The sequence below is a fragment of the Trachurus japonicus genome, chromosome 9 (assembly GCF_045865225.1).
Source record: "Trachurus japonicus isolate A0001 chromosome 9, Traja_1.0".
In the NCBI taxonomy this organism is placed as follows: Eukaryota; Metazoa; Chordata; class Actinopteri; order Carangiformes; family Carangidae; genus Trachurus; species Trachurus japonicus.
Window position 1 is genome coordinate 17,379,180 of NC_140915.1, and position 144,179 is coordinate 17,523,358.

Consider the following 144,179-nt stretch of genomic DNA (forward strand, 5'->3'; position numbering starts at 1 on the left):
CCAGGGAGAATTCCTGTTTTAATATTTATTGCATAGAAAACCAAAAATCCTGTCTTCAAACAGAGCAGCAGTTTTAACATACTCTGTGTATCTGGCACTATTCTAACTCAGCCTCTCTACCCGTCCCAACACTTCCATCCCTCTGTTTTATCTCCTCTTCCTTCTAAATCTCTCTCTCCTGGCTTATTTCTCTCTTTCATCTCTTCCTTTCCTCTGCCTGTCTCTCTTTCTTCCCTTATCTTCTTCTGTGTCTTCCCCCCTTTTTTCCTTTACCTCTGTCTCTCCGGTTTGTCTCTCCCTCGATCCCTCCCTCTTTTTAGTCTTAAGCAAAAATCCTTGCTCCCATCTTATCTCCAGCCTCCATGTAGCGACGCCAACCATGACCAAAAAACAGTAAGGACTTACATGTCCTTGGCTGGTTGCCATCTTCTCTGCCTCTCTCCTTCCCCATGGCTCCCGACAGGGTCATGTATCTGCCTGCCAGCGAGCAGAGAGGGAGGGAAGAAAACAGGCAAAGGGTCTGCTTTACTTTGCCTTGAGTTGGCAGATTAGCACCTTCAGCACCTTATCTCACCAGGACTAGACTCAGCTATCACTATGCATGTGTCTGTATACAGCATGTGAAGATTGGTATTAAAAAAAAGAAAGGAAAAAAAAGACAAGTCACATTTCTAAGTGACCCGGGGACACGATCCTTAAAAACTATTTTAAGTGAAGAACTCTTTAAAATGACATTAAAACTTTATAGGAAAGACGGTGAGAGCAACTTTACCTCAGAAAAGGTTTAAATCCAAAGCCGAGAGAATAGGAAGGGCTTTGCGGCGCTTTGAGATAAATAAGGCCTACTAATGGGAGCTTATTTTGGGGCTGCCGCTCACTCTTTCATCCCCATGTTGCAGTGTGGCTGCGGTGTTTCTGGTTTAACAGCAGCGAGGTGAGCAGGTTACAGATCTGTTTGTCTCTGCTGTTAGCGACATCACTGTGTGGAAAAGGGTGAAAAATACCTGCACCTACTCTCTACCACCAACGAAATTGGTCAACCACTGGAAAACTAATTAGCTAATTATAGCTGAGGCTGAAGGGAATGTCAAGTGTTGGTTATAAACTAAAATTTTCTAGGAAAAGTTTTGATCTAATGATGGCATTAGATACAGAGTCAATTGAAATCCAACCACAAATTTCATGACAGCCCAAGATATATTTCTCTCAAACATGAATTTTAATCTCACAAAAGAAAAAGGTCAGCTTTCGCCCGGCGACTAACACATCAACCAATTATATAGCATGTAAAGGAGGTATGTCACAACCCTACATATTACTATGACAACAATGCCAACAACCTGTGTCTCCCACCTCCCTATCTTGTTTGTCAAGGGGCACAAACATTACCAAGACAACAAAATAAACCACCGGTACGAATGGTTTTGAAGCGCAATATTCGCCGGTGAATTTTTTTTTGACATTTTTGGTGTCTTTTATTCGTCACCTCCCTGGTGTGTAAGGACCTTACGTAATTAGTTGGAGAAGCTACACTTCGAGAAGTTTGCTTTGGTAATTCAAAAATGCCAGGTTTTACAACTTTGCTTACATAGGTTTATAGTTTTAAGCACCATCTCAATATGTTCTCTCTTGTGTCACTGTGGAGCTTTATTAAGGACAGGGTGTATTATTTTAGTCTCTGAGCCTTGTTTCTGATTGGCTGACTGCTTTCTGACACACGGCCAGCCCCACCACAGGTAACAGATTGCTGTAGCTTACCAGTAAATCCAATAAGTGGGTCAGCGCTGAAATTATCTAAACCACGTAATCAAATCTGAACTAAAATTATCTGGTGTTTATGAATTCAACTTAAGGACACTGGAGGGGTCACACTGAGCTCATGACTGAGGGTGGATAGTTGCATATTTATGACATCACAAAATGTCCTTATAGCTAAGGCATGGTTTCTGTATATGGGTTGTTAGCTGGAGTTTTCCCCTCATTCTTTCTTTGATTTATATAATGCCCTGAATTCTGTAACACTTAGACCTATAGTAAATCTCAGTTTCTATAATATGGGACCTTTAAAAGTCTATTAAACTACTTTAACTTTCCACAGATTATTAAGCAACTAAGGAATTATAGTGTGTGCACTTGAATAAGCCTCAGACCAAAAACCTGCTTCTCATTAGTATTGACATATTTCTTATTTTAGGGGGGGGTTTTTTCTTCTTTTTTTTTGGTTAAACCAGACGGTTAGCAGTTACAATAAATTTTTCACAATTTCACCTTAAAAAAATAAGATCAAATCCAAACAGGACTAAAGGCTAACACAAAGCCTCTTAGCTCAGACAATGTTCTCCTAAGGTAGAAAACTTGTTAATAGAGGGGAGGAGGATTCATACAGAGCTTTAGAGTTTTTTAAGCAAATGCCTTCGGGAAAGAAGAGACAGCAGAACGTGCTCCCAACTCTTAACAACAGGGAGTTAGAAATGTCATTTGAGATGTGTTGGGGGTGACTTATTCACTGTACTATTCCTGTCTTGTCATGAATGTTATTTCAGCCTCAGTATCACCTGATGTGTGCAAATTGCAAGCGAACAAATCCGTATTAATGGATACATGAAGCAGCCCAGCTGTTGTGTGGTGCAGGTCACCGGTGGGACACATTTGCATCATCGCTGGTCTGTTTTTTATTTTTTTCCCCCCAACCACACTGTCTGTGCATGTGTCTTTTCTCTATGCATGTGAGCCGTGTTCACTACTTTCTATACATATTTAATCACCTTAAATATTTGATAAAGAAGGGTTTTCATTCTTGAGAGAGTAACAAAACCAAAATTCAATATAGGCTAAATTGTGTTATAATGGATTCCTGTGAGCATGTGTGAATGACTGAAGGAGGCATGCTGGGATTTCTTGATCAGCCAACAACAGAGACTGAAAAAGAACAAAATACCTCCTCACTTAGATAAAGGTTTTGTTTCTGCCTCGCTCCACGAGTCTCTCTTAGATCTGAGACACCTTGCTAAGCAATGTTTCAAGCCTGCTGCAGGTATTCTCAAAGTGTTTATGGAAATCACCCCAAAAAATCCTAAACATATTCATAATAGTGAGAAACATTCCTCATGGTGTGTGTGCACGGCGTCATAAATCACTGTGTGTGCCCTGAAGATCCATGGCGAGCCATGATGATCGATAAATGTATTTACCATGGATGCTGAGTGACTCATGAATATAACATAGATATAAAGTCTCTTTCCAAAGTCAATATGTCATCATGAATAATTCTTTGCATGTGAAATCTCTCTCATGGAAAAAAAAAGAAATGAGTGAATGGAGAGAGAAAACTGAATCATTATCACGTAGGACTCTGGGAACATACTGGATTATGTATTGACAGATATCCATTCCCGTCCAGAGACAGATATAGTGTTAGAAAATCATGTCTGTCGGTTATTGGTGGTATAATGCAGTCTGCAGACGCTGCCTATCAGTGCTGAGACGTAAAGCAAACAAATGTGTCTGACTCGGCAGCACTGGGTACTGCAACACACGGCCAATACCTTTTTTCCTGTGTGTTTGTATCAGAACATAATTATGACACCCACGCAGTGACATTATTGCAACCCGCCTTTCTATTCTACCCAAACATCGTGCGCCTCAGCATAATAAATAATAAACAAAACTGAGGGGGGGGGGGGGGAGAGAGACGTAGAAAAGCCAAACCATATTTGCACTGGAAATGATGAATAATTGAATCTGGGAGGCATACACACAGATGCAGACACAGACGTGCTTGCATGCGCACACATTCACATGCACACATGCTCCACAGACACACACAGAAGAAGAGGGGGCGTGTGGTGGGGGGGCGGTGGAGGGGTAGTCCACTGGGTCTCCAGTGCCATCTAGAGTTGCTTTGCAGAAACGTCCATAAAAAATGCTAATCAGGATTGTGATGTTGGTGGTTCACAGCTACAGAAATGGAGCTTGGGAGTTGGCATGGTTTTTTTTTTTCTTATTCTATGCTGCTGCTATAAATCAACAAGCACTCACATGATGATGACTGTGAGGTATTGTCAGTCGTCTCGGTGTCTTCCACTCAGTGACGCTGCAGCTATTCATGACCCTGAAAGGAACGAGGCAGGTGCAGAAAAGTAAACAGCTGAATATCTTTTCCTTTTTTTCTGTTTTTTTTTCTTTTTCTTTTTTTACGTTGAATGAAAATGGAGTGCTGAAGCTTTTCTGCTCACCCTCAGCTGTGGCCCCTACGAGCAGCACAGGGTGAGCTCAGGGCCACCGTGTTCCCGGCCCCTGTGTCTGGCAGCTGTGTGGGCTCCCATATGTTCTCTGTAATAATGAGTAGATGTGTCATTCTTCCGGCTGGCTGCTCCTCACAAAGAAAGAAGAAGCCATGCATAAAGTTTTATCAGCTTGTCAACACCAGCAGTGTGATTATCCCTCAGTGCATTGGTGTTGTTACATGGATTGGCTTTTTCTGCATTTTGAGGATTTTAACAGCTTCCACTATAGCAGTTGACACTGACTGCTCTGGGGTTTTCTGCACTGTCTTTCTCACACTGCTTGTCAGCACAGTAACATTTCTCTCTCCCCTGAATCTGTTTAGTCCAGGGCTCTGTCTGGCAGTGTCATGCTCGCTGCTCTGTACAAACGTTATTTTCCTATGTAGTTTTATATAGGTATAATTTCCGTATTCTTTGGAAAATATTAAAGTGTTTTGAGTGTTAAGTGACTACATCAAAAATATATACTGACTGAACTAATTAAGTTGAGGTAGTCCAATATATTTCAAAGAAAAATGTTGCAGACATATTGTAAGTGTTGCCAATATTGTAGGCTACTTTTAACTTCTTTTCAATCGATTTTAAATACAAAACATATGATCAGCCGGTAGTGTTTGGAAGAATAATCTACCCAACAATATAGAAACTAGTGTAGCCGAGCATCCTATATGAATGAATGAATGAATGAATGAATGAATGAATGAATGAATGAATGAATGAATGAATGAATGAATGAATGTTTTATTTCCGTGTCATGCCACCACTGTGGCCCATCCCATATGAGATTACAAGACACAATAACAAAAACAAAGACTAGACAGTCCTTCCTGTTGGTGTTACCTGCCACACAGGTGTGACATAAATAAACAACTTAAGATCACTTTCAGTACTCAACTATACATCGCTCTTCGTCTCATTGCCCAAGCCTTTTCAAGAAATAAAGAAAATGCAAAAATATTCAAATGAAAAAGAAGTTTTAGCTTCGCAGCATCGTCTAACCACACAAATTCGTTATTTGGATCTACTTTACTAAACAATTTTTGTCTTATAGAATCATAGAAAGGACAGTAGAACACAAAATTAATTTAATTCTCCACCTCTTGGATGTAAAAAATACATAATTCAAATAAATTACAAGTTCTATGGTCTTCTGCTGTGCCGACATATCTGCCTGTCTCGATATAGAGACCAAGAACACCAGCTCTCAATTGAGCACACAGGGATCTTTTCTTTTTTTATTTCACAGTAAGTATGCAGTTTTGGTTTACCCCAAGTATCTAATGCCCATCTATCTTTACTTTGTTGAAAAAGAATTTATTTTAATACATTAATCTCAACTTTTTCTTTGTTATAATAATGACTATAGCCTACTAATAAAACAATGAACGGGACATGAGATGGGATGACATGTCCAGCAGCTACTCTGCTTCCACTTTATTTTCTAACCTGAGTGAGACACACCCAACAAACCCTCAGCAGAAAAAAAACCTGCCAACCTCATATCAGCCCGTACGGCAACTCAGAGGGACACAGCTCCTCGTAATAGCCTACATAAACACAAGACAGTGTTTCACTTGCAAACTTTGGCTCTACTTCAAACAGCTCATACATTTGAAATTCTTTTGTTGTGCCAAGAATTTGTAACATGTAATTAAATGCAATATTTGAGAGCTTTTAAAGGAAAAATGTCATGAATTTACAACTTTACAACACTGGCTGTAAATTTGTTGTAAATTTATAAGTAGCCAGTGTTAGCATAAGCAAATATTTAGGCCTACTTACAGTCTGTCTCACAAGAGACATTCAATAGTTTCCTTTACTTACCAACAGCTATCTCCAGTGGTGGACAGCAACTCTAATGTTTTCCTTTACTGAACTTAGCACGCTAACAAGCTAGCTCTGACCCGTCTAGTCACTTTATGTTAGCGACTCGACTCGCTGCAGCCTCCATTCTGCCCTGAAGACGTAGTAGTACTGCTCAGTGGGCGTAAAATAACCTCTTGCATTGGAAGTGCTTGTCAAGCATCAATCACCACCACCCACTGCAGGCAAGAAACCACGTTCAGCCGTAGGAAGAATTTACAAATTTCCCCTTTAAAAGTACAATTCTACATAATGAGCACTTGACTATGAAATTATAGTTTTGAAAACATTTATTTTACATGCAGTGAGGTCCTCCACATTGTGGTGTCTACGGGATTCACTACCGATACGGCGGCTGTTTGAATTGTTTTAGTCTGCCAGCAGCAGTCAATAGGTGCATGTAGAGAGCACACACACAAACACACACACACACACACACACACACAAACACACACTAGCATATAAATTCCAGCAACTTTCAAAAGCACACATCATATCTGACAACCTTTTTCCCCTATGGGCACTGGCACAGGAACACACAACATAAGCAGCTGTTGTTCTTTCCACCGCTATAGACGTTAATGTCGTGTTTCCCATTGGCAGCACTTCAGATGCCACTGGCGCAACCTGTGCTCTCTAACATGGCACCAATCCAGAAGCTTTCCATCCCATTGCTATATAGTGTCTCTGCCTGCACTCACAGGTCGGGGTCATTTTCCCCCCCTCATGGGAGATCGACTACACTACAATAGAAAAACGGTACAGCCAGGTAATTTAAGTTAGTTAAAAAAAAATAAAAAATCACTGATGCTGTGTTTTGGACGTCCTCCTTTATCTTTTGATGCTTTTTCTTGCACAGTAGAGTTGAAACTGAAAAGGAACAGCCAATACTGAGAGGCAAAGAGGTGGAAGGGAAACTTTTAATTGGTTGCACAGAGCACAGTTGTGTTTTGTTGTGTCCCCCCCATCCCCTCCCAGCCCCAAATTCCATTTGTCAGGAAGTGCAGTGCACTGTAATAGGGAGGCAGCACCTGAAACTAATACTTACAGTAAATACTGGTGGCAGGATTTGCAGAAGAGCGGTCACCTTCCAGAGTCGTCCATCCGATTTCCTGTGTCAGCGACTAACTAACAGAATACTAGAGCAGTTATTCAAATTGTATGGCTATCATGTTTGTGAAAATGACAGCAACTGTACTGGATGTTTTGAAAGGGGGCGGGGGCGGGCGGCTGCATCTGACCCAAAATATCTGCACAGGCAGCGATCCAGTGTAACACTTACTTTTTATATGTTTTATTCATTCTCCTTGACTCCAGAGAGGGGAGGAGGGGAGGCAGTGTTGGGAACCAGACCGTGTTTCCAATCAGCATCAGCGTTCACTCATTTCACTAATCATTATTCAAATGAGATTGATTTGCTTCCCCACCCCTGTGCCTAGTTTGAGTGTAAACCGGTTGACGACGGAGCTGACAGTCTCCAAAGAAGGATTTGTATCATACCCCCACCCTCCGCACCCCCTTCCCCTGCTGAATTGCAGCTGACTGGTCCCCAAGTTTCTAACAATAAGCTCATGAATACTGAAGTAGTATTTTATTTTTTCTCTGCCTGGCTTGATTCTATTCACTGTCATAAAAGAAATGAAATCCACTTGAAAAGGAGGCCTTTTAGATCATTTGCATGCAAGCACGGCCCAGTAATGGAATGAAATATGACACACCAATTTAATTACTGCTTCAGAATTGTCTCGCCTCACAGTATAAATATTGATTCAGGCTTTTCTCTCCTCAGATTCCCTGCCACTCTCCTCTTTCACTTCTTCCTCTGCTGCTTCCACGCGTCTTGCGTCTTTCTCCCATCTCTTCTCTTTCCAAAGCGCTCCTTCTCTTTCTCTGTGCAGTGCTGCTGCCTCCTCTTCAATTTTTTTCCCCTCTCTCACTCCATCCACCTCTCATCTCCCTTCACCAGTTGCCCGGCCTGTCCATTCCTTATTCTGCGAGCATCAGGTGATGCATGTCGTGTTGTAGGGGCAAAGACTGGCAAAGGAGCGACGAATATGAGATTCTGCCCCGGGTGCTCCTCTGCTCCACTGTGATGATAGCAGTGCTCTATATGCATGCCTGCACTCTCACCGTTAACAGCCCCTGAAATTACACACAATTTCCATAGCAATAGGCTTTATAGAAGGCAAATGGGTCCCTGAGGGGACACCAGCCACGCCTTTACAGTGCTGGACAGCGCAGGGAGAGGGAAGATAGGCAGCGGGTACAAAAGCACAGAGGAGGAGCAGGAGGGGTAATTTCCCCGCAGGCGTCTCCCATGTGGACTTCTATAAACTCTTTGGCCCCGCCACTTCTCGAGTGTGCGAGGGGTCAGCCTCATGGTAAACCTCAGCTCTCAGTGGGAGGGAGACCAGCTCAGAGACAGACGTGGTCCTGACTGCGAATTTGTTGACTGAGCTGTGACTGTGGCTGTGTCTGCCCGGCCGACGCAGCCACTGCCACGAGGAGGAGCGGGAGAAAGAAATAGAAATAACTGGTAAAGTGAAACATAAAAGGGGGTGGGTCAGGGTGAGGTGATAATGAATAAAACACATTGAGCTATAGATGCCCTTTTAAGCATTTAAATGGAGCAGATCAGAGAGCGGTGCTCTTAGCTCTATGGACCTTTTTTTTCTTTCCCCAAAGCTTTTTCTGAGTCAAAGGGAAAAAAACATGAGCATCCTTAAAAGCCCAGGCGTTTTGTAAACAACAGATCCTTCCTCACAAGGACTAAGTGTTTCTCATGTTTTCACAGAGCTCTTAACAGGCTGAATGCCTAACAGGGGTGTCTAAACAAGACATAGAGAATTGAATCCTTGTCGGAGGGTTCATCCATGAAAAGTGAAGCATCAACCCCGAACAGCTCTCGTCCTCTCATTCATGCTGAATAGATTCCATTTTTCACAAGTCACACGAAAGACCTGAACTTTTTTAATGAGTCAGGCTCAAATAAAAGCCAAAAGACAATTAGGAGGATGGATCAGTCATAGTGTTAGTGCCATATCTGTCTCACACACACATAAAGAGGGTATATGGGCCATTAGGGCGCCTGCCTTTTAGAAAGCCTGCACTTTCAACCCACTCGCTCAGCTCCTCGCAGGGTCAGGAAAACATCCATTTCCTAATGGCTCACTCATGTGAATCATCGCAATATAGCCTAAAGAAATAGTGACAAAGCTTCCCGGGCTGACGCATCGTTAACACTGTGTAGCAGGAGCAAAAGGGAAAGGCAGAGGCTTGACCTGCCGGCAGATTAATCCACCGAACAATGAAGTTAAGGTCAGCGCCGCAGCCACGGACACCAGCAGAGATACAGCTGTAATCACCGACGCTGAGAGGCAGGCGCACTAATATGACCGAAAACCTTGTGGGTATGTGAAAAGTGTTGGAAAACAAGAGGCAGAAATGTGGAGGGAAAGCAGATGTTTCGCCGCCGTGATTAATCGTCTCAATCTGCAGAGCTCTACGATGATTATGCGGCAACTGCTGTCTCTGGTTTTTGTCTTCATGACAGCTCAGGATGTCTCACGCTGAAATCCTGCAGCTGATCTGTGAATTAGCTTTTTGCAGATCTGTTTGTGTCATTCACAGAACAGGAGCAGAGGACCAGAGTTTTAGCTGGTGAAGCCGATCAATCACACATTTGCAATAATAAGGAAGTAGCAGCATTTACAACTCACTGCGGCCTATTCTTTCCCAAATAGCCCCCTCACAAACTTCACTCATCTTGGCAGTGAGACGCTGAGATTCTTTTTTTTTGGACGGACAGAAAAGATTTCTGGCTCACAACAAAGAAAGCCCGACTCATTAGAGACCCCAACTATCCCTTTAAGGGGGCAATAAGTATGGTTTTTACTGCCCCATAGCACAAAACGACTATAATATATCTACAGAGGGCTGATAGGGTTATGCTTTAAAAACTCATTTTCTACCTCATACTCTGTTTTAGAGCAAAAACTTTCAACTCCCAAATGTCTACTAGCATTTTAAGGCACAAAAATCCCAAGGTTTAATCTTCTCAAGGCAAACCTGTCAATGACAGAGCACTGTTTATATTAGTCATTGATGCTGTCTTTATTGAGGTGTATATATCAATTCTCCATGAGTTGTTTCTGAGGGATTTCAGCTTTAACTACCCGTTGCTCGCGTATCTCTAATGGGAAAATGTGACTTAATTGTTTCTGTCTATTCCAGGCGACTGTCCCTGGGGGCAGATATTTGTCAGTCATGTTGCTGCCCGCTCGTCTCCAGAGGTGGATTTACATACGTCATCGAGCACTCGACACAGCTTTAGGTCGGTTAAGGAGCTTTTGGGATCTGATGAAATTCATGTTCAGAACATAAGAGGGAGGCAATAAAAGCCCTGTCAACGTGAAGCTGTGTTAGTGACACTATTTGTGCATGTGCAAGCACAAATGGTTGTTGATGCTGCCCCCTACCAGTCAATCTCTGGGTGTAAGATGTAGTCAAGTATTTTGTGACTCCATTTACAACCACATTGATATTGGATATTGAAAAAATCTGCAGGCCAGTCATTAGTCAGGCTGTTAGATAACATTTAGGTCTGCCATACAATATAAAACCTGTAATTTGATTTAAACGAATGTGTGTTATACGGCAAAATTGAGGGTTTCCTTCCCATCTTTGAAAGAACATTTTCCGTGCTTTCCATACAATCCAGAGGGATGAAATTAACGAGATAAAATTAATAAGGATGTATTTGATAGTGTACGTTTCAATCGAGCGTAGGTGGGAGTTTGGCTCGCGGCTCCCACAAGAACTGAAAGAGCAGAGTGCAAACATTTGGAGTCCACAAACCGCAACAAATTTAATTCTCTTGCATTCTCACATTGAGACATCGGGGCCCCCTTAACCTTGATGAATATTTTATTTTTCTATTCTGATATACTGTTGAACTTGTTGCACTACAACTTAACACAGAAAATAAGCAGATCTCTTATGGGTATAGGGATTTTTTTTTCATCAGCATTTCAACATGCATACTGATTGTTATGCTGTGAAACTGGACAAGTTGCAGGAGGAATGAATGAGCAGCTTTGGCATTTATTGTAGAGTTCACACACGTTGGAGATACAACTATACCAGCATGTGGAATATCAGGTCATTTTATTGCTTATTATACGAGCTGCTCATGCTGTTGTACAGAGCTCGATCTCCTGCTGCTGGAATAAATAAAGACAGAACGGCCACTTGGACAGCTCCTCCTCATCCTGATAGACAGTATATGTCAGTCATACCCTCTACATAAAGTCTAGCCCTGAGACCTGCCAGCTAGTATTAAATAGTTGATGAAATGTCACCGAGTTGACTTTGTGGCTTATTTCTCAGTCGGGTAACATATTGCGTGTATCATTCATCCTCAAATTTTGACAAGCATCTCGACATCCTTTGTTTGACATTTGAGGAAAAGTTTTCTTCACAGTCCAAGTTACCAAAGCTTCAGTTTATTTGCATCCCTGTTTGGATGCCACTAAGTTGACAGCTGGTTTTCCTAAGGTCAAACCCAGGTTGTTACATTTTGCAGGTCTAGTAGGTTTTCACACCTGGTCAAACCAGCTCTCTATCTCCAGCCCTTAAAAATACACGTGGGCAGTAGGCAGAAAATATACTTTGGCTAGCAAGTCAGAAAGCTTGTCTGCGACATAATGAAGCAGGCAACATCCTTAAGCCTCCAAGTTACCAGTGCAGAGCATTTCTCTCTATCTGAGCAGCATGTTGTCCCACGCAGGCTAATGTCAACTCAGCTGTTACATCTGCCCAGGCTCTCCAAATCTCCTCCTTAATTCCTCCAGCAGGCAGCTGGAATCAGCTGAGGGGACATGCCAAAGATGGAGAAGCAGGTGGCAGCCTTGCAGCCATTCACAACCCTTTTTATATTTTCCACAGTCACCAGAGTGAAAGTAAAAGCCTCTTTTTTTTAACTCCATTTTTCCAAAGTTACTCTCTGCCCAGAGCAGTGATGTATCACAGGTCCTTATCAGTGATTTTAATGTTTATTGCATATTTATGCAAAAAATATGTGAAGGATATGCTTGCATTGGCCCTGTCAGGGGACTGGCCAGTGTTAGAAAGCACATCAGTGAGTGGAGCATTTAAGAGATTTCAGAGAGAGCTGTGAAGATAGAGCAATGGCTGTAATAGTAGGATAATCCAATTACAGCTACTCCATTACATTAAATTACAAAATTTCATTTTAATATGCTATTACCATGGGAGGGGTAACGGTGTGGCAGGGTTTCCATGGCTACAGTCAGCAACTTGATGTTATATGAAATATAGAGTGGAACCCAACGCCCACGCGCAACACTACACAGCATCAAGACAAAATACCCCCCACCCACCCCCACTCCCCATCAACTAGGAATGTATTTGTCAGACAGATAAAAACAGATGGAGTCTCACTAGTGGAAGCCACAGTTTGAGTTCGTACCGTTGATGGATAGGTTGAAGATGGTATTTGTCCAAACAGGCGGACAGTAAATGAACAAGTAAGATAAAAGAAATGAGCACGCATTGTATTGAGATGTTCTGAAGGGAGTGAGGAGGAGAGAAAGAGAGAGAGACGTGGGGAATGATGATGGAGAGCGACAGAGAGAAAGAGAGATGAGAGGGAGGGGGTCTTTCTGATAAGCCAGATGAGACCATCTGCTGAGAAAATTTATATTTCCCATGACCTACGCTGTCAAAAATGCTGCTAAGATCTCACTTAGGACCCGGTGGAAAAACACTGGAGAAAAGAAAAAAAAAAAAGATATAACTGGCTTCATTATTTGTTAACCCAAGTCCAGTTTTATTTTTCTCATTCTGTGCAACAGGAACAACTTGCAGTCAACAGCAAGTGTGTGTCCAGTACCCAAAACAACCCCACCACATTGCTCTTTGAGACCAATTAAATTAGACGGTTTGCAAACATTGAGCTTAATACATTATTAATTTTGACAAGTGGTCAAAAGAGGAGGGTTTTTTTTCCCTTCTTCTCATTTATATGTATCTTAACGTTTATTTTGGGGGAGAGAACCATGAACAAGGTAGTTGTGACCGTTCGTTCAGAATACCAATTAAATATAGTAATGATGGCAATTTTTCATTTTGACATATGGCAGAATTAAAATAATAACACCAGTGATTCCTAAATTAAGATTCCATTGTTTCTCAGTAATAGATTCAATTGTGTGGAAGATAACAGCCATTAATTTCCATTTAGCCTCTAGAAAAGGTGTTCTGAGAAAATCTGTGCCAAAGACGGCATCCAAGGAAAAAGCGGTTACAATTCTGAGCTGTCAAATGAAAAAGAATAAGATATCCTAAGAGTGTTGTTTACCTCTCAGGCGGGCCCCTCGAGAGGCCTTGAAGTGAACATCAAGTTTGTCCAAAAAAAACAAAAAACAAACCAAGGCGAAGGCGGGGGGTGGTGGCTCGGCTGAATGCGGAGTGGCACCTGCTGAATGAGCTTTTTCTGCTGCAGCTTTGACAAACTATTATGATGTTTCTCTCTTCCTCCTGGCTCAACTTTTTTTGAATGAACTTTGTTAGCTTGAGATGTGTCAACAGTTTTGCTTAAGCAGCATGACTGAAGCTGATCTGAGGACACGGTGAGCCAGCCAGCCAGCCAGCCAGCCAGCCAGCCAGCGAGTGGCAAACAATCCTCAGAGCTGCTCCGTAACTAGTCTGAAAATCAAGCTGAAACTTCCCGACAACACAGCGAGCGGCTGCAACAAACATCCGCGGCCACGCTGATAACACGCCTGAGAGGAGACCGGGTCCGCACTCAAACAATGATTCATATATATCATCAAATTTCAGAGTGCGCCATTTATCTGTATTGTCTTGTTTTTACACAAGCATAATCACTGTAAAGTTTGAGGGCCACGGAATTACAGGATACAAGCATCATCAATCTGTCACTGTCTCTGAACTCCTGCTCTCCTGGCAGAGATTCAGGCAGTGAATTAATCAAAGCAACCGTTATTGCCAAATTACTGACATGGGTTCAAAGATAAATGTCTCCTGGCTGACGCCAACTGACAGACCCGAGAGTGATTAATTTCACTCCACTCTGGTGATTGGCAAGAGACTCAAAGTGAGGATGGAGCATCACCATCATCATCGCCGTTGTGCCACGCATCATCACATGTTGCTTTTTTTTATAAATATATATCAGAATCTGGATTAAAAGCACCAATCCTCATAACTCTGCAACCCATGACAGTGGTGAGGTATTCCTGTATGTTTTTAGCTGAGGAGGCGCTGAGCAAAGCCCGACATTCAGCGGCACTGCACTTTCTCAAAGGCCTCAATTTGAGCTGCTGACAGGATTGAGTTATGTGGTCACTGTCCTGTCAGATGCAATAAGGAAAGCAAGGCAGAGAAAAGCCCAGGTTTTCTTCTTTGGCGACCAGAGCTTCAATAACACACAGATCCAATAGCTGCTGCAGGCAATAACGCAGCTGTTTTCATAACATGAAAAGACAGGTCTGCATCTTTTCCCCAGAAATGGATTCACCTGGATATTAGTATGTGGTCGACTCCGTGCACGGTCTAACCCCTGCAAAAAGCCCATGTAGTAAAGCATGTCCAATACAATATGACACCTAGAAATCCTGTCATAATCCTAACACACTGATCAGAAACCTTGAACTGCAAAAAAAAAAAAAAAGTGTAAGTGGAGCAAAAAAACAAACATGATCACCTTTTGATCTTTGCCTGTTAGCCTAAACACCCCTATCAATCTTGATATCAGTCCCGTGGAGAGAAGCAAGATCAATCAAATCCATTATCTGGCTTTTGTGTTTATCACACTTTAAAGTTGCAGCAGGAGCTTGTGTTGTCATAGAAACAGCTGCAGTAGAAAAAGGTTAGCTTGTTGTTGAACTTGGTAGGATGCATGGAGTAACGAGAGTCATCATTATGTGAGATATCGGCAGCACAAACAGAGCAGGGGGACTGTTGCTTCTTTTGTTTGCTTGGAAAGCAAGACCTTACAAATTAATGTGCACGGTTGACTGCAAACCCCCCCACCGCCGCCACCGCCACCGCCACTACCTGAATGGAAATACAGGAGAATGTGGTGAGACTCACAGACAATATCAAGTCAAGGTAATATACTGCCACAGGTGCAGGGATTTTGGCTGAATTCCTGCATATTAATCAAGCTCAATGATAGAATTTTGTTTTCAGAAGTTCAGAATTGGTCTGTACCTGCACCACAATGCAATCGTCTTGTCTCGCTCCTTCCTTCTCCTTCAAGAAATGAATCTTGTCCCTGCATGGCCCAGCTGCAGTGAAGCTGAAGCCTGGTGTGACGTCTCTTTACTTGGAGGATTGAACATTAGCATTCACACCGACCGCCGGGCTGCTTACAATCTCTAAGACGTTAGGCTGCTTGTTACAAGTGTTTGCGCCTCAATTCAATTTTGCAAAGATGTGACAGGGAGAGATCTGTGATGTGCCGAGCTGTTTTCACTCATGGAAACCACCAGATTGCCTGGTGTGTTTATCCAGGTACCAGAGCACTTTTTTTTTCATAGCTTATTTGATGCAAAACAACCTTAAAACAGGTTTTCGTTTGAGCTCCACAATGGGAAAAAAGCTGTCTTGCTCTGTGGTTCCCTTTTTAGTGTCTTTTAGCTCATTGTTTCTGTTTGACAAAGAGTGGCAGGTAGGTACCACATGTAAAATGATAAAAAAAAAAAAACACTAGCACTGATAATGGAATTAGGCTATATAATAAACTCAGTAAAGTGATTTAAAGGGACTAGTTTTCACACTACATTTCCCATTAGCCTCCACACGCCACACACAGTGAAATTCTTGGACCGGTGCAAGACGGACGAAAGCGAAAACATTTGCCAATAATTTTTTAATTTATCAAGAACGAAAGTCGGTAATTCGAAGACGACCAGATACCGTCATAGTTCCGACCATAAACGATACCAACTATAGCGATCTGGATGCGTTATTCCCATGACCCGCCGGGCAGCGTCCGGGAAACCAACACGATATATTTATAGAAAATGGACCCATTAACAAGTCTGGGTAATGTAGATTCATCCACGTTAATATGAGACTCTTTTATAACCAAAAGCAAACTCCTCGGGGTCTCTTTAACTAAATATTAAAACAAGAAAAAAAATGTTAACTTAAAATTAAAATGATCCAAATGTGCACAATGAATAAGGTTACACTGATGTTGCTAGATGGAGGAACATTTCACTGCTAACCCATATGGAAATATAATATACAGTAGCAAGAATTTGGTGTATGTCTTACATGTCACAAGGGACATGTTAAGGAAGTATTTATTTATGTATTATACATTGTACATATATGTTAAGCATACATATGGTCGAGACATACGTGTAACCAACATTGTTCTATTTTCTAATAGGTTTCAGAAATTATTATACAGCATATATACGTTTTTTACTTTGTATGTACATATATTTCATAAATGGAAATTAAATGTACATATTTTACATTTGCATGGGAAAGAACCAGATATTGCTCTTGGGGGAACTCAAGGACTACAGCAAGGCTATAAAGTACTAGCCTCACATGTATAGATGCTAATATTTCTCAGTATCTGCAGGGATGTGTTAAAACTGTATGCTAACGTGTTGTCAGCTTTATTAGCTGACAATATGTCATTTATGTGTGTACAGATTTTTTTCTCTGTGCCCACAGGGTCAGAAAAATAATTGAAATCTGGTTAGACACAAGTGAGTCAGTTTGCAAACAAGAAAGGTAACTTTTACACGGGTCACTGCGGGTCAATGTGCCTTTCACATTCTAAATTAAAAGATGAAAGATATTAACAACAGTGAAAACATTTGAACTTTACAGTGACATTACATCTATGTAAGCATAAAACATTTTTTAAAAATGACACGCTGTAGGCAGCATGATGAAAACGTCCTCTCTCTTTCTTCTGTCACAATCACAGTTTGAGCTCGGCGTCGATGGCTCTATCACGACTCTTACTAAGACAAGGAGACGCACTATGAAGAGCAGGAGGGGTTCGCGAAAGTTTTCGCCCTGAGCCATCTGACAGCCACAGTGTCAGAGTGGAACCCAGAGCTCGATTAGGCGCTGAAACACAATGCTGTGTGCAAGGTATTCAGATGAGACGAGACACAAACGAGGCCAGATCTGAACCGTGGACAATGTGATTGCTGCGAGATAGGCGGCGGGGAGGATCTGCAGCATAGCAGAGTAGATAAGGTGAAGAGAGCGATCTCACCAGAGGCGAGTGGTTTGCATTCAACTCAGCTGAAAGTGAATGGCTGATCTGTGTTTCCATGCGCGTACACCTTGTTTAAAGCCCCTGGTTCTTCGTCTTCAAAGGCTTTCCAAACTCAAGAACCACAAAGGAGCCTTTTGAGGCAATATCTCCTGGTGTTTCAACGGGACAGCCAAGCACAAAAAAAATCCCTCTTAATGTTCAGATTCACCCGTAGCCTGCTGCTTTACAGATGTTTAATTAAGACTGTACCCCGCTCTCTCCTTTGGGATTATCCTCGTCAGAACTGAGGAAACTGTTTTTAAACATTTCAGATATTTGATATCTGTTTTATGGGATTACACCTCTTTGTACTGTTGATGCAACAACAACATCAGTTTGCTTTTCCTCGCTTTCCTACTTTTGCATATCCGCACCTCTAGCTGCAAGTAATTGGGGAAAACAATCATGTAAGACCTAAACAGTTTGAAATATGTTTCCTTTACAAGCTCTGAAATAAAACATTTGACCTGTTTGAACCACCTTTTCTTTATCAAAGGGAAAATTCAACATTTTGGCAAAATGGCCCATTGCCATTATCCCTATAGTCAAAGCAGTAGGTTTGTTACCTTTAACTGTTGGTGCAAGCTATTTTCAGAACGGCGGAGCAGAGCTGTGAGCTGCTCAGAGCTAGGCTACGGAGGCATATGAAATTTCTTGGTTTTACTGATCAAACTCATCAAATACACAATCCAACAACTCCAAAACGCTCTGGTGGACAAGTTGTGACCTGCACATTCACCACGCTATGAGATAATAATGGAATGTTACAAGACAGAGTTGTTTTTGAGGTAAATGCAGAGACTGCTTGCTGAAAAACTGCCCCCGATGGCAACACGCATCAGCGGTTTTGCATGAATTTACCGACAATCAATGGTTGATTGCTATGACTATCGGGATTACGGCAATGGGCCAATTTGCCAAAATGTTGAACTATGCCCTTAACTTCATGGAGCTTCAGTGGAGAAAGTTTGACTTGAGTTGGAGCAGTGAGTGACCCGATTATTAGGGAAGTGTGTCAGCATACGTTCACATCTATAAGCGAGTTTAGATCAGATGGGAGTTACCAGTGGCTACATCATAACTTTGTCTTACGTGCACCAGTGGCGCACTAGACACATCTGACTGGGCTGCATCAAGAAGACAGCCAATTACCTCATAAAAATACTGCAGTAAAACAGTAATATTCTGATGTAGGCTGCAACACACAACAGCAAAAGTATTTGATTGGAGCAGTGTACCAGATCAAATCCAATATCATTTGGAGGAATGCATGCGACAAGAGGTTCTAGGGAAGGCATTCGATAAGGGGATTACTTGACAACTGCTTTTTGGCGGGCCCAACGAAGTCAGAGGGATTTGAAAATACGACATGGCTCTTGATTCCGGTCTCTCCGCAAACACATACAGCCGCGTGTGCGCAAACACACAAACATGCCACGTCTAAATGCACAGGCCTTCGCCTCATATTGCTGGGGAGAGCAGAGATTCCCCGAGAAATCTCTCTCTGCAGGTCCTATATCAAAAGCTTAGAGGAGCGGCTCATCTGTCACAACGAGGCTCACACCTCTGGGAATTCTCCTCCACAAACGGGCGCGTCGGAGAAGAGAGAGGCGGTTTTATTGTCACAATGTGTTTCGATTAGACCTATAATTACATTCATGGTGGGAAAAGAAAAGCAAGTCTGGAGTGCTTGAGATATCACATCCATAGTTTTAATAAACTGATTCCCCATTAAAGTTGAACATGAGATGTAGATGATGATGAACAGGAAACGGAGAGACAGAGGATGAGTGTTTAGAAGGCAAAGAGAGTAGCAGTGCCTGTTTCTATTCATTGTTCATTGTATCACATCACATTAGTATTCATAATGGACATGGCCAGGTGTTGTGTTGAAGTCACCACAAGTGAATAATAGTAAATAGTGCTGCTGTGTTGTTCAGTTTATATTCAGATTGTAGCTCTGGTGTGTAGAAGATTGCCTGCAGGGAATACACTGTGTAACCATGTTGTTTAAAACTCATAATCTGACACAGTGTGAGTGAGTGAGTGGAGTCAGGCAGAACAACCATACAGGAAATATATGGAGCAGGAGTCAAAAATTGTAGCCTACTCATTTATAGGGTAACAGGTTTCAGAGAAGGCTATAGTTCGGGAAGCTTTATGGAGAGGCAAAGACACGGCTTGGTAAAGAGATGAGGCAAACAACATAAAAACACGGATTAAGGGCGGGAAGAAAGCCTAATAGTGGTAGATTATAATGGCATTACTACCTGGTGAGACACGAGCACACACAGCGGGCTCGAGGTGTCTGTGGGATGATGGGACTGACACTCAACAGCTGAGTCACACAGAGGCTGAGCAGAAGGGCGAGGATCATAACGACTGCTGCTCGGCTGTGAGCAGAGAAGAGCTCGGCTCCTAGTGAGTCATCTTCAGGTTTTAACCTCTGTCAATCAAGACCTTTCACCGGCTACTGACTGACTATAGCCGACCGACCGTCGTCTCTAAGGGATTCTCAGGTTGTTTGCACTTTCTCATTATAAGCCTTCATTCTGTAATGAGACATGTTTTTCTATCAGGTTTCTGTCAAGATTGTGTTCCAGTGGCCCACCAACATTTCAGTCTTAATGTGATTAGGAGAACATTATGATTAAGACGTAGGTCATAAGAACACGTTAATCTTATTATGATATTTATTTTTAAGGCCTTATGGAGGTGATTAATACCAAAATTACGACATGCTTTATTAGTCACGTTGATAGAGGTTTATTTAGACACCTTAATCCAGGTAAAATTGTTCTCCTGCGATTTTTTTTCCAAGTAACAAAACACTGGTGCTCAATGCGCTTATAGAATGATTTCATTTTTCACGGCTGCTGCACATGGAGATCTTTAACCCAATAACGTGAGTCATTCAGGTTGCAAGTAAACAACATCTATAACACACAGGGAGGATCTGTCTTCCTCCACAGAGATTGATACCGCTCTCACGTGTGTCCTCTAAACGTGGAGCTACAGCCAGCAGCTGCTTTTCAGTTGCTTTATAGTCTTCATGTAAGACTAAGCTAAGCCGTAGCTTCATATTTAGTGGACAGATATGAGAGTGGTTATCGATCTCCTTATCTAACTCTCAATAAGAAATTGAATGAGCTTTTTTTCCCCCTCCTCATAATACCAAACCAGAAACCACTTTAGTTACTAAGATAACCAAGAGGGATTCTGTTTACTGGGTCATGCAGACCTGTGCAGGATGTCTGAATTAACCCAGGGCACCATGGGCAGTGAGTAAACACGCCAACAGCAGCAGTAAATTGTGTAGTGTGTCTGATGCTGACCTAACTCATTCCAGAGGCTCCATGGTGGTCGCATGTACCTAGTTCATTTTGCCAAGCTTTCCCATCCAAGTCAATTTCACAGCCCGGCTGTGGAGAGTTTTTTTTTCCCCTCTTTTTTTTGTCTTTCAAACTCAATTTCAAAGAGTTCTGGGAGACAGCAGCGGCTTCAGTGTTGGTCGATCACATTTTCTCATTAATTTAAAGGCGCTGTAGATGCCTTTCGATTACAACATGAATAATAAATAGGCCTGTTAGTCTCCTTGGTGGTGGGAGTGGTCCTGTTTAATTCAATGTCCATCTATGTGTATTAAGGAAGCTGCTTCTCCACGGTGAGAAAAAAAACAAAAAAGCAGAAACAACCTTAGACACATGACATGGTTGTTCCAGACTTAATAAACAACCCGTCAGGATGTGTTATACAGAGGGATGTGCCGGTGGACTGAGCTGCACAGAGCAAAACAGTGCCGGTGTAAAACCACTATTACACGCAGAGCAGTTTAAGGTTGTGGTGCTGGAGTGTCTCAAATAACATTTTTCATATGCTGCGAGACGGGATGGTTCACTTTCTGCAGCGAGATTAAGTGACAGCCCTCCATATTTCAGTGTGATTACAACTGTATCACTTTCCCGGATCAAAAGCTTTGATGCGACTTGAGCTCCAATTTGCAAAGTAATTACAGTTTTTCTCTGTGGTGTTGGGGGGGAGTAAAAAAAAAGAAAAGAAGATCCCTTCCCAAATTAAATGAGGGAGAAGGTGGATGAATTGACATTCTGATGCAGAGTCAGTGCGCTGCAGGCGTAGGTGCACAGGGTCAATGTGCATCAATTTGTGAGCAAGACGTTAAACAGATCACAGATCTTTGGCTCATCAAGTCATCGTCATTCACCGGGGTCTTCCTCATTATCATAGCATTAATCCGATGTATGAAACCACCATTAACAACGCAATAGGTCGTCTACCTTAATAAAGCACTTCCTCCTGGTCTCACATCCAGTTTGTACAGCCTGTACTTTTCCTGTGCGTGACGACTGCCGAGGTGTTGTGTCTCCACCTAAAGGTAACCCGGGGAACTGACGGAGAGTCCCTCTGTGTTTGTCTCTAGTGTGTGTGTCTGTGTGTGTGTGTGTGTGCCCCACATGACAAAATGCTGAACTGATAGGCAGGATAATCACATAAACACTCTGAGCAGCATTTTAATCACAACCAATTATAGATCTCTGTCATCTTTAATGATACATTAGGTACAAGCAGATATGATTAGGCTTGTGAAATGAGTTAAATTCAAGGGAGATACTGTATGTATCCAATTACAGCCTCACATCTGTATAGGTTTCCATCAAAAATATCAGATTAAGTAAAAGATCGGCTGTGTACTGTGCGTTACATATGCTTTATTATTCAGCTTGAACAATAATTTTAACATTATTCTAGACAAATGTATCATCATTCCTGTGCGTCTGTACAAAAGTGGCTAAAAAATATTAAATATGAAAGGAGAAATTACATGAATTGAGAAAGTTTTTCCCTCACTTTCTCTTCGATGTTTGCATGGTATTTCATTTGGGCGAGCAGCGCTTTGGCAGTTTGAAGCTCCCCTGATAATAAAAGAAAAAAGAAAAAGAGAGAGTGCAAAAGGAAGTTGAATCAATGACTCACTCAGCAACTTAAAGGTAAGCCTCAGCATAGATTAGAAAACAAACAGAGGGGACGAGTGGGAGGAACAGAGAATATTTCAGTGCAACATCTGAATATAATACCTTTACGGAGGGCAGCGTCTGTTTGCTCCGTCAATTCTGCCAGTTTCCCTGCAAATGAAGGAGGAGACGAGTTCCAGCTCTGCACATGTTAACAAGACTTAGCACATATGGTGCTTCTCATTCTTAGAGATGCAAAGAAACAAAAAAAGCCCACACACTCGCCTCTGAAGAGTTACTGCTCGATTTGAAGTGAAAATAACATTAGGGAAAATCAAAGGGAAATACTGTGTCAACACAGTTCTGGCGTGTGCATCAGTCCAACATACCGCACAGACAAATATAGACCAGATCTGTCATGAATGCCTCATTGATTACTGTTAGATTTTGTACCTTCCTTTTTATGCATTGTCAATCAAAGGAAGGCAATTATTCCTATTCTGTCATTAGTTATGCCTTGAATAATGTATGTAATTACCACTCTCTACAGTAGTTTTTAATTGTTAGTGCTGGTCTCGTCTGCGTATGCATGCACACCCACGAGGTGGGTTTGTTTGGTTGCACTGTAAACAGATCCGCCGCTAGCTCCTCTGTTGAATTTCTGACAAAGTAGCTGCACAAGGGGGGGAATTGTTTGTAGTGTTAAACGCCACTTGCTGTTACCATGGAAACCACAGGTATCACCAAATCAACCAGAACTCAAATCTTTACCCTGGAAAGTAAAGCATGTCTCCACCTGCTCAGGCTTATAACCATGCTTCTGCTGCCAATATTGTATACATACAATATAAAACTACTCTTATTTTGAAATAGCTGATGCGTAAGGACCAATTAACCGGGCACTTGCCAAATTCCCCTCATTTAATTAGCTCAAGTCACTTACCCACACTCTGACTGAATAAACTGATGAGACATATTCGTTTACCTTTGGTGTCTTGGGCGATCTTATTGGCTTCTTCTGGGGTCTGGGCTTCATCAAGAGCTTCATTGATCTCCATCAGCTCCATTAGAAACTCGGCATCGGCCCCGGAGTCGGTGCCCTCCTCTATTCGCATCCCCTCCAGCTCCAGCTGAAACACAGGACGGCAGTTCATCAAGCTGCACGGCGCCTTTAAAAGCATGTCACTACTCCTGAGTGTCAGATGGTAAAGATGTCTGTCTCTTGAAGGGGAGATCAGACAGACAGGGATTGAAGTTATGAAAATAAACTGTTCATTAGAGGCAGAGACTTCCCACTCACCATGTAAAGACCGCGACTCAAAGGCTTTTGCAGAGTCTTGTATGCTTTGTTCACGAGAGCCGACTGGTTTTCCGAATACTCCTGTTCTTTCTGCAAGAGAAGGCTCTGTTGAGTTTTGCTTCTAATTATGACGAGTTCATTCTGTATTCATTCCTCCGAGAAGGAAAACCTGTTCCATTGTGATTTCTGACTAACATGCTTTGCATTTTGAACAAATAATCCAGATTATCTAGAATTAAATATCAAAAGAGAACACAATGTGAGATATTTTTACACTTGGCCATCCGCACCTATACCACTGTCAACTTTCTAAACGCTGAGTCCTTGCCGTTATAGTGTCAATTAGATGTATGACGTACAACTTCCCTTTTGTAGTCGAGCAGCAGAGGGACCCTTCAAGCCATGCAGGTGCAAGTTTGACACGACAGATGTGCGGAAACAAGACGGGAAGGAAAATATCTTGGAAATGGTTGGCAGATCTGAGTACATTTTGCAGCTATCAGGTCTGTCAGCTCTCGAGAAAATCAATAGTCTCGAGCTCCGGCCCATGGGCCCATCGTGTGGAGCTGTTTCTGTAATAACAACCAGTGCAGTAGGTGGCTGCCTTGTAGCCTTGTATAAGTAATGAGTTTTCTATATATGATGAAGACCCCCGAGGCTAGAGGATGTCTAATTAAGAAAAAATGGCCAGAGGTGCTGATAAATAAAACAGAGTCAGTACAATATTGGACAGGTTGTGTGTGAGGAAACCATTTAGGCGAGCTCTTCTCTCCCTCACACTCTGCTGAATATGAGTTTAGCTTTCATATCATATCTTGACAACATTCTGCATTGTGCTTTTCCACCCGAGTGTACAGAATAAATTACATGTGAAGCAACAGACCTCTGCTCCTCCTAGTCTCCATAATGTTTATTCTTTCTAAACTGCCGTGCACTTTTCATTTTTGAAATGATTCATGCGAGGGGGAGAAACCGGATGGTGTGAAACTTTTTGTCCACTATTTGCTACTTTGTGAAATAACCCTTAAACGTATTTGACTTTAAGCTGCTCACAACCATCGGTCTTATTTTTCAAAGTCGCACTTCCTTCTGTGACACTTTTTTAAAGCTGATTTAGTCGAGACTTTTATGTAAAATATACTCCTACTTTTCTCATCAGCCCAACGGTGCTTTGGGCAGAATGCAATTTAGCAAGCACCTCAAATCTATTTTCTATTTTTCCCCACAAAATTCCAGCTTCAGAGAGGTTCACTTGTCTCCTTATGTAAACAGACAAACCAAAAGTGAAGAGGAAGATAGAGGCTAATTTATTTCCTCGGTCCCTCTGAGTTTGCTGCGTGCATTTTAAGAATCATTTCTTAAAGCGACAGGGGCGGAAATATCCCAACTTTTAGGGTTTAATATGGGTCAAGCTTTGAAAAATTTCCCATAATGCAACTTGATAGCACATATTACTAAGCCTTAAAGCTGCCATTCTTCATAACCTGAAATTGTATGCATTAAGTTAGTGGAATACCCATTAAAAATGACTGTTCACATGATTTGCTTTAAGATACTTAATTTTTTACATTTATATAAAGGGATGAGGTAAGAGCAGTTCACATATATCCATCTAATCTTTTTTTCTATTTGTCATTTAATTTATTTGTTGTTCAATCAAGAAGATTGATTTTGATGGCTATTTCAGGTGAAACAGCCGAACATTCATGATTTCAGCCTCTAGACTGTGATTGGAATTTACAATTTTTCTTTGTTGTGGTCATGAATGAACTATCTTTGTATCTGGGGGTGTTGGCCTTATAAAACAAGCAATTTTTTAACAATTTTAATCAGGCATTTTCCCATTTTATGAAATTTCATAAACAACATAATGAACTGATTAATTAAGGACGTAATTGGTATATGAATAAATAATGAAGGTAGCCCTTAGTTGTCGCCAATAATTAACTTCTCTGGATGGTTTGAGGTAGAATTTCCACTGACTTCTTTTCCTCCTCTGACCAAACATGTTTTTAAGTCAAAAAATTGGATTTTTAGTTTTAACGGCACAGTTTCTTTGGGACATATGACTCATAATTTCTCCCTTCACCAGATATCGATTGTAGCAAAAGTTATGAAATATATGGACAGATGGAGGAGGAAAAGGTCTCCATATGTCAAACTTCAATCTTCTCTTACTTAACCTTTATTTTTAAGATTGTTTTAAGTTACGAGTTATAGTATTTTGTCATCGACCTTTTCACGGAAGACATGTCAAGTTGTCAGGTGTAATTAAAAGGATATTAATAAGGGCTTAGGGGAACCATGTCCATACTCGTGGTATGGGTGCACTGCAACTGCTTTACAAGGGCCACTGCTGTTGTATCAATCTCCACCTTTATTAATATTATGTGTTTTATTGTACTGTGTGCATTGTTGGACATGTGTTATGTCTTATCAGTTTTTATCAGACAACAATTCAAGGTTCCCATGCCGCCTGCTGGATCACTTAACAGAAATGAGCCATCATTTTCCCCTGTGTCCCCTATTCGCAATCATACAATAAAAAAATATGAACAATTGAACTGTTTGTTTTCACTCTATTTTCATTTTTGCTCATCTATGTGATGGCTTTTCACTTCTCTGTTGTTTAGCTCTTGACTCCTTGGCCTTGTTTGCATGGTTGCATAATGTAGGAAAGTTGCTTTGTGGAGGCAACATTCGAGACAATGTACTTTCACAAAGCCAACTTTCAATTCTGCACAATATCATTTCCTTGACCGAGTCGCAATGTATTATACTAACAAAACAAAAATGCACAGTCAAGTGGCCTAATAGGGACAAAGGGTCAGACCCACTTTCCTGTGTCCACTGCTGCTAATAGATAGGAAAGCTTCCACTGACTCACAGACCATCTCTCACAGCTGACCTCTGCTCAGACCCCCACCCCTCCCCTAACCCCCACTGCCTACCACAGACTTCTGGCTGAAGTTGTCAGGATGTAGAGACCTCTGGAGCAGCAAGTATCTTTTCTGTAGCTTTTGTGTGTCCAGTGTGAATGTGTAGTCACTGCAAAGAGGCAACACATGGCGTCAAAAAAACAAAAAAAAACATAAATATATAAAATAATAATAAAAACCAGAGGGGGAAAGATACTTACCAATCCATGATCTTGAAGTAAGACGCCCCTTCCTCTGGGGGTTGCACCACATTGCATGACACGCAGAAGAAAACAGGCGTTTTATCAATAGGCTTTTTGCAGTTCCAGCAGTTCTGTCTGACTTGGCCTGTGCAGTAACTCCTCGGTGAGTTGGCTTGTGTAGTGGAGGAGGTTAACCCTCTTCTCCCCTGCGCTGAGGCTCTGACGTTCACGTTGCGGTGCCATGCGTCCTTGGTAGGGAGGCTGCTGCTGGTGGACATCCAGTGTGCGGCTGGACATGTAACAGCTTTATTATTAACAGACAGGCGGTTCGTCATCAGCCAGCTCGGGTGCAGAGCGGCGGCCCTGGACGAGCACACAGCTCGCAATGAGTTCAAAGACAGCATTTCTATTCTAATGTTAAAATATACTATAAAGTGCTCAGTCAAAACATAGGATCCTCCTGTCAAAACATCAACATCTTCCTCTGTGTGAGAGATACAGAGGAAGCAGAGATCTTCCTCTACCTTTTCCTAACCGCGCCCACAGCGCCACCGCTCGGCCGGAGACCCGGGACCAGAGATACACGGTAGCTACATAAAAAGGACTAGACGACTCACCCAACTCTGCTGTCCACTGACACGGCGTCGCCACCACACGGCCGCCATCTTGCGTCGGTCTAGCGCTCACTCCCTCAGAGCATTATGCCTTCTTCATGTGCATGTTTTACTGAAATAACCAAGAATTTGGCCGGTTTGGTTCGTTATGGACATCAGAAATGCAGTTACGATGCTGCATACTTAGCAGTAATAGCTATACACGGTCAAAATTTCACCGAGTTATGAGTTGTTTTTTAGTGCAGTTGACTGGATCATCCACCTTACTGCAGCCAGAATCAGAGCGAGTTGACAGATGCAAGATTTTTTATTTTATTGTTTTATAGAGCAATTGAAAAATACATATTCTCTATGAGGATGGGGAATACAGGTGGGGAAATTAAATGCAGTGTAAGTGTAAAAACATTTATATATGTTATGTTATTAAGCCTTTATTTCGAACATGTGGTAGTATAAAAAAGATACTAACACAAGACAAAAGCAAACAACAACAACGAAACACAAAAAAGCAAATAGCAATAGATTCATAGATTTATGAAGGGAAATAAAACAAAACCAGACGGTGCGAAGGAAACTGGCCGACCCAAGATGGCCGCCTGTGAGTTACGTCTGTGTTGTCCGATCCGATCCTCCCTCTTTGGTCTGGGACCGTCACGGAGCTGCTGCTGCTGCTGCTGCTGCTGCTGGAAAGAAAAACAACAGCTAGCATCATGCTGAGCTGCTAGCATCAGCAAAACACAGTTTGTTAGCAACTACTGATGTTATAAAAGTAGCGTTGGATTTGATCGCAGCCCACTAAAACGTTGTAAGTCCAACACCTCAGCAGTTTTTTCTTTCCTTTAAGCGTCTTAAGCCGTTTACCACCGCCACATAAAACGTCATGGTCTCAGCAGGATGTAAACTTTGGAGCCGGTGTGTGTAGCTAGGCTAGGCTAGCTCACTAGCTAATAGCAGCCTAGCTGAGTTTGCTAACGCGTTTTAACAGCAAAATGTGTTGTTATTGTCACCATTGCTGGTACACAGCTCGCTAGCAGATATTAGTTCGCTTCCATAAATCCAATTTGTCATATGATTTAGTGTATACAGAGGGAAAACACCCAGTTTTAACTTTCACGAGAAGCTCACCGAGCTAACTAGCATCACGACAAAGGCACTCCATGCTAGGGTGACGAGCGCTGACTGATGGATAAAAGGGGTTTATCTATTTATACTAAAACAAAAGTATCTGACAGCATAATGTATCTAATAACGATAAACCACCTACTCTTTTATAACAGACATAATGTTTATCATATGATACTGTTTAGACATGACTTGTTTCAGATTATATGCACACAGGTGATTTAAAACTTATGAACAGCATGATCCATATTCATGTCTATCTCCTAATATGTGTATATCATTTCCAGATCTAATAATCAAACTTCATGGCGATGAGTCGGGGAAAGGTCCATGAGGAGTTTTGGACACACAAAGAGTGGCTGGTCCACCAGGGACATCATCAAGCACTGGAGCACAGATAACACCTCCAAACTTGTGAGTATTTCAGGTGTTGAGTGTGCTCCATCATCTAGTACCCCATCCAGTCATATGCAAAGGAATATGTACACAGTATGAGATTGGAATAGCTGTTATGTGTACAGCATTTTCTTTGAACCGGGGCCAGTCTAAAGTATGCTTATTTGGCCAAGGATCAGACTAGGCGTCTTGACTCCTCTCCGATTTTTTACAGTTTCCTAACAAAGAACACCGCTGTGTTGAATGCCAGCTCTTGATTCTTGTTGTGCATGTGTAGGTGTGTGTTTAGTGGGGGGCGGTGGCTGGGGTGCAAAAGGTGACGGCAGATTATTCCAGAGAGACACTGGTTGGAGACAGCAGCTCCTATAAGATAAACAGGATCTCCTCCTGAAGGTCGAGGGAGGTGCTTCTCAAGGCCCCCACAGACAATACTCTGGGTATTATTAACGGAAATGGCTAAGAATAGAGAGCAGGGGAGCAAGGTGGCTCCTCTGGCGTTCGTGTTGTTTGGGTTAAACGAGCCAAAACGGAACATCATCTGTAGACGAGTGACTTTCTTAAGCTTACATGCAGGGTGTGTCGCGCTCACACAAGGCTAGAGGTTGATTTGGAGGGCTTATCTGGCTCTGATGTACAGCAACAGCAGCGGGGTGGTTGTGGATTACTCTTGACCGGTTATGTATGGAGTCATTTCATTATCTTACATTTTGGATTTGTAAGTAGAACAACTTTTTCAAGTGAATTAAGAGCCTTTTTATATTTCATGCACATAAAAGATGTTGTTCAATTGTACTTTTTCTATTTCGGTTTGGTGTATTTTTCACCAGTAGTGGAGTAATAACCTCCTCTTGCTGCCCGTGTCTCGACTCCCGGGTGTAGATTTGAGGTACAACACAGCTACATATCATTTACTACTAAATAAGGTTGGATGATGTGGATAAAATCCTCTATCACAGTAAATATGATTGTATTTCTCAGTGCTGAACAGTATTGGTCAGTTTGGGTTAATTCAATAAATACTTGTCAATTCAAGGCACTTTATTGCATTGATACAGAAATTATATAAAATCCAGTTCAGCCCAGCTGTACTGGTCATTGATGGGGGTTTTTACCGTTGATTTTTGCATTAAAGAAAAAATAAAGTCTGTGACAGACACAAGTTCATGATATTTGCACGTTTTCTTCAGCAGGATAGTCTTCACAACTGATCATCACATTTATGGTTCTGAAACATAAATACAACCACCAGAGTTAAATGCTGCAAGGCTCAATGAGTTACATCACAGTTGCATGAGTTACACCATAGTTGCAAGACTTCAGCATTACCACCTCTAAACTTCAAACTTTTTTGACATGCTTACTCCCTCTGTAAAGTCTTTCATCCTAGAAAGTTAGTGATAGTTTACAGTGAAGAGTGCAAGCATAAACACAAGGAGAATGTAAAAGTGGACTTCCCTTGAACAACATACCTTATTCCAGACATCATTTTTGGGACGAGAGAACCAGCATTAGCAAGAATGCTAATTTATGCCCCACTTTTGGGACTTGTTCTTGCAGCACTCATTATAAAATGTCCCAAGTTGGTAGTAATACAAAGAACCATTACCCTGGAGTCAGTATAAACACTATTACAAAGGCATTGGCAATTGTAGGACTGATTTATGGCACTGTGGTCTTATTGCTGTTTGTTAAACTATTAGATTTTTCTACCAAATTTTGTGAATACTTAAGAATCAGAATGCATTTAAAAAAAAATAATAAAAAGATAAAATATTCAAGCGCTTAGTTTTGGCCAGAACGATTGTTTTGGTGACATAGTTGGCAATATAATACCAAAACAGGGATTTGTGTGTGTTGGAAAATTAGGATGCGGTCCATATGAAAATCTGACACATACATTTTTCATGATTAAGCCAATCTTTGCCCAGTAATTTACTAATTTATTATGTTAAACAGCTTGCATAGACATTCTAGGAAAACGCTAATTGCACATGTGATGCTTCTTTTTTTCTCTCCACGAGGACAGCCAATTAATTCTCCAGCTACATCTAACAGGGATCGAATTAAAATGCAGATAAATTGACTTATATTATGATTTGCTGGTTTTCCATTTGGCTACAGCATTTGAAATGCCATGTCCAGTATGACATCCCTTTGAAAGCAAGATTAATTGTGTCTGTTAAGAAGTGGGCAAATGAGTATCGCAGTAGCCCACTGAAGTCAATCAAGTGGTTGTTTGTCACAACAACAATTGGGAATCTCTATTTCATTGCTCCTGACAGCCTTCAAACTAATAGTGTGGAATGATCTGATGTATGACCTTGTTAGTTATCATTGTAGTATTGATTTGTCCTCTTGGTGCTGTGTTGTAGTCCAGGTAAAGGCTGTTCAGGTATTGACGGGAAGGATAATTTGATTTCTACAACACTGTATTATATCACTCCAGTCTGTATTTATTTCCTCAAATACTCTTTTTTTTTTTTGAAACAGATAAACCATGATCCCCATCACCGAGCTGCGATACTTTGTGGACACACAGCCAGCATACCGCATCCTGAAACCATGGTGGGATGTGTTCACCGACTACATCTCCATTGTTATGCTCATGATTTCTGTGTTTGGAGGGACACTGCAGGTCACCCAGGACAAGATGATCTGCCTGCCCTGTAAATGGGTAGTCAATCAGACCTGCAAGAGGAACTTCAACTCCACCCTCTCAGCGTCACTGTTCATGGAGCCCAAAGGGATCCAGTACGATCTGGACCGCCACCAGTACAACTATGTGGATGCCGTGTGCTATGAGAATAGATTGCACTGGTTCGCCAAGTATTTCCCCTACCTAGTTTTACTCCACACCCTTATTTTCCTCGCTTGCAGCAACTTTTGGTTTAAGTTTCCACGGACTAGTTCCAAACTAGAGCACTTTGTATCCATCTTGCTGAAATGCTTCGACTCCCCTTGGACAACGAGGGCGCTGTCGGAGACGGTGGTTGAAGAGAGCGACCCGAAACCAATGAAAATGAACGGCTCGATGGACCACAAGGAGTCGGTCATCAGCGAGGATGTTGAAGCAAGCGTTCCTATGCTGCAAAGGACAAAGACTCGCTTTGAGCAAGGCATTGTAGATAGAACGGAGACAGGGGTTTTGGACAAAAAAGAGGGCGAACAGGCGAAAGCCCTGTTCGAAAAGGTGAAGAAGTTTCGTATACATGTCGAAGAAGGAGACATTGTGTACAGACTGTACATCCGTCAGACTATTATCAAAGTAATCAAGTTTATTTTGATAATCTGTTACACGGGGTATTACGTGCACGATATTAAATTCAGTGTTGACTGCTCAGTAAATATAGAGAGTCTGACGGGCTACAGCGTGTATCGCTGCGCCCATCCGCTGGCTACACTTTTTAAAATCTTAGCCTGTTTTTACATTAGCTTAGTGGTGGTGTATGGTTTGATCTGCATGTACACACTTTGCTGGATGCTTCGGCGCTCTTTAAAGAAGTACTCCTTTGAGTCGATACGGGAGGAGAGCAGCTATAGTGACATACCTGATGTGAAGAATGACTTTGCATTTATGTTGCACATGATCGATCAGTATGACCCTCTGTACTCCAAACGCTTTGCTGTGTTCCTCTCAGAAGTGAGCGAGAATAAGCTGAGGCAGCTGAACCTCAACAACGAGTGGACACTGGACAAACTCAGGCAGAGGATAACTAAGAACTCTCAGGAGAAGTTGGAGTTGCACCTTTTCATGCTGAGTGGTATTCCAGACACAGTGTTTGACCTGATGGAGCTGGAGGTCCTCAAACTGGAGCTCATCTCGGACGTCACCATCCCCCCGATCATCGCCCAGCTGATCAACCTGCGAGAGATGTGGCTCTATCACACGCCAGCTAAAATCGAAGCTCCGGCGTTGGCTTTTCTGCGCGAGAACTTGAAGTCTTTGCACATCAAGTTCACTGACATCAAGGAGATCCCCTTGTGGATCTACAGCTTGAAGAACCTGAGCGAGCTTCATCTGACTGGGAATCTCAGCTCAGAGAACAACCGTTACATCGTCATCGACGGTCTCCGAGAGCTCAAAAGGCTCAAAGTTCTTCGTTTGAAGAGCAATCTCACCAAGCTACCTCAGGTGGTGACTGACGTGGGCATGCACCTCCAGAAGCTTTCCATCAATAACGAAGGCACCAAGCTGATGGTGCTCAACAGCTTGAAGAAGATGGTGAACCTGACGGAACTGGAGCTCATTCGCTGCGATCTGGAGCGAATACCGCACTCGATCTTCAGCTTGCACAACTTGCAGGAGATCGACCTGAAGGACAACAACCTGAAGACCATCGAGGAGATCATCAGCTTCCAGCACCTTCATCGGCTGGTCTGCCTTAAGCTCTGGTACAACCAGATTGCCTATATTCCCATCCAGATTGGCACGCTGACCAACCTGGAGAAGCTGTACCTGAACAGAAACAAGATCGAGAAGATACCCAGTCAATTGTTTTATTGCCGCAAACTACGCTTCCTGGACCTGAGCCATAACAACCTGACCTATATCCCAACAGACATCGGCTTCCTCCAGAATCTTCAGTACCTGGCAGTGACAGCCAACAGAGTGAGTGCTGAATATTACAGTTATATAACCATTTAATTGTTTGTCGCTTGTATAATAGATTGTTTTTTCTGTTTTGGTTAATTTGCAATAATTTGTTTGTTATAAATTACAATCTCTCTCCTTCTCTCTCCCTTCACAACAACCTCCCCGCCTTGAAATACAGATTGAAAGTCTGCCTAATGAGCTGTTCCAGTGCAAGAAGCTTCGCACTTTGAACTTGGGGAACAATTGCCTGCAGTCTCTGCCGTCGCGCTTCGGAGAGCTGACTGGGTTGACACAGCTAGAGCTGAGAGGAAACCGCCTGGAGTGTCTGCCTGTGGAGCTGAGCGAGTGCCGACAGCTGAAGAGAACCGGCCTTGTGGTGGAGGAAGATCTATTCAACACTCTGCCCACAGAGGTTAAGGAACAGTTGTGGAAAGTTGACAAAGAACAAGTTTAAACAGGTCTCAGGTCGCTGTGAGCAAAAACAGATACTCACGAACGAGGTCCTGACACAGGAGGAGTGCCCATACTGTCCCAGAGGGGCTTTGCTGAAGCAGTCAATAGACTGGCTGTGGTGTACTGTCAGTAAGGTTGGGTATCAAGAACCAGTGCCAGTTTGGCAAAACCAAAATATTGTTTCTGGTTGTTTCCTTAGCCCCCCCTAATTGTCCAATTGATTTTGTTTATTACCCTAGAAACACTTCCCTAGGTTTGTTAGCCAGTAAGAATGCTTTTTAGCAACATTGAAGCAGTGCCATTGTGACTGGCAGTGTGTTACACATGAGGTAGCAAAGTGATCTCTAAGACTTCTCCTTCCTTATTGCTGTGTAATCACTTGCCTCGGTTGTTTGAGCTGTATAGAACTCCCAGTTGCATCATAACACAAAGAAAAATCAGAAAATTGGAAAAAAGACAGGAGGCTGTCCAGAGCTACCGTCACACAAACTTCAACTCTGGTTGTCAGTGTGTGTGTGTTTGTTTGTGTGTGCCTGCTCCAGTGGGACGAGAAAAGCCTTCAAATACCTTAACGTGTGCTTATATTTTGGAAAATGTCTAATGCAAAAGTATGAGTATGATGTGAATTCCGCAAATAAGGGAGGTTTAATGATGAGTCATGACAGGAAAGGTTGTAAATTCTGAGTTCCTTGTGTGTGAGAAAGTCTTGTGTAAGGTGGGGAGAAGAGGTGTGTAATAGTGCACTGTGTCGATTTTGGTATTGAGAAAATGGACCTTGTTTTGTATTGGTACCAACTACTGTATTTGTGGTATTGGGACATCTCTCTGGCAGGATGAAGTGGTTGATGGTCTCTTTCTGAGGAAAGATGAGTGGTGTGTTTGAGGAAGGGCAGTTACTGTACTAAATGCCACCCTGTGGACTAGCATAACAAAACAAAAACTCCCACACAGTTACATTATTGAAGCATCTCAACAGGAAGCGGATACCCAACCCTTACTGTCAGTGTACTAAGCAGTGGGAATTGAGCAAATCGTTTTTCATAATCGTGCTGCATTCACAGTTTTTGTTTGCAATGAATTGCACAAACCAAGATGAACAAATATGGGGAAAATGCTGAAAAAGTTTTTTAATGAGATGAATCATGTCTGCAATTTAAGAATTTATATGAAGCTTGGGATTAACAGTGATGTTGAAATGTGTTTCAAATGCTGACAATGTGTCTGAAACTGAGAAAGCTGCTTGACTGAAACCTAGATTGGTTTTAAATCTTGATCATGGTGGATGCAACCACTGGTCTACATGTATGCCCTGAGAGTTGAGTATTAATGTCTGCAAACAACAAGTTAAAGACGAGACCTGTTTTCTTTTCAGTTGTTTATTATAACACTGTTATATGATGTTTCTAATTAATGGGAAGTCATTTTGTTATTTTGATAAAAAACTGAACTGTTGCTCAAACATTGTGCTGAACATTGTGTTCAGTGTTGATGTTGTTCACGTGCATGTGAGTTTACAACCACCTTTAATGCAAACCTTTAATCTTACTGCTACACAATGCATTAGGGTGAGTTGAAAAATAATTTAGTATTTTAATCTGAGTTTTTTTCCCTTTTTTAATGGAAGAACAATGCAATAAGGTCCTAAATGGCCATTTCTGAAACATCATTAAGTCTAAAAATTTTAGCCATTTGCGTCTAAAAGCTTAGAGCTTTAATAAACAAGTGACATTCCACTTAAGGAAAATAATCAATTTAACTTAGTCATTTCACTGACAAGAAAGATTAGAAGGTGTTTGTTTTTTTTAAGAGCTATTGATTTCAGGTCAGTTGCCTTAACTTTTAATTTTACTCATTTGGGGTTTTGTCATGTTAATGTTCAGTTATTTTTGTCGTAGCATCTGTTCAGATCAAACGATCAAACTCTTGACCAGGTTGTGATGCAGATACTTGTCTTTAAGCTGCACTAGACTACCCAGGCCAAAAATGGTAAAGGGCAGTTTTGTTGTTTTATATTTTTCCTCAATTTTTTTTTATTTTGAGTTTCATCACTTCCTGTGGAATTTCAGTAACCGACCATACTTGACACCAGTAATGGATTTGGGCAAATACGTGCGTGCATGATGTCTCAAATGTGATTAATGAGACATTCTTCTCTGTTAAAGCCTCAACTTGTGACATTCGCTGTGCTAACTTTATTTGACACTAAAGGTGCAGTTTGAGTGTAGCTTTAGTCTATGAGCTAGTTTCAACGTGCACTGCTGACAGCTACTGAAACGGCTAAAAGTCAGAAGGAAATGAACATACTGATTTAAATGATTCAGTGAAACATATTAGTGAAAGTGATCGAGAGAAAATTTGCAGTTGGGTTTAGATATTAATCACTGAAGTGACACAAGCTCATTTGGGAATGAACGTGGACTTTGTAAGATTTATTATCATGTCATGGGTTTTTATTTGTGTGTGTGTTTGTTTTCTGCCAGATACACTCATGTCATATTTGAATCTATTCCTGTCAGGGAAATTTAAAAAAAAAAAAGACAAATTACTAGAGAAGTTTTAACAATCACAGAAAATCACAAATTAATATTTTAATTTTCAATAAGAAAAACATAGAATAATAAGATATTTAAAACTCGTCACCTTCACATGAACAAATGTTGTCTGTTTCTTGTCATAAATGGGCTTCCGTAGTTTTCAGGTCAGGTCGTCTGATTGTTCATATTAATGTCTCTGGTTTCAAAGTGTGATTATTTGTAGAGAAAAGTTAAATACTCTTTGCCATAGAGAGTCTTTTTCTGCACTTTTTTCTGCATTCTGCCACCGTGAACAGCATGACGCTAAAAACGTGGATTTTGAGATCAATCCACAGCACAACACACACAACAACAGGGGTCTTTGTGTTTACTGTTGAGAATACAATATCCGTTTATGTTTTAATAAACCTAACTGCAAGAAGAGTTGGACCGTAGCAATACACAGTACAATAACTGGGTTGAAAAAGCATAGGAATAGTTGTGTACATTTATTTCACGGACGTGTTTAACTATCCTATATCGTGCAATATTGCCTTTATTTAAACTAATGTACTGACGTAGTTTTCTAACGTGCATGGGCATTCTTCTTCGTCACGCACATTTTACCAACACAATGGTGAGAATTTCAACATAAATAGATTAGAGAAGATTTTCTAATCCTAAAGAATGCTTTTGCACTACAGCACCTCTCCCACAAGTTAAATTTAGGTGAATGCAAGCAATGGTATACAATTTAAAATGTATACAACGCATGTTTTCTGCTATGGGAAAGGGTCAAGTAAATGACTGCCAGCCATGAGATTAGAATGGTGTTTCGTTAGTATTTATAGAAACTGGACACAGAAAACAAAAATGTATCTTGTCTTTACCTTTTAAATCCGAACTGGAGCATTTTAAATGATATCCAGAATGCCTCAGCAACACACCACAGATTAAGACAATCAACTAATGTAATTAAATGAGACATCACAATTGTCAAATGTCAAGTCTTGTATTGAGCACTGCAAGTAAATGGTCAGTATATTAAAATATTAAAAAAAGACATTGTGTAGATTGCTGATAAATAGATTAGATTTTTGTCTCACAGTAGTTGTTAATCTTTTTGTTCTCTGTGTTTTCCTTTTTTTTATTATATAATTTGACTCATTTTATTTTCATTTTGACAGCTAGTAGTGTTATGATAGTATACAAACTAAATTTCTCAGGAAACCAGCTAGTACTCACTTTCTTTTTTGAGTTGATTGCCTATTTTTTTATTACACCTGGTATTTTTATTTATTTAAACAGTTGTGATAACATTTTTATATGCATTTCTATACATTCTTTTCTAGTTTGATGTATTTAATATTGACTGCTGGTTTAAAACAAAATGTGTTTGTGATTTTAAAGAAACCACTCGGTTTAACCTTGATTCTGTGTTTTTCTTTTCTTTTTTTCCCCCGTCAATGACCATGTATTAATTGAGCTGTGTCATGTCAGTTGAACCGTTATTGTGATTAGCACAGATGAAGTGTGTATGAGTGTGTGTACGTAGGTTTGCATAATGGGACTCTGTCACCCCTCAATGTCCATGTTCTTTGTCCTCTTAAAACTGTTATTTTTGGGTACAAAACTAATTTCACTGTTCCCTGACTCATTTCCAGTCATCACTGGAGATGTACTTTTTTTTTCTTTTTTTAATTTGCCAAAATATTTCATTATAACGTGAATCCTCACTGCAACAGTATTGACATGAATGATGTGACAATGAGTGACTATTCTGTTTGAACATGTCTCATCCTCTCTTGTACACCATCCACTAGGGTAAAAAACAAAATAAAGTTGGTTGACCAAATTTGTATTGGTTTCTGGATGTCTTCTTTTGGTGTTGAATATTATGACCAGTCAAATTAATGCTGTCTTCTGCTATAAAACCACCAAAGATACCAGTCAATCAGATTGTCATAATGCTTGTTTTGATATTTTTTTAATGCTCAAACATTGTGCAGGCAGAGAATTTCTAATATTGAATTGTCAATAGACTGGCTCTGGTGCAGGGTAGTTTGCCAATCCATGATAACTTTATAAACACAAAGCTATGTTATTTGTGACCATAAATCCACCACTAATACCGTTATAGTTGATGTTATCAGAGCCTTACAGTGCATCCTCCTTTATTAGCTAATATTGAGAGTCTCTCTTGAAATGAGCCCCTAAATCCAGTTGGACGACCTGTCATTTTTGTGGTCAAAATAATCACATTACCCTGGCCTGAAGCAAACTAATATTCAGTCAGAGAAGACCTTGCACTTTAAATGTTCAAATACTTTGACAGAGAGGATTGGGGGATCTAATGTTTATCTGTCCATGTCCACTACATAGTAGACTGTGAGGTTCACCACACAGTTGCAGTTGAATTCAAAATGTCTGTCCCCATATGATGTCAATTGTAAAATAAATAAATTAATAAAGAGTAGTTTTATTTAACCACTGTAATGCCCGTTTGAAGCAAATTTGAAAAATACGTGGCGGAACCTTCGACGCGGAGTCACTGTCTCCAGACGGACTTGTTTCTCCGACACACTTGTCCACAGACGCCCGGGTTTGAAATGGTAAATTTCATTCTTGAAGTTTTCAGGATTTTTATTGAAATATAATTAACTAAGTAGCCTAATGAGTTATTAACTAATACTGTGTTTTAACGCAGTTATTCCAGCTAGTAGCCGGTTTGCTAACTGCGGCTGTATAACGTTAGCGTCATAAGTTGTTCGTGTTTAGTAAAGCTTGCTAGGCGGTAAACATCACTGAGCCTGTTGAGCTTTTACGTTTTAGATTCAATTGTGTTTTCCGCTCTTGTTTATTATTTTTCAGGCTGTTACCCTTCACACAGATTTGGGAGAAATCAAAATTGAATTGTTCTGTGAGCGCACACCGAGAACATGTGAGGTGAGTGACATATTTCTCTTGTTTCATTTTACTGTAAACCACATGGTTGTAACTCACATTACTGTCCACTGCACAAGTTAGATTTGTATTAAAATGACTGAAGCTTCTGTGCCTGTCTCATAATATCAACATCCATCTCGTATCGCCTATGTTGATGCGGTCCATCTCCTCTATGGTTTTATCGCACTTGTTTGTGACTTGTCTTTTATGTTTGTTTTTGTCAATCACTTTGTAAACTCGTGTTTTTAAAGATGCTATATTAATAAAGTTGTTATTGTAGTTTTTATTAAAGTTATCTGGTTGTGAGCTATTAACAGTAAAGAGCTGTTTAGGACACTCTGTACATAGAAGCTGATGTCTTTAGGTTATTGCACTCTGGTTAAGTTGCCTTGTTGTGACATGATTCATCAGTGTGTATTATTATATTGTAACTGTTATTTATTTATTAAGTTGAAAACTGTTTTAACAGTAGCACAACAGTCAATTGTGGTGTATCAGGGCTCCAGACTGCCTCTAAATTGATCTAATTGTAATTTTGCCCCTAAAATTTGAGACAGTGCAAGTACATTTTTCATCTACTTGCACATGTGCAACCAGTAAATTTGCCAGGTTTTTTTTAACGCTAGTGAAATGCGAAAAGGGCGACTCAAAGAATCTGGTATCTGTCATTTCAGGTGGCAGGCCAGTGTGTGTGAGAATCATGAATGAAAATGTTAATATTTGCTTTGCAAGTCGATTAATGGTGGTCAAATGTTATGCTTGCACTCCTAAAATATTAAGTTAGGGGCCACTGTGCTCCTAGTAAAAAAAAAAGTCTGGAGCCCTGTGTATTCTCCTTAATGAAGTCATTGTACATCACAACATGTCCCTTGTGATTATTATAATCATTATTACTATTTTTTCTTTACTTTTACAGAACTTCCTTGCTTTGTGTGCCAGTGGTTTCTACAATGGCTGCAACTTCCACAGAAATATTAAAGGCTTCATGGTTCAAACGGGAGATCCCACAGGTACAGGGACTGGTCTTGTGTCTGCTCAATACCTGAAATGTCAGAATTAACATTTTTTACTTTATGGATTGTGGATTATGGATTTTGTGCATTGCAATTTCATTATGCAGGCACTGGCAAAGGCGGGACAAGCATATGGGGTCGCAAATACGAGGACGAGTTCAGTGAGCATTTAAAAGTGAGTGCTTACTTTGGATTGTTTTTACTGAAATATTGTCCATTTAAGGATCAATGCTGTAACTTTTGTTTTCCTCTTATTTTTCATATTCCAGCACAATGTGAGGGGAGTGGTCTCCATGGCCAATAACGGCCCCAACACAAATGGCTCCCAGTTTTTCTTCACATATGCCAAACAGCCACATCTGGACATGAAGTACACAGTGTTTGGAAAGTATGTAACCTGTCTACTGATAAATGAGTGTACATGAGATCAAAATAGTGGGAAGGCTGTGGAGTGATGATTTGGACCCTAGACAGCTGGTTAGAGCATGCTTGACAGTTATTGAATTTAATTTATATTCAATGTAATATACAATGTATAATTTAATTTATACTTATTGTATAACTAAAGGGAACCCACAGGCCTTTTTGTACATGCAACTGCATCACAGCAGCTCATTTTAGAGTGTCTGCTCACATCTCACTCTCTTCAACATGTAGGATTATCGATGGCCTGGAAACACTGGATGAACTGGAGAAGCTGCCTGTCAATGAAAAGACGTTTCGACCGCTGACTGAAACCCGGATAAAGGATGTGACCATTCATGCTAACCCTTTTGCTGGATAGTTGATTTAGACTTCAAGGCCTTTAACACAGCCATGAACTCAGATTTGTCTTTCTTTTTTTCCAACAAGCAAAGTGATACATTGCATTGTAACTTGCCAATGTTAAAATACCTAACATGAGTCATCATCACTGAGCCTGTGAATTGTCAACGTGTATAAACAAAACTCAGTTGTTGTTACACCAGAATTTTACAGTAGAATTTGAATTAAAATGTCACTTTGAGTGAAAAATATATCTTACAGTTTAATAAAACGAAACATCTCAGTCACTGTTTCTCAACAATGACAGATTTGCTACTGTAGCTTGATGCGCCTGTCTAAATTATTCTCATGTCACTGCCTTTGTGTATTGTTGGTTTGTTTGTTTTTTACTATTCATTTTCATGTTTTCAACATAAAAATAAAACACACCTGGATGTTTGCTCTGAATAGACAATGTAAATAAATTGCCTATTTTTTTTGTACTAAATAAAGCTTTTATAATTATCAATTTGTCTTTATAATGATTCATAAATATATAGTATTTGTGCAAACAAAAACAAAAAAAGCAAAACAAGAAAGGTTGTGGTGAGTGTACTGGAGGAGTTGTAGTCCTGTATGAACTACAAACGGGAGTACCTGTCGCGTCGTATCACGTCATCACTAGCGGACGAGTCACTGGTACAAGCACGTTCATGCAAACAGGCTGTAAACTCTACAGAAATGGCCTCAGACGATGCATATAAAGTGAGTTTACAGCCTTTTCTGTGATATACCATTGTTTCATTGTATTACATTTATAATGGCGTCAATATATTTCGAAGTAGTATATGAAGTTAGTCACAGCTCATTTATTATTCGTGGCTTAGTACTGTGTACTGTGTAACACCTGACAGACATTTGCCTTGTGTGTGTGTTGTAGATTTGCTCTCTGAAGGGGAAGGTGACCCTGATAACGGGGGCCAGCTCCGGTATCGGGGCCGGGACCAGCATCCTGTTCGCCAAACTCGGAGCCCTGTTGGCTCTGAACGGCCGAGACGTGGACAACCTCGGCAAGATAGCCAAGCAGTGCACCGACTGTGGAGCTGCAGAGGTGCTCACTCACTCACTTAACTCACATGTCCCGTTAACCTTTCACCAGCGTATTAACATGTTGACACTGTACAGAGCATACAGTTATTACAGGTTGTACATTTCTATCTGTGTTTTGCGAGCTGACAACCTCCAGCTGTAACTTTGTGATGATAAACTTATATGCGAAAATGTAGGCTACAGTCAAAATAAAGAGCCCCAATGCATTATGGGAAAGGAATTAATTGTTTTTCTTAACCAATTTTTTAAATTCTTATTATTTGGGACATTTCTTTATATTATCAAATTGACACATACCCTACAGAAACTAAATGTAAATAAATGTGGTGATTTGATGTTAAAATGGTATATCAAGACATGGCATGCAGTGATTTGTTCAGTATTGCATAAAATAATGAGCCCCAATGCATTATGGGAAGCGTAAAAAGTATATTGACTATATATTTCCAACATGTTCTCAAGTTTGGAGACACACTTCTTTATTGTTAATTATGCAGAAAATATCATATATATAATATAATATACATATCACAATTTGATGCTGGCATCTAAGTTAAACATAAAATTGTATTTCAAGACACGCAGGGATTGCTTCAGGATTGCATTAACACATTTTTGACCCGTTCACGTCTACAGTGTCACCGTCTAATATGAAACGTGTGTATGTGCATTAACTGTGCAGCCTTTACTTGTTCCTGGAGACCTGACCAACGAGGAGAATGTGAAGAAGGCGGTGGAGCAGACCATCGCTCACTTCGGCCGGCTGGACGTCCTGATCAACAGCGCGGGTATCCTGGCCATGGGCAGCATCGAGACCACAGACCTGGCCCAGTACGACAAGGTCATGAACATCAATGTCAGGTAGGATTTAAAAGAGATATGGAGAGATGATGTTTTCTGTTTTGTATTTGCAGTCTGTGTGGAGGTTCTTGATTAAATCTAGATATGAGTGTTCGTTTAGAATTGAAAGTGGAGGTTTTTTAGTAGATATAATTGCATCCGTCGCTGCATTAAATTCGTTTGTGTTGTCAACAAAGCAGAACATCCGAAGCAAATTCCAGTGAAGGGGGGAAAAGCTTGTTGAGTGCACCCACAGATTTGTGTAAAGAGGGCATCAGGCCGTAGCTGTCATGAATCCTCAGGAACATTAGACCAGTGACACCATTCGCCAGCCGCATAATCTGAATGTAACAGTATCAATATGTGGGTGGAGGTGTGATATTGCTGCTTTCACACTTGCAAAGTCCCATCACAGATCTCAGGCTGCAATTGTCCTTCAGAGATTCAGTATATTGCTCAGTGTATTCTCAGTCATTTTATTGAGTGTGCCTCCTCTAAGTTTTGCTTCCTGTTCCAGATCTGTTTACCATCTGACTCAGCTCTGTGTGCCGCACTTGATCAAGACCAAAGGCTGCATCGTCAACGTGTCCAGTGTCAATGGGCAGAGATCAGTGAGTATTATGCAGCACCATCTTTTATTAATCATGTATCATCACTGATAACTTTGGACTTTTTCTCTCTGTAGTTCCCTGGTGTGTTGGCCTATTGCATGTCCAAGTCTGCTATTGACCAGTTCACACGCTGTGTAGCACTTGGTGAGTTGAACCATTTTAGCCTGGTATGTTAATTTTTGTAAAAGTTCACTGTGACAAGAAATCACACGACTGCCTTTTTATTTCAGAGCTGGCAGAAAAACAAGTCAGAGTGAACTCCGTCTGGTACGTGCACTGATCGTTTTACTTTTGCCTAAATTCACTTTTAGACTTTTCTCCCTTCTTATTTTAGTTCACATACCAACTGTTGTGCAAATTGTTTTGGAAAAGTTGTTGAAATCAGTTTTAGCATTACTGTTTTACTGTAACATACTGTATATTTGTGCTTTTATCTCATCAGCCCGGGTGTGATCATCACAGACGTCCACAAGAGAGCAGGACTGGATGAGGAGCAGTACGCTCAGGTAACACATAACATGACACTGCTGCATCTTGCACATACAACTAAATAGTACTGTGAGGTCATCTGGGACTTTATCCTATTGTTTTTGTTGTTGCAAGGATTAAAGGGATAGTTCAACATTTTGGCAAATTGGCCCATTGCCATAATCCCTATAGTCATAGCAGTAGGTTTGTTACCTTTATTTGTCGGTGCAAGCTATTCTTAGAACGGCGGAGCAGAGCCGCGAGCTGCTCAGAGCTACGCTACGGAGACTAATGGGATTTCTTGGTTTCCCTCATCAAATACACAATCCAACAACTCCAAAACGCTTTCGTGGACAAGTTGTGACCTGCACATTCACCACGCTATGAGATAGCAACAGAACGTTACGAGACAGAGTTGTTTTAGAGGCAAATGCAGAGACTGCTTGATGAAAAACTGTACCCAACGGGAACACGTATCAGCGGTTTTGCATGAATTTACCTCAAAAACAACTCTGTCTCGTAACGTTCTGTTATTATCTCATAGCGTGGTGAATGTGCAGGTCACAACTTGTCCACAAAAGCGTTTTGGAGTTGTTGGATTGAGTATTTGATGAGTTTGATGAGGGAAACCAAGAAATCCCATTAGCCTCCGTAGTGTAGCTCTGAGCAGCTCACGGCTCTACTCCACCGTTCTAAAAATAGCTTGCACAGACAGTCAGAGGTAACGAACCTACTGCTATGACTATACAGGGATTATGGCAATGGGCCAATTTGCCAAAATGGTGCACTATCCCTTTAAAGTGTATTTTGTTTTAAATGACAAAGCTAAAAAACTACCAGTAATTACATCCTTGTTCTGTCTTTTTCCTCACTAGTTTCTTGCCAAGTGTAAAACGACCCACGCCCTCGGCCGGCCAGGCGAGGTGGAGGAAGTGGCCCACAGCATCGCCTTCCTGGCATCAGACGCTGCCAGCTTCATCACTGGAGTCAACCTGCCTATTGATGGAGGTCGCCATGCCATGTGTCCGAGATAAGACTGTGTACTCTAGCAAACAGCAGTCTTGCTAATACAGTGCTTTCCAACTCCAAAGTCCATCTGTGTTTTTGTGTTCAATGAGGGGAAAAGTTTCAGACGGAGAAGAAAACATCACTTCAAGGGCGTGATTTTTTTTTTTTTCCTCCATGTTTACAAAGGCAGTAACTGTCAGGACTTGACGGTCTCCAGGTGTGAAATGAGGAGAAGGGAGCCGAAATGGCAGCGTCGCAAGTAGGCAGTTTAAATGCATTTTATTATCTGGCTTTGCTATGAAGTCGTCTTTGATGAATAAACAAAACAAATTGAAAGCTGCTTATCCGCAAAGTTTTCAGACATTTATTGAATTACCTGTGAAGTCGTTAGGCTTCATTCACACAGCACAAAACGTCTGTACAGACCAAAAAAACACTGCAAGCTCATGTACTGTGGTAGTTTTAATGTTGTGTATTGTACGAAATCCTCTGAGTTTGTCGATTGGTGGGGACCAACCATCTTTGCTGCACATTTTAGTGACAAATGCATCAACAGTAAATAAAAAGGCTGGTGATGTCCTGCTGACCGTAGAATCGTTAAAGCTCCAAATGACCAAAAATGTGCTAAAAACAAGACTCTGATGCCTGTTTTTGAACTGGAAAGCTAATCAGAATTTAAATAATATTTAAATAGAATCCACCGTAGATAATAAACGTTGCATAATCATACATTTTAACAAATAAAAAAAAAACTTAACTTATACTGTCAGACTTGTACAAAGAATATTGAAAATGTTAAAATACTACCTTGAAAATATAATTTAACGAATTTGGCCTGCGTGTTTACAATCTTCCCTTTTTTCTTTTTTTGTTTTCGTAAAGCACAGACGTCGCGCCGCTGAGAGCTGACGAGAGTTTATCAACTGTTGTGTCGACTGTTGCAGCACCAGGTGTCGCCTCTGGGGTCATCGCACGTTAGATCGGACGACGACTCGTTCGCTGTGAGATAAGAGGCGCAGGGCGAGGTAGCATCTGGACACACTTTTTTTTTCTTTTCTTTTCTTTTTTTTTTTCCTCGGTTCACACTACTACGGAAACCCTTGGCTCCACCTAAACATGGAAAAGTACCACACAGCAGTTGTTTGTGTGAAGATATCTGTAGAAATGTGGGGTCCCTCGGCACTGGACAGTTAGTTAGAGGCTCAAATAGACTTACCTGGCGGCGGCGTGCCTGTGTGTCTGAGGCACACTGTATACCTGAATGAGTGATATGGTGTCGATACTGTGTATGCCTAAAGGCTGTGGAACAATAACTATTGCACTTTATATTACAATATACAGTACATATACATGTATAAATAATACTTTAACATTAAAATAGGAATTATTGCATTTGCAGGTGTAACTGTTCCATATTTCTGTACAGATCTCTTGAAAAAAAAAAAACTTTTTTTTTTTAAGGGTTCTTGCAAAGTCGGGTATCAGACCGTGAAGAAAATATGATACAACATGGTCCGAGAGATGACAGAAATGAGATATTACTTCCAAAAAGGGCCGTTCAGATCTTGTATCGCACAAACAAGTCTCTGAAAGAAGCTTATTATTGTTTTCCATAGGCTGATTAGTGCCAGAAGTCTTATCTCTGCATTTCCAATGGGCTTTCATCCTCTGGTGCCCCCTCCGGTTTCTGCAGTCCAAGCATATTTTGTAGAGAGAAAATTGGAGAGGGGAGGGAGGGGGAGAGAGGGGTGGGACGACAAGTCTCCTCCATCCACCTTCCTCCTCCATGCAGTCACTCCTTTGGTGGAGTATTCCTGGCCCCACTCCACAGGGCGACTATAAGAAGCACACGGGTCCGACCTCGAGGTGGTAGCGTGCGCCCGGTTCTGCCGTCGGTAGGTTGAACACGTCCACTATGGGGAGTAAGTTGGGGTCCTGGGTCTGGAAGATGAAGTGGGTCTGATGCCATCGGCCGTCTTTGATCTGAAAGCGGAGGGTGCAGGAGGACACGTGATGAAATGATATCAAAGGGTAACGCTAACTCTGCTCTGGCTGTAACTGGCTGTGCAGATAGTTAGTCTGTTCTTTGGGACGGTTCTTTCTCTTTCTGCTATTTATGCTGCACAAAGCAGTGAAAATTGACTCTTTAAATATTCAACATCTTTCCATTCCCACAAACAATGCCCTGGTTATTCTTCATAATCCACAGACTTCAGTGGGAACAGTTTTTTAACCAAAGAGCTAGTCCCTCCAGAAACCACTGATCATTCATCTCTGCTGTCATGGATTGGGGGCAGAGTCTGCACAAATAAAACCAAAACTATCTGCATGGCTAGTTACCGCAAGACGTAAGTGAGAAAACATGTTTTTTTGTGTGTGTTGGGGGGTGGGGGGCTTGTATTTGGATTTATGGCAAGGAGGGAATAAGCTTAGCTATAATAAAGACTGAAGGCAGAAAAAAGTGTCAGCTCGCCCGGTTCACTCCAAGTTCAAAATCAGTCAAACAACAACTCTAATTTAATCGGTGTGAAAACTGACAAGTTGTGGTTTGATGATGAGTTGCAAGCAAAACTCCACAAACTCTGCGTGCCACAAGATCATTAATACCACCAATCAACTTCGTGTAAAAACCTGCAGTGTTTGTTATCAATCTTCTCATCTAACTCCCCGAAATAAAGCAAAATAAAGTGTTTTTTAAATTGTTGAACTACTCCTGGAGGGGCGTATACATTTCAGATAAAAAGAAACAGAGTATTGCATTGACTTAAAGTAAAAGCAGTAACCGCTCGTACCCAGCAGTCGTCCCTGGGTATGAGCGGCTCCAGCAGATCGCCTGCTTGAATCTTCTCGCCGCTCCAGGCCTTGAAGCTCACGGCGCTGGTGGACGGCTGCAGGGACGGTCCTGCTGCCCACACGGGCGCGTTGAGACAGTGGATGGTGACGTGCTGCACGGCCTCAGTGCTCAGAAGGTGGATGAAGTTCATCTGGATACGACCCACACCCGTCTCCAACTGGAAGGCAAGTTGTACTTTTTGGGGTTTTTTGTGGCATGAATGTGAGGTTTGTTATTTCAGCCTAAAGTGTGGAAGATGCAACACTGACCAGGATACAGTCACATAAACATTCAGTGTGAACTCTGAAAGGTTCCTTAATACAGAATGTACAATGGCATGCAAAAGTTTGGACACCCCTGGTCAAAATCTCTGTTAATGTGAACAGTTAAAACAAGTGGAAGATGAAATGATCTCCAAAAGGCATAAAGTTCAACATGAAACACTCTTTTGCAATATTTTAAGCAATATCATTGAATAATTTTTGTTTTCAACAATTTTTGTTTTCAACAATTTTAGCGTGAAAAGGGGAAACAAAGCAGCAGCCTGCAAAAGAACGGGAGACCCAAGAGACTTGAGCTCTCAGAAAACTTTGACCAAGGTATCAGACAAGACATTTACTATTTACACACTGTGATAGTTTCCAAAGGGAGGGCTACCTGGTACTAACTCTGCAGGGTGACCAAACCGTTGCTGTGGGCCCTTTTCCTTGTCTGTCATTTTGAAAATGTAAAAGATGAAAATAAAAAAATATATATTTATAGTTTAAAATGTGAAGGGAATGTGTCATCTGTAACTTTATGCCTTTTGGAGATCATTTCATCTTCCACTTGCATGCCACTGCAGATACAGATTGTTCACAAACACTCAGTCATCACTAAGTCCTGTACTTCACCGCGTTTGTCTCCGTAATACAGAAACTAGAGCACAGTCAATTTGTGAATTGATAGCAGGCTCCTGTTCCGATATAAATTAGACTTAGAGTTACATCTGGATCACAGACTCAGTCTTTCAGTGTGATGATCTGTCCCCATTATTTTATTTACAGTTAATCCAGGAATGGCTCTGGCTATGATGTGCTGCTGTATTGTAGCGTTGAAATATAAGTCCAAGACAAAGGAATGAAAAGATAAAGGAGAGTTTGAGATTTCTGCGCTTTCCTTTTTTTTGCCAGCTGAGTGTCTCTTTGATGGCGACTTGGCCAGGTCTGAGGACTAAATGGGACGCCTCAAGATTCACTGCATGAACAATCCGTCCAAATAGTGCTAGTGTTTATCTTATAAAGCCAGAAAATGAACAGCTGTGCTTCTTTATCATGACTGGCACACACACACACACACACACACACACACACACTGTCCACCTTAAACTTTGTGCTTCTACTTCTTGAGAAATTTGGTGTAAGACAACATGAGGAAAACACTCTCTTCAAGGAGACAAGCACTCACCGATTTGATATTCATCCATGGTCTGCACAGTGTCTCTGTCTAAGTGATGTGTGTTTCAACTCTATTGGGTGCTTTGCCTATCCGAGGCAGACGGCTAAATATAGCACCGATCCTCACCTTGGATACGGTGATGGGTTTCAGGCACGTTTGTCCTCCAGCAGTGAAGTTACATGTCACCTCGATGGTGTCGGCGGCGCAGCCGAGGTTGGGGTCGATCCAGTAAGTGCCTGTCAGAGAGGAGCAGCAGCAGGGGAGAAGAGAAACGCTGCTTATCAAGCAATACACTGTGAGATTGTGCAGAGACACAGACAGACAGACAGACAGACAGAGCAGCTCAAGCGTCTCCTCACCGTCGTACATCCTGTGTTCACAGTTGTAAAGATCTCGGCAGATCCTGGCAGGGTTGTCGCGGGTTCCCAGAGGGTTCTTTAAACTCTGGATCAGAGTGCTGAGATGCTGCAGGGTCTTGAAAATCTCTGTTCCCTGGTCTAACATGGGCAGGTCCACGCTCTGATAGTTCTGCTTTTGGACACAAATATTATGAATTTCAAAGTGGCATACTATTATCCTGTGCTAAAAAAAAAACACTCAGTGACCCTTTAATTTACAGGCCGTTAATTACGTGATAATGTCAAGAAATAGCCAAGAAATAACAAGTAATTGTGTCATGATGTCTAGAAATAACGGTCAATTTCATTGTTGTCGAGAAATATAGCCAAGAAATAATGATTGATTGCGTAGAAATAGCCCAGAAATAACGGTCGAGATAAGTTCTGGCCTTTCCCAAACAATTCAAAGCATGAAAAGCATGTGTAATCTTTGCCTTAATGGAAAATATGACATTACTATGAAACTGACCATTATTTCTATGCTATTTCTTGACATTATCATGTAATTAGCGTCCTGTAAATTAAAGGGTTACCAAATACTCTATGAACCAACCAACGTTCAACAGTGGAGCATTGCTTCCTCTATAAACTGACCTCTTGCCTCAGTGCAGCATGGGAATCGATGATGACTTGAAAGGCAGCACCAAGGGCCTCGTTTCTCTAGCGAAGAGGACAGCGAGGCAATGAGGAGACAACAACCATGATCATTTGCACTTCACTTGTCTCCACATCCCTGAAAACCCTTAATTTGTCAACAAAGACAGAAGTACTCACAAGCGAGAGAGCAGAACTGGGATGACCCTGGAGACAAAAAAAAAGGAGGAGAGAAACCAGCATTTCTTTAGCAACGGCCACTCAATTGCGTTTGTGTTCTATAAATCCTAATCTACGCTGTCACTGGTGGTTGCACCAATACTGTTATGAATGCACAGCAAATGAGGCATGAAAGAAAAGGAAATAAAGCATTTCAGATGAAGTAAATACGAGCCGCTGGCAAACAGCTGCTTGAATTAGATCAGAGTGGAAAATAAGCAGGTCTATAACGAGTCAGATTTTCCTCTAAATAAAACACTTGATGCGCTCGCAGTCCGACCGCAGTGTCGACGTTTCAGATGAGTTTTATCCTCTTTGAATGATTCTCACTGCTACAGTTGATTGTGCTGATTTCTTATTACATTGAACCGTGGGATATGAATTATGAAAAACACTTCCAGGTGTCATCAAATCCACCGAAAGAGATTCAGCGTCACTAATGTTCCAAGATATTTCATTTTCATGCCTGCTGAGATGAACCTAGTGTAAGCCCCAGCTGGTTTCTTATTACTTCAACTTGTAAAACATCTAAGATCCAGTTTACTTTTCCATGGGCTTCAGCCACAATGGGGCCATGTCATGACATAGTAGTACAGTGAATTGTTTATATGAATTCTATGTGGTTTTTGTTTTTGTTTTGTCTGTATTCTGATGATTTAGTTTGTTGTCTAAATATGAAATGTGTCTTATAGGCTGCCTATAGTGCCCTTGTAGGCTGGGCACCTTAATTGGTGCATGACACTTAATAAATATAAATTCATTCATTCATACACAGTTTTCTGTTCTAGACCAACGTTGCATTGGTGCCTACTCGGAACCAGTTTTCCAGAGGCCAGGTCTTTGTCTTTCGAGATGAAAAAAAACAAACTGGATCCAACTTTCGTACTGGATCTGAACCAGGCCCAGAACTGTCTTGTTATGACGAGATTCTCATTTTAGAGATAGTATTATAGTGTAAGTCTGACTTTGATCTGTTATGGGATTTCTTTTAATGTGATGAACTAAAGTGGAGAAGTAAAAATCTTCAGAGAGAGAAAAACTCACATCCAATAACAGATTTGCATAATGCAAACAGGCTGCCGTGTACACTCTGCTGTATATCGTCATTTGCATTTGTTCATTTCGACTGTTGTGAAGATGCAGAGTTTAAAAACTCATCCGTCTGTATTAAAGACAGGAAATCAATTACTGAACTCCAGCATCTCTCTCTCTCTCTCTCTGAAATATCCTGCCCTTGATCTAGAAAGCAGCTAGATGCTCAAAGAGCGACTTCTCACAGAGGAAGACTATCACTGGAGATATATTTTACTTGTTAAAAGTAAAAACTCTTCTTTCCCTTAACTTTTTTTTCTCATTTTTGTGTAGTCTGCAGGAGAGGAGGAACTTACTGGTGGTCCTGGTGGTCCACGAGGACCAGGAGATCCCTGAGGGAAAAAAAAACCCCACATGCATTAGACTTCAATTTATTCATAACTTCATGGAAGATGATTAAGAAGTTAATTTCTTTCTTTTCATGCTGATCAGACCACAGGCCTGAGCAGAGCACAGAACAATGATTAAGATACGAGAGGTGAATAATTACTCACCCTTGGCCCTTGCAGTCCCTGATTGAAATCAAAGAAAGAGAAATCAATACTCCAACATTAGAAAGCGAGCAGACCAGATATTCCTCTATCATGTGCAGTGTAATGTGCCATCTTTGTGCTACCGTTTCAATACACTCTTTATCGACCGTCTGTTGTACTGCTATTGAGTTGCCCTCTTGCTTCTTTTACGAGGCTTACACTCTGAAATCTTATTTCCACACAGCAAATCCTATTTTCACACAGCGAAACTTATATATGAGTGTTGGCAGGGTTTTTTTTTTTTTTTTTCAGAGCGAGCCGGTGAATTACGCCCGTGTATGAGCACTCAACAAACCTCTTCAAAAAAGCTCCAGATGAGCATGCAGCCAACATTTATCACCCTGACAGGAATTCCACAGCAGCTAAGTGTTACTGTGAGTGTAACAACAAACAGTGGAGTACAATAGGAAATGAAAAGCGCTGAGGGCAAAAGCGGGCCGAGTGGTGCGCCGTCTCCATACTAAGTATCCTATTCTGTGTTCACGGTACAGACAGAAAAGATTCATCACAACAGCACCACGCACCGTCTCCCCCCGACTTCCTTTGTCACCCTGGGGTCCCTGATGGAGAGAAGGGGAGACAGAGGATCACTCCATCACTGCCAGAAAAAGCAGGCAGAAGTCACATAAAGCTTGGCAGATAGGATGAGATATGAGGTACATACAGGATGACCGCTGGGGCCGATGATGCCAACGGGGCCCAAAGATCCCTCCATACCCTGGAAAAGCAGAGACATGTTAGTGACTGAGGACACGTATGATGGAGCGTCTGATCAAGCGGTGCGTATTTTTCTGGCAAGTGTGCAGCTGCAGTCTGTGAGAGCTGAGCGCCCCGGCATCGGCTAAAGTAGTGCTGCACCGAGTTGACCAAAGTACGATTAATCTTCATCTCACCATCAAACCGCGCGGTCCTCTCGGTCCCTGGATCCCCGCAGGGCCAATGTCTCCGGGTGGTCCCTAGAAACACACAAGCAATTGTTGTTTATGAAGTGAGTCGGAGGTTAAACCAGTTTTAAGTGTTCAGTGACCTCTGTTGACCTCTGTTGGCAACAGGTAGGATTTAATACACACAGATTTCTCTGCCATTGGAAATGGTACAAATGTTAATTAGCTGAAATATGTTAATCTTCACTTTCTCTCTTGGCCACTAGGTGGTGAAATTTAAAAAACTTTCTGACATTCCCCCAGTCTCTGGACTTAAAGGGATACTTCACCCAAAATCGATAATTCACCAATGTTCTACACACTGTCATGCCAAGGAAGGGTTTGGAGAACTTTCTGGATCATCAAAACGCTTTTGGAGTTCCAGGGGGGGTCTGACTGGAAACGGATTTTCATATAATGGCGGTGGATAGAGTTCACTTTTAAATTGTCCAAAACACACACTATGAAACATCCAGATACCTCCATACTGCTCGTCCGTACTGACCCAAGTGTCCTGAAGCCGCCACATGAAAAAATTGTTCAGAAAAAATAAATTTGATCTCTGTTTTTAGCCTTGATGTAGCAGTAACTCAGGACACTTGGGTCAGTATGGACAAGCAGTATGGAGGTATTTGGATGTTTCATAGTGTGTGTTTTGGATGATTCATTATATGGAAATCTGTTGCCAGCCGGACCCCCCCCTGGAACTCCAAAAGTGTTTTGATGACTCAGGAAGTTCTCCAAACCCTTCCTTGGCATGATGTTGAGTAGATGATTGGTGAATTGTCGATTTTGGGTGAAGTATCCCTTTAAGCTGCAAGAAACCATTAATCACTGTCAATCAAATCAAGTGTCTAGTGTTGGTTTGTCAAACCAGAAATTTCACATCACAGTTTCTCAGAGTCTAAGATCTGAAATCCAAGTTTACAGTCGGACCACACTAAGAGATGCAGACAATCCTGATGTTGGACACTGGAAACCAGTGAAGGCTCAATGACCAAGTCTGCACAATCGTATATGGGCAGATATTGCAATTTTCAGTTGGAACTGTCAGTTTTGCTTTTCATTTTCACCCAAAATTGACAATGCTCTGATGAATGTCTGATTGACTGAAAGCTTTGTACAATAAAGTGAAAACTGCACTGGCTAAGTGAGTGGATATCCTTTCGTTTGACACTTAAAATTGATGAACATTTTTGTTGTGGTTTTGTACCAAACGAACGCATCTGTTTATGCTGCATGAGAATATGAATATCGTTGGTCGGGGCGTCTCTGTAGCAACAGCAACATTTATGGTGCTGACAATGTTTTGACACGTTTTTACAGTGATTTGGATGTTGCATTTGGCCATACTGCGATATTATGAATACATTGTGATTAATTGTGCAGCCCTGATTGTAACACATACAATTTATCAGTTTTCAAATATGTTTGAATTACTTCATTGACATTGTTTCAGCAATATGAGACCTCTTCATAACAACTTTGTGCTTTGACGAGCCAAACAGCTCACAGGCAGGCTGGATCCAATCTACGCTGACAGCAGTGGGTGGATTGGGGGGGGGGTCACTAGGAGCTGACATACAGGGACAAACAACCATTCACACACACCTACAGGCAATTTAGAGTCACTCATTAACCTGCATGTCTTGGGACTGTGGGAGGAAGCCCACGCAGGCACGAGGAGAACATGCAGACTCCACAAAGAAAAGCAGAGAGGCTCAAACTGAGTGCCGCCCATGACTGCTTTGACTTAGCTAATTAAAAATGTATTAAAACTTTTTTTTATAAAGGTGCATTTGGGTCTGTGTTTGTTTTCCTGCTACCCAGCTTCCCAAGCGTCAGCATGCACATTCAGAAAAGCTGTGGGTGGTGTCGCAGATGTTTTTATATGCTCTATGGCTCCTATATTCGTCTTTGGGCAACAACAAAACCAAACAGTTCTGTTCCTTGTAGAAACAAATGTGCTAGCCTGGTGCAGCCAAGATGTAATATTTTCATACAGCGCTCTCAACTGCTGCTTATCCAACTGCTTAACAGCACATGTGCTACCAGTTTTAATCATAACCAAATATAGCTGTAAAAAAAATAAAGGGTTTGCAGCTGTGTTCCTGCTACATTTTTGCCATAATAGTACTATAATAATAAAAAAAACTACTCATGTTTGATTAAAGTAGTAGTTTGGAGGACGTGGAAAGGTTTTGTGAGGAACAAGAGTAAACAGCTTTATCTCTCCTTGTATTCAGAATAAGAATCGATACTGTTGCCGTTACGGCCATTAAAATCACTACAACAGGATGTTAAAGCCATTTCTTACAGAGCCTTTATTTCTGCAATTTTATCTGATTCTACTGACTTTAATTATCCTCACTCATTGGTTCTGAGTTAAAGCAACTCCACTAAAAAAACGAACACAAAGCTCATCTGCTTCACGCTCTTACTTAACTCCCACTGTGGGAAAATATCCAATGTCTCTCTCAGGATTTTAAATTAAAGACTCAGACTCTAGTAAAGCCTGCTCTGTTTCTTCAGCTGGCAATAATCTATAGTGCAGTAAGTAAAGTAGACTTATGGTGTAGCAGATGTTATCCCGGGGCATGTTGGAGTAATACCTAACAGCTTTCATACCAATTATTACTGAAGATAATGTTATGTAATGTACCTCACGACGATTTGGGGGCATCTAAACTTCATATAAGTGACTTTTTGGAGTGTTTTACTGTCTTGGAGTCAGATCACAGCGTTGCCCCGGGGGCTTAGAGCTTCGTTCAGACTGCAACACTATAACTTGATATACTTTTATAGGTCTGAATGACCCGAGGTCATATTTTCTGTTATTACTGGAGCTTAGTGGGAGCGTACCTTTGGCCCAAAAAGACCCAGCACCCCTGGAAATCCTTGTTCGCCAGGATCCCCCTGATGCACAAAGAGAAAGCAAAGAGTGTAGTAGTAGTGTCTTCTTCACAGTGCACTGTCACATAGAGGAAATGCAATAAATTCTATATTTTGACACGTCGGTGCTCACTGGTTGCCCTTTAGGACCCTGGTCTCCTTGTTTTCCTGGAAATCCCATCCCACCGGTGAAGCCTCTTTTTCCAGATGGGCCGGTTTGTCCTGGGAGACCCCTGTCCCCCTGGAGAACACACAAACACAAACACAAATAAACACACACGCATCCGCCTCACCTCCCACCCCACAAACCTCCTGCACACCAGACGCAGCTGTCGACGCCACGAGTGTAGATGTAGTAGAAGTGCAGCAACAAGCTCATGATCGCCCACCGATGGGCTCAGCTGACTGCATTTAGCGGGGCCCCTCACCGATTTGGAAGCACAGCCAAGATCTGACGGTGGATACGAGCGGCGCTGGGCTGGTGCCTTAATATCAGTGTTTAAAGTTTCTTTATCACAGGATGCAGAGGAACAGTTACAATTAAACTGTCCAACCTCAATAAATGTTTGCATTTACACAGCCAGATCACAACTTTATGTCCAACCCCGAGGCGGTGAGGTCAACATCGCCTTATAACCACGGGCTCAATAAATAAAGCCTCTCTGTGTTTGTCACAGCCATGCATATGTAAATTTTATGTAACATTGGCGAGGCCATGGAAATCAATAGTGTGCCAGCTCATTAATATTTTGCAACAGTAATTTCCTGAAATGATTGCAGTGAATATGAGGCCCCTTTAAGAGAGGAGTCTTTGTGCAGACTTTGGCCTTTGAGATCAGAAAATGCTCCAAATATAAAAAGGCAGTATTATGGGGCCGAGGGAGACGGCCCTGACATATTAAAGCTGAGCTGGCAGTTTGTATTTGATACTGGCAATAAATTTGCTTGCATTGTGATCTATAAAATACGCTTATGCCATAATTTTATAATTTATATCAAGCTCTTTGTGGAGAACTTAAAAACTTTTTTATCAAAAGCAACTGTAGTTATCCATCCATCCATGGTTCTCACCTTCGGTCCAAAGGAGCCTTGGCTTCCAGGAAGTCCTGTCACACCAGGTTTACCTGGCTGGCCAGGTTTCCCAGGTAAGCCCACCTCTCCGTCTTCTCCTTGTTCTCCCTTGAAGACAAAGAAAATAACAATCAGAGGTGAGATTCATTTTAATTCAGTGACAAATATGTAAGTGCAGTGGACTGTCCTCACCTTGACTCCTTTATTTCCATCTGCACCAAACAGTCCATCCACTCCTGGCGGCCCCTCAAGTCCCTCCCTGCCCACGACCCCCCGCGGGCCAGGAGGACCCTCTGGGCCCTGACCACAGACAATCAGAGTGTTGATATCAAAGCTTGAATCGATTTTAAATTGTAACAAGTTCTTTGACTTTGAGTTCAGTTTAAATTTGCCTCCAGGTTTTTGTGATTATTTCTAGAGACAAGAAAAGCCTCCTACTCACTGGTGGTCCTTTGGTCCCAGTTGGGCCTGTTGCCCCCGGTTTTCCTTTCTGACCCTGAAGCATAAAGAGTTCATGTTGCACAGTTGTGACACGGTTTCATGACAGACATTACAGTTTGAGTTTTTTTTAATACAACAGAAACACGTTGCTGTTATTTACGTCCTTACTTGATCACCTTTGGATCCTTTCAGCCCTGGTTGTCCCTTCGGCCCAGGATCTCCCTAAAATCATCAACACTGTTTGAGTTGAATTACACTGAGTGTGTTTGGGCAGTCTGACACAGTAGCTATATGATTTTACATTTCCAAGAGAAATAAATGGGATACTTACAGGAAGCCCCGGGGCTCCAGCTTCGCCTCTCTTTCCATCAAAACCCATTTGACCCTGGAAAAATGTAATTTTCTATAGTTCAGTGTACAGAACATCATTTAACCCTGATTGACACTTTTACCTGGAGACAAAAAGAAAAAACAACAACTTGTCATTGTTTTTTGTTATTTCACTTACGATGTGTCCGGGGTCACCTGGCTCTCCTCTGTCTCCTCTGTCTCCCGGAGGACCCTGGATTGATACGGACACAAACTAATTAAAGGATCCAGACCACCACAAACAAACAAGACAAAAAAGAAAAAGGGAAAAAAAGAAAAACAACTGGTAAGAAACTCACTCTGTCACCTTGGGGACCAGGAGGACCCTCTGTTTTGCAGTCGTCCCCCTGTTCGCCCTAAACAAGCGGCGTAGAAAATACACAAACAAACCGCAATCAATGGCATTTCCCTAAAACCCAATGGTCTGTGCAAAAATCAATGCAGGTCTTGTTTGAAAGAGTCTAACAATGGGAACACATCGCCTCTTTACATGAATGGCAAATCATTACATTCGCTATTATCCACAATGATCCAATTTCACATAAACGGTGCCAATGTCTGTTCCAAGGACTTTATGGAATTCATTAACCAATAACAACGGGTGCGTGTATAATTTTAATAGTCATGTGTTGTGCATGTGTCAAATTATATAAATAAAAGAAGAGCACAGCAAGCACTGGAAAGTAGGGTAAATAATTGGTGATGCCAAGGGGCCGAGCAAAACAGACAAAAAGCAATATACTGTAGCATTAGTGCTTTTAACATAACTGCGATTTGGAAAGTTATTTATCTGCAGTGTGGTTTGGTGCCAGCTTTACCTGACTCTTTCAATTGAAAATCATAAATTTTGCAATGACCCGTGTGATGGCATGATATTGATTTTAATTATAGAGCAAGCGCAGCCATTATTTTCGAGGATATTGGCAAAGAGAAAATAACAAATATCCACTTCCAGATGGCTCCTGCCCAGGGACTTTTTAAAAAAAAATGCTAATTAGCATCTCACTAAACTCTGGTGCAGTGTACTCTATTGTGTGCTGCTCCCCGTCAAATAAACACAAATTATGGCGCTAATATCCCCCCAAAATCATGAGCGGAAGAGTCCAGGTGCTTGGTAAATTATAGACATTTGACAGCACTTAGCGAATTGGAAGTATCCCGCTTCAAATCATCGATCACATTAAGAATTGCAAGGACAGGCGAGGCACTAATTAGGGACACGGCTAACGTCTCGATGCATCAAATAAACTGACCATGCACTGAAAGACAATGTGCTGTATTGCTGTTATACCTTGTTAAATAATGCAACTATTACAGCCCCTCCCTCCCCCAGAGCTCATTAGACACAATGCGAGTGCAGACGGAGAATGTACCTTTTCACCTTTTGGCCCCGGAGGTCCCAGTGGGCCTTGTGGTCCCATGTGACCCTGTGACAAGACAGAGAGTTTGTGACCGCATCTCATTTCAGGGCCGTGACCTCACACACCTGACACATCGCTCCACCTGACTGCTGCTCTGACTAACACACGGAGGAGGAGGAGGAAACTTCTCAAACAGTGTCATCAATCATCACTTCCTATCCTGCTGCCATGAAGAAGATCCATCAGTCAAGTCATGGCTATTTCTTCTTCACCTCCATCTTATCCTGAACTTGTCTCTATGTATACACACAGGCATGATGTTTTTATCCCCTTTGTTCACGAGAAAGGAGGAAGTTTGTTTTTTAAACCAACATTTCTGGCACATGTTCATCTTCATTTATAAATCTATGGTAAAAACACATAGAGGCGAAGTGGCTAGCGGCAAGCAGACAAGGTGAGCTAGAGAAAGGAACTATTAACTTCATGCAGTTCAATGTTTTATCGTCCTTCCTACATCTATTTGTTGATTTCATTTTGTTCATGTCCACTGGGGATCAGATTACAGAGCCATCCACAGCTCTCTCCCACCTTCTGCCCTCTAGTGGTCGGCTTTAAAGCAAAATGAATTAAAGACCCCCTAAACCAAAAATTGATTTTTGAAATAATTAACATGTCCATGTAGTGTTAGGGTTCTGCTACAAGACAGTTCAGCAGCGAAGTCGCTAATGCACGCCACAGCTGAGCATTTTAGATTTGAAAATGCAGTTTCAAAGCCACAGTCTGAAAAAGTTGGATTCAGTTTTTCAGCACCCACTCAGGTTTAATACATCAGAATCCCTAGCAACCAATCCCGATGATCTCATTTGTTGTTCACTGTGATGGTGACGATTCACATCTACTTATACAGCTAGATGTTCAATAACAGTATCATTGGTTGACGTGGCCGCGCTGCATTATTGCCTTATTATTCATAGTACCTGGATTTTTCAATGAGGTAGAAATAATAAACGTGTTTTTAGCCTCTTTAAGAGTTTTTTAAAACAACTTTTTAGTGGGAAAGAAATTTTAATCAAAAAATAGTCACAGCAGAGCATTTTTACACATTTTAAAATGCCTCTTTATAATCGTTGTGCGTCTGTTTAATCAACATAAGATCACGTTGTAGAGTGGTGGTCACAGTTAAATAATGTGCTGAAGCAGAGGGAGGACAGCTGAGGGAGGAGGAACTTTAATCTGCACTTCACACAAACAACTTTAACCAACACGACACAAAAGGGTTTGTTGACACATCCAAACGCTAACGAAGAAAATCGCTCCAACTGTGAATTAAAAAGACGACGACGCACAAAAACACCAGCCAGTTGCTATAATCAACACAACACAACAGTGTGTCATTAAATCCTGTTGGTATGAAATGTAAAACCCAAATCTTTCACAAGTTTCACAGGGGAAAAATGTGTCTTTGTCTTTGGATCATCAAGACAAAAGGAGGCGGCACGGTGGAGCAGTGGTTTGCATTATCGCCTCAAAGCAATAAGGTTGTGGGTTCCTCCCACAATGCAGAGATAATATGCACATTAGGTTGACTGGCAACTCTAAATGACCCCATAGGTGTGAGTTTGAGTATATGAGGTTGTTTGTCTCCATGTGTGTCAGCCAAGTGACAGACCAGAGACCTGTCTGGGGCGTAGCCTACCCGCCCACATGCTATCTCAGCTGGGATTGGTTCAAACTCCCCCATGACCCTGCATGGATAAGTAATAAAGCCAATGGATGTGATGGATCAAGATTAAAAAAAAGCCCCACACTCTAAAACGACTCCAAAAATGTTTTACAGAACGCAGCAGCTCCGTTTCAACATTACATCATGATTACATAACATGCCTGTCAACAACATACCCACACACTCATTATAATGTTACGCATACTCTGCCATGTAGCCAAACCGTAACGATAAAAGGTCCTTACACACAATATATCAAACAGAAACAGAAGAAACAAGCCCTTTATTTTATTTTTTTCAACGGGCTGAAGAAGGATGTCAGAGTTTTTCATGTTCCTGCACTGACAGGAGTTTTTTTTCAAAGTGCTTCAGGTCCTTCACTTTCATAACATCCTGCACTGAAGCGTATTATTATTATCCCACCAGTGTTTTTATGAAGAAGAAGTGCTTACCTCGTAACCTGATATGCCTGGATCTCCTTGTTGGCCCATTCTCCCAGGAGCACCCTGGGGAGGCAGCATGTATATTTAGCCCACCGTCCATCCACCCGCCCAACATCCAATTAAGTCCTTCAGTCCATCAGTAAAGAACTCACCACCGGCCCGATGGTTCCTCTCGTGCCCTTCTGCCCGACAAATCCCATTTCTCCGCGTTCACCGATCGGCCCGGTCTCCCCCAGGTGACCTTGGTGACCTTTGCTCCCCTGGAGACAAGCCATCAATGAGCAGGTATGCAGCGAGAGCAACAACAAAACGTCCCCCACCAGAGCTGTGCTTTGTTTGACAATTCAAATATTTAATACTGGAAGTCCACTTGACGAGCACCTCCACATGACCCGCCCGGTGTTTACCACCACGGCGGAGAACTTTTCAACTCTTTTGTGCAAGCGCAACCCCCCGAGCAAAGTGAACTGACAAACCTTCTCTCCTCGTTTTCCTCGTTCTCCAATTTTGCCGGATTTGCCCTCCTGACCCTGGTGGTGGAAAATTGAACGGGGTGACCGTTAGTTGACAAAAACATCCGTCTTTTCACTGGGAACTGAATGAAATTCGAAAGCTGCCTGCGGAGACACTCACCCTGACGCCCGGCAGTCCAGGAGGCCCGGGGGGTCCTTCGTTCCCCCACAGACCGATCTCACCCCTGTCCCCTTTAGCGCCCTCTGGACCAGCCTCCCCCTTTTCACCCTGAGAGGAGCAGCACGTCACAGTATGAGTTATTGTTATATACTGGTCTCTATTCATATATTTGTTTTAGAACTTTTTATTTAAACATTTTACAAAACATTTCTTGACGTATGACTTTGAAAATGTGTGATAGCACCACGCAGGCCAGACTTTGACTTGCTTAACCTGAGATAATATGCTGTATAGCAGTAACCATACCTCACTCCCTAAATGTTCATGTTTTAGTTTAGTTTTTTATGTTCTTTTAGTACTACAAAAAGGACATTCATGCTGATACTTTGTGACTAATATTTGAAATGGACGTGTCATATTTGTTGTAGAATGTCAATAAAAAACTAAATTAAAAAAAAGAAAAGAAAATGCGTGATAGACTGCACAGTAGAATGAGTTACAATAAGAATAAATAAATAATAAAATGGATTGATAAATAAAAAGGGGAGATTAAAATAAGAACGCAATAATAAGAGTTTAAATAAATGGATAAAAATTAATTAATTAATAAAATGATACATACTACATAAATAAAAATAAAGTAGTAATAAGACACACATACATCTATACATCATCCTACACATTCATATACTAGTCTATTTTGATGTAATCACAGGCAATCTCAGTTAGGATCCTAGGAGCCTGTTTGAATAAAACATTCAGACTCATTTTCACAAGCTTAAAATCATAAATAAATGAAGTATCTGTCTGTAGATACAAGGTTTCACATCATCAGCTGACAAAATGTCTGCTGAAGAACCTGAGGGGGTTGCTACGACAACAAAAGCTCGGCCGCTCCAAATCTTTGCCAGTCGAACAGTCACTAAGACCTGATCCGAAGAACAGAGAATCTCGTCTGTCAAGCACCGGGCTAAGAGTCTGCAGATCAGAGCCCTTGATTCTGAAGAGCGTGGCAGGTTATAAATAAATTTTTTTCATTTTATCCCGTATTCACAGGGCCACCGGTGACACGGAGCCAGGACAGGAGAGATGTGAGCTCTGCAGCTGGCTCCACATGAAAGTCTCAGAGCTCGCGGCGGTTTCTGCACTGACAGCTCAGGCATGTAAACACAGAGTTACAGTAGTTTAGCCAGAATGACACAAAAAGCATGACTAATTTATCGGTGAGACACAACAGGCTGTAATTTGAAGATATTTCGAAGATGGGGGGGAAAAAAAGAAAAAAAAAAGAAGAAGACTGTCAGAGTGATCTGACGTGTTTTTCAAGGTGCGTGTCACCAGAAAGTGAACAGAGGCTCAGCTGCAGTTTTGCTGCAACACTAACAGAGCATGAAGACTTCAGCTCTGCTGCAGTGTTACTGTAAGAGGCCGTCGAAGAAACTCAAAACTCAAAACATCCGCCTGCTTAAATGATTTAGAACAGGTAAAGCAAAGCCTGTCTGAATAAGACAATGAAGCCATAAGGAAAGAGGAGCATTATAGTGGAGAAAGAAGACTGCACTCATCAGCACAAGTTTTATATTATCATTAAATCAATTTAAACAGTAAAAGGCCACATCCACCATGATGACTGGCTCCAAAAATGCTTGTAACTTAATTAGCTGTTGTTGTTTCATAGATATCTGTATTTATCTTAATCTATCATTAAACCAGATTTTGCTTTTTAGACATTTTGCCATAACAGGTGACATTTGTTTCAACCTGAGGAAAGCATGAGAGCAGATAATGAAGATAGCTTCACAAACTTAATAAACAGATCACCTGCCCTTGTCTTAATTGTTCTGTTTTCTAAATTGAGGCTCACAAGGGCCACTTATCACTGTTTCCTACAACTATATGATGTTTTATCTGTATATAAATATTAGTTCAAGGCCTTTTGGTTCTGTGAAAAACACGTAATAGTCTCTTGACACAAAACAAACAAGAATGACATGTTCAACTTGAAGATGGAGCAAGAACGCAGCCAAAATATAAACACAGTGATAACAGCAAGAAAACGATTCAAATGCTGCCTGATAACCTGTCATGTTACTGTGCTAATTACCTTCATGTTTTCTTGGAAGTCAATGTGGGTATTTGTTAAATCGCACGTTTTGAGATTTCCCCGGTTTCAAACGCCAATGAACCGTGACAATGCACTGATTTTCATTGTCCTAACAGTTCACAGTCAAAGCTGCAAATCCCTCTGGAGCTGCTGTTTTCCATCCAGGAGCTGCACTCTGGCCAAGAGCTGCTCCGAGTAGTTTACTCCCCTGACTAACAGAAAACGTCCTGTACAGCAGAGTCTCAGGTCGACTCTTTCCTAATCCGCACTCTCTCTTCTCTATACTGTGCTCACTTTTTTACCACCTTCTCTAAGCCAAAGGCTGTTTGTGGGTCTGTCAGCCACACTTGCAGCAGTTTGGCTCCGCTGAGTCGGCAGCAAGCGTTTGTGCTTTTTCTGTTTTTTTTTTCTATTGTTTTTTTTTCTCTCGATCACAATACTTGCCAGACAGTAGAGCTCCTAAAATAGCCACTCGATCTGTTCTCACTACGTGTCAAAACAATCCACCTCCAACTGTACAAAGGGCAATATCTTACAAACAGTCCTCATCTTGCTCTAATTACAGCGAGCTGCTGCAGTAAACACTGAGGTTCACTGGGTCCGTTGGGTTCATTTATGTTGAAATTAGTGACGACAGTGTGGTTATTAGCCAATATCTTGGAAAAATATATTTCCCTTAACTGTGGGATGTTGAAAAACACAGTTTTTTTTTCAGTGGTGCATATCTTTAGATTGTCACCTACAGTTTGTCTTATTTCCATACTTGCCTTGGCTCCATCGGGTCCGCTTGTTCCAGCCTCACCATCGATGCCTGGCTCACCCTGATAAATAAATGACAACAAAAAATATGGCTGCAACATATTTGCGTAACAAAAACACTAATCACAGGAAGTGAAAACAGATGTGTAGCACACACACACACACACACACACAGTGAAACTGCCTTTTTTAATATATTTAACTTTTTATAAAACAAATTTACCACTTGGTTTACGCTGCTTCACAAGCGACTTGTTCACTTCGCTGTGCAGTTGCCAACATGTATTCAGTTCATTTTAATTCATTAAGGTGAAAGAAAAATAAAACATGAGACACTCACTCTCTGGCCAATCCAGCCCTGCTCCCCGATGTTGCCGGGCAGACCGATGGCACCCTGTCGGGGCGAAAGACACGTGATGCTGGTGATGTTTTGTATCTCTTTGATTTAGTTTCCACTGTGGTTGGTTAACAGTTAGCTTCACAGTAATGGAAACTAGTGTGGCTTTATGGCTTCACTCCAAAATCCAAACCCTGTGCTTTCAAATGGACACTTTGTGTTTTCTTATAATGTCAATTCCCATGTTTTCCCCAAATAAAATAAAACTCCTGGCTCAGTCAGTATCAGTACACACCCCTACTCAACAGGCCCATAGCCTACAATTTCACATCCAGGTAGATTCTGGCTGTCATCCTCCAGTGTTGGCCAACAGCTGGAAGATTGTGCACCAGAAATGGTCCAGATGTGGGAGTAGCATCTGATGACATGGGCCAGATTTGGGCCATGAAAGCAGAAGAAACCCAAGCATGTGGCTGGATTAATCTGGCCATTAATGTGTATTTTGTGATGGGGCTGGTGATTTCTGATTGGCTGTTGTGTTTCCAATACAGCAACGATTACTGATTATTAGATAAAGATTGTGAACAAAGCAGAAGCACAAGTAAGTTTATACAGTTAAAGTCACACACCTTGTTTTAGTTTGCTCAAATTCAAACATGTTTTTAAATGATAGTCAATTCGCTACATAATTTAATTTATGTGCTTATAAAAATCTGATCCCATCTGGCTCCCAGGACGGAGACACAGGCCTCGCCATAACCTCAAAGGCTGTTGTGATGGACTCATCGAGAGAAGACAAATATACATCTGCCTGTCCAATATCTCAATAATCTATGAGTGTTTCAACAGTTTATCAACATCGATCATCATTTCACCTTCTCTCCAGTTTCACCAGGCAGTCCTCTCTCCCCGGGCTTCCCTGGTGGACCCTATCACAAACAGCGACAGCCTTTAGCATTCAGCGCTAACACAACAGTCAGCAGGAGTTCTTTATACCAGCTGTGTGATCAAACTCACCGTCGGCCCCATCTCCCCCAGTGGTCCAATCGTTCCCGGAGGCCCTGCTGGTCCCTGCGGTGCCAAAAGAAGAAGCATCAATAAAAAAGGTTAAGAGCGCGTTCTAATCTTGGACAAACAGCCCTGAAAGTGACAGTGAAGGAGAAAAAAAATTGTGAAAAGAAATAAGAACCAGGCAGAAAAGTGTGGATCTGTGGAGATAAGTTAATCTGTGGAGCTAAGAGCCTTCAAAACACTGAGCCAAAGCTTCTGTAAGTGATGGAAACAGGCCTGCCGCTATAGAGGCACAGTCAGGCTACAATACAGCTGCCTCTCCAGGAAGGAGACGGTGTAAATCAAATTGTCTCAGACTCACTACCTCTCTGCTTGTGTCTGTGAGGCTTGGACAGAATGAGAGAAAGAGGATTAGGCCGTTCAGGGATTTGCAACCAGGGCTGTGGGTTTCTAGGATGCACTGAATAAAAAGGTGTCAGGGCAAGAAACTCAGAGTTTATGTGCGAGGGCACACAGTCGTGTGCTGGGGAGCCGCAGATCATTATAGATAATGAGACACTATGGTTTATGCCTGTATATCCTCTCTGTGATTCTGCAGCTTCCAAAACTTCACATATCCAAACCAGATGGAGCAGAGCGAGGGAAAAAAAAAACATTACCATCCAGTAGCTCTTTGATAATGAGGTTTATTTTCAATTATGGAACCAAAATCGAGTTCATTCACGGAGGCACATAATGAACTCACAGGCTCTCCTGCTATTCCTTTGGCTCCTGGAGGTCCCGAGGGTCCTTGAACACCCTGTAAATAATACAGCTGTTTATAACACAACACAAACACACACACACAAGAAAAAAAACACACTACTGGTATTTATTTATACACATGTCCAAATGCCACTAGAGAAACTAGAGTGTACACAAGACACTCTTATCCACTACTGTTCCCCAAAATGTCTCCACCTAGAAAAATCAAGACTGACCTAAAACAGACCTCTGTTAGCCCCAATCACTTACTGGAAATCCCTTAGGCCCGGCTTCACCTGTCTCGCCAGGCCGCCCCTGCAGCAGAACAACAAAACCCAAAAAAATATAAGTACAGTCCGACAAGTTGTAACGCTGCAGTTTGCTCTTAGAAAATATCATAGTCAGCTCTGTGCAGATAGGAGAAGAAAATCCTCACATTTCATCAGCTAGAACCAGTGAATGATGGAAACTGGTTGGATAAATGACAACTTGATTAAGTGTTGTAAACAGTAAGACTGTTTTTGCACTAAATGAATAAGTCTGGATGATAGTTGCAGTTGCGCTTAACTAAAGATCTGGCAGTCATTAAGGCTGAATGGATGAAACTGAAGAAAAACCACGAAGCAGTGCAAATTCACACTTTGATTTAATAGATTTGAATAGACCTTTATTCTACTTGACCGTACACTGTATGTAAGAGCAGGAACAGAGCTTATATAAAAACTGCAGCTCTGCTCCTCTGGCCCCACTTTAATGAGAAGTCTGTCTCCGAGTCAGCCGGGGAAATTCTTCTTCATTAGGACAAAAGTATCAACATCTCTCTCCATTTATCCTCTATTTATACTTGTTCCTGCAACCTTGAGAGGGCGCACGACCGAATGTACTCCAGCCAGGATTGTTTGCTAATGCGGCTAATAATGTCATTATTACTGCTACGGGAGGAAAGTGAAGAAGTCTGATCTCCCCCTACCGTCTCTCCAGGGAGGCCCGCTTTTCCTGGTGGGCCATCAGGGCCCTGCAAAGAAAACATCCAACTCAGTTAACTCAGCTTTTTTTTTTTTTTTAAATCCCCCTGAGTTAAAATGTTCCCGGCTGCCAAGCACTTCCAGCACCATCAATATTTTAGGGCGCTTTGATTTAAGGTTCTGTTGTTAGATTTGTAGTTAGAGTGTCCTCTGAAGAATCCTCAGATGTTAAAAATAGTTAATAATTACAGTCTGCTGAACAAAGCAGCTTAGAAAACTCTCATGTTTTTTTGTTTTTTTCCCCCCACCCCTCCGTTTGGAGACTTGAGTCATTTTGTTTACCCTTGATTTCCATGGGATAGATTGCAATTATGTAGCTTAAAGCCAGACGTAGCTCTAAAGGCAGTTTGGTATGTAAAGTTACATTATCAACAATTAGTCCCGAACTTGAACTGAACCGAACTTTAAGAGTCTCTGGAGACGTCAACTTTGACTTTTTGACCATGTGCGCACCTTTATTCCCGGAGACCCTTTGTCCCCCACTGGACCGTCGGGACCCCTCGGACCCTGCACAAAGAAATTAAAAGTTGTCAGTGATTAATAGCTTTGGAAAGCTTGGCCTTTAACAGACCCGAGGCACAAGCTATTTAATACATTAAGTCAATGAACTTAGCCAGTCAATCGCCATTTTTGTCATCTCCATTTATTGGAGCGTGGGAGGCCTTTCCCCCTGGTTTTTATAGCGTGCTATAGTTTAGCCGCCACTGGGGAGACACGATCAAAGATTGTGGCTATTTTGCAAATACTTGGCATCTGAGAATCAGCTCCAAACTGTGTGGACTTTGTCCCCCCGTCTTTTTTTCACGATCACACACAGTGGTACCGTCAGCAGCACACTGCGGTTATTATAAACACGCCTTGGGAAAAGGTCACAAATCCTGCAGCTGATTCATCCTGGCATTTAAAAATCAAACCAGACTGCAAACTAGCTGACTGACTGACTGTCGTTGCTGCTGTAAGCATCTCACATAAAAGGGATGCAAACCAAAGCCAGAGCAGAACAGAGCTCCCACCTATGTAAGGCCTTGAAATTTTAATGGCTGCTTAATAGCAAACTTGTGCAAGGCCGTTGTTGAGAGACGTAGTCATTAGTTAGGAATAAACAGTTACAGCAGAAATGTCAAATGTGTTTTAACCTTCAAGTAAAAATGATGTTAATTAAATCTGAAAATCTTTCTGATCATGCAATAAATGATTTCAAAGTAACACATCCATAATAAATCTCACTTTTTCTTGCCCTTTCCACATGTTGCCAGTTTCTTGATCATCTATGTTGTTGTATACAGACATTAAATTTTAATAGAAATGGGTCATTCCACTGAAAACATAATTTCAATTGATATAAAAATCTATTTTGTATACTATTTGGACATATTTAGGATATTTTACCATTTGTTTTACACAAAGTCACAGTTTTATGCTACAGGAGTGCTGTCTCTGTCTTATTTCACGTAACTGCCATATGAAAACAGTGGATTATTATTACATCTGAATCTGCATGAAATGAGCTCAATCCACTGGCTCTGTTTTTGGAAGGGAAAAGATGATTGACAATATGACTTATTAAAATCAATATGTTTTACTGTGCAGACATTTATTATCTATCCCTCCCTACCCAATATACGTTTTTCTTCCATCTCACAGACATAAATCCCACAAAGCTTCAGAGGAGGAGACTGCTTTTGAACAAAACCCCACCACATTTTTCAAAACTGAATAAAGCCATTGTTTTCGCTCCTTTTTTTTAAAGGGTAATATCGCAATTTTCAATGCAAAACTTTGGGCACAGGGGGAGGTTATTATCGCCCCCTCCCCCCTGTTCCCGGTAATTGAGAATTACTTTGGACACTGCAATAAGGAGAATGATTTTTAATCATAGTGGTCTTAATTCTATTTTCCAAAGGCTTGATGTAATTTTCAGTTATTATAGTTATTAAATATTACATTTGTGACTGCTTGTGATATTAGGGGAGCCGTGTAAAACCAATCCAGAGAATGAAATGCTTTAATTATACCACTTACTCATGTTAGATCAATTATTCATTCGGTTCAGTCATCCTGCTGTGCAACCAAGGGCTATTTTCACAAAATAGAAAACTCAATTATGGAAAAAGCCAGCGAACACTGGTATTATCCCAGGCTCATAGCAGCCACAGCGACCGACACACGTTTCCATGTTCAGAAACTCCAGGGTATTGTATTGTAAGGAGCAAGATGTTGGGACAAGCTACTTTGCATATAAGAATTAATGTGCTTTAGTAATACATGCTCTGATTCTACTTTGCTGTGTCTACGTCGAAATATACAGTACGGTTTCCTTCGGGCTTTTCCTCTCTCAGTCTGGTGTTTCTGCCGCTCCTCCTCCTCCTCCGTGGGATTTAAATATCTGTGGATGGCTGGATTCATTTGCTTTTTCATGGTTACACAGTTCCTCTCCCATTTAATCCCAATTGCTGCTGCAGGGGGGCAGTAAAATACATGCTCCGCTATACAGTAAACTTTGTTTTGGTTTTTTTCCCAAGGAGAAGAAGAGAAAAAAAATACCAGCAGATGTAAAACAAGACTGTATGACTGACTCTGTGAAGCGATACTTATCTTAAATGCTAAAGCTAGCAGGTGATATGCTGATGTTTACCTGGTGCATTGTTTACGTATTAATTTAGGATGTTAGCATGCTAACATTTGCTAATTTGCATGCTTAGTTTTGCAGATATTTAAGCAATTAACATTTTCTAAGGTACACAACTGTCTCTGGAACTTCATCTAAAAGCTGTTGAGATATTTCAGTTCATACGAGTGCTTGGACCACCGGTATGGGCTCAAACTAGGGCCAAAAGGCTTTTTGAGCTTGTAAAGTGATCTTAACAAACAATTTCAAAGTTTGTATTTGTAAATGAACCTTTGTAAACCTGTAAATTAAATCTGCCGGGGAAATACACAAGTTAGCACATGTGTAGACAATATTTGTATTTCTAGAAAAGAAAACGGAGACTGATTAAAATCTTTGAAGAACAAAAACTCAGCATTCCCACACAGGGAGGGAGGCTGAAGTTACAAGTTGACCCTGTTTTTACACCTGAATCTGAATCACAATTTGGTTCCTCAATGACCCAAGTGTGTTGGAGCTCGGTGGCGTTTTTTTGATTGATTACAATTTATGTTATCATGCAACCCTAATTTGAGCCTGTACCACACAAACGACCACCTCTAGATAACACTAACTCCATGAACTGGTTGTAGCCTGAATTGTGTCACATAATGTATTGACAGAGATTATTTAAAGGGGGAACTATGCAGGTTTGGTCCTATTTCGCTGTTTTGGAGTGCATATTTGCATATTTTCATTGCGCTGATGCATAGTGCTGTAAAGCAGTCCATGTTTCTCACAAGACAAGATCTGGGACACGGGGTCGGAGGCTCTGATCTTGCAAGTTTAGTTTTCAGCCAAGAGAGCCTATTGTAGTGTAAGGCAGAGAGCCTCCATTCTCCCCGTGACAAGTCATTTAACCATCACAATCACTCCGAAGCTGTTTAATTAAGGTGCAAGTCTTGCATTGTTCCTCTTTAATGGTTAAGTGAACTTCTCACACAGATTTAAGTCACTCACCCTAATGCCTTTAGGTCCTCTGATGCCGATGGATCCCCGTGAACCAGGAGGCCCCTGAATGTGTGTAAAGAAACATCATTAAGCCGGGTCCTGTCAAAATGTCAAAGCTAAGATACAAAGGACAATTATCTAAGTCTCAAGCTGAATGTAGAAACTGTTATAAATGCTATTTTTCTAACCAACCTATTGTACCAGTATTATATTGAAGCACTCCACTGCTAAGCCTGCATTATTAATGCCTTCTGAGAGATTAGAGCGATATGAAGTGTCAATAATGGATTTGTCTTAAAGAGCAACTTAAATCCTGTTTCCTGCCAAACACCAGTTGCTTGATCTCAGAACTGCTTCTTAAGCTGCGATGTGTTTCAACATTAGGAGGCAAATGTGTTGACAGTTGTTCCACCTGTAAATACTGGCCATGATGGAGAGGATTATATCCGATGGTCTCTCCAGAACAACACTATCCAACTATTCATAAAGCTCAGTACACCACTATGACAATGACAAGTGTGAACTTACTGGGATCCCCTGCAGTCCAGGTATTCCCGTCTCTCCAGGTATTCCAGTGTGACCCTGACGGACACCACATCACTTAAATCATATCAATATTATTTAGAAAACTCATGAATCAGCTCCCAGATCTTTGACCAAACTGGATGGGCTTGTATTACCGGTAGCTCTCTGTTATACAATCACTGTTTAATCTTAATCGGTCTCTCCAAACATACAACTCGCCCCCCACATCCCTTACGTATGAAGAATTGAACGCCCCACGGTACGAGAGACGGGGTCCAGACTTACTCCTTACCATCGGCCCCGGTTCACCTGGTGGTCCAGGGGCGCCCGTTTTCCCTCGGTCCCCCTGAGGAACAACAGAGAAACATCTCATGTAAGGATCCATGGAAAAAGATTATTTTAATGTCACTGACCAATTGTCCGAAACCTCAAATATATGAATTTGTGAAAAGCATAAAATTTGCATATTTGAGAAGCTGAAATCTTTTGCCTGATAAATGACAAACGGTTGATTCTCCAGTGTTGGCTTATTGTCCGAGACCTAATTACATGCTTGACCAACAATAAGCAATAAAACTGATTAAACTGGACTCTGGACAACACCAACTGTGATGCTAGCACAGTGTGACAAATTGAGACCATGCTAACCTTTTCTCCGGCGATGCCCATCTCTCCGAAAGGCCCAATAAAACCAGGCAGCCCCTGAAGAAGAGGAAGCATCCTGTCATAACCGTTTCTTGTTCCTCTTAGTTGCACTGAAACTAGATTTCTCATAATAGGGCTGCTCAGCTTTGGGGCTCGAACAAAACAGACACACACAGACACAAGAGTGAGCATCAAACAGAAATAAGGGAGAGAAGCCTTTACCCTCTCGCCAAGCTTTCCGACCTCGCCAGTTATCCCGGTCTCGCCCTACAGCAAAGCAGCCAATTAGCATATCACAAACTTATTCATGCCTTTCGTTTTTAGTTCAAATCAGTCGAAAAATGTGCTCGGAGCCACGTCTCCCTGTGGTAACGGGAGAATTAACATCTAATTTACACATATTCAGATGATGCATTATCATGAAAGTAAAACCAAGGGATGGGGATGTTCACTTAAGGATGACAGTGGTTCGGTGGTGGATGTGTGACTGTTAGGTCTGACCTTGGGTCCGTCTGGGCCTGTCAGTCCAGGGAATCCTTCCCTCCCAGGCCTGCCCTGAACAGAAAGCAGAAATGACACATAGAAGAGTAATGCAGCTCCTCATAACAAAACTATAAAGCCTCTGCATCTCCGGTATGCAAAAGGTGCAGCCTGTGAGTCGACCGTCGCCCCAAGAGGCCGCGGCAAAAACTGAAAAAAAAAACAATTGATGCCAAAGCAACAACATCCCTTTAAGAAACTTAATGATACACAAAAAAACAAACAAAACAGTCATTTTCAGCATCAAAAGCGTTTTATTACTCACAGAAGCCATTGAGTCGTTTTGTGTTTGTTTATGTTGATCACTGGTGGGTTACACATTAGGGAAAATGGCAGACTGGAGTCAACCATGGCACAAAAAAAAAATAAAATAAAATAGAGAACTTCACTGGAAATGCTTTCTCTATTGTTTCGCCCGGGATGATAAACACCTTTTTTTTTGGACAGAGACACTGTGTCACTGTCACTGTGGACTTCTACTAAAACTGCTCCACAGTTCAAAGCCGTCCTGTCTGTCTCTTACTAAATCAAAAGTTTGGCGTTTACGGCCACTTCACCGACTATGTTCTGCATCCAGATACTGAGAGATGAATATAAATCTGTGTACGGCAGAGATGCTTTACAATCAAATCACCTTCAATAACCTTAAATAGCCTTTACGGCACATTTGACAGTATTAATTCATTGTCATCAGCTTTAAACGTTTTATGAATCAGTCATCACCGCTGACGAGCAGCTATACATTTGATTTAAAACTGAAAGGCAGCTGCTGTGTGTGATTTCTTTTTATGATAGAAAGAGAATAGCAATTTGCGAACCAATCCGGGAATATGAGTCTACGGTGTCCAACAGGAAGTCTCTCAAAAACAGCTTCAGAACAATAGATGGAGCAGAAAGCCACTGGACTTGTTGTCTATAATGACCCATGGATTGCAAAATTAGTTCAGACAGATGCGTGTGGGGTTTTTGTGTTGATGGTATTGTGGTCTGGTGTGTGTAGCGGATCCTGCATGATTATGATGTTATGATGGTTTCTAACTGGTCTTGAGTTGCAGGGATCATCCAATCAGCACTCACCTCGAGTCCAGTGGGTCCAGCTGGCCCGAGCGGTCCCTCATCACCCTGTCAACAGAATTGCCGCATAAAAGGTCAGAGAAAGAAGAAAAACACCTCCTCCTTCTTCATCTTCTGCTTCGTTTTCAAAATGTCAACACACACAAAAGAGTCAAACCCACCTGGAGTCCAGGTGTTCCTCTTGGACCGGGCAAACCTCTGGTCCCTTGCTTTCCCTGCGGACGACAAAGACAAAGAGAGTTAACTGTCAGTCGCAGGCGTCAACATTCACGTCTGAAGAGTTAAATTCACTGGACCGACCTTGGGGCCTTCAGGGCCGTTTTGACCCGGGGGTCCAATGTCACCTGGGAAGCCCTGTGAAAACAGCCACACAGTTAAACACCTACTTTCATTTCATTTATCTCCTTTTGACCCTTCTCTGGGGTATAAAGGACAAAAGAAAGGACAACAGATCAGAGCAGACAGCGGCCAGATTACAGCAACATGAAATTAGACAGAGTTAATGAACATATCGACAGCTCTTAAGATTTTCTTCAAGAGTTTGAACAAATTTGACAAAATCTTTACATTATGAGATGACATAAGCTTTTTACATTTTTTTTTTTATTTGACATATAAACACATACAAACACAAACTCAACAAACACTGAAAATATGTATATTATATACTATACAGTCACACTTGCTGATGAGCACTTTTATTGGAAAGCTTTTCCTGATTTGATTTGATTTGATTTGATTTAATTGTATTGGCTGTCATTTTATTGGTTGTTACTTTGTTGTACAGCACTTTGTATCATTTGTTTTGAAAGGTGCTATATAAATAAAGTTTTTTATTATAGTTATTATTATTTTCTAAGGAAAGGAAAAGCACATAATGGTATTCATCGCCTCAGTCACCAGTCAAACAAAGACTACTGCAAGGTGCATTGACCTAACACCTTAAATACACTGATAGAGCAACATACTGTAAATATGCATCAAGTCAAAGTACAATCAGCCAGTCCTACCTCAGGACCAGGAGGACCAGGTAAACCATCAGGGCCCTTGTCACCAGGTTTGCCCTGAGAGAGGTCACAAATACAGATCAGACAACCTCAAAATAACTGAGACATCATCGCACCCAGAAACAAGTCTTTGCATCTTTTTTATGAAGTTCACAGTCATGTCTAGTATATGCACAGTTACTTGGGAATCTCATTTTCTCAATTCCACAGTATTTCAGCGCACCAAGCTGTTGGAGCCAAGGTACGACGCTGACAGGAGGAATGGGAGGAATGAGGCTGTTATCACTGCTGCACCCATGCAGACATCATACAGCAGGGTCAAGCAAACAAGACAGGGAGTGGGTTTTCCCAGGAATCTCAAATCAGGGATCAGAGAGCAGTCAAGATATTAAGGACACTTAAGAGCACATGAGTGCCAACTGCTGGATTAGTCTTAATGCTCAGGGAGAATTCTGGGCTGGGAATTTCGTCTGCGCCCTCTCTGCTCTTCGAGAGGTTGTTTGTGCTCGATTAGCTAAAAATTTCTTAGACTCACATTCTCCCACAGATGAACGCCTGAAATTTTGCTTTTGTAAACACTGGAAGATTTCCACTGATTTTTATTCAAGCGCCGTCGCTTTTTCTTTTTCTTTTTTTTCTATCTCGAGTGCATCAAAAGATTTAGTGTACCCAGAGTCTGAGCACAGCCAGCTTTTAGATCAAAATTCTCAGTCGAAACAACTTTCACAACAATTTTTTTTTTTTTTTAGAGAAGCTGCGTCCACTCGCAGCCAGCCTCCTCTGAGCTCCGCTGGACAGAAAGTACTTTATCAATCATTTATTGATCACTCAGGAAAAATACATACACAGAGAAACAGAGGATTCAAGCGACCCAAAGCTGTGCATGAAAAGAAATGGCTGTATAAATAAGCATGACCTCTGTATGAAGTAGTGCAGTGCAGTGCAGTGCAGTGTAGAGATAAGCTGAGCTGTCAGTAATCACAGATTAACTGTGCAGGCTAATCAAACAGATCCCAGCTCTGCACTGGTGCTGGGAGCTGAATCCCTGAGCTGTCCGCCTTTAACTAGACGTAGCCTTAGATATTCTGTTGTACCTCTTATTTTTTTTGTCTCTGCTGTGTTTGAAGGGGGATGGAAAATACCTGTGGTCCTGGTTTTCCTCGAGGACCCGGTAACCCAGGTGAGCCACGCATCCCCTGTAACGGGAAAAAGGGCAGCGCATTGTAAACAAAGCCAGATGGAAAATGGTTGGTTAAATACAGAAACACATCCAACTCTATTTCTAGGAAAAAATAGGATTAACTGCTCATCAAACTACCTGTGCTTATTATAAATAAAACACCTGCTCCACACACCTTGTCCCCCTGGAATCCGCTCTCCCCTGGCTCTCCGGGCAAGCCGACATCCCCCTGAGAAAAACACAAAGCACGACCACACAATAACCAGAGTGTTAGCAGGAAAACGTATTCAGTCAACAGGAGTGTATTATAGCTTTGTGTTATCTGTCCGCTTGCAGAGAGACATTTTCTGCAGCCATTCATGGATTTAGTGGGTGAGTGGTCGAAGAAAGACGTGTGCAGATCACCTTATCACCTTTCAGTCCTGGTTCCCCCGGGTTTCCCGAGACTCCCTGGGAGGGAAAAAGAAAAGAAAACACTAAAATCATTTTTGAATGTTAAGGAGGATTAACAACATCAGGCCCAAAAGGTTAACAATAATAATTAATAAGACAAACCAGTACCCACATATGCGACATATCCACACTGTTTACCTTGAGTCCTGGAGGTCCTGCAAATCCCATAATGCCAACAGGGCCCATGTCTCCCTGTCACCAACAACACACACACACAAAACATCTATTTACTAAACTCAATAAAGAGATAAAACTGTAAAACCTAAATACATCTCACATGCTCACCGCTGCTCCTATCGCCCATAACGAGATCTGAATATTACATAACTGGTTATATACAGAGCTGAGTGAATGAATGAAGAATATGAGCTGTTTTTGTTTGATTACGGAGGGCAAATGTTTTTTAATTGTTAATGTTATGGGACAGGACCTTTGTCTAAACCAAATGTTTATTATATTATATTATATTATAACACCTACCCGATAATACAAGATTAATTCAATGCTCTGACCTTCAGTGCAACTTTATAGTTCTTGTATATGTCAGTATTCAAGGTTGAAATCCAAGTCAAGTGTTTATTATCAGCTACAGAAATGGATTTCTTGAGTTGAACAGTCCTACAGTAAAACATGGGGAAGGAACCTGAAAATATATCAAGTAAGGAATCGTCTTTCTTTCTTTCATATAGCAGTTTTCAAAAACAGCTGATCTACTGATCCATCCAACTGCTCTCCAGGAGGATGAGAGGCACAAACAAGGGCTTAAGGAGAAACAAGAGAAACAAGGACATTCAGTACAAAATATAAAGCCAGACAAGCAGGGAGAAGAATACAACAACACTCACAATAAGACCGGGGACTCCACATGGGCCAGGAGCTCCCAGTTCACCCTAGGAGGGAGGGAGGGAGGGAGGGAGAAGAGGAGGAGGAGGAGAGAGATGCAACATGAGCAGAGGCAGAGAAGAGCAAGAGCAGCAGCAGCAGCAACAGCAGCAGACAGAGGGAGGACATGTGTAAGCATACAGTCGTGTTTATATATGTTGTTTGTTTACTCGTTTGCCTCCTCCATTCACCACGGCCTTAATGTGCTTCTCCACTCAGCTTTGCATAGCGAGCTTGAGCTAGCACTTGGCACCGGACACACACGGGCTCGTTGTCCAAATGATCCGCCGTCCCACAGCCGCACCACATGCCATGTCTACATCCTCTCCAGCCCAGAGATGGATGACACACAGCCCAGTGTGGCCTTCCTGTCGCCTCCGCCTTGTTCGTCATGAATGAAAGGAGACGGATTCAGCCAAATTGACCCCCCCACCACCCTACCCATCCACTCTTTCTCTCTCCCTCCTTTCCCCCTGGAGGGAGAGGAAATGAGGCCTGGAGGAGGCTCGCGGAGGTCGGCCAATCACAATCTAACACTGACCCCGTCAATCACCAGTAGAGTGGGTCAAAGTCAAGAGAGAGCGAGAGAGGAGAGAGAGGAGAGAGTGAAACTGCTGATGCTGCCGCCGTATATCAGAGTGGATTATGACGGGTGACTGAGTTACTAAGTGAACACACAACTTTGACTCACAGTCCGGTTTGTGCAACGGTGAAGTTTTCTCCAACTCTGTCAGACCCATTAGGTGCATCACACCTTTTCCATCCACTTTTACACTTTCTTATGCAATCTAATGGTTATATTATGTACTAATATGCATCTTTTTGAGTCAAAATTTAGTCAGGTTACTGTTTTAAAAACAATTTCAGTTGTCATACTCATTGAGTCATTGCATTGTTGGGCCACATTATGCTGTAAATATGAATGAAACACCCAACAATCAATAAAAATAGTCATCAGTACTGTATAGTCCAGGCCTGGATGGAACATGTATTACATACATTTCTGAAATAAGGTTCAGATATGACCCAAGACAACAGGAGGGTTAAAAGTCCAGTGTGTAAAATGGGGGTAAAACCGTGATATTTAGCGTTCAGATTCTAGTTTGCAGCGCTCACTCCCTCACTCGCTCGTTCGCACTCACCCCTCCTGTCGGCAAAGTGATGGTGGCCTCCAAGGACAAAAATACTTATTTGCCACGACTGGGAGTATTTTAGGAGCATGGAGCAATGAGGTGAAGATCTAAACCATTTTACGATATGTCTGCTGTTTCCTCCTCCTTCTCCTTTCCTTCCTCCTTCTTTATTTATGAACGTGAAACTTGTGAAACTTGCTCTCTGATTGGCAGGATTTTTCCGCTTGGGCCGCCGTACAAACATAGCGGCGCAAGATGGCGCCACTCTCTAAAGCAAGATCCTTGCTATATGTAGATATAAAATAATAATTATAAGACTAAGACAAGACAAAACAAATTTTATTTTATAGCGATTTTAAACTTATACAAATGTGGCGGATGTTGTCTGGCCTGTGGGTTTCGAACCCGGGTCTCCTGCACCGCCGGCGATGATGCAATGCAAACTGTTTCGCCAAGAGGTCCAAGACCACTTGGCAAGTGGGTTTGCACGTCTTTTATGGGCGAGTGAGTTTAAAATAAATTAATTAATTGCCAATAAAGCTTGCCAATTACTACACACTGAACCTTTAAGTGTATTATAGTCACATAGAAGGTGTTAAATAACATGTGAAATGCATGAGGTGTAAAGTTCAGTGTGTTGAAGGCATATACTGTACTGTATCTACATGATTTCACTTACTGGGTTCCCGTCAGGCCCTGGGGGTCCCCTCTCTCCAAAGTCACCAGGAAACCCCTGAACACACAAACAAACAAACAGGACAGTCATGTAACCAGAGGAGGAGGAGGGGTATGTAGGGGGGGAGAGAGACTGAATGTCAATCATTCATTTGGTCCATTATTTGGTTAAAAACCATTCATTTTGTAATTTGCTGAGTTTATACTTATATATCACTTGGTTTTGTCAGTTATCACACTAAACTCAAGGGAGGAATCAACAAAGTGTTTCCCAAAACAGACATTAGCGGAGTAAAGCCAAGCAAATCCCATCAGATCTGATCCCAGCACTTCATTCCTGGGAGACCAGCAGGAAATTCCATGGTGGAGTGTTTCTGAGCAGCCGAGTGTCTGTGTATGTGTGCATATATGTGTGTGTATTTGTGTATCTGTGTGTGTGTGTGTGTGTGTGTGCGCGCGGGCTGGCAGGGAGCGCTCAGCAGCCTGCGAACCAAACCCCCAGGACTTGCCTAAATGGCTGAATAAAGCTGCTTGGCCCGGGAACTGCTGACTGTGTCTTTTTTTTTTTTTTTTTTTGCTTGGTCCTCGTAATTCCATTATAGAGGCAGAACAAGAGGCGTGATGCAGCCGCGAGGCCACACGCTCAACATGTGCTTGTCAGCGGGCCAAGGTCAACATGGAGCCCGCTGCAACATCACGGCTCAGCACTCGCCCACAGAAGGCGAGTGTTACAGACAGAAAAGAAAAAAAAATGACAACTGGCAGAACGGAGGAGAGATTTTTGATGCGGAAAAACAAAAAAAAAGATCTAATTAAAAACCTGACAACCTCCGGAGATGGCAGAGACAAGTTATTATTTGCGTGGCAGACTGCTCCTTTTTTTTTTTCTCAAAACATTAGGGCAAATGCGGATAAAGCAATAAGACGTAATTGGCGCGACGTGAAGCCCACAGGAAATGTGGAAAACTTCGCCTCTCGCCAGAAATGTCAATAACCGAGTGGAGGTTTGATCAGAAACACATGCAGGTCTTTGTTCTCATATCGAGAACAACTCTCAGCGAGGTTGGCATCCACGCACTCATTAGGGAGATCTACCCAGTGGAAAACCCTTCCATCCCCGTTACATGCAGAATATAACATGTATTAGATAGATGGATGCATACGGGATGCTGCTTTTCTGCTGACACAGGCAGAGAGAAGATGTTAGATGTCATAAAATGCCAAAAAAAAAGAAAAGAATTGGCTTTTTTTTTTTTTTTTGGTGGTTCAAACTGTTTGAGTCTTTATGACGTGGATCAACAAGACATGCAAACTCTGTCTCTTGTTTGTCTCTGTTTTCTGCTGAGTCAGCACAGACAAAAAGAAGCGTCTTAGACAAAGAGACTGACCTCACTTCACCACAGAGGAGGAAAAAAAAAAAAAAAGGGGGTTTACTCATGAATTGGCTATTACAAGCATATTTTTTGGACCTCAGTCATGGTCACTGACCATTACTTCATAATAACAAAAAAAACATGTACAACCAGCCTGAGCATGGGAAAATCAGATTCACACAAGCGGTTATGTGAAGTATTAATGTTTTCCATGTAAGCCGGGAAAGATGGGAAATTTTTTACTTCCTGGCGCCAATGACGGTAGACTTCCCTGAGTCTGCGGGTAGAGGCTCCATATCGCCAAACCCACAACTGACACATCACATTATGATATGAGACTAATTTCAAACAAGCCCAGTAATAAGCGCACCGTGTAACACACTGTGTGATGTTTCTTAATCGACTTCAGGCAGAGAAAATTAGTCATAGGAGATTTATAGATGAGCAGTCACTGACTTTAATATGAGAGCAGTAACTTCTAATTTGAAAAGGGAATAAATTAAGTATATGTGCTCCCAGATTCAGTTACACAGTCTAAAGGTTGCATATTTTCCCAATCCCTGTGAAAATCCCAAGCACCACTGTGCCGGTGTGAAAGTACATATATATATACCACAGCTTCTCCTCTCACAGATTTACAGCTAAGGTCAGGAGGGGCTGCAGGGTGACCGAGAGCCCCTGTCAGAGTAATGGTCATTTAGTACATTTTAAAAGTAGCTCTGCAATACAGTAAAGAATCCATAGATCAAGACAAAGCATCGCCCTTTACGAGGCTGCACTAAAATATGTTGTCTGAGAAGTATGTTGAGAGAAAACTTTACCGGCCTACCCATCTTGCCCTTCTTCCCATGAACGCCGGGAAATCCCTGGAAACAGGAAAAAAGAGAGAAAAGAAGATTTGAGAATCAGAGAGAGAGAAATAGATAAGGAGCTAAAGGAGAGATAATAAAACAGCATAAAGTAAAAACACAGAAATCATTAGATGATGGGAACGAATACCCTTTGAAGCTGTGGTGCTGTGTAACAATGGACTAAAAGGGGCAAAAATGTAAATATTCAACATGTGCAGACGTTTCAGACTCAGCGTGGCTCAGTTTTCAGCAGGCCAAAGTCTGAGCTGAACTGTATTTTTAACCGAATGCTACGTTAGCATGCTAATTTAGAAGATTCAATATGAAACGATAGCATGTAAAAGCTCAAAACACGGCTTAGTTGAACTTTTTTTTGTTTATTATGTCAATGACTCTCCTGTCAGAGTTGCCATTTTTATTATTTATCATTCATCATGACTGGCACTAGATGGAAAGTCCGTCCCTGGGACCTGAGTTTCATCCTCTCAGGACCCGTGCTTGTTCCATATTTCATGGAAAACCCATCCGCATGTTTGTTGCATGTTTTACATTTGAGTAATGGATTATCTGAGGAGACGGGGCTGACACACTGATGGGTCGACCGGACCACAGTGAGACTAAAAACACGCAGCATACTTCCCAAGAGATTTGGTGCCACTGTTTTTATCCGCTGCCCTGGCTGGGTTCAAGTCCATTTAAATCCTCCTCCTACATCATAACCTTCTCCAGGACAGTGGAGAGGTCGGGGTCTAGGTTTTCTGCACCCTCCAAACGTTTGATCTGACGCTGTATGAGGCATACTGACTGTGCTTTGGCCTTCTGAGGGTGATTTGATGAGGTGCGCCTGCAGTACCTCAAGAATGAGACCTATTTCTTTTTCATGATTTTTCGGCCCACGGACAGTCATATAATGCAAACCCAGAAGCTATTCACTCTCAAAAAGCCACGAATACTCACTCTCTCGCCATCGGGACCGGGGAGGCCAAAAAGCCCAGGGATGCCAATGTGTCCCTGGGGAGATGAATAAAAGATGGGAGTGGATGGGAGCAGATAAGGCAAAGATGGACGAAGAAGCGAAAAGGAGGTGGACAAGACGGCCCCGATGAGATGATGGAGATGGACAGCAGAGATGTTAGATGTCAACAACACCAACACATGTCTAAAAATATCTACAAAGAATTCAGCTGTGATGCTTTGATGTGTTACAGCACTGCTTTTTTTTCCACACAGCTACAGTGGAGCGTGGTCGAGAAGAGCCAAGCCTTGAGGCAAGTGTATATGCCCATGGACTGCATGGTGCTGGCTTCCACGATGTAGTCCAAGGGCACATACCCTCACATCAGGGATCTCTGAAGATCTGTCTGCTGCATCTGCTCAGAGGAGGAAGAGGAGGAGGAGGGGAGAGGTGGCGAAAAAGAGCAGCAGGAGAAATTACAAGCTGACATTTGAATGCATCATGGCTGCGCTCGGCCGCAGAGCCGTTCAGTTTTATGATATTTGCCCAACATTAACAAGAGCAGAGCGAGTAGAGGCCGCAGTTAATTGTTCACAATGTGTACGACTAACACAACGCTCTGTCTCTCTCATTAGTGGCGTTTATGACATTGGTCTTTTTGACATTTACACTGGTTACACAGTACACAACAGTAGAAACATGCTTCTCTCTGCACATTTACCACAACAAATCAATGTCATGTCAGTTTTTTTTTGTTGTTTTTTTCCAGTGATCTACTCACCCTGACTCCCTTTGGCCCCATTTTTCCTATAGGCCCCGGAAAACCCTGCGTGTGAAGAGATGACAAAACACGTTTCAAACAGTAGCAGCAGCAGAGCTACAGTCTGACCAGGGGTTAAACCAGTGTTTTTCAACCTTGGGGTCGGGACCCCATGTGGGGTCGCCTGGAATTCAAATGGGGTCGTCTGAAATGTCTAGTAATTGATTAAAAAATGATGATAAACAACTGTATTCTATACTTTCACTTTTCTCGAATTTACACCGAGTTCAAATAAAATGCAGCATATAAAAATATCTGAGCTGACGCATCTTGTTTGACGGAGTCGCTAGAAATTTGTGATGTCAAAATGGGCTCACAAGCCAGAAAAGGTTGGGAACCACTGGGTTAAACATCCTCTCATCTTGATAATAAGCATCAACTTTATCCAGATTTTTGTAAAAAAAAAAAAAAAATCCTAATTCTCATTTTGGCTGACATTTTGCTGTGTTAATATTTCAGCGGCGTTTGCACTGCAGAAAATATCCCCTCCCACACCCACACACACATCCTTTTCAACAGTAAAGATCAACTCTGAGCAACAGGAGCGTTCTTCCTCCTCCAGCAAAGTGCAGCGTCTTGACATAGACCTACGGCCCCGATGATGATTCACAGCGTACAGATGGTAGGGGGTGCTAAAGCCTAATCCATCACGCGCCACAAAGTGTCTATAGGGATCAGAGTCCTGACACAGTAAGTGCGCCGCAGCACCGAGGCTGAACGCAGAGGCCCGTGTCTGAACTCCACGTTATCATAAACATTCAGGAAGCGTCGAAAAAAAAGAAAAGAAAAAGTGGGTGAAGCCGCCGTCCAGCTGCTCCTGAATCCTCACATTTGCTTACAGCTAAAAGGAAACAGACTCTAAATGCAGAGAAGACCATAACGCCTCCCAGCTTTGACTTATCAGACACTTTTTTTTCCCCTCGAAGGGGAACAAACGACTGATGCTAACGGATCGGAAGGAGAGAGAGGAGGCTTATTTGTACCCGGGGATCTCTGGCATTAGTCACACTTTTATTGCCCTTTCTTTCTCCGGGGCAGCGCTTCCTATGGAAACCTTTTGACATTTTATTTCCTCGCTAGACCGGTGGCGGCCATGGTTTAAATTCCACCACAGGTGCTTCTATAGTTTAGAGCTGTTTCCTTTTCTTTTTTTTTTCGCCCCCTTTCATTCTGCTGCTATAAACTTTTTATTTGGATTTACCAAATTAGGTTTCTGTGAGGCTGACGCTGAGATGCCGATGGCGGAGGTTCTTTTTTTTTTTTTTTTTCCACCAGCCAATATCTTTAAATGTGATTATTTTCTTGCTACAGAAAACACACAAAGGATTCAGTGTTTTCCCTATAATTCCCTTTTCATTCATCAATGTGACAGTAAGCAAACATTACTAGCTGAAATTTGATTTATTAAAGAGGTGAAAATTGCCCCAATTTAAAAAAGAAAAAGAAAAAAAGGCTGAATTCACAATAAGAGGTGATATCCTAGCCTCCAGTTATTGTTTCTTCTTGTGTGTGTGTTCGTGTGTGTGTGTGTGTGTGTGTGTGTGTGTGTGTGTGTGTGTGTGTGTGTGTGTGTGTGTGGCCCTGTTCAACCAGCACCGCAAACACTAGATTTACTGCACCTGCCTGCCAGGATAGCCTTTGGCCCCAGGGCTTCCATCATCTCCCCGTTCACCCTGTGGAGAGAAGGACAGACCAGAGATCAGCGAGAGACCAAACGAGGTGAGAAGGGGAAGGAAGAGATGGAGAGAGAGAGAGGACTGAAGGATGGAGGGAAGGAAAGGCAAGGCAGCTGCATGCGCTCTTCTTTTCACGCACACGTGGTTTGTGTTGGAGCCTGGCTGATTGCAGTAATGCAAGGTTACAGTAAGACAGACGGTAGTAAAAAAAAAAAATGGAAGGAGAGCAGAGCGCACTGTGTTTATGAAGCAACAGCGAGTCGGTCCTATGGAAGAATTTAAATCTCTCAGCTTCCCAATAAAGAGCTTTTGTTCAGTCGCTGCTCGTGTTGCCAGTAAACGCTATTATGATGCGGTCGAGGCCGCATGCCATTACGACTACTGCGAGTACAGTTTCCCCCCCTAATACGCTTATCCTCATCAACGCACTGTATAACTTATGAGTCACTTCTTCCTTGAGGTGAAAGACCAAAACCAAATGCATCTCAAATTCAGAGGAATGTTTGATTTTACATGTATGGGAAAAGTGAAAACAGGATTATCTCGTGAAGGCATGCAAGAAATTACAGGCTTATTTAAAAGCCAACCACGCTCAATTGTTGTGTTTCTGTTTTATACAGTTTCCAGACAAAAACAAGGATAGTTCGTGTGCTGAGAGATGAAGATGTTGTTGCGCTGACAAAAATGATGTGAAAAGTCTCCAGAGAAGCAGCTGCAGTACCAGTCACCCAGCTTCTCATTCAATGTTTTTCTTTTTTTATTACTTTCTACATTGTAGATTCATACTGAAGACATCAAAACTATAAAGGAGCACATATGGAATTATGTAGTGAACAAAAAAAGTGTTAATTACAGTAAAAGTGTTATATGTCACATGACCTAAACCCTAAACCCAACATAGATAGATAGATAGATAGATAGATAGATAGATAGATAGATAGATAGATAGATAGATAGATAGATAGATAGATAGATAGATAGATAGATAGATAGATAGATAGATAGATAGATAGTTTTGATGTTTTCAGTTTGAATCTAGAATTTATAAAGAAATAAAAACAAAGAAAAACCATTGCGTCCAAACTTTTGACTGGTACTGTAATAAGAGCAGAAGGTAGAAGGTAACATGACAACGTACATTTTGTGCTTAATTAAGTCGACCTTTACAATCTAATCTATTGTGGCTCTGCAGTATCATCCATCTTTACCAAAATCATAGTGTTTTGTTTTTGTTGACAGAAACGTGTAAATTCAATTCTAAGTGTTATTACTAAGGCCGTGGTTAAAGGTGGCGTTGGACTGGTTAGCATTACAGCAGCCTATACTGAGAGGTGCTTCTCTTCAGCCTGTTTACACCCACACACACACACAATCCAATCAATTCCCAATCAATCAACCCAACGACTGGCACTGATTTTAAAGGCGCGCTGTGGAGTTTCTGATCACGAAGCGTTAAGTTCGATGTCCCTGTTTACTGACACAAGGCGCCAGCCACGCAGGTGACACTGTCGGCATTCCTGATGACTGCAGAGGAACAAGATGACAAAATGTGGACTTCATATGCAAGCGACGTCACGCAATCCCACTGATCAACAGCTGGTGGCAGTGACACATTAATAAACACAGCAGGCGCCAGCAAAAGACACAGTAGAAGACTGCTAGCCAATGTGAACAAGGAAGTTTTGGTATATTGTTAAAAAAAACTTAGCTAAAAGTAAATATAAGTGACTGAAACTGAGTATATACAAAGGATCTGCCTTTAACTAACACACTAAAATTTCACCGAATTAACAATCAATCAGGAGAGTGTGTAAAATCATTCTGTCGCCCGTAAACTTCACTGGGCTAGAAAACAAGCCAATCAACTGCACTAACAAAAGCAACTACAGGCCTCGGAAGAACAGGCCAATAACAATAAGTGAGAGTTCGACAGGTCTGCGTGTTAAACCATGTGGTCACTCTTCCAGAGAAATGAGTGCATAATCTCGAGAGAATACCAGAGGAGACAGGAAAGCTTTTCTTTTCTTGACTCTTTTTTTTATTTTCTTCTTCCTTGTGACACAGCACAGTCTTCTCAGAAACAGTACACAGGATTTGAACCAGGAAGGAGGGAAAGGAGGAGGAGGAGGAGGAGGAGGAATGACCTTGTCCAAACTATTTAGCCCACTTGCACCTCTGCCAAAAATCTCACTCTCTTTTCCCGCCAAGATTCCCGAACGACTGATGTGTAATGTCTCTACTCTCTAACTGTAATCCCCTCCCACCCATCATCAGCCCTCTCTTTTTTTTTTTAAACGTCGCAGCGTCTCTGTGTTAATATTTTTCTCTCTGTCATTCCCTCCCTTTCTTCTCTTTTGTAACTATAAATGGAAAGACACGCCGGAGTCTTATGGGAACTGTCTCTCTCCGTTGCTCGACTTAGCTCTCCCATTCGGTGGGTAAACATACGTTGACATACAGCCTAACGCGCCGCAGCCATCAGACACACAAACAGCATGCGAGCCGGTTTTAGACAGCGTGATAGCACTTCAAAGAGACGGGGGAGGGATGGTGTCAGAAGAACCAAAAGGAATCACATCTCGGTTTGTTTTCAGATGGCACGCTCAGAAAATCCTCTTTGGTTGCCTCATGATTGTTTTTAATCCCTGTGATAAAAATTCACACTCACGCCTCAGACGCTGATCAAATGTTTAAAAAAGGGAGAAACGATGCATCGCACGCACCTCAGAGTTCACTCTTTTCCCCCCAAACTCTATGAACTGCTCTCTAGTAATCTCCCTGTTACACTCGTTGACCTAAGGGGGCGCCACTATTGCATCATCATTACATTACAGTGCAGCTTGGCAGTAGACTACTGGAATTATGAAATACACTTTATAATAACTACACACTGTTTAGTGTGAGTTAACCATTATTAAATACTTTATTCTTTATTTAAAAAGCATTCTTACTATGCAATTCACAACCACTGCTGTAAATGTTTTAACTCTGGATTAATAAATTGAAACATCTATTAACATAATCACAAACCATTAGTCCATGTCTACATCATTGTAGGTATAAATGCTGCATATATGTTCATCTAAATTGTCTGTTAATCATTTACTCACACTTTATAAATAATCTTATGAACCACTGATATCTCCATATTAACTGTAATCGATGTAATAGTTGATTTATAAATACTAAAACCATCATTTATTAAGCATGAAAAGCAATACACCATACATGAGCTTATTAACTGAGAGTTTAACATAAATTTATTTTCTATGCTTAGTATTTAATAATGTTTAATACATTCTTAATAGTGTGAAGTGTTACCATATTTCTTTCATATCCTCACTAGTCTAATGCAGAGGTGTCCCACTCATTTTAGTTCAGGGTCCACATACTGTACAGCGCAATTTGATCTCAAGAGAGATCAGTAAATGAAAAGCATAATAACCTATAAATAACGAGGACTCAACATATTTCCCTTTGTTTTAGTGCAAGGAAGTACAAGTACATTACTAAGATTAAGTTAATGAACTATCATTTTATGAAACATATTATGAACCAACCTGAAATTTCTTGAGAAAAGTAATTTTTACAATATTATGTCTCTTCTGTAATTTTCACACTGGCCAAATTCATCCTGTGGGCTGGATTGGACCCTCTGGTGTGCCGTACGTTTGACCCTCCTGCTCTAATGCAATGTAATAATAATAATGATAATGTAGTAGTAGCGCCCCCTTAGGTCAATGAGTGTAACAGGGAGATTACTAGGGGTGAACTCTTCAGGAGCGTTGCATCATGAACTAATGCTTCATACTGTAGTGTGTAGTTTTTGTATGAGCAGAAGTGCTATTTATTTTATATTATCTACAGTATGAGAGATGATGTAAGATGAATACAGAGGAATAAATTACTCACAGGTTCACCAGGGAGACCAGTGGGACCAGGGTGACCTTTCTGTCCCTGTTGATAGAGAAACAATGAGTTAGAGAGTTTTTGCACATTAAACAATAAGACTTGGTAAAAAAAAAATTAAATAAATAAATGCATAAAACATCACTTTTTCATTTAAATTCTGATCACAAACCCAGAGGGAAGTGCAATGCTAAATGATGCGCTGTGGAGAAAGAGATTATGTCAGTCTCGGGGAGAAAAAATACTAAGTCAACGGTCAAATTTAATCTAATTTCTGTTGTTTATCACCTTGTGCTCAAGAGCGTCTCAGTGAACCCCACAGGGACTGAAATTATGTGGAAGGATTTTTTACAGTTGCTTCAGAGAGGACTTGACTTTGTTTCCATATAACATTTTTCAATAAAAATAATTTCAATTCACCCAGAAGGTTTAGTTTAAAAGGCTCCAAAGCAAAAGACAACCTTAAAACCTTGAGACACCATGATTCCAGCTCGATGCAGTTTGTCTATAATGCTGCTGCACGACTGCTTTGCAATGAGTTCGTCTAATCACCGGCACGGCTGCACTGATAAAACTATTCAGAATAATCTTGCATTAATTAAACCAGTAAACCAATTAGACAGTAACAAGTAAAAACCCAAAAGGGTAATTAATAGTCACCTTCATGCCCCGTGGTCTCAAATGAGTGTGCCAGCCGGTTGCAAAATGTATTAATCTTCTCGCAATCAAAGCCTACAGTGGATAGAGTCATGTGAAGTTATCTCTGAGGGAAGAGCACGTCTACCCCGTCAACTGTGAAGTCATTAGCCACCAGCTGTGTCAGGCTCTCAGCAGCAGGACAAGTTAAACCACAGGGAGCCACAGGCTGATGTAAGCAGAAAAAAAAATGTACCAGTGTAAACAAACATTTCACCATCAAGAGAGCCATACAAAGCACTCTGGAGCCTGTCGACCACAGAGTGTACATGAGGATTACAATCTCCCCCTGCAAACGTCCTGTGAGATGTTTGGTAGCACTGATACAAACCAGGGCTCAACAACTTTGACGGTGGCGGCTGCACTGACTTCATGCACGCCGATGTGACAGTGATGAGGAAGGAAAGTAGAATCAAATTTTTTTTAAATGTGTTATGATTATGCTGGTGAAATTTGCCTTTCTTTTTTGGGGGGGTGCTATTCAGTTTACTGAGTTACAGTAAGATCAAATTCATGTGAAGAATAAAACAGGATAAAATATTTTTTTAGACTTGGCAGGATGCTAATCTTTGAATAAAAATATCACTCAGAGGAGTAATTTTACCACATGATAATAAAACGTGGGCCACAGACCCTTAAAGAGGAACTATGTTACATTTTTACCTTAATTGAACAGCTTTGGAGTAACTGTGATGGCTTAATAAATGACATGTAACTTGAATGGAGGCTCTCTGCCTTCCACCTAGTGTCTCTCAGTTGAAAACCAACTTTGCAAGCTGCCCCGGTGTCCCAGCTCTCGGCTCTGCAGCACCGCAACACAAATGCGCCCCCGTAACCCGTAATTTCTTGTTTATGACAGATAAGACTTCACAAATATATACGTCATAACATTGTTTATGATATATAACGTTATCTACCGCTCTATTGATTGCTTTGTCACCGGCTTCATTGTAAACAAATGCACATGGCCAGATGGAGGGTTAGCAAAACAGCGGAAAAGTGACCGTACTTGCACAGTTCCCCTTTGAACCTGTATCTTTCACTTTCTGGTCAACAGTCAGATGATACCACTCTATAACAACTGTCTACAGCCAGGAGACAGTTAGCTTAGCTTAGGTTGTCTTAGCTGAGCACAAACACTAGAAACAGGAAGAAACAGCCTCTAAGGTTTAGTTTCAGGCACATATTTGTCATTAAATCCGACAAGGGAAGTCGGAACTTCTAAGTTTTTTCTCGGAAGTCACAAAATTTAGTCATTTTGTCCTTGAGGCTAAGTAAACATTTGTGCAAAATTTCCTCAAGGCCCTTCAGAGATATTGCGTTCACAAAGTCGAACCACACCCACGGCCTTTGACCCCCAGTTCATGCTTGAGTTGCTATGAATGTTTGCGCCAAATTATAAGAAGTTCTCTTGAGGACGAACTAAGATATTGTGTCCAAGAGTTCGACGGACGACCCAGCATGGAGGCATAAAAAACATCTGTTAACATACTGTACCACAGTGGTAGTACAGTCTGTATCTGCTCCTTTCAACACTTTGAAGGATTTATGCTTTGCCAGTCATTTATAGCACAGGTTTTGCAGTAATGGAGCTGGACGTGGTTGTTGTCTTTGGAAACTTTGGACACTTGATTAGAATTTAAAATGAGCTTTTGCGGGTTTGGCAGCACAACACAAGTGAACGCTGGTGGGTCAGGCAGGGGCGGGCAGAGGGGGCTGAGGCCGAGTGAGGCTGACATGCTGGCAGGACGACGTCCCATGTTGATCAAAAGGCTGATATCAGTCCAGTGTAGCATCTTAACTCGGGGGTAAAGTAGATTAATAACACGCCATCGGAGCAGTTCGAGTGAATATATCACAGTTATCCCGCAGCTACAAACCAATCAACCGAGACCCAAGCCTGTGACATCATCACTGTGGGGGACCTGATCCTTAAAACATCAACACAAAGCTGCATATGAACATTGACAGAAGTATGTAGGCAAGATTAGAAACACTCATTGGTGTTTTTTTTGTTTTTGTTTTTTTACAAACGCTCAGAGCTTGGTGCTGAGTCCAATAAAAAATAAAAAAGTCTGCAAAGAAAGAAAGAAAGAAATAAACACATACGGAAAAGCAACTATTTCTTTTTAAGATTCAAATTTTCTGTTACATCCCCCGCAGCTTTTGGACACAGAGCGAAGCCAGATGCCGCTCCATTGGCCACAGTAACAAAAGTATCAGACTCTCTGCTCTACTGTGTTCTGTCAAATGTCTTATTATTTGTCTATTTATCTGCAGAGAGACGACAGTGTGCCGCGAGTATGAAATCTACGCCAGCATTTTTAGGGAGTAGATGAGTGTCCCGCAGGAACCAAAGAGCCGCAGCCACGAAAGGACAAAAGAATGTGTCTGGGCCTCGCAGCGAAGCCAGTACAGCTGAGTACAGTAAGAGAAGGAGGAGGAGGAGGAGGAGGAGGAGGAGGAGGAGGAGGAGGAGGAGGAGGTCCGGCCCTTAAGTGCGTTATTATTACTATTATTATTACATAGGCTGAGAAAAAGCTTTCACAGTTCTGTAAATCCACTGTGTGACACGAGAATGGCACAGGATCACACATTAGCCCTCCCTCTCTTTGAGGAGCAAACAGTTTTTTAATTAATGTAATGAACGCCAGATCAACCCTGAAGCCAACAGGCAGAGTGCAGCAGCAGCAGCAGCAGCAGCAGCAGCAGCAGTGGTGTCTCCCTTACAGAATAAGTAACAGATTTTACTTGGCAGCTAAAAAAAAAAAAAAAAACTTCTTTTCTTTCCATAGATTTTCATTTTTATTATAAAACAAAAACATATTCCCACCTGGCAGGCCTCGCACTTCTTTCTTGGACAAATCAGACTCAGCAAATAAAGGTATGAGAATGTTATTATACACAGCTGAGGAGCAGCACGCGGGGGGAAAATCTTGAGGGCTGCACAGCTAATAAAAAACTTGAGTGTTATTCCAGTGTGCCATGATCGGAGCTGGCTGTGTAAAAGGAACACCGGTCCAGGGGCTGGTAATGCTCTCAATGGTGTTTCGGCTTGACACACACACACACACACACACACACACACACACACACACACACACACATACACACACACACATACAGTATGACACCCTTCTTATTTTGCAGTGCACACTTACTCTCTCGGGGCAACCTTCCCATTACATCTTTACACATTTCCCACAGTGAGAGAGGCTTTCTCTGGCAGCGGGCCAGGGGGCTGAGCAAGAAAAAAAAAAAAAAAACTCAGCGAAGAGGGTCCATGAAGCTGCAGCAGCCAGGTCACGGCTTTATTGGAGGGGGGGGGGCTGCTTGGACGAGAGCAGACAAGAGAGAACGAAACGAACCTCCAGCTTCAAACTGTGGCAGATGATGGAATTTCACTGCAATTTGAATACAAAAGTGCGCTGTAAGGAGTTTTGGCTTCAAGTCCCAGAGTATGATCAGAAAAAAAAAAAAAGAGTTAAGCACAGCTGCAAGCAATGAGGTGTCTGGTGGCTCTCAGCAGAGCCAAGCTCACTGCCTTGATTTTATTAGCTGGATGCAAACTGCATTTCAATACTTTGTATGGCTGTCAGCAGTCACTTGTGCGGAGGCGAGTGTTTTTAAGGTTAACATAGGGATTGATCCGGGGGAAAGAGGGGAGCAGGAGGGGGGTTACCAGAATGAAATCCCACCAGAACTGATCATCAGAGCAGGAAAAAAAGAGGAGGATCTGTTAGAGTACAAACCACTCAACCTCTCTGCCAGGACACCAGGTCCATGCCCTGCGAAGATCCACCATTATCATAAATCGGCGTGAAGAAGATCAGCTTTTTCCCATGACTTCCACGCTCGATGACTCACGAGGCGAGAAGAGGTCTTCCTTTTTTTTTTTTCAAGCTGGAGTGAGTCCTCCCCACTACGACACTCGGCGGCGGCGGAGGAACCTTGAGCGCACCAGATGGTTTTTCACAGTCAGCGCTGTCCGATTGCATAACAGACTGCTGGAGATCCTGCCAAGGCGTTATTGCATTCATATTATTGTGTCCCAAATGAGGACAGAGAGCCGTGTGTGTGTGTGTGTCTGAGTGAGAGAGGAAAGCTGCTTACAGAGGATTTCTCATATTGTGTGACAGTTGTTTTCTTGATTAGTGTTCACATCCCGACCTCTCGGTGACCTTTACTGTACTGATGCATAGTTTTGTGTTTCCTGTTCTGAAGCTGGCCAAAACTTTTCCATAGGTTTTTATGACTTTTTTTTTTCATTTCCCTGTTGCAACACACTATCAGGTAACTCATTCTCATTTTTTGGTCCAGAATAAAAACAGTCTGAAAAGCCACAAAAGACATTGAGAAACTCTTTTCTCCCACTCCAAAAGTACAATGGTTCCTTCTTCATTAAAAGCAAGTAATCCTAAATTAACTCCATATACTTTGGTTTTTTGTGTCCTACAATGGTTTAAGTGAGGTTCTAATGTTTTCCCCACGTTACCAAGACAAATGTTTGAGGAGATGCAGACTTTTGGCTCGGAAAATTAACAGCTTGTTTTTTTTTTTTTGCCCTCTCCACTGTTGGGTGGTATCTGGTAGTAGAGATGTAAGAATTGTTGCGGAAGATTTCGTGAGGGCCTGCTGTTTATTGTAATCGGCTTTCACTAGAGACCGTTAACGAACATCTGCTGGACCTGTGATGTTGAGTTTAGCAGTGAAACTAACATCTTGTGAAACTTTACTTGCAGTTCACTGGCTCTTATGAACTCATACTCAACATTTTAATGGTAGACTGGCGATGTTAAAAGTCTGAAAACAGTTTTTGCCTATAGCTAGGTTTTTCTAAAGAATCGGACTTCTTCCTCTTCAGAAGCGTCACTAGGTTATCTTATCTCGCATTATCTTGTCATATTACATTAGCCTAAATTATATTGCACAGTAACACTTTATAATAAGTACACACTATTAAGCATTGGTTAAGCATTAAATACTGAATTCATCATGTATAACACATGAATACTCATTAGTATGTAGTTTATAAACATAGTTAAAAATGTTTGACTCATCATTGATAACCACTAACTGTATTTATAAACTACATACTAATGAGTATTCATGCATTATAAATGAAGAATTAAGTATTTATTAACGCTTAACTAATGCTTAATAGTGTGTACTTATTATAAAGTGTTACCTATTGCACAATACTATGTGAATACATATCATAACTTATTGCAGATTAATGCAAACTATTATTATTTATTCTTTTCTTTCTGCCTTTCATCTACACACACCTGCCTTTCATCTACACACACATCATAACTTCACGTCGTTTCCTGTTGTTGTCCGTACTTATGTCGACTGTTTGTATGTTTAATCCATGTGTTGTAACGTATTTGTCCCTTATGTCACCTTGTCTATCACTTAACTTCACCAAGAAAAAAAAATAAGTGTCACTAGCTGTTGGTATGACGTGTCTTATCAGCCGATGATACAGTATGAAGGCGTGGGTATCCCTTGCCAAATCTGACAGGACGACCACGCCTACTGCTGTCAGCTCGCTCCGTGCTCCAGCCGTGGGACAGCCTTTGTTCCGGCAGTTCATTATCTGATGTGGCCGCTTCCTTATTTCGATCGCCTCCGTGATCCAACGCTGGCGCCTGTCTGGATGGTTTTGGCCTTTTCCCAGTCGATGATGTGGTTTTCTCTTCTGCAATGGTCCGTGATGGCTGATTTTGTCTTTGTGTGGCTAAGACAAGTCACACCAACACCTACAGTAGTGTCGCTGTCCAGGTATGTAAAGAACAACCTCTCCTTTGGCTGAAATATAAGAAAACCTAGCTATTGAAAATTGGCAGACTACTATAATGAATTCCATCGAGCTAACATTATTGCCTGCAGTATTATTCCTAACCCCATGATACGCTGTGTGTGTGAGTTATGGGACACAGCTTTCGGTTATTTATCACTGATGTTGGGTCGTCCTCCTGTCCCTTGTTAGTAAGGAGGTAAATGTTTTATGTTTAAGCTGTGATACATTTTTATTTCCCAACAAGCTCCAATAAGGGACTGCATCTACAGTACTCTGCAGCACCAGACAGTGGCTCAGGGAAAGTTTTTTAAAATATATACAGTATATATTCAATGTTGTCTTCATGGTTCTTGCAAAGTATGATAAACATGGCCGCCCTAGTGACTTGGAGTCTATCCTGACGCCATCCCGCCGCCGCTGCTGCTGTAAATAGTAAAACTTCCAAGAACACGACACGTGTATCGATCCACAGCTGAAGACAGTCCAGGAAACACAGGACACTATTTACTCCTGTTTGAATAATGTTGGCTATAACAACAGAAATAAAGCTGCTGTAATAAATTCTTGTCCCATTTTTCAACTGAAACTATGAGATTCAGTGAGAACCAATCAGCTCGGGGCTGAGAGCCAGAGACATGCTGCAGGAGTCAAACAATATCAAGAGGGAGGCGGTGAGACATTGATAGTGTTGGTCTTTTCATGTGATTTGTTGACAATAACAAAAATGTTGAATCACTGACTTCATTCTTCCATGGCAGGTATTATGATTTCTAGTAGATCAGGAATGTTTTGATTAAAAAGCGCTGTAGTCGCAGAAACATTTCATACGTAGCGGGGGCAGGCGGAAATAGCAAATGCAAAAAAACATATACATGCAAAAAAAAGAGAGAAAAAAAGTATCAGGTCACTACAGAGCACTTTGTTGTTTGCTCCCTCTGCATAGTAGGAAATCCAACAGGCTCTGGTCCACTTGAGATGTGTAATTACTGTGAGCAGGCTTTGGGAAAAGGCCAAGGATAAAATGCACAAGGCCACGGAGAGAAAACACTCTGCTGCTAACCATCACTCTCTGTCAGGATAACCCACACAGCACACAGCACAGCCGCCCGAATCCGATGCTGCAGCACAGCAATCCTGAGCAGGACCTGATCGCAGAACGAGCCCCCATAACATAACATAACATAACATAACATAATATAACATAAAATAACTTAGGCAGAGCTGCTCTCCGGAGTATGAATGACATAACATGGATTTACAACATGAACTTCACCCAGTAAACTTCTGGTTTCCTCGACTTCCAGTTCCTCCTTCATTTTTGGATATGTCTCTGTGATATGGATGATGTAACAGCACAGCTATTCAAACCTTTAGTGTTTCAAGCCGCGGGGGAGCCGGAGCACAGGTGCGCTCCCTGACGCCTGCATTATGTTAGGCCGCTTTCCAAACAAGAGCTCAGACATCCATGTTTGGCTGCAGACTCCAAACATTGAAATTTCACAGACTTTCCCTCCCCTCAGAGTGAGTTCAGAGAGGGCCGCGGGGTTTCACGAGTGAACATTTGACTTACTGATCTCTGATATGCACACACTGTAACTCCAATCATCCACTCACTCAATCACTCACTCACTAACTCTGTCTTTGATTCATGTCTGGAGTCATTCGGACGGCAGGAAAAAAAAAAAAAGAGCAGATACACACCTAGAATATAAACTTTCACACATCTGGGGGGTAAAGCCAGTAAACTCAGAGCAGATATTAAATCTTTGTGCGATTGCGTGCCATGCACACAAACAAACAAACAAACAAACACGCAGCTTGAGAGAGCTTGTGAACCAAAAATTGATTTTTTTTACCTTCCGCCCATGTTGGCCAGGCAGTCCAGGGGGGCCCACGACACCAGGCTCTCCCTGGAAAAAAAAAAAAAAAAGACAAATTAGGTCACATTCAAATACTTTGCCAGCATATTTACATGACTGTGCCTGCAAATAATCAAGTGGTTTCAAAGAAGGGAAGGTACTTTTTGTCCTTTTGGAGCTTGACCAGGGGACAGTCCAGGATCTCCTTTTTGTCCCTAGAACAAAAAAAAGAAAAAGAGTTCATTTTCTTTTTCATATTTTAAGAGACACTTTTTTTTTTCCCCCCGCACAAGATATTTCCCAGCCTGCACCAGCATATTTCCTGCATTGCCACAGCTTTCCTCTTCACAAGGCATAGCTACAGGGACTGTGCAGTTTGCATTTACACTATCTAAGAGTAATGACTTCACCCTACTTATTGGCGAGTGTAGCGCTTGTATTTACACAGACGCTCAGTCCGTTTATGCCCTCCGGTTGCTCGGTTTACACCAATCCAGCGAGAAGTGATGGGGAGTGAACATGTACATTCTTCTCCCTTTTCGGGCAGTGGGAATCCTGTCTGGGTCAGCAATTGATGTCCACAGTCAGGCGCGCTGGCGAACGCAGCTGCCCAGTTATCTGTGCAATTTATAATACGTTAGAAGTCCGTGGAGAAATAGATAATTTCCTGTGTTGGTACTTATCATGAGAAGAAACAAGTACTGTATATGAGGAGAGGAAGAATTTGCAGCACTGTGATGGTTGGACTGTTATCAAACGACAGGGCAGCTGTTATCAGCTCATTACAAAACACTCTGACACGATTCATTCAGCAATTTGGAGCCTGGGTGTGGAAGTGAGTCCTGCATTGTGAGTCACTTTGGTGCAATCCCGTGGCTAATACCTCCTTTTACAAAGAAGCAGTATGGGGACACACACACACACAGTTCAGTTTTAAGGTGGAGAGACGTGTGCTGCTTTAACGGAAAAATATGTTATTGACCGAGTTAATGATGAAAGTCAGATCAAATTTCCCCATCTACAGTATACTGGCCTATTTAAACCTGCATGTTCGTGTCAGATACGACTTGGCATTGAGCAGTCCGTGGGAATTTTTCTCCAGAATGATTTCTTAACAGGGCCTGGAGTTCAGCTCCAGCCAAGATCAACACACACACACGAAACACTGTGTCTTTTCACCTAAACTAGATTATCCGAAGAGTTTAAGCTCAAACCGGAGTTAAATTAGGTAATTTCTTCTGAAAAGCTCAAGACTTTAATAAGCACTTGCTCTTTTCCACTGATTACATGGTTATTCTGTGCCTTCATTCGTTTTATATTTCCAAGTGTAATGGTAGGCTACTTACAGTAGTAGGTGATTGAACATGAGCTCGACTCAATTTCTCTTCATTAAATCCAGACGAAGTGACACATCCAAAGTAAAATTAATCAGCTAACGCACTGCATGTTTTCATTTGCTTAAAACATAGTTTCCCCTGTGTCATACCAGACAGTCTGCTGTTTGTGGTCTGTGTGCAAATGAGTCAAACTGAGCCAGGCCAGGTTTGGTTAGCCTCCAGCTGACACATATGTACGATATAAGAGATATGGGTTTTTCCCTTTGGCTTAAAAGTAGGCCAGAGCATGGTATCAATTATGCTTTAAATGCCTGAATGCTGCGGAAAATACTGAAATTCAATGCATTTCAATGGAATAGGTGCAGGCCCCAAATACGAGCAATTTTTCCGTTATATTCCAGCAGCAGTTTTACCATGCAGCCCTCCTCTGCAATATCAGACTGACATTTTATGGAGCTAAGCAACCTTCTCTGTTGACAGTTCAAACCAGCTGGAACACAGACTGATGTCAAGTACTTGCAAATTAGTGAGTCAGAAAGACATGAAACTGCTGTTCTCTCCTGAGCAGAAACAAATGGCTTTGTAAGAGCCTAGAGGAGTCGCACTATAAGAGGATCTGACCTCAGACATGCAAAAACCCCAGTTAAATCGCAAAACGCTGAGTGACAAAGTTAAACAGCGAGAAATAACTTCACTCTCGCTGTTTAAATGACCTCATTACACCTCGGTTGGAGACGGAGTATTATGTCTACACCAATCAGCTGCAACATTGAAACATCATCAGTTGTAATGGTGTAACTGATCGCTTTGTATGAACCATAAAAAGCTCTGCCAGTGTTTTTATTGTTTTTTTTCTTTATTGACGTTATCTAAACATTTGTTCCTGGTTAGAACCACTTGTGACCCTGAGGTTATGATTTACAGCGATGATCCCATATCCCATATATGTACATCTATCCTGCAAGTATAAACACAAGTGAATAGTCCATTTGTTAAAGGGGAACTATGCAAGTCCGCTCGCTTTTCCGCTGTTTCGGTTACGCTCCTCTCGCCCATGTGCATCTGTTGACAACGAAGCCGGCGAAAAATCTATAAATGGAGCGGTGGAAAACGTTACATAACATATACGATGTTATGGCGCGTGTGTTTGTGTAGTCTTGACCGTCATGAACAAAAGATTACGGGTTACAGAGCGCGTTTGTGTTGCGGTGTTCAGAGATGAGAGCTGGGACACCGGAGCGGCAACCGACACTGATGTTGCAAGGTTGGTTTTCAGCCGTGAGACGCCAGATGAAGACAGAGAGCCTCCGTTCTCACTCGTAACAAGTCACAAGTCATGTAGTTAACCATCACAATTACTTCGGAGCTTTTTAATGAAGGTAAAAATGTAGCATAGCCATGGGAGAAATCCTGCTTAGTTCCTCTTTAAAGACTATTTTTACCCATAGATTAAGTCATACTTGTGTTATAGCAGCAGAATGGTCTTTGTTGGACTGATTTGAAATATTGAACACTGTTGGCGTTGGCCATGGTTTGTGCAGATCAGCCAATCTACTGTTTTTACCACATCCTAATGGATATCTACTGGATTCAGATCTGGTGGGGAGGGCAACAAAGTTCATTGAGGCCATGTTCAGTAAACCAGTTTTAGACGACTTTAACCTCATAATATTATGAAACTAGAAGCCGCCAAGCAACAATTTCTAAGAAAAGCTGTGGCATTCACGCCATGATTTGTTGGTATCAATGGGCCCAAAGCATGTGCAACCCATTAAACCGCCAATAGTCCAGCAGCTTGGACTATTGACCCAATGTAGGATGGGTCCTGACCCAACCCGCTGCCGCCTCAGCAGAAGTTCAGCCATCGTTAACAGTTCAGTTTTGGATGAGTGTGTGCCCACTGCAGCCTCAGATTTCTGCTCTTGGCCCCTGTCTCCTGTTGCTGAAGCCAATCCACATCATGGTTGGACGTGTTGTTTCATTCTGAGACGCTTCACTGCTCACCGTCGTAGTAAAGAGCGGTTATACGAGTTGCCGCCGTTCTCCTCTGACCTCTCTCATCAACGAGCCGTTTCCATCCACTGAGCTGAGCTGAGCTGAGCTGAGCTGAGCTGCTCGCTGGATGTTTTTCTCACTACTCTGACTGAACTCCGGAGAACGTCGTGTGTGAAACTCCCAGGAGATCGACAGTTGGACAAACTCTCAGACCGGCCCGTCTGGCAACAACAATCCTGCCACAGTAAATGTCACTGCAATCACATGTTTGTTTGTTTTTCCATTCTGATCTGTGACGTTTGTGAACGTTGCCTGAAGCTTCTGACCTGTATCTGTGCATTTCACTGCTGCCATATGATTGGCTGCCTGACTAACTGCATGAACAACCAGGTGTTGGCAGGTGGAATCTATCAAGCTGTGGCTACACGATGATACCTGTTTGTCCTGTGAATTCATTGTTGGTTTTGGTGTTTTCACAAAGCTTATTGGCAAAAACCAAAACATAAAATATGACAAGCAATTTCTCTTAATGACTTAAATAAAGTTAATGTCAAGTGTTAAATTAATCAGTTGGAAAGGGACGGTGGATCACAGTGTTTTTGTTGCAGGATCTGGGATCAAGGTGTGTTCCTTTAACTCTTTAAAGAGGAACTATGCAAGTTTGGTGTCTTTTCCACTGTTTTGCTAACCCTCCTCCAGGCCATGTGTATTTGTTTACAATGAAGCCAGCGAGAAATCAATCAACAGAGTGGTAGATAACATTATATATCATATACAATGTTACGACCTGTATATTTGTGTAGTTTAATCTGTCATAAACAAGAGATTACTTCTTAAGGGGGCGTTAGTGTTGCGGTGCGCAGAGACGAGAGCTGGAAAGCCGGGGTGGCGGCCCCGATCTTGCAAAGCTGTTTTTCAGCCAAGAGATGCAATGAGTGACACACATGTAGAAGGCAAAGAGCCTCTATTCTCCCTGTAACAAGTTAAGCCGTTATTAAACCATCACAATTAGTCTAAAGCTGTTTATTTAAGGCAAAAATGTAGCATAGTTAAGACACAAATCCTGCATAGTTCCTCTTTAACTTACAAAATTGAGATCTTCCTGTTTAATAGGATATGATAAAATGATAATTTGGTGTAAAGTAGAGTTATATCCCCATATATTTCACTCTATTGATGCTGTACCTTCACTCCAGGAGGTCCAGGACGACCAGGGTTTCCGTGTGGGCCGGTGGGACCCTGAAAACAGACACAGACACAGACACACACGTGTGATTAAGGAAGAGTGGAGAGTAAAAGGTGATCATCAGGGTCATTGAGCAGGCCTCCATCTCAGCTGCAGGAGGGGGTGGGGGGGGTTAGTGCTATATGTGAGGTATTTACAGCTGTATGCACATATTGTTCCCTTTCCACTGCCTGTGTTACGGGACAGGTCAGCGCTGCCCCGAGGTCCCTCTGTGTTTGTGTATAGGTGCTCTGTGTCTCCTGTCTGCCTGCCTGTCCAAGTTATGACATATGGATGTGATTTTCCTCATCCTTACACTTTTCCACTGGTTTTTTTCTGGGGTCCCACAAAGTGAAGGCCACTCATCCATCACACCGTATCCCCCCACCCCCCACCCACACCCCAAGCCGCTTTGTGCCACAAATTAGCTATCCATGTTATATAACATGCTCAGATGTAATTTCGCGGAGGTATCTGCGCCAGGATGTTTTATCAAATCGGAGCATCTTCCCGCAAGTCCGGCCGAGCGGGGTAGGATGTACAGGAGCGGAGAATTGGGAGACAAAATCTATTTTTTTCTGGTTGAGAGGATAAATTCAAGCAAGCTGCGTGGAGGGATTGTTTGGAAAAATAAAGCCACAACTTCCTGAGGCATCCAACACAAGAGTCAACTGCGTTCAGCTGCGCACTTGTGTGGAGCGAGGTTGAAATGCTGAGCATGGAAAAATCTTTTCCCAGCAAAAAAAAAAAAAAAACTGAAAGCACTGAAACATGTTGAGATGACTTCGAAACAGGAAGCTACTGTATCTCCGTCCCTTTTTCTTTCGACTTGTTCAGACTTTCCGTGGGTTGTGAAGGGAGAGAGAGCTGGAGGTGAAAGTGAGGGATAGGATTACTCTGAGTCAAACAAACCGGAGGAGGCCAAGAGGTGTAAGTGTACGGTTGGGTGATCCAGCCGCTCTCTGTTTCTGTCTCTGTTATTTATCTGTGCTCTATTATCAGGCTGAGGAGACGAGTCAAACGGCCCAGCCCCCCCCCCCCCCTCCTCTCCCCTCCAACTGGCCAGACCTCTCCCCTCGCGGGCGCTCGCTGTTGGACATATGGAGACACTTAACAGAAGCTCATCTACAGATTTCCTCCTCCTTCTCCTCCTCCTCCTTCTTCTTCTTCAACTCCCTCCTTCACTCGCTCAATATTAAAACGTATGGAAATCATTATCTCCAGTTGGGAGCAAAGGGAGGAAGAGGCATTGAGAAATAAGGAGGTAAGAGACAGAATATTACAAATTGTATCCTCCTAAGTACATAAGGTGAGAAGCCGCGGTGCCGATGATGACGAGGTGGGCGGGTGTTGTCCCAGCGGAGGCGGAGTTACTGGGGGGGAGAATGAGTCACTTTGTCCATCCATCTTCGTGTGGGTGCAAAGTGGGATAAACATCCTCTTTGCTTAATTATCCTGACAAGAAACCATTTACAAACCACCAGCAAATAAACAAACATACATAATGAGGGCTAACCTAAACCCAAGTTAGCACAAACACACATACACACACACACACACTCATACATATACACACACTCTCACACCTGAGGCCGGCCCATGAGGGGCACCTGTATGCCAGAGTCGTGACCAGGTTTACGATGTGGGCCAATGACTTTTACAGGAATGACGCGTGTGGAGCGCTACTGTTTTTACAGGCTGTTAACCCGGAGCAGCCGCGCTGACACCTTCTGTGGACTGCACGAGAGGAAACAGCCAGCCATTATTCAATATAATGTACATTAAAACATATTTTAACTCCTCGTTAGTGCAGCTGGCACAAATATTCGTGGAAAAGTAAGTGGCAAGTGCTTCTCTGAGATCGTGACAGTGAGAAAAAATGGTGTAGTAGACTGAGGTTGGAACTGGCCCTAATTTTCTTAATGATTAATCTGTTTGTTTTCAATCAAATAATTAAATGTCAAGTCTATAAACTGCCAAATAAATGGTGTAAGATAAATGCAAATGACAATGCATTGGAAAGAACACACAATAATTCAAAGGTTTGTTTTAGAGAAGCTGCAACCAATGAGTAATGAGCTGATTTTGGTTCATTAACTAACTGTTTCAGTGCAGAAAATGATCTGTTATGGGCCTTTGGTTTGGGTTTTCTGTCGATGGATCATATTTTTGTCTCGTAATGGCGATGACTCTTTTACTCTGTGCATTCCCTGGTAACACTGAATGATAACGACACACAATAGGGCATTAGTTAAGCATTATTAAATACTTTATTCACCATTTTTTAAGCCTACATAGATAGAAATGAGTCTGTAATTTGTAAGCAGAGATATACATGTTTAACCCTGGATTAATATGCATACTGATAAGCATACTAATTATGTAGGAGGAAAGCTTTATAAATGATGAATAAGGTATTCAATAATGCTTAAAGGGATAGTTCAACATTTTAGCGAATTGGCCCATTGCCATAATCCCTATAGCCATAGCAGTTACCTTCAGTTGTTGGTGCAAGCTATTTTTAGAACGGCGGAGCAGAGCCGTGAGCGGCTCAGAGCTACACTACGAAGGCTAATGGGATTTCTTGGTTTCCCTCATCAAACTCATCAAATACACAATCCAACAACTCCAAAACGCTCTGGTGGACAAGTTGTGACCGGCACATTCACCACGCTATGAGATAATAATGGAACGTTACGATACAGAGTTGTTTTCGAGGCAAATATATGTTTGTATTAATTTACCTGTACCATGTTGAACTATCCCTTTAATAGTATGTACATACTACCAGTTTACTTACAATAATCGACTGTAGCAGCAGCTGGAAACATAAAATGCATCACTTCCTTTACACCAGAGGTGCTGTGCAGTGAACAGACCCACCACATACTTCTATATTTACATCTGCCAGGTATTGTTTGAATGGCTGCTGTGTTACAAAAACCATAATGTAGAAGCAGCAATGGAAAATTCTTTGGATTCAAAGGTCTAAATAATTTGTTGTCAGTGCTCAGCAGTAATTCAGCGGTGGTGAACAGACCGACTGTTGCTGGCATCTTGCGCAAACCCACTGTTATTTAACCTCAACTCCCCAAATGTGCTGCCGATTATCTTAAGTACAGGCACTAGTGGAAAATGTCTATGTGACTGATAATGACAGAGAGAGCTCTAATAAAGCCCAGAGAGACGACTCATTTGTCGCAACACGTGTAGTTCATTTCAGAAGAATCTAAATTTTACAACATACATAAATTTGCTCAGTTTTCTGCGCCCGATCGAACGGCAGCAGAACCAGAGCCGGGGTCTCCTAAGTCTTGTCACAGAGTGTCAGCCATTACTTCAGCAATTATGCAAATGTAATTTTCACAGAAAGCCGGCATCACATACTGCCATGCGTGCTGGCAGGTCCTTTTTCTCCGCACAAAGCCCTCTTTGATCCGCTCTCGAGCCTGCCCTTCAGGGCCGCGTGAACTGCGGCGCTGTGCCGGGGGCTTATGGCTGTGTCGGGGAACGTGGACGCTCTCACGTGTGAAGGGGGGGGGTGCAGCTGCTCGTCAGGTGGCAGTGGTGAGACTGTCTGACAGCGAGGTGTCATGTCTGACTGAGAAGAGACGTAAAGCCCTGATGCTGCTGTGTCATTCCAACCGCTGTAAAAGAGACCACACATTCTCCGCAGTTTGTTTCACATCCGACCTCCCTGGGACTTTTTCTATATCCGACGTGAAATGAGATAAGGACCCTCCAGAGACGAAGAGTTACTCACGGCGAATCAGACAATCCAGAGGAGAATAAATCCATCATACATGCCCTCAGTTTCTTGAGGCCTTTTAGCTTCACAGAACAAACGCTGGCTGGTGTCTCACTCATTTGAATGTGGTTATTTTCAGTCTGTGTGTGTGTGTGTGTGTTCAACCATCAGCCACCAACAGTACAGAGGAGCTGCAGTCCTTCTCTGCTGTGTGTGTGTGTGTGAGGTATTTCTTTCTAATCACATTAACTATCCAGGAAAATTCTGATGGTTCGAGAAAACAATCGGCGAGAACCTGAACTGCTTGCCTTTGGTTTTTTCTGAGTCAGCGCGGCCTGCAGTCGGGTCTCATGAGCTTGATGATGAATGAACTCTATAGAGGTTGGTGCACTACTTGATGGAGCTGCTGAGCTCCAGACAGGGTCTTAAATGCCTTTAATAAGATGGGGACAAAGCCTTCTTTCTTCCTTGTTTAAAGAGATTGGGTTCCCACAGCCCACCCCTCTGAGGCCCGACCACAGGGCGCAGTCTCACGGGCTGCCGCAGGTAGCTCTCTCTCTCACACACACACACACACACACACACACACACACTCCCTTGGTAGCACAAGTGCTCTGCAGGAACACTTCAGTAGCAGCAGCAGCTCTGAAAAAGAGCAACCAAAATTACCATCTATCCCCTTTTTCCCCCCCCCTTCTTTAACTTGGAGTCTATTTATTTGACAAACACAGGCATCAGTAATAGGGGCCTTAGAAAAGAAATCAAAATAACAAAACCGTCACTTGGGACAAATCATCGTCTAATATTTTCCTTCGTCTTAAATGTCTTCTGAAAACACGAGCTTAAAATAACATCTGTATTCACTCTTTTGGTTCCACCAGGAGCTCAAAGTCGTGCACTGACGCCGCACCCAGAACGAGAGACATGGCACCGGAGGCTCCGAGTCCATTACACTGGAAGCATTTAGCACTGTTAACATAGGACGGATGCCTAAATTTAAGGAAAGCGGTGCTGTTAATGAACGGGGATAGAAAGTACTTGTTCTGGAAGTACGTACATACGTAAGCTCTCATAAGTTACCTTGTTTTTTCATCATGTCCATCTAATACCTGCTGTATGCGTTCAATTAATTTTAAATTGGCAGCCGACAGATTTGTGGCTTATGGTTGTTTGCTCTCCAGCTTTACAAATGGACTTTGGCAGCAGAGAAGCACAGCTTGATCAAAGCCAGAGCCAAAGCAAACTAACGTCTGGCTGTATAATGCTCTGTAATCCAAAGATGTCACCGAGTAGTGCTTGATCAAAATGCTGGGAGATCTTCCATGTCAGTTCACTTCTGATGCTGTTATCGCACCATAATTCAGGATCAGGCTCAGTGATTAAGGCATCATTAAGATACTGAAAGAAGTATTGTGCATATGGGAGACTGTCTGGAGTTGGAGCTAAGAAAGAGGAATAAAAAAAAAAACAGGAACTGTAAGAAGGTAGATGGTGAAACTTGTGGCTGGTTGGGGGATACTCACCCGTGGGCCCCTCTTCCCTGGCTTTCCTGGTAAACCTGGAAGTCCTTGAAGGCCCTAAAAAACAGGAATAGATAGAAGATGTCAGTGAGACCTATAAATACAAAGCAGGAAATAAAAGTTGCTGCCTTTTTATTGTGTCACTTCATAGAAGCCTTGAACAGTCTTTGAATAGAATAGGAATAGGAGTGGAAAGGAAAAAAAAAATCTGATAAAAGTCACTTGAGCTACATATTAAATCAGTAAATACATCTTGAACTTTTTTTCTGCGAAGAAGTCCTCTGTCAAGCAAGATGCTGGCAGGCATGAGGGTGTCTTGTTAGAGAGGCAAGAGCAGCCCTGTCCTTCTGCAGCCAATATTATTTCAGTGCAAAACCACTACAGTGCTCTGACTGTAAGTCTGACTCATTGTACTGGCAGGGAGGTCGACTCGGCGGCGATTCCAACCACGGCCAATCACATTAATTATGGGCATCAGCTAGCTTTAAAACGATTTCATACATGGATTAGCAAAGCTCTTAAAGGTCATATCTAATGAGGGGTCAATCTGAGGAACCTGAGTTTGTACTCGAGATGTTGGGGATTGTTGCTTATTTTCCCATGGCTCCAGAAGTTTAAAGCGGTCAAAGGGGGGGAAACGGGTCTAAAAACAGCTCCAGGCGCTCCGAGCTGAAATTGGACTACTGTAATAATGTCAGATGTATAGAGCACTTTTTGTCTTGACTTGGACAGGATCAATATTATACTCTTTCTTTCAGCTAGAGCCTGTGTTTTGAAAAGCCAAGAGGCTTTTCAGCAACCTCAGGACTCTTTAGGCTGCAACCGTCAGCCTGTCCACACATGATAAGCAGTCTGAGCCGCTGGGGGGTGGGCGCCGGGCCAGAGCCGGATCTCACATCTTTATACAAGTCATATAGTTTATAGACAATAACCATTCATGACTTGAAAACCCAGACTTCAAGTCATAATGTGTATGGAGGTCATTTTGTCTTGAGTAACTTCTCAAATGGAATAACATTAAAATTGCGAACTTGACCAACACTTCACATTTTTATCACGTTCTCTGTGTTTTTTCCTGCACAGCAACAGAAAACGGATTATATTAGAGATTCAGGTACTTTACATTCAAGGTATAGAATATAAAATCCCAGCAGTGTGCAACTTTCAAGGTAGAGCTTCTGCAAGGTTGGGAACATCTCTCTCTCTCTCTCTTTCTCTCTCTCTCGCTCCAAAGGAAAACAAAAGTTCAAAAGGGCACAAAAGGATGCATCAACTTTTCTACTCACAATACCAACAAGAATAATACACGTCATGTTTGGATATTTCCACAGTACGGCATTAACACAGGTATTCAACCAACCAAAATCATATGTAATTGGTCAAGGCACCCATGGGGCCAGCACTGAGTGAGTGAGTGATGAAGTTACAACATTGGCCAATTGGCCGAGTTTGAGACTTTGGCTGCTGCTCTTTGAAAATGATGTGGCACAATCAGTTCCTATTACATCATCAGGAGATGTTTACAGTGGATCCACAACTGTTTTCAACCTGCGCATCTCCACAAACATGGTGACCTGGGTCTTTATTCACTTCAACTGCAGAAGGCAGCTGGTTTTCTGATTTTGCTCCGCTCGATGTGCAAAATTGGCTGTTTCAGAGTTTTTTTGAACAATGTCTTGTTTTGATCCATGTTAATACAAACTCTCCCTGTGTCTGTAAGAAATTAAAATCATTCCTGCATTTCAGTGGACAGAGACAGGGTTGTTATTGCTGTGTTGATGAGCTGCAGTAAGCCTTTTGTCTCATTTATGGTTGCTGACATTTCGGATTTTAGTCAGATTAAAAACTGAACTTAATAAATGATAAATTTTGGCACAGCAGGCCAAGTGGCACCATCCATGGGACTGAAATGGGGGGATTATTTCTGACAGGTTGAATTAACGTTTAACCTTTTGTCTTTGTTGTTTATGACTGCATCCCCCATGTGTCCGCATGAGGAAAAGACAAGTCCACATTGAGAGAGAAATTCTGTCCCTGCACGTATCTTTTTCACATATTACACATCCATACACGGTCCAGTTGGTTTATATCTAGTTATGATGTGAGGGAACATGAGATTTGAGGATTGCTGTGGCACTAAAAGGCGAAGTAAATGGGCCATGAGTAATTGACAGCAACTGAAATAGTGAATTTTACAATAATATTGTTAGTCATTGTCAGTATTATACATAATACGTATTCTATTAAGCCATATACCTCAGCAGGAGTCCTTATTTTATTATCTTTGCGTCAGAGTACAAAAGTTCATCCGCATCAGATCCAACTCTGCAACTGCAGTAGTCTGTCATATTTACCTTTAAAGGCAATCCTGTTATTGTTAGCAGCTGAAACATATGCCTCCTTTAATGGTCCATAACGTCAACCCTAATCCCAGCAGAGGAAGATTAAACTCAACAAAGCGCTTCAAGTCATAATGAAATGACTCACAAGACAATATGGGAAGCTAATTTTACATCCTACACTTGACTCAGCGATACGTTCAGACTACAATATTAGCCAGTGATGTAAGTCGTGAGGAAAGCAACCTTTCCAAAACATCACAGATTGATTGGTATCAGTTACTTCCCCAACGCAGTAATGGTCGGAGCGGCTTCAGGGGCCTGAAGAGCTGTGGTCTCTCTCACTGCCAGAGCAGGAAGGCTTTACTTAAAACATTCATTTTGGTCAAACACGACCTACTGTAATACAAGACAGAGATGTCCCTTTAATAATGGAAAATGTGGGTAACCATCTGTGTCAATGTGAATGTATACAGTCTACAGTCAACAGTGGTGGGTAAATGCCAAGATAAAATACTTTGTGTTCATTGCTAATGCTTTGTTCTGAATTTAGAAAGGTCAGTCTGAAACTCTACAGGCCCAAGTCAGCAGTAGATTTTTAATTGTAGCATTTTGTCACTGACGTCCGCTGCAGTAAATAGTAGATTACATGAGTTTCTCTTTTAAACAGAGTAATATCTCATGATTCTGGGGGAAGGACACGATCATGTTTCTTTCTACCAATACTGATACCAACCTGAGGGTGAGATTTTGTGATACCAATCAGTTTGGGTATTGTTTTCCAGATGTTGCTGTTTACATCAGTCTCACACGGGTGCACATGTGTTGTTTTGTGGGGCAGGACTTTACAGCACAACTGGATCAGTTGGGAAGATGATGATTGGCGACTGATCAATCTGGTCATCCTTATATCGAGATCCTATAGTCATAGCAGTAGGTTCGTAACCTTTAATTGTCGGTGCAAGCTATTTTTAGAACGGCGAAGCAGAGCCGCGAGCTGCTCAGAGCTACACTACGGAGGCTAATGGGATTTCTTGGTTTTTCTCATCAAACTCATCAAATACACAATCCAACAACTCCAAAACGCTCTGGTGGACAAGTTCTGCATGGATTTGCCTTTAAAACAACTCCATCTCGTAACGTTCTGTTATTATCTCATAGCGTGGTGAATGTGCAGGTCACAACTTGTCCACCAGAGTGTTTTGGAGTTGTTGGATTGTGTATTTGATGAGTTTGATGAGGGAAACCAAGAAATCCGCCTCCAGAGCTCGCGGCTCTGCTCCGCCGTTCTAAAAACAGCTTGCACCGACAATGGGCTCTATGCACAGCTCCACTTACTTCCTGAACTTAAGGCAGCTCCTTTATTTCCTGTCTTACATTATTGGACAAACTGATTAATCCAGGTGTGTCTGGCCATTGTGACTACTCAGACACACCTGGATTAATCAGTTTGTCCAATAACGTAACACAGGAAATAAAGGAACAGCCTTAAGTTCAGGAAGTAAGTGGAGCTGTACATAGAGCCCATTAAAGGTAACAAACCTACTACTCAGACTACTGTAGGTATTATTATGGCAATGGGTCAATTTGCCAAAATGTTTTGCTATCCCTTTAAATAAATGTGTATAAAGACAAGTTTCTATTTACTACAGTTCCCAAACATCATGCTATTGTCCAATTAAGGAAGTCTACGTCATTCTCAACAATGGGGGATGAGGTACAGCGTTTATATTTGTGTTTGTGTATTGCTATTCTCAATAGTTAATTGTGCTTTCTCCTTGTTTACCTATGACCCTGCTGTCAAAGTATCCATTCTCTGAGCAGCCACACACTCTGTCTCAGAGGAATCTGACACCTCACCGCCAGCCTCCGCACTCAGACAAACACCAACTGGCATGAACCTGACTATTTCTACCGCCGCTGCTAAAAAGGAAATCACACTGCAATCAGCACCAATTTGAGCAAAATAGAAAATTTCAAAACACCAAGTCAGGAAAACAAAAGCAGAGGTACGCAAGTAAGCAATTAAAAAAAAATCCCAGTGATTAACAGACACAGCAACACCACTATTGACTAATTAGCAAACACTTTAGAGGTGCAGCGCTCGACGGCGGGATCTGCGAATCCGCTCAGCCGTCAGCGTCCACGTCAGCGGCAGCTCCGATCATCAAAGACACACCAACCAACGCTGAAACAACAAGCTGTCAACCTTGTATATCATCGTGATCCAAAGATGTATTAGGAAACTCGCCCAAAGCGCAGAATACTGGCAGCCAAGAATTAAAAACATGCATCCGTTACAATCCAACTGCTCTAATTCATAAGACGTTCATTCATAAAATAAACAGTAAAACATTATACTATACACAAATCATGAGATAAACAAATACTCCAAGCACTAAGATGCACTCCTCAAAGGGTTTGATAAACATGCTTGTATTCATATGTGGGTTTCAAGGACAAGTTTTTTTTTGTGTTTTGTGTTTGTTTAGAGCTCACACACTCACCGGCGGTCCTGGTTCTCCCTTTAGTCCAGGTGGTCCAGCCAGCAGCGAGAAGTGGGTCGGTTCCAGGTCAAATGTTTGGAAGCCATCTGTTGCAGCTGGAGTGACTGGAATAAGCGAGGTGGGTTCGACATCCTGCACACTGGTCACTTTTGGCTCGGGTTTCTTAGAAGCTACTGTGCTCGACTGCTTTTTCTGGGGAAGGTAGGCGTTTGAAGGAGACCCCTGTGGTGTGGAAGCAGCTGCGGTCTGGAGGTTTGGCCTGGTGGAAGCAGGTAAATCCTTAGTATTCCCAGAAGGGTTCAGGGCATTAGTATCTCCTTGCTTTGTGGTCTTTCCAGCACGTAAAGTTGGGCTCGGTGGTGTCACGCTGATCCTCAGAGATGTGGTAACGGTTTGAGTCGGAAATTTTAACGGGTTTTCCAACCCTGGATGAACCGGTGGAGAAACAGACACGGCCCCGGCTCTTGGAGGGCTCGCGGTCTGATGCGCAGATGTTTTGATCTGCATCGGCAAGCGGTCAGTTGGAACGAGTATAGTAGTCCTGGTGTTTTCCTCAACCAAGGCCAGAGCGGGTCTCGGCCCCTTTTTGGAGAGCTCCGTTATTGACAGCGGAGTTAGGTGAGTGACAGTAATATTTGGGTCTGTGGAAAATAGAGGTAGCAGGGGTGGAAGCACAGGCCGATACGTGTCGGCTTCTCTGCAATGTTTCTTTATGTAATCACAATAGTTATGAGCTGCCTTGGCAGAGGGATAAATGTCAAACTGACAGATGGCGCCTTCAAACGGCGCAGAGTTGTGGTTCATTTTGCCCAGCAGGAAAGAGCCTTCCGGATCCAGGGCCTCCACTTTTTTGGAGCGCAAATCAGTATGTACGCTTCTCTGTCCACAAGAGGTGTGTAAGAACACCTGGTTGCCTTGGATATCCAAGGCCAGGCTGTGCCACCGGCCATCGTGGACGTCGTAGTCGAAGCTCACGGAGCTCCTCTGCCCGACGTGGACCACGACCTTCCCCGGGACGAACTGCACGGCGAGCTGCACTTTCCGCTTCTTGGACAGGACCGAGAAGAGGAAAGCGCTGTTGACGCGGTGGAGAGACAAACTGAGGATCAGGGAGAGGTTGGCGGAGCTGTAGTTGGCGGGGACGACGCTGCGCAGAGGCACCTGGATACGAGCCCTCGGGGTGAGGATGATCCCAGACTTGAAGGGGATGACGCCGTTAGGGACGAGGGTTCGAGCGCTGGAGGAGGACGACCCGCCCGCTCTTCGCCCAGAAAGCCCGAGCTGCTGCAGAACATCCACATCTTTGTAAAAAATAACAAAAAAAAGACAGTAAAGTCAGTGACTCTTGGCTCAGTCGACAATAAACATCTTTCAGCTTTTTAACAATATAATGATTTAAGCTTCTATAACATAATAGAACATATGGTGCCTTTATTCTTTCCTAATCGTCTAAAAGTAAAAGCTTTAATATAACACGCTGGTAAAAAGCCTTACAGGGGGCATAAAAGGAAAACTATTACCATATATAAATGTTCAAATTAAAGAGGAAAAGGGTCAATTGCATTAAACATTTCACTTTATGTCTGCACTTAATGAGCAATTTAAAACAAGATACCATATTAATTCGTGTAAGACATCTATTAAAAACCTCCCACTTCCACTCAACGCCACTGATCCTCATCAAAGCACAAACACAAGTGAGGCAGTATAAGTGACAATTTAATATGTTGTGATGCCAAGCAGGGAGTTCACAAGTTTAAAGTTAGACTAATGGAAAACATTGCAGCAGAAGCAATTAAAAAAAAAGGAAAAAAGGATGCATAAAATTTTCAATAGGGCCAAACATTGACATCCAGCTTCGGAGATTGCCACAAATTATGTAATCATTACATCAGTCTTAATTAGAACAATCTCAGGAAGCGGAGAATGAGCATGCAGCAGCTCCCTGGAGAGGACAGTCGAGTCGGGGGTAGAGGATGGAGGGTGGTGGGGGGGGGGGTTGTTAGGAGGTATATTATTGCAGAGATAGAAAAGTCATCCCACTTTATATCCGGTAATGTCTGCTGATTAAAGATGATCGCTCTGACAGGGGCCCAGGATCATGAAAACGTACCGCAGCGTTTCCTGCAGGTTGTAATTACTACTTGCATCTCATGGGAGGAAAATGCGGGGTTTTTTTTTTTTTGCACATTACAGTGTTGTGTGTACTGTATACTGCTCCTAATTGGATCCACACCTTTGTTGGGTTTAATTAAATCCACCATTCACTGTAGCAGGAAACAGCTTTTTTATTCTAGAGTTGTCTTATGCACAACAAACGCACAGTCCTGAGCAGCTGGTGACCACCCATTAACGCACAAAGAGGGGAAAAGGATAACATAACATCTCCTGGTTATGTTACTGAATTGACACTATTTAGTATTTCACAAGAAGTAAAGAAAAAAGTGTATTTTCACCTCTCAATCACCCTAAAAATCCAAGAAACTCTGTACTTCTTGACCTCCAAACCCACCCTGACCGTCCCAAACCGAGAACCACTGAACAAACAGCACCGTGGTTATTTAAATCTAGGTATTATTTTCACAAGTATAACATCCAGTGCTGTTAGAAAGTCAAATCTGTTTTCGGTTCCAACATCAAAACAGATTGGAAAGGTTCCCATTGTCATACTATTGTCTATTGTTAGGCACCGGTGCAAGTCATCAGCAATGTCAAACAAAGGCTTTTTTGTTTAGTTTTAGCAAGGTTTGGAAAATAAAGAATTGATCATCCCCAGCCAATCAGCATCCCCCTGAATACAGTACAGTGCATTAATCCTCTCAGTACATGCAATGCAGCTTATATATGAATCTCAAATATCCATATTTTTCCATAGCTACTAATGCAAAACAAATGTGGGCAATGCTGAAATGAGCTGCTAAATGATGAATGATGGCTCAGCGGAGGAGACAGGGGTATAGATACTATACATACATACAGGCAGTGGGAGGTCAGCTCAGTACCAAAGACGAGAAACATAAAACACAGAAACTGAACCGAGAACAAAGACTTTCTTCAGTTAAATTACCAACACAGCACTGATTTGAAATGTTAATATGGTACGAGGACAGCAAAACCGTTCTTTCACTTTGATTTCTGATCTACTTTCACAGCTTTTGCTGCGTACCCAAATCTAAGCGGATAGGCAGAACGCCCGAGGCTTTCTGTGACCTCCTGATGAGCTGGAGAAGAAGAAGGAGAAAAAAAAGGAAAAACTAAAAGAAGAAGGAGGATAAAACATCCTGGAGACAAAGAACAAGTGCAGCAAAACAACATAACTTTCCTCAGACATCTGGCACGTGCAGAAAACACAAGTGTGTTTCCATTATTAGTATGCTGTCAATGCAAACCCAAGGTTTCCTCCAGCTGCTTCACACTGACAATCCCGTGGAGACAAAACACTTGATTTGTTCATTCAGGGGAATTGTTGGCATTCAATAAAACAACTAGCTCTTTTAAAACAAGTGGATAAATCACAACCTGTGTTTCAGGGGTGTGTTGTTGGCCTCTGACTCACACACAAGTCTGTCTAGCAGTGACCAGATAGTAGCAAAAGTCGAAACCTCTCCCATTCCGTATTCAAATGTGCGATTTGAGAATGGATGATCTATATCTTTACCTTGTTATATATCTATTATTTACAACCATCAGTACTATTCACACAGTTTGCCTTCTGTCTGTAAGGCCTCCAATAGGTGCTGGGTCAACTGAAATAAGGTATAAGTCCTGGCACTGACAGGTGAGCCATCATCTGGAAGATAGCTGGTATTACATCTGCAGTGACTTATTGAGCCCCCCCCCCCCAAAAAAAAAAAATCTGCTCCAGCCAGGGATGCTGCACCGTGGCTGACCTTGATCAGACCCTGAGATTTCTGAGGAAATGTGTTGGCTGCTAATCTATGTGTAGCCATGGCAACTGTGCAAAAAAGACCACATTTAAATTGACAGCTAAGTTTCCTTCAGGTGTCTGAGATGAAAACGTAATAGACCTCTGATGTCTGCATGGAGGGGGGAAAAAAAAGGCTACACTACACCAATCCTTGATTCGGTCCTGGTCTTTAATAATGCTGCGGTACAGTCAGCGCCGTGCAAACAAATGACACATTAGACTGTGATTGCACCGTCATTTTCCATGAGCAGGATTTCCACTTCAAGCCATCTCCTTATGAAAAAATTACATAACACACATGGTCTCTCAAATGATCCTGGAGGTTTTTTTTCTCCTACGGTACACTAGCAGGGCTGGGGGTTTTTTATTTCTAGTGCAGCCTGCACAAATTTATAGTCTCATTAGGATCTGAGAGTTTGCAAATTAACACATCCTCACATATGAAAATGGCGGTCTCTAGACGCTCAGCAGACGCAGAGGGAGGAAAAAATATCAACTGACAAAGGCAGAATTACAGAGTAAGAGCTAGAAGCAGTCATCAGTGAATGCAGAGGCTTAAATTATCAAAAAAAAAAAACCTTCTGTGATTGAACTCTTTGTTGCAGAGAGTTAACTAAAGAAAGCAGGAACAACATCAGGAGACAGGACTGATCACCTGGGCATCAAACCTTTATGAGGTCTCAGGTTTGTTCAGGCTTAGAGACATAAGAACTGAAGGTTTTTGAGTTCATCAGGTTCATCAGTCCCAACGTAATAAATGTCTGAAACGCTTCTGAATATATCTATAAAACAGACTTTTTCTTTTTTATATCTTATGTATATACAATGAGTGCAGTTCTTTCCATAAAATTGCTAAGACCTCGGGCTTTCAAATGGACTCTACCAACAAAATGGGATGTAGAAAAAAGAGGAAATGAGGCTCTAATTCTAACATCCACAAACAGAAAACAATGCCTTGAAAATGAAGCTATATTCTGAAGTTTCGTACAAATCCTATTCAGCCCCACAAAGACCACTTCAATGGAAAAATAAAAGTTCTGGCCATCTCCTCCTAAAGTTTCCAGAGACAAGTAAACATACTGGATCAAGAGGTGCAGCTGCCCAAGCTGGGGGGAAGTGTAGATGCCAGTCATAGATAATCCCTGGATAACTTGGACAAACATGTGCACAACAAGGGGCCTGTGTTAAGGTTACTTTTCTCATTGTGTGGTCCACTGCTATGTAACTACAATGAGTATCCTATCAATTGCAGTGAGCAGGACACACCTGAAAGTGTCACTGTAACCTCCTATAAATCCATTTTAATTCCCTGTTCCTTCAGAGACATAACGCTGCTGGTTCAACACAAAGCATGCTTCCATCAGCGAGGTGTCATCAAACACAAACATACACCCACCTCTGTCTTCTGTGTGCTTACCTTGAGCTTGTGCGAGCCTCAGAGAGCAGGTGCAAGACAGTATAGTCCAAAGAATCAGGACTCTCCTGCAGAGAGAGAAAACAGCTTGAGAACATCAAAACTGATAACGATGCTGCATGTAATCTTAATCTTTCCAATAAGCCTTATTCTCTATGAAAGCAATGACAAATTCCCATAAAAGGTGGCGATTTCTATCCCTTCATTTTCATACTTAGTCTGAGCAGCAGCAACAAAATGATTCATTCATTTATTCAAGTCTAGAAAATGGACAAATCAAGTAAACATCAGATTGTCTTTGCATTTTTGTAGCTGTAAATAAGCTCATCATTAAACTCAGACTCGTGTAGTTGCAAGTAACATCAGAGGTTGCAGAGCTAAGTTGATGCACCAACAGTTTAAGTGCTAATTTTGTTGTTAACTCTGATCGTCCACCTACCGCTGCTGCAGGAAGGAGTGAAAGCATCAACAGCTACTCTGTGTTGTTCAAGGAGTCAAACATCTGTTTCAGAAACAACACGCTTTGTCTTATCTTCTAGCCTGATCAGATAAGACACTGCACACTGTAGCAGGGCTGAGGTGAAGTGTTCACACCGGACCACCTCTGACATCCCTACACCACACTGCAACACTTTAAAACCTTCAATTTAAAAGTTGAAGATAAGGTAATGATGCTTTTTTTTCCAGTAACAGAGAAAAAAAAACACTTTGACTGCAGGTTTCAAAAGGATTTCATGGACTTAAGAAGGTGCAGAATTTTCTCAGCCCACAAAAGACCATGTAATCCTTTCAATTGGAATTATATCGACCCCCATTTTCACATGACAACAGTGACATTTATCACCTCACATCAGGCAAACGCACTGCACATTTTCCACCATTGATTTCTCGGTGACATTTATATCTCTAGACAGGTGATAACAGGAGTGTTGACTGCTTACATGTAGAGCCGATATGGCCCTAAAAGGAGTTCTTTTATCGCAGAGGAGTGGGAACTTACGCTATCGCAAAGATAATATTGGTGTTTTTTAAGTTCCTGGAGCAGTGACTTAATTGTGTGCATTGCACGCCATAAAAACTGGACGCTGGTTGAGCTTAGGGAGTGGGTGTTTGAAGTGGTGCAGGCACAGTGACAAGTGCCATAATGAAAGCTGTTAGAGGAAATCTTTTACATTTGTGGTTTTCCAGAAAGCCACAGAGAGCCATCGGTCAACCACTGGCATACTGACTGCCAGCTGAAGCTCTTAAAAGTTTCTCCGCTTCCTCTTCATTAACCACTACTCTCACACACTATACAGACATTAGCAACAGAGACTAAGAAGAAAAATATATATTAAGTAATCAGGATGGGATGTGCAGTTTGTTACCAAATCTGTCATATGTCCAGCAGGGTTATATGATTATATGATGCAAGATTTTTTACTTTTCTTTTTTCTTTTTTTTTTTATCTCCCCTCCCATTGGACCAGCCAGCCAACCAGCTGAGTGAGATGCAGGACAGGGAGGAGGAGAGAAAAGAAGAAGGAGGAGGGGGAGGAGGAGGAAGAAGAGGGGAAGAAGACTTTCTCCTCCTCTCATACATCTCCCTCAAATCAGTCCCAGATATCCTGGCAGCTCATTCTGATACAATCTGCAAAGACACATAACCCCAAAGAAACTGTACAGAAAACTACACAGACTCCTTCTGAACTGCTGTCTCAATAAACCACCCCCCTGCAGCCTGTTATTAACCTGCACCACCTGTTCCAGTTTATAACCAATAGTTTCAGGTATTGATTCATAATAAAAATAATAATAATAAAAAGCAGGATATCTGTCAGCAAACTGAGCAGAAAGTTTTACAGACCACTTGTGTACAATAATACAGTTTAAATCAATAGTTGTCACATGTACATGACAGCCTGGATGCAGGTGATGTTCAAGAGCGTATGAATGACTTCCTCTTGAACCTGATAACCCATAACGAGACACACAGAGAGAGATAGAGAGAAACAGATATTTAGTATGAACTTTAAAATATATATCGACTCACCCCCCGACTCCAGTGGTTTTGAGTTTGGAGTACGGGGCATTGTCCGGCTCCATTGCGGTTACTTCATTCTTTCTTGGGAGTTTTTACTACAGTCCAGATGAGCCAGATAAAGTTTTTCCATTCCAGGTGTTCCTTGGAGGGGCCGCGCGAGGAGAGAACGTGCCAGAAAACAAAAACAAAACAACACATCAAAGAAACTGTGGGATTAACCGGCAGTGAGGAGGCAGCTTTGACTCATTGTCTTGTCCCTTTTAAAAAAAAGAAAGAAAAAAAAAACCATATAATATCCCTGTCGACTCCTTCCAGAAGATGCCAGCAGTTTCTTTAACAGACGCTCCACCTGTGCAGCTTCCTATGTTTTTTCGTCTTCCTTTCGCGCGTTTTGCAAAGTACAATGAACGTCAAGTCAAGTCCAGTCCAGCTTTCCCGGGAAACAGATGCAGGACACGATGACGACCGCCGTGGTGTGTGTGTGTGTGTGTGAGTGTGTGTATGTATGTGTGTGTGTGTTGTGTGCATGTGTGTGTGTGAGTGTGAGTGTGTGTGTGTATGTGTGTGTGTTATGTGTGTGCCGACTTCCCAAAATGAAAGTTTATTGTGGACCGAGGGAAATCTTGAGAACCGGGGGAGGGGGAACACCTCCCTCTGTCGCCCTCAGCTGACATCGAGGGAAACTAAATTGGAGCTGTTCGACCGAGCAGTTTAGCCGCTCCAGCTGAAGGTGTGTCTTCTTCACAGAGCAGGCTCTCCTCTCACATGAGTTACTGTATGTGTGTGAGAGAAAAGTGTAGGCTATGTTGCATGTGTGTGTATGTGTGTGTTAGTAGGTCAGTCAGTGGCACAGATGCTGCAAATGACTGAACACAGCTGCTTGTTGCAACTGGAGCATTTTCAGGGCCGTACACAGGATTTTGGAAACACTGAGGCTCTGAATTTGCGGTGGTCCCCCCCATAACCACCCTCAACACACACCTGCAGGAAAAGACACATCAAAAAAGTTCAGCAAATTATTTTGAAAGAAGTTTCACTTTTTATTACCAAATATTAAGTTAAAGTCATTCAAGAGATGTAAACAATAAAAAATAAAAATCTAAATTTGATTAAAGCTGTACAGAAAAGAAAAATTAATTTGATTCCACTATGGGTCATAAAATTAGTGTAATTACTCATTTATCAGACGAGACGAGACGTGTATTGCTTGAAATCCTCTTCACAAATGGATTGCAACCAATTAATTAAATGCTTTGTCATAAAACTTAAAAATGTCAGTCTCCTATGGAACAGACAATCCTGTAAAAACACCATCCAATCATTTTGAACATTATCAAATTGCCATCTGCCCCTCCCTCCCCCCTTTGCATATGTATCCCTCTCCGGGGCACTAATCATGTGCATGCTCAGAGTCTTCAACGGTTCACGATATGGAAAAGACGACTCTAGAGCCAGAGCTAATGCTAACTCGCTAAATTCTACGAGACAATTGCAGCAACGTTATGGCAGAAAAGAATACGCATTGCACGTTCCTGTGCTCTGGAGGCGTGGCTTCGGAGAGAAGTCTGAAGAAAGGGGTTTGGGCTTTTGAGTTGTGTATTTTCAAAATGTAGCCCGCTCCAACCATTTTCCCAGGATCTCCTTCTCTCCCTTTAAGTGCACAGGAAAAGCAGGTTGGATTTCTCAGATGTATTCCAAGGACTTTTCAGAATAGGATGTCCTAGTTAAGCCGCTGTGGCGCAGTCTGCGCAGCCTCATAAGGATGCAGCACCTGAAATAAGACTCAGCTATTGTCAGGGGTTACTGTCATTAACAACACCTATGCTTTTAAGTTAAAATATCTGCTGGAAAAAAGACTATTTTCATTGAGAACATTTGGTGAATACAGCGTGGTGTACGGGAGAAGCCTAGCTGTGTGTTAGACTTGTAGTCAAGACCGCCTAAACCGAGACCAAGACACTACCAAGACCAGACAGTATCAAGACCAAGACACTACCAAGACCAAGACCAAGACAGACCAAGTCAAGACCAAGACCAGTTCAGCTCGAGACCGAGACCGAGACCGAGACCAAAAAAAAAGTTGTTTTTGCCATTTTGCATGAGTTGTAGAACATAAGCACCATATTGGGTTCAGCTGCTTAGTATGAGAAATGTATTATTTCAACTACAGGCACAATAATACAGTGACAGTACATGTCTTGTGTGTGAACTCACTATAAATGTTTTCATCAATTGACTAAAAATCTAATATGTGTAGCAATTGCATGACCACACCGTACTACACTATTTGAGGATTGACTCTTGAGTGCTGTTAAGGACTGACATGACTATAGTCCTAAAGTCATCTAACAAAATAACAATTGTTAGTTGTGTGGCAAACAAACTCTTTATGGTCTGTAAAACCGAACCTGATGACTGACGAATTCGCCGACATTTTGCGTCCTCCTTCATAGATCTTGACCGTGCTTCAGAGGCTTCAGAGGGGGGAGGGGGGAGGAGGAGGGAGGGGAAGCGTGAGAGGACAAGCGCCGCCGTCTGTGTCACAAAATGTATGTGATTGGTACTTGAAGGGGGCGTATAAATCTGTATTTTAAAAAAAACTGTCCTTGCCTGCCTGGATAGGTTACATTCCCTTCGAGACCGCGCTGCCAGTCCGAGACATTGCGAGACCGAGAGACCCGAGACCGAGACAAGACCGAGACCAAAGACTGTCGAGGCCGTGACAAGACCAAGACCACGAAAAAGCGGTCTCGAGACCGGTCTCGAGACCAAGACCGGTCTCGAGAACTACAAGTCTACTGTGTGTATGTCTGTGTGCGCGCTTGTGTGTTTTTAAATGTAGTAGGCTAATACTTTTTGGCCCAAAAAAGTATTATTCAAATCAATCATCAACAGATCTGGGTTCAGGCAAGGTCAAAAATGACCATGAAAATTGGCTTGGACATTTGTTTTTCCTGCTCTACACTACTACAACTGAGCAAAATTTAGCTGAGCATGCAAGTGGACCCAGAGCAGTACTGTTTCTGCACAACCAGGTCTTTGATTTTTTGATCATGGCATGTGTACCTTTCATGTTATTGATTATGGACCCAACTTGTCCCACCATGGGCAAGCGTACCTGAAGAACCTTTGTGGAATCACCTCGCCAAATATTCAGACGATCAAATTTTACAAAATAAACACTCCTATGGGTTGTACTTCACAACCGCTGCACCAAGTTCCACCAAACTATAGAAGCCCATGCCCATGATTCAGCTATAAAAAAAAAAGCCAATTAATGTCATCAAGTGAAATCTAAACCAGTAGACCAGCTCTTTGTGACAGCCTTCCTTCACCTCCTGCTTCACCAACATCGACTTCCGTTCTCACCAGAGTAGCAAGGATCTGGGTTGGAGGACTGCACTGGTTCCAGTGTGTGTGTGTGTGCATGGGTGTGTGTGTCTGTGTGCATGTCTGCGCTGTCGTGTGCTGTGAAATTCCTCTGCCAAAGAAAGTCCTCATTGACCCGCCTTCAGCAAACACGCTATGACAGTGTCCAGGGGAGACCCAACAGAGCACCGATTCAGCCGCCTGCAACTGGATCCCTCCTGCTCACACAGAGCCCCCTCACAGTCCGTCCTCTCAGGGCCAGGAAGTAAGGGAGCTCACCGCTTTGAAAGAGAACTTCCCATGTACCTGTCTGAGCTACGTCGGATGTGAGCTTTTGTTTCCGCAAGTTTTAGTTCACAGACAAGAAGGGCAATGTCCTCGCAGCCTGTGGAGGAGTGCAGAGGAAGATCTCCAATCGGGGGTGGTGTCCAGTTTCATGGGGGTTTGTAATGACTATTGAAGCAGCCTATATGGAAGTGGTTCTCAAACCGAGAACCAGGGATGCCAAGTGGTCTTGAGGGCATGCCAAGGGAGGCCAAGTCAAGAGGAGGAATACTTTAAAGGAGTAGTTCAGCATCTTATGAAATACTCCTGTTTCCTTTCTTGCGAAGAGTTAATTGTGACGATTGATACCATTTTGATGCAGACGATTAATGTGGTGCTACAGCCAGCATCTGGTTGGCTTAGCTTAGTGTAGTTTAGCATAAACACTGTTAACTGAGAGAAACAGCTAGTTCAGTTCTGTCTGAAGGTAACAAATCTGTCCAAACCATACCATTAAAAACTGTTTTTGTTTCCCCAAAACTCATTCACTTTGAAAATTAGGCTGGAACAAATTCTGTATCTAGTCATTGCCAAGAACCAAGAGTAACTATTAATTTCTCAGTCTCTCAGTGCTTCCTGTCTCCCCTCATCAGTCCTTGGCACCCAGGAAGTCCTTTAATTCCCATTGATGTACAACTTTAAAAACAGGTCACAAATACTTAGATTCATTCATTAAATGGCAAACCATTTCACCAAACAGCTGTTTTTCAACAAATATCACTAAAGCAGGATTAAAAAATGGAATTTGTTGGAGACTATTGTCAGCCGTGGATAAATGCTAGCACAGTCTATGGTGTATATGGGCTACAATGCCATGCCCATGTCCATGGCAACAAAGGAACATATTGCCCTTTGTAACTGTGTGGTTTGTGTGCTTGTAATAGTTTTTCAATGGAGCTCCATGGCTCAGCAGAATGAGCTACACAAGGCTAAAATTACACAGATACTTTGGTCTTTTCAAAGGATTTGTTGACGGTAAGGAAAATGGAAAGCACAGACAGACAGATCCTTTAATGCACATTGGTAGAAGAAAAGGGCAGAGTAATAGCTGTCAGCATCCATCCATTCCCATGCAACGTAGGCTGTAAGTTATGTAATTGTTCTGTAAAGTCTTTCCAGATATATTTTCTTGGGACACATAGGGGGTTTTGCGGTCTGATACCTATGCTGGTGGTCCTTTTAACATGTGAAAGCTTGAGAGCACATTTCATGTTGGCCTTTGGGACACAGAGCCTGAAGGCAAGAGCACCGCAATTTTATCACAGATTTCCTACCTGACAGCAGTTCAACATGCATGCTCCTTCCAATCCAAGCAAAGACCTTCCATTCTGTATTCGGGCCAAGAGTCGGCTTCATGGAAACCCTGAATGAGCTCTGGTGGAAACAGAAATTAAACACAGTAGATTAAAAAAAAAAAAAGCAATCCAAGTTTTTCTATTAGTGTTTTATGAGTTGATTTTCTTCCACTCATCACATGCGACTGCCATCCAGGACCTCATCTATAACCATTGACAGGTGTGGACAGACACTGTGACTGTTTGTACTCCAGACCAGTGGTGGGTAATAGAAGTCAGCTGGCCGGTATACCCCAACATTACAATGGATATTAGAAGTTCAGCGTCTGCAGGAAATTGGAGGATTTTCCTGCAGACAGGCAGTGTCAATGTAACTCGCGTTCCTATACCTTATCCATATGAACCATCTTTAGCTAATAAGAGAGGTTACGTTCTTTGTGGTTTTTGTGCATAGTCCAAGAATTATGCTGATTTATTCCATTGACTGCGGCTGTAATGTCTGAGATTAGTGAAAACATTCAAAGACCTGAGGGGATTATGATCATTTTTGGTTATCCCCTCTCCCTTATCTATTTTTGTAACAAGCCTTGAAATACAAACTTATAAAATAGCACATGTATCCTTTCATGTCACGCTCTAGTGATGGAAACTCTTGTCTGATAAACACAGAGTCTTTTGTTTTACTCCCATGTCTTGGGGAATTGGGGCCAGCTGAATGCGGCAACCTCTGTCCAGGCCCAGCTGGATCCAATAAGAGCATGCCCTGGTGCTCTGTTTACCCATTCCATACATACAACAGGAAATTTAGAGAAAAGTTCTATTCATTCATGTTGGGTAAGTCCAAATTTAGAGTGATGTAATAGTATCTCTTTATTTCCAATGAGTTGCCTCGATGGGATGAGAGAATGTAGCTTCCTGTGAACATGTTAATAGTTACATAACAAAATCTCAATGGATTGACTATAAACTCAAATTACAACATACAACAGTTTTGTTAGATAAAGGGTAAAAGTACATTTTCAAGCATGTATGTCAAACATTCACTGGTTCTTGTTATTTAATGTGCTGTTGTCTATGAATAAAAACTAAAACAAAACAAAAAACTCTTTAAATTTGACAGGAACAGTTTATGGTCATGTTCATACAAGTAATCGGTAATAGAATATCAGGTCATTTAGTTTTATTAATGGCAAGACTGTAGACCCGTTGATTACTGACATGTTTTGGGGGTCAAGCTGCATGTTAAGTAAATGTATTTGATATTTTCTTTGCAGCCACAGGTCTGTAACGTACATCAGTCACCTGAGGCACCATGCTGTGCAGCAGCAGTTCACACATTTCCTACATTAGGCTTCTCTTACAACTCATTTAGAAAAAAGTCAAAGCACTGTGCACAGTAGTGCAGTGATGCAGGTTGCCAAGTTTCTCATTTCTTTCCTTACTTCTCAATAAAATGGTAATAATAATAATATGAACAGCAAAAGCGGTTGAACACAAAGTCTAAATCTTTCTGAAGGCCACATTAGATGTGGTAATTATTGCCAATTCCTTACCCCGCAGAGCTGCAGAAAGACAGACGCTGCTGCCAAGTCAGAGGCATTGTTGTGGTGACATTTGAGTGGAGGATCAAACCGCTGATGAATAATCCATATTGAAAAGCTGCTCTTTCTGCCAAATGTCAAACAGCAGCGGGAGCCATTGTTCAAGGAGCGGGTTCTAAAACTTTTCTTTCACCATCATCACATTGCTGTGTCACATAGTGCAGTGAATGTGGCAGTGGAGAGTGCGCAGAGCATGAAGTTGTCTGAAATCTGAAGATTTTGAGAATAGTGGTGTAATCCACACTCCACAGACCTTCCTCACTCACTGTACTACAGGCTACCTTTAAAGGCGATGACATGAGCCAAAACAAACAACAACAAAATACATACATATTTTTTTTATAATATAAAAACTTATTATTTAGGTACATTTTAGTTTTTAAGCTAATTTGTATGGACTTAAAATTACCCAAAGAGCTGTGTGAAACCCCTGTTATAGTTGTAATACAGTATGTATATTAAACTATGGGGATTTTACCGTTCAGATTGCTTAATGATCATTTTTAGAAGTCCAAGAGGCTTGTCTGAGTCTGACTTTCAAGAAAATAGATCTACTGTAAAGTAAGTTTTTAATTATTTTGTCCATTATCTTTGATGGATTTTGGGAGCTCCTTACCACCCTGATTGCAAACCTGTGGTTTAAATGCTGTTGACTCCCCCACTGACATGGCTGTAAAATACAGGGGAAGGGGACATACTGAATACTTTTCAGAAAATTTGGACAGATAGTGATCAACCTTCAGGAATCAATCCAGAAATACTGATGCTGGCATTGCTCTTCAGGATGCTAACGCAGTCGAACCACATGGGACAGATTTGTTTAGCCTGCAAGATCCAATAAAATTCATTTCACAGATAATCCGAGTCTGGTGCTGGATGAGGAAATTCATCTTGACAGAAAACACATTTTATGTAAGAGTATGAAATTTACATTTGACTATATTTGACTTGAACTTCAACTCAGTTTCTTGAATGCTCTGTCACAGCAATAAAAGCAGTTTGCTTTCCTGTAACTGTAGCTTTGCATGCGTCGTTGTCACAACAGTGTCCAGTCTATAAATGGATGTCCTATTCTTGATGATAAAGGAGACCTGTTATGGAGAGGTCTCACTGCAGCGCTACATCTCACAAATCTAGAAACCTTCACTCTCATCCTCAGCCAGGCCTTTCCACATTCATCTTCTGCTACAGCGTGTGTAGCTCTACTTTGAGCCAAGGTCAACTTCCTGCTCCCTTCTTACTATCTACTGCAACAGTTGAGTAGATGAAGACAAAGATCTTCATGCTGCTGTTAATCAAGGACACATTATAGTTTTCTGTGGGGGCTGTAACTTACCTGATTAGCTTGTCACCATCATAAACTGGCAAACAGGGTGATTCTAATTAGCCGGATACAAAGCCAGGCAATGTCTCAAGGCTTACAGTGAGTCTTCAGTCCTCGTGAAAAAATATTTTTGAATTAACAACAAATGGCCTCCAATTGGTCAAGGCGTACGTACGTAAGTAACATCTGATCCTGACAAAACGAGACAAAACAAATTAGCCTGTGCCTGCGGTCAGCACAGAACAGACGTACATGGGCACAACAGAGGGTTTGCTGTTCTGACAGACGTCCACCGCCCCCGGGCTTTCATAAACACAAACACACCACCTGGGTTTCAGCGTGGGTTTAAAACTGGTCCACTGTACACAAACATACACCCCTGCCCATCTATTCCCTCATGTTATACACTGACTCAGACTGTTCTCATGGCAGAGATCCATAGAGAGGATACAACATGCTGTTAATTTTGGTCTTGGAAGAAATGATGCAGAGTGGAAGCTTCACTATATTGGTATTTACTGTTTTAAAACACCACATGTATTTTATTTAAAGTGTAGATTTTATGCGCAGGCAGATGCTAGCAGCGCCATGATGAAGCTACTGGCCAGACGCTAATGTCAGCATGCTAACATGCTGACATAATGATGTTTACCAGGTACCAAGTTTCCTATATTCATATGAATGCGTAATGCGAGCATAGCACAGTCAAAAGTACAGATCAGGGGCAGCCCAAGGCATAAGCAGCATAGGCAGTCCCCTGGACCGCAAAATGCCAGGGGGGGCACCGCAAGAGAGGTACTTGAAACTTATTTTTATTAGCCTAATCATTACTGCACTGACATAATCAAGAAAAATATACAATAATAGAAATACTACAATGCACAATTAAGGGAGGAAGTGGTTGAAAGAGGAAGAGGAGAAGAAAAAGAACAGGGTAAAAGTAAGAATCACCAAGATTGAAGGCATCATTAACTGTTAGTTAACAATCTAAATGCTCACCTGGGGCACCAACCAACATGGCTAGGACCAACCCTGGTACAGATGAATAATGATGGGATGTTATCAGTTCTGCAGGTATTTGTACAGATTAGTATTTTGACCTGACAATGGCGCTAGATGAAAGGTAAAGGTGAAACTGTAGTTATTATACTGACTCATTATAAGATGATCAATGTCGGTAGTAGCTAAATGTCATGACAGAACATTCAATAGTCGTCGAGCTATTCCACTGAAAATGGTGGCGTCACTGTGTCAGTGGAAGAAAAGTCACCCGATCGGCAAGATGCCCAGCCCCAAAATTGATTACATGTCATTGGTGTGTGAATGTGGCTGGGTATAAATGGATAGATAAATGCCGTGCATCCATTGTAAAGTGTTTTGTGCACTCGATAAGGCTGGAAAAGTGGTAAAACATAAATGCACAAAACTCTGTGAAATATTTGTCAGGATATTTCCGTTGTTACCTCATGTATCCGTGTTGCAGTCGGGGCTAAATATTCACTCTACGGTGGAAAAAGTTGCACCTACAGTACCAGAGGTGTGTGTATCCAGAGGTACACAGTTACAAAGACATCAAACTTTAATGGCCCTGTGAACAGACACTGACCCTATATGTGCCGTAACTGGAAATAAATTTCATCAGCCTGCCCAGGAAACTTAAAGGAAGTCTGAATCAGTGAACTTCCCATGAGTGCCAGTAACCATTGTTCACTTCATTAGTTTGGTTTTTGCCTTAAGTCACAGTAAAGAAACTCAATTCCCAAGGCTTTCCATTCTCTATTTTCCCCACAGCACAGCAGCCGGTTGTGTGTAACTTAACCCTTCAGTGTATCAGATCTGTGTGCCTTTAGTTTTGGCTATAAAAAAATGAATAATTCTCTGTTTTACAAAGATTCAGGTGAATAAAAGTTCACCTGTTTGTCACATAGATAAATGATGTATTTAACCTGATTATTTCTGGGCTGCAGGACGGTGGATATCACAGCGGTGGCGAGGTTTCATGTGACGACAAAAGGCCTGAAAGGGGAAACTGTTTCTTTACTAAACCTTTAAATTCCTAACAGACTGAGCTTCTATGATTTAAGGCCATGTTTTAGGAAGATCAGTTGAAAGAAGCTTGTAACACTGCAGGATTTGTTTCAGGCCAAGTGCAGATAACATTAGCAGACGGACAATGGGGTCACTGATCTGAGTTTTACATGTAACAGAGAAGCACGAAGACCTTATCGAAGGAGTCTGTGAATTACAGAGCGGCTCTTGTTCGAAGGCTTATGGTCAGCCAGGCATGGTGGTGTACCACTTAGTTCTGTATTCAATCTACTACAAATGTGACTGTTGAGATTGCAGAAGATGAACAGTCAAAAAGAAAAGAAACTCTTGAGTCTTTTTAGTGCTGATAACCACATCTTAATCTGATCTCATCTGCAAGATGCTTAGAAAATACGACACCGTAAACTAGTCGTCTTCTCTCCGCCGTGCAGCCTTTTTTTAATGTTCCGCGACACCACATACAGTATACAACCTTATTCAGAGCTGGATAACTTCTGCAGATGCAATCTTCAGGTGCACCAGTCTCATTCATCTGTCATCATCCCGGGGCTTCGGAGAGCGTCTTTATCGGGCTTCCACAGACAGGAATTCGCAAAGACTGCAGATGAAATATGAAGAGATTGGTTTCAGCAGAATCGCTACTGGCAGCTCTGCTAGGAGGAGATAATTACCACTCTGACAAGCTTTGATCACAGGTACAGTTATTCTCAGAATGTCTGTGTTGATAGAACAATGAGACGACGGCCTCGAAATTCAGATGCATTTGCCACAGTCCCCCACCGCCCCCGTGCATCGACTCTGAATAGGACTACTGTCTAGTGCATGGAGAGAACGACAAAGTGGAGATAGTTGACGTGGCACGGTGTAGCTGTCCATAACTCTCTTTTGATTTGTAGAAGGGACTCTAATGATGGCTACTGAAATGTTCCAGGGGGGGAGAGAAGAGAAGAAGAAGAAGGAGAAAGAAAGAAAAAAAAGTGGATTAGTCATCCATGACCTGTAAATACTGTGGGTGGAATGAATCATTGTGGTTTCTTTTTTGTCGGGAGGCAGAAAATTATTCAATAAAATGACAGAAGGATCAGTGGAGCCCTGCGCTGGAGTCAGTTTTTAGCAAAGTAGGAGGTGTAGAGTCATGGCGGTAACACTGGTGGGAAGAAAGAGGAAGAAAAATCAAGGTGAAGATGTAACCTCACCACAGAGAAGAAAGCTTCAGTTCATTGAGATCGCTTTGAAAATGCATCCAGACCACAGTGCAGCCCTAAAGCAAACATGCCTCCTACACCACCTGCCTGGGCTAAACTAAGATGCAGCATTTGTGAGCAGGGCCACCCAGTTATAGGAAGGAAGAGATCCGTGTGTATGTGTGTGTGTGTGTGTGTGTCTGAATGTCAAACAAGTCAAATGAGTCAGGTTTTTTTCCTTTGTGACCTCAAGATGTAAACAAAGAAGGCCATGAGTTCTCGAGTCAGAGCTTTGTTTATTATGTTACAGAGCGTACCATTCTCGTGGTTTTTAAAGTGTCCACCTCCTCCGCTCCTGCAGCAGGATTCAGTCAGATCTTTACCTCCTCCTGGATCCTCCTCATCAGTCCTTCACTGATGTTGTTCTCCTGAAGGCTCAGATGCCTCAGGCGGAGCTGCGTCCTGCAGAGCAGCGCCCCCATGATGTCGTTTCCTCCCACGTCGCTGATGTCGTTCCTGTCCAGATCCACTTGCCGGAGACCGGCGTTGACTTTCAGCATGTCGGCCAGCAGCCTCACCCCGGGGTCTCCCAGGTCGTTCTCGTCCAGGATGATCCGAGTCAGCGAGGCGTTCGCCTTGAGGCTGTCGAAGAATTCCTTCCACGCCGACAGGTCGGTGCCGCCGGTCTGCGCCAGCCCCAAGTAGCGGAGATGGGAGTGGTGCTTCATATACGACGCCAACACCTTCACCCCGTCGCTGCTCAGGCCGTTCCCTCCGATATCCAGCTCGGAGAGCGCAAAGACCCTGAAAGAGCTCCACCCGGTGGGGAGCTGCGGGAGCACGTTCTGCTCGGGGGGGAGAAGCATGGCCTGCTGGATGGCAGCGGCAGTTCTCGCTGTTTGCTCCTGCAGCTCAGCTATTCCACTCAACAGGGTCAGCACTCCATGGTCACGCAGTTTGTTTCCAAACAAGCTGCACACAGAGAGAGAGAGAGGGAGGGAGAAAAAAAGTGGTAACCACAGAGACAGGAAGCATTTTTCTCAACAGTCTGACAGTATATAGGTTTTGTATGTCCTTGTTTAAAGGGATAGTTCAACATTTTGGCAAATTGGCCCATTGCCATAATCGCTATAGTCATAGCAGTAGGTTCATTACCTTTAATTGTAGGTGTAAGTTATTTTCAGTACGGCGGAGCGCAGCAGCTGGCTGCTCAGAGCTACGCTATGGAGGCTAAGGGAATTTCTTGGTTTCCCTCATTAAACTCATCAAATTCAACATCCCAAAACTCCACAGCGCTTTTGTAGACAAGTTGTGACCTGCACAACCACCACGCTATGAGATAATGACGGAACGATACGAAACGGAGCCGTTTTCGAGGTAAATACAGGGTAAATACGAAGACTGCTTGCTGAAAAACTGTCCCTGAACGCAACGCGCATCAGCGGTTTTGTATGAATTTACCTCGAAAATGGCTCCGTTTCGTATCGTTCCGTCATTATCTCATAGCGTGGTGGTTGTGCAGCTCACAACTTGTCTACAAAAGCGCTGTGGAGTTTTGGGATTTTGTATTTGATGAGTTTAATGAGGGAAACCAAGAAATTCCCTTAGCCTCCATAGCGTAGCTCTGAGCAGCCAGCTGCTGCGCTCCGCTGTACTAAAAATAGCTTACACCTACAATTAAAGGTAACGAACCTACTGCTATGACTATAGCAATTATGGCAATGGGCCAATTTGCCAAAATGTTGAACTATCCCTTTAACAATTATATCTAATGGGGGGGAAAAAATTACCTATATGTTTGGATGGCTTTTGTACACATTTTCCTGTTACTTTTGTGTCTTTGTTCAAATTCAGATGCACAACAAGTGTTTGAACTGATGCATTCAGAGGGATCGCTGAGATTTAAACAAGCGTATTCTTCATTGTTTTGTCAATACTTTCAACCATTACAGGGGTGCGTTGGATCTGCTGTTCACATTAGAGGCGTCGTTTGGCATTTCAGGGAAAATACACTTATTTGCTTGCTTGCAGAGAGGTAGTAGATGTGAAGATCAATACCACCCTGTCTGTCTGTTGAATACGAGGCATGCAGCCAGCGGCTCGTTCACCCAGCTCAGCATAAAAACTTGAAACGAATCTTACATCAAGTTTGTTTAAGCCGTACAAAAAAAAAAGTGTAAAATCACAATTCAACATTTTATTATGTGGCGTACTGTTTCTTGGCTGAGGCCTGTCCAGTCACTTCCTGGAGTCTCTGCTGGTTGCCTGGCAGCTGCTCAGGGCAGTTGTGCTTAGCGAAGTTAACCAGCTGTTGGACAGAGCCTTACGTTTAATGGGTTCATGACATTTTCTCACCTAAACTCTGCCAGAACTTTCCCAATTTTTTCCAACTATCCCTTTCAGCACCACACTGTTCTTTTGTTCAATATGTGATGTCCAGCTGTGCTTGTTATGCTGTGTCTCACACTTGAAGTTTCAAAATCTGTCAATATTTCTCTGTTACCAAGACAAGCTCTCAAGCATTTACTGTATTTAGCTGGGAAAAGGAAACAACTCAGAAAGGTAAGGCACTGCAGGCATTTCTTGTACGCATAAAAAAGATGGATTGTGTAATACAAGAGCTGAAAGCTAAGATTTTTCACTGCGGTGAGGAGGCCGTCCTTGGATTTTCTGTGCCTTTTTTCTGCTTTGTCAGTTCTATTATTCTCTTTTATAGTCATATTAGAGAATTTAGGCAGATGTTCTTGGATCTGCTTGTTATTCAGTATGCTTTCAGAATTTAGATTGTCAGATTTTGATTTAGCGTGGACCACTGGAGCCTGGGACTTACTGTAAGCCTTTGACCTGAGGCTTCACTCGCAGAACGTCCAGCAGGATGTGAGCGCCATATGGGCCAATGAGGTTGAGGTTAAGGTTGAGCATCGTGACCTCGGACAGGCTGGTCTGCAGGGCTCTGGCCAGACTCAGCAGAAGGTCATCTGTCAAGTCGGTGTTCCTCAGAACCAGCTCCTCCACTTCGTCGGACGTGCTCAGCACCGTTATCATGGCGTCTAGCTGCAGCCATAAACCAAGAAAACATCATGGAAGAATTTGAACTCTGCTGTTATTTTTGGATTTGGTTTGGCTTGGTGCAAGATATCGTTTTCAAATGTTAGGACATACAGTATCTCCAAAAGGTCATCTTTTCCCCAAATGAAAAAAAACAAAAAGATTGGTATGCTACTGGTGTGGAATTAAAGCCAGTGGGGTTTTGGAAAGTTTTCAAAAGACCAATGGTTATAGAACTATAAAAAAAAATGTTATTGGTGTTGGAAAAGATTTTGCAACAAGACTGAGATATTTATTTATCTCTTTTCTAATGCCATATTGTAGTTTATAATCCTGGTGGGAAATGGTCCTCCACATGAGGATACAAGACGGCAAAAAAGTGATATAAACAGAAAAATCTCATCTAACTTCTAGTTCAACTCAAATCGCCAGACAGCATGTTCTTATGAAATACAGAAATCCCATTTTGCAGCACAGACAAATTATTTTTCTCCCTGACAGAAATACATTTTGCATCACTTCCCTGAGAACTGAGAATTGAGTATTGCGAACGTCGTGGGTGTGGGAGCAGCGTAGCTCCAAAATGTGTTGTTGGCCGGGACATGTGAGTGGGGCAGGTGCTGGAGGTTTGCTCAACACAGACACGGGGTGAGAGTCCAGAGAGACATATGGTCTGGTTGTCAGCCACGTCCACTGTGCCACTTTGCTAGACCTTGAGGAATTTTTCAGGAAAGGTTGGAAGCTTTTTCAGCATGATGAGCACGACCAAGCCAAACGGCTGCCTGTCCCAGATAAAACCCAGTGACCATTTGTTACAACTCTTTGTGCACTGACCTCCTAAACAATACAATAATTCTCTGGGTCAATTAATTAACTTTATTATAATTAAATAGACGTTTCACACCAATGACATGAAGCCATTTGCTGTTGTTGCAGAAGATTATGTTTTTTAAATCTTATGAGTTGTCTATCCAACTATCTTACCTGCATGTTAACTATAAGGACATACACATGTATTTATTTTAATTACATGTATTGATAAATACTAAGGTGATGGCATCCAGCCCCAGATGTAACCCTTCTTGTGGATCAAGACTTCAAATGAAAAACACGGTATAAGTGTAAAACATGGGACCTTTTAGTCCTAATCTGTGCACATCTGACATTTGCACCTTGATTTGTATTTTAAAGGGATAGTTCAACATTTTGGCAAATTGGCCCATTGCCATAATCCCTATAGTTTTAGGAGTAGGTTTGTTACCTTTAATTGTCGGTGCAAGCTATTTTTAGAACGGTGGAGCAGAGCTGTGAGCTGCTCAGAGCTACGCTACGGAGGCTAATGGGATTTCTTGGTTTCCCTCATCAAACTCATCAAATACACAATCCAACAACTCCAAAACGCTCTGGTGGACAAGTTGTGACCTGCACATTCACCACGCTATGAGATAATAATGAAACGTTACGAGTTTGTTTTAGAGGCAAATTCATGCAAAACCGCTAATGCGCGTTCCCATAGGGAGCAGTTTTTCGGCAAGCAGTCTCTGCATTTGCCTTGTAAACAACTCTGTCTCGTAACATTCTGTTATTATCTCATAGCGTGATGAATGTTTTGGATTGGAGTTGGAGTTGTTTGAATTTGATGAGGGAAACCAAGAAAACTCCTACTCCTAAAACTATAGGGATTATGGCAATGGGCCAATTTGCCAATTTGAACTATCCCTTTAACTATCCCATTCAGGCTGAAAGCTAAACAATTAGAGTCTGTCGTCTGAATATAGCAGGAGGCCTCTACAGTCATCTGGTTTGTGCACACACCTGTGCCTGCAGATCTTGTTCTTCACCGGGCTTTTCTGCAGCAGTGCTCTGGCTGTCTACGGCCTCTTCTTCCTCTGGTCCTTCATCAGGCGGCGGTGGAGGGGTGTCACTCTCTGCACTCAGCTCCACATCTGAGCTTGGGGGTTCAGGGCACTTTGACAGCTTCCTCTGCAGCTGACACCTCTGCAGGACTTGACAGACAGAGAGACAACAAAAGAAAAAAGCTCAGGCCTAATTCAACCTTTTCTCTGACAATTAAGTGCACACAATGGTGTTGATATAAAACTCTAAAATTCAGTATGAGCATTATTGTTCAGTCAGGAAAACAGACCTGCTGCAGTGAGGCTTATGTGTGCAGACATCTGTTTGTGCATCTGTGTGAACAATGTCTGCACAACCTCTCCCGCACCTCATCCATCTTCCCTCAAATGGACAATGTTCAATGCATCACTTTCCTGCAAATTCAACCCTCTCTGCTAAAGTGTATTATGTAAATCTGTTACAGCACTCTAGGGGGATTCCAGTTCGTTCCTACTGTTCTGCGGTTTCTTTACTCACTGTTTGCCTTGAACCAGTTGTGTTTGTTCGGGCCTTGCTCCAACGCGTCACTCATTTCTACGCATTCTTCGTAGAAGTCCTTCAGTCTTTCCCCATCTCTGTTTTTCCCATTTGATTCCCGTCCATTCTGTTTCTCTCCACTCTGCTTAGTCAGTGCTTCCTCATCCTGCAATGAACCTTTAAAAAGGAAAAATTCATGTTCTTTCCAAAAAGTTTTTTTTTTCTTTTTCCACAAGGAGTATTCAATTGAAATACCACATGCAGATGGACTGAAGGTCATTCACATTGCCACATATTTTTCCATCTTCTCTGACAGGAGTGAAACCAGATAAAATGAGTAAAACACTGCTCACTGAGATCTTTGCTTGTCTTGTTCAGTTGCGGCTGCTCGGTCTGCAGTGCTGTGACATCGCTGGCTGTTTTCTGTTGTTTCTGCTTTTGCTTGGCCGGCGATTTTTGGTCTTGACATTTTTCCGTTACTGTTGACCTCTGCGTGACCTCCACGTCCTGGCTTTCTTGTCCCTCTTCTGCTCTAGTTTTTCCAACTGTCTTCCCTTTGCTCTCTTTCTGATTAGTTGGACCCTTGCGTCGTTTCTTCATGGAGGTCTCTTTAATCACGGCTGCAACATGGTCCTCGCTGTCTGTTGATCCTCCACCACCATCCTTGGTGTGTATTCTAGTCCTCCTCACTGATTTCTTCTCTGGTTTGGCCGGGATAAACAAGGGGGATGATGGACATGACTCAATGGGGCCTGCATTGGAGACACAAAACAGAATGAAAGAAAAAAATATTTGTGGGATATTTTGTCATTAAACTAGTCCACTGAAATCATAGACTGGGCCTAATGTCAAAAAATATGTTGATGAATAAGCTTTAGGAAATAAGGGAAAATTGAGACACTCATTTCCAGGCTTTGTACCATTGCCAGGGTTCTGCTCTGGAGGGAGATTTGGGCTCTCCTTTGTGCTGTTGTTCAGCTGCTGGCAGGAGCTGAATTTGTTTCGGAGACTTGTGCATCTGAAAAAGATGAAAAATGTGCTTTCATCATGACTCCCATTTCCTCCCCCTGTACCACCACCAACATCAGTCCCTTGTGTCATGCAATATGCATCATTTTCCCTCCTTTGTCAACACACAATACATTATATCTGCAGTGCAATGTCTCCCTGATCTGTTTTGACGGGTAGTTATTTCAAATTTTCTGCCAATGTAACGCCGACCTTCTCCCAGAGGTTGAAATCTAACCTGTAACAGGGTATCCCACCAGCCAGCCAGGCAAGTCGGAAGCAGCTCTTCCTGCCCTGCTGGAAGCCGGGACCGTAGCGGTACTCACAGCAGGAGCTGATCCTGGCTGCCATGATGCCATTAATGTACAAGGTAGCGCTGAATGGATATCCGCGGTGTCTCTGAGAGATAAACTGGAACTGCTCTGAAATATGCAAAGGGACAAAATTATGAAACACTGGAAGGTTGAAGACGATCATGTTTGATCTTTCTGATAGATTCAGCATGGTTACATGACTAATGCTGTGAGAAGATTAGCAGATTCGGGGGTGGCAGTGTATAGGCAGAGATGCCTTATGTGGCTTTGATTCATCACTCTCATATTGAAGGTTACTAAGACTGTACAACAGTGTCTGCAGCAAATCTATTAAATTAAGACTGTTTGTGTTGTTTACATTGTTTTTAACTCTAAACTCAGCTTTTCAACATGCAGCTGATTTGACAATGCTGCAGTCAGTCACTAGTTGGGAAACCCAAATGAAAAAAAGCTTGTGATCAATCAGCATCAATGATGATTCAGTATGGTCAGTTTATCTTAAGGGTTTGGTGTTAAGAATTTAAGAATTCATACATACAGTGTACATGTGTGGAAAATCTGTGTTGCATGTGTAAATGAGCCAGGAACATTTTTATACAGTATCAGTTCAGAGGGTCAAACAGCAGAAACTGTGTTTCTTCCTCTTCTTTTCTGACTTGTTAACTACCTTATAACCATGAAAACTGGTTTTGTGATTCATTAAAGGCATCCTGAACACCAGGTTGGAAAATTGCTAGCACATTATAGCACATTATTTTAAAAGGAAATCAAGATCAAAATCATAGTTTCTCAGCTTTGTTTAGAAAACATCAAATTCTTGTTTTATCGATCCCAAAATCACAAGAAACACTGTTTTTCTGGAGACTGTTTCTCTAGTTGAAAGTAATTCCAAAGAAAACTATTCACAACAAGGCATGCCAATAAAACCAAAACCATCTGAATAACTAAGTGTCATTAAAGTTGAGTGAGAAATTATGTTTTTCTGTCATTTGGGTTAACCGACCCATAGCTGCTTTCATTTTCCAGGTACAAAGTCAAAAATATTGTTGACTCCAACAAAAATGTTAAAATAAAGAAGAAGAAAAAAAAAGTGCACCTCTCACTACTCCAGACTGTGCAGTCTACACGGTGTAAAATCAACTGTGCAATAAAGCACGGAAGAAAAAACAATAACTATGATGATTTAGTAAAGGTAAAAAGTCATAAATCCTACACAGGCTGTTTGTAATGTGTTTCCATGTGCACCGTCTCCACCTTCTGTTTTATTCCTTTAGCTTATACACCTACAGAAGACTTTGTTAACAGATCACATACAAAGTTTCAAGCAGAAATCCATAACCTCTTTCTTGTACATCTGCCTGACACTGTGATTCCCTCCCTGGATGATGGCTGTACATCATGTACCAACATAACTTGTCCAGTCTGCTGACTCTTTTTGTCTTTTGAGATGCTAGTCTATCAAGTAACACGTCCTCTTTCAATTCTTGTTCAACTCAAAACATTGCCTCAGGCCAGTCTCATCATCTTCATCATCATGTTGCTTTTTACAATATTGCTTTGAGGGTAGATGATTAATTAATGGGGACAATAAGCTTTCAACAACTCTAAATGCACTCACCTAGTCCTCCATTTAAAGACATAATGTAATATTTCATAGGGGATCTTTGAAAACGATGCCGCTAACAAACACATTTAAACACAGAATCAATAGAACTGTATTGTAATTGTTCCCTTTTGCACATTGTGGAGAAAAACCTTTACATTTCACAGCCCATACCTCCTGGAGTCACTAGACCCTTGAAGACACAGATATTCTCCCCTCCATTGACTTGCTGGAGGACCTTCAGTTCATCCTGTGTCGACGCCAACCCTGACCCTCGATGACCTTGTCCTAGGTAGGTCATTGTCACGGTCACGTTGGATTTCTTTGCCTCTCTCTGTGCCTTAAGGTTACTCTGTTGTGAAGAGAGAAGACAGTGGAAAGACCAAGAACATCTGAAAGCATCCGAAAGCACATTTTAATCCATGCCTAATGGAAACAGCAGATGTCGGGTGAGGTTACCTGTTTTTTAGGGTGACCTCCTGTTCGCTGAGAGGCTACTGAGGAGAAAGATCCTCTTCGCTTGTCATACAGGTAAGGGCAGGACTGACTCAGAGCCCCTCTGAGTGAGTTCAGACTTGAAGCCTTCTTGATGGCTGGCAGGTAAACGTCATCTTTACCAGCTCTAGTAGAGCGAGCTGTTGGCTCATTCAACTATGAGTGAGAAGTTCATATACATCTACAAGTTAATAATACACTACAAATTATGCACAAATAGTTAACATGTTGGTAAATCCTGGTCTGTAAAAAAAAAAAAAAAAAGTGAAAATATGAGTGTGGTCCAAGACGTAGAGGCCATGGATGTATCAGTAGAGGCAGTATTAGGACCACATTCAGGAATAAAAATAAAGAAATTTGAAAAAAAAAAAAAAAGTTGTCATGTTTTCAGAGAAAAAATCACAACATTACATGAAGGGGGGGGGGATAAACTATCGGTGATCTACCATGTCCCATGGATGTCTTATAATAGATCCATGCCATGTCTACTAGTTTTTTCGTCTAAATTTGAGAACTCCTGCGTTGCTTTGTTGTCTAAACCAGCTAAAAATGGAGACGCCAATGGCCGCTTTCCTTCTGTCCGGAATACCAGAGGTGAAAGCAGCTCGGATAAATACATTCTCACCACCATTGACTCCCGTGGTAAGGGTTTTGCGCCCCGAGTGGCAGGATATGGGTATTGCAAAAGCGCCCAGAAAACTCATTCACTCCAATGTGTTGCCCACTTGCTTGCAAATTGATGAAAACGGCCGTGTTTTTCTTTTTAAGTGTCTTGGTCATATTAAGTTATATTTATAATTTGTTTATTACAAAATGTAGATTGAAACATTAATGTAGACAACTGTTTGTTTTGTTTTGTTTTTTACTCGCCTATGTGTTAATGTTTATCTGTAAAGGATCCTCAATGATGCTATTAATGTGGGTGATCTATAAATGTCCTTAAATTATTGAAAATACCACACTTGCTCATTCACCAATGCAGAGATGTCAGTTCTTGGGCGCTTTTGCAATACCCATATTCCGCCATCAGGAGGCGCTTCCATTGAACCAATGCGTGTCGTTACTCTCTTTTCCAGTGCTCTAGGCCTAGTATATAGTAGGCTATATAATATATTATATATATATCATATAGCCAAATATCTGGCCTAGCATAGCTGTAGCCAATCAACAGATAGTCTGCTTCCTGTTTACACCTGTTCGCGCATGCTTAATTATCATTAGGCCTACACGTTTTCAGGTGTGTAGAAGGCCTAAGGACACTGCTTCTGATATGGAGCTGAAATACTCGCCTGGATGAAAACATGCTGCTTTGGTTTTACAACAGCGTTTTAAAATGAAAACATAGTATGCAGATGTAGCTCCTACTATTTGAGATCGATTGTCTCCACCTGAATGATCACAGAGGGAATACAATCCCAAAACTCGCGGGATTTTTTCTCCTACCTGTCTAAGGTAAGTTGTCGACATTTTGCATCTACTAAAGTGTTTGTAATAATTTCCAGATACAAGGTGAGATGATGTGCATATTTTGAGTGCTTTCATGGAACGTTTTGCAGAATAGAGTAAAGAAAGCAACATGGCTTAAATTTGTTCAACCCCTAACTTATTAATTAACTTCACTAACTTAAGGTATCTGCAGTTTTGTGAATTTACCTCGGCTACATTGTAGGTTTTTAGTTATGATTTGGGAAGGCTCCAGCTGTAGCAACACATTGTTTACCAGTAGCATGGAGAGAATGAGAATTACCTCAATAATATCAGTCATGTTGAAGAGAGTAGTACTGAAACTAACCTGACGAACAGATGTGTTGTAAATTTTGTACATAGTTGATTATTCAGTCAAGCAAACACACAACTCATTCTAAAATGAAAGCTATTAATCTTAAATCACATGGTGTAGGCCATGATTGGTTTGAACTCACAGGGAACCCAGCCCCCCCTTGCAAATCAAGTCTAAATTTGATTTATTGGCTGGATGCTACATGACTTCATCTAATTTGTGAGAGTTGCTCATGAATATTATTATGAAAAAAAAGTTGCAGACATCTGCTACAGAAAATAACATATTACTTCTGAGACCCCTGCTGTAAAATGTGGTTAATTACAGTGAGTGGTTGTATGCTGGTGTCTTTGTTTGTAATTTACTTAGTCATGGATTTCTGTTTTATAGTCGGTTCATAAAGTCTAATGAGGAGTTAGACTATTGGGCCTAACTGACCACAAACATAAGAAACATACTGTATCTGTACAAGATAACATATAATATAGGCCTATGTCTTTGTCTGAGGGATACTTGGCGCTTTAGCACTTACTAACCCATATACAATATGAAGTACTACCTCATTTGAAGTAATGAAAATGCTTTAATACCTTTTTTTGTCATTCTGATCGAATCTGCAAGCTCAGTTAGTTCCTATGGGAAAAGTTACCACTTCAATAATTCTCCATTTTGAGATGTAATGAGCTGAGAAAAAAGTGTTATATGCATATTTCTGTTTAATGTCAGTCAGGAAAAAAATGTAGTTCTGATCTGATTGTTCTGTTTCTCATTTAGTTTTCATAAAGAATTGTTTGAATTTGTAGAAAACTTGAGTCATAAATGTTTAATACAAAACAAAATAAAAGGGATTATACTGTAGAGATGATTTTGCTTTATTCTCAATGATAGAAATCTGCTCTACCACCTTTTTAAATATGGCAGCACTGCAGCATATTGTATGCAGTTATAGCTCTCAAGCTTTAGCAGAACTGAAGCTGCAAATCAAAAGTAGCTCTCACTGTAATAGCAGTAATATACCTTGTAGATCTCCACAGTATCAGGGTTCTCAAGCAGGAGGAGTTTGCTCTTTGCCCTGATTAGACTGGCAATGGAGTGGATCATTTTAGCATCTCGGCCAGACTGAGCTGGGATCTGTTAAAACATTTTCAGAAAAAGAAGATCAGAGCGCCAGATGTGCATCTGTTCATAGCAATGATGACTTAAGAAGCTTTTTAAGTGTTTTTACATGCAAGACAGCCATTAATGAAAATGTGAAGCTGACAGTTGGACACAGATGAGATGATGAGGACTGTCATAATGAGACACTCACAGGGGTATCTCTGTCTCCTCCGTGGGCTCCTCTGTAAATTAGATCCTGAAGGAGAGTTTTGCTGTTTCTCCTGCTTCTTCTCAATGATTCCCTCTGATACGGCTCCATGCTGGACTGACACAGCACAGACAGACAACAATACAACATTACATCTTTGATCATGTAGTTCATAAAAACAGTTAAACATTTTAAGATTTGTTTCAATGCTTTTATTCTTATCAACCTGTGTTAGAATTATACTGTCCTAACCAGATAGGAGTCAGCCTGTCTTAGCATTTAGACAGGTTTTAGAGGACATTTCTGTCTTGAGGCTGAGCCAGACTAATCACCCTCTGGCTTTTTAGCTTTGTTCTTACTGTACAGTCAGTAGACAGTGAATCAGCTTTCTCATCTAAAGCCATAAAAGGGATAGTTTCGGCAAATTGGCCCATTGCCATAATCCCTATAGTTTTAGGGGTAGGTTCGTTACCTTTAATTGTTGGTGCAATATTCTACGGAGGCTCATGAGAAGTCTTGGTTTCCCTCATCAAACTCATCAAATACACAATCCAACAACTCCAAAATGCTCTGGTGGACAAGTTGTGACCTGCACATTCACCACGCTATGAGATAATAACAGAACGTTACGAGACAGAGTTGTTTTAGAGGTAAATTCATGCAAAACCGCTGATGTGCGTTCCCGTCAGGAGCAGTTTTTCGGCAAGCAGTCTCTGCATTTACCTCTAAAACAACTCTGTCTTGTAACGTTCTGTTATTATCTCATAGTGTGGTGAATGTGCAGGCCACAACTTGTCCACCAGAGCGTTTTGGAGTTGTTGGATTGTTGGACTTTAAGAGAAGAAACAGCAGACTAAGAGAAGAAACAGCAGACTAATCTGTTAACAGACAGTTTATTGATGGATTTATCAGTAATTACTGACAAATACCCTTAATAATCTAAAACTGAGGCATGCATATGGGTGATTCAGAGGATACCAGATTAGCACATTAACACATTGTAACTTTATTACTGTGCATAAATGTTATATAACAGTTGGAGTAAGAGGGAGATGGGAGAAGTGTAACAGATTTTAACAGGACTGAGACTTCCTCTTCTCTGGTCCTGCAACTCAGTGAATTGTCAGGCATAGAAAGCTCTGCTTTGTGGCGGTTAATT

The 144,179-nt window shown here is 41.9% G+C and overlaps 6 protein-coding genes across 6 annotated transcripts in view; 3 read left to right on the top strand and 3 right to left on the bottom strand.

The window, feature by feature from the left end:
* Window positions 1-21,994: 21,994 nt before the first annotated feature.
* hscb (HscB mitochondrial iron-sulfur cluster cochaperone) lies at window positions 21,995-27,471 on the bottom strand. The gene is made up of 6 exons (XM_085786287.1): window positions 26,900-27,471; window positions 26,712-26,808; window positions 23,761-23,850; window positions 23,446-23,590; window positions 22,584-22,631; window positions 21,995-22,421 (listed from the first exon to the last, which is right to left on the bottom strand). Exons 1-6 carry the CDS (start codon window positions 27,283-27,285, stop codon window positions 22,327-22,329), a joined length of 861 nt encoding a protein of 286 aa, XP_085642413.1. The 5' UTR covers window positions 27,286-27,471; the 3' UTR covers window positions 21,995-22,326.
* A 1,448-nt stretch (window positions 27,472-28,919) lies between these two features.
* lrrc8ab (leucine rich repeat containing 8 VRAC subunit Ab) lies at window positions 28,920-37,634 on the top strand. The gene is made up of 3 exons (XM_085786288.1): window positions 28,920-29,031; window positions 31,504-33,622; window positions 33,786-37,634. Exons 2-3 carry the CDS (start codon window positions 31,511-31,513, stop codon window positions 34,059-34,061), a joined length of 2,388 nt encoding a protein of 795 aa, XP_085642414.1. The 5' UTR covers window positions 28,920-29,031; window positions 31,504-31,510; the 3' UTR covers window positions 34,062-37,634.
* On the top strand, window positions 28,933-41,621 carry ppil3 (peptidylprolyl isomerase (cyclophilin)-like 3). The gene is made up of 6 exons (XM_085786289.1): window positions 28,933-29,031; window positions 39,445-39,519; window positions 40,436-40,529; window positions 40,640-40,707; window positions 40,802-40,920; window positions 41,190-41,621. The coding sequence occupies exons 1-6, from the start codon at window positions 28,948-28,950 to the stop codon at window positions 41,314-41,316; spliced, it is 567 nt and encodes a 188-aa protein (XP_085642415.1). The 5' UTR covers window positions 28,933-28,947; the 3' UTR covers window positions 41,317-41,621.
* A 306-nt stretch (window positions 41,622-41,927) lies between these two features.
* Window positions 41,928-45,659, top strand: LOC146981241 (uncharacterized). Its single transcript, XM_085786290.1, has 8 exons — window positions 41,928-42,041; window positions 42,217-42,387; window positions 43,069-43,247; window positions 43,744-43,837; window positions 43,912-43,981; window positions 44,068-44,104; window positions 44,280-44,343; window positions 45,181-45,659. Exons 1-8 carry the CDS (start codon window positions 42,018-42,020, stop codon window positions 45,337-45,339), a joined length of 798 nt encoding a protein of 265 aa, XP_085642416.1. The 5' UTR covers window positions 41,928-42,017; the 3' UTR covers window positions 45,340-45,659.
* On the bottom strand, window positions 45,657-120,438 carry col27a1b (collagen, type XXVII, alpha 1b). Its single transcript, XM_085786292.1, has 61 exons — window positions 119,957-120,438; window positions 117,929-117,993; window positions 112,584-113,884; window positions 107,741-107,794; window positions 102,430-102,483; window positions 98,074-98,127; window positions 97,910-97,963; window positions 89,555-89,599; window positions 85,586-85,639; window positions 83,928-83,972; window positions 83,149-83,202; window positions 82,162-82,206; window positions 79,972-80,025; window positions 78,123-78,167; window positions 77,416-77,469; window positions 77,230-77,274; window positions 77,000-77,053; window positions 76,787-76,840; window positions 75,648-75,701; window positions 74,938-74,991; window positions 74,799-74,852; window positions 74,641-74,685; window positions 73,525-73,578; window positions 73,246-73,290; window positions 73,027-73,080; window positions 72,671-72,724; window positions 72,382-72,435; window positions 71,863-71,916; window positions 68,709-68,762; window positions 68,201-68,245; window positions 67,501-67,545; window positions 67,232-67,285; window positions 66,493-66,546; window positions 66,351-66,404; window positions 65,479-65,532; window positions 65,147-65,200; window positions 62,276-62,383; window positions 62,119-62,172; window positions 61,795-61,902; window positions 61,652-61,705; window positions 59,489-59,542; window positions 58,415-58,471; window positions 58,255-58,308; window positions 58,078-58,131; window positions 57,915-57,968; window positions 57,748-57,801; window positions 57,498-57,605; window positions 57,306-57,413; window positions 56,368-56,475; window positions 56,205-56,258; window positions 53,313-53,375; window positions 53,084-53,137; window positions 52,944-52,979; window positions 52,381-52,398; window positions 52,183-52,218; window positions 50,756-50,782; window positions 50,576-50,641; window positions 49,943-50,111; window positions 49,710-49,819; window positions 48,106-48,324; window positions 45,657-47,296 (listed from the first exon to the last, which is right to left on the bottom strand). The coding sequence occupies exons 1-61, from the start codon at window positions 120,007-120,009 to the stop codon at window positions 47,150-47,152; spliced, it is 5,094 nt and encodes a 1,697-aa protein (XP_085642418.1). The 5' UTR covers window positions 120,010-120,438; the 3' UTR covers window positions 45,657-47,149.
* Window positions 120,439-130,436: 9,998 nt separating this feature from the next.
* LOC146981243 (uncharacterized) overlaps window positions 130,437-144,179 on the bottom strand; it is a 15,108-nt gene continuing 1,365 nt past the window's right edge. Inside the window, exons 2-11 of the mRNA XM_085788251.1 lie at window positions 142,732-142,845; window positions 139,899-140,090; window positions 139,614-139,791; window positions 137,761-137,944; window positions 137,435-137,532; window positions 136,868-137,266; window positions 136,515-136,691; window positions 135,957-136,147; window positions 133,924-134,147; window positions 130,437-132,065 (exon numbers count right to left, since the gene is read on the bottom strand). Of these exons, the coding sequence (XP_085644377.1) occupies window positions 131,465-132,065; window positions 133,924-134,147; window positions 135,957-136,147; window positions 136,515-136,691; window positions 136,868-137,266; window positions 137,435-137,532; window positions 137,761-137,944; window positions 139,614-139,791; window positions 139,899-140,090; window positions 142,732-142,845 (2,358 nt within the window). The 3' untranslated portion in view covers window positions 130,437-131,464. The remainder of the gene's footprint in view (window positions 132,066-133,923; window positions 134,148-135,956; window positions 136,148-136,514; window positions 136,692-136,867; window positions 137,267-137,434; window positions 137,533-137,760; window positions 137,945-139,613; window positions 139,792-139,898; window positions 140,091-142,731; window positions 142,846-144,179) is intronic.

Excerpts from the sequence above, each read along its gene's own strand:
- hscb (XM_085786287.1), bottom strand. The coding sequence starts at position 27,285 with ATGCTGTCTTTGAACTCATTGCGAGCTGTGTGCTCGTCCAGGGCCGCC. Across the intron at positions 23,851-26,711 it reads ACTTCAGCCAGAAGTCTGTG|AAAGAACAGGAGTATTCGGA; the intron begins GTAGGCAGTGGG and ends CTTCTCTTGCAG. Across the intron at positions 22,632-23,445 it reads GATCGCCCAAGACACCAAAG|GGAAACTGGCAGAATTGACG; the intron begins GTAAACGAATAT and ends CTTCATTTGCAG.
- ppil3 (XM_085786289.1), top strand. The coding sequence starts at position 28,948 with ATGAGGAGTTTTGGACACACAAAGAGTGGCTGGTCCACCAGGGACATC. Across the intron at positions 29,032-39,444 it reads CAGATAACACCTCCAAACTT|GCTGTTACCCTTCACACAGA; the intron begins GTGAGTATTTCA and ends ATTATTTTTCAG. Across the intron at positions 39,520-40,435 it reads GCACACCGAGAACATGTGAG|AACTTCCTTGCTTTGTGTGC; the intron begins GTGAGTGACATA and ends TTACTTTTACAG.
- lrrc8ab (XM_085786288.1), top strand. The coding sequence starts at position 31,511 with ATGATCCCCATCACCGAGCTGCGATACTTTGTGGACACACAGCCAGCA. Across the intron at positions 33,623-33,785 it reads TGGCAGTGACAGCCAACAGA|ATTGAAAGTCTGCCTAATGA; the intron begins GTGAGTGCTGAA and ends CTTGAAATACAG.
- LOC146981241 (XM_085786290.1), top strand. The coding sequence starts at position 42,018 with ATGGCCTCAGACGATGCATATAAA. Across the intron at positions 43,248-43,743 it reads GTCATGAACATCAATGTCAG|ATCTGTTTACCATCTGACTC; the intron begins GTAGGATTTAAA and ends TTCCTGTTCCAG. Across the intron at positions 43,838-43,911 it reads GTGTCAATGGGCAGAGATCA|TTCCCTGGTGTGTTGGCCTA; the intron begins GTGAGTATTATG and ends TTCTCTCTGTAG.
- col27a1b (XM_085786292.1), bottom strand. The coding sequence starts at position 120,009 with ATGGAGCCGGACAATGCCCCGTACTCCAAACTCAAAACCACTGGAGTC. Across the intron at positions 78,168-79,971 it reads CAGGGCCTGACGGGAACCCA|GGTGAACTGGGAGCTCCTGG; the intron begins GTAAGTGAAATC and ends CCTCCCTCCTAG. Across the intron at positions 62,384-65,146 it reads GCGGACCCGATGGAGCCAAG|GGTGAAAAGGGGGAGGCTGG; the intron begins GCAAGTATGGAA and ends TGCTCCTCTCAG.